The sequence below is a fragment of the Silurus aristotelis genome, assembly GCF_946808225.1.
Source record: "Silurus aristotelis genome assembly, chromosome: 20".
NCBI lineage: Eukaryota > Metazoa > Chordata > Actinopteri > Siluriformes > Siluridae > Silurus > Silurus aristotelis.
Window position 1 is genome coordinate 13703578 of NC_139593.1, and position 144179 is coordinate 13847756.

General features: G+C 37.3%; 3 protein-coding genes across 4 annotated transcripts in view; all 3 read right to left on the reverse strand.

The window, feature by feature from the left end:
- Positions 1–71952: 71952 nt before the first annotated feature.
- On the reverse strand, positions 71953–103633 carry cckbra (cholecystokinin B receptor a). Its single transcript, XM_083522408.1, has 5 exons — positions 103064–103633; positions 95421–95669; positions 87831–88092; positions 84776–84903; positions 71953–77785 (listed from the first exon to the last, which is right to left on the reverse strand). Exons 1-5 carry the CDS (start codon positions 103197–103199, stop codon positions 77253–77255), a joined length of 1308 nt encoding a protein of 435 aa, XP_083378534.1. The 5' UTR covers positions 103200–103633; the 3' UTR covers positions 71953–77252.
- A 1499-nt stretch (positions 103634–105132) lies between these two features.
- LOC310715784 (T-cell-specific surface glycoprotein CD28) lies at positions 105133–109519 on the reverse strand. Of its 2 annotated transcripts, none has more exons than XM_083522482.1 (5): positions 109469–109519; positions 109108–109326; positions 107519–107848; positions 107249–107373; positions 105133–106382 (listed from the first exon to the last, which is right to left on the reverse strand). In XM_083522482.1, exons 1-5 carry the CDS (start codon positions 109485–109487, stop codon positions 106275–106277), a joined length of 801 nt encoding a protein of 266 aa, XP_083378608.1. In that variant the 5' UTR covers positions 109488–109519; the 3' UTR covers positions 105133–106274. The 2 variants fall into 2 exon arrangements, with proteins under 2 accessions (XP_083378608.1, XP_083378609.1); XM_083522483.1 differs by having other exon boundaries at positions 109464–109495.
- A 24377-nt stretch (positions 109520–133896) lies between these two features.
- Positions 133897–144179, reverse strand: part of LOC310715759 (heparan sulfate glucosamine 3-O-sulfotransferase 3B1) — a 19094-nt gene continuing 8811 nt past the window's right edge. Inside the window, exon 2 of the mRNA XM_083522440.1 lies at positions 133897–135021. Coding sequence (XP_083378566.1) covers positions 134403–135021 — 619 coding nt within the window. The 3' untranslated portion in view covers positions 133897–134402. The remainder of the gene's footprint in view (positions 135022–144179) is intronic.

The following is a 144179-nucleotide window of genomic DNA, read 5'->3' on the forward strand; positions in this document are numbered from 1 at the left end:
CACATGGAAAACAAGCAGTTGCAGAACCACAGATTCTTTCTGTGTATTTGAGAGAGAGTAAGCAATGATCATTTATAAGGTTTTTCTATGCTAAACAGTTGTATTGTGTATATAAATCATCAAATGTCTGCACATGCAAGTATGTGAGTATGATTCTAAATGTAAGGCTTGGACATGGTACTAGTTTGACAACATTCACCCAATGCTTTAATGTCTGTATGTGCTGTATCGCTTTAATGTAATTGTATCCCCTTGAGGCTCTTTTTACTGTGCTTGCTTTCTTGAGCCGAGAAGTTGAAAAAAGCGCTTGTTCCAAATAAGGTTTGTTCACTAATTAAGTTCTCTTCTTGTTACAAATGTGGGGCTCATTTGTTGAGTGTTACGAATACCTGCAGATACTGCATTCCTGTGTGGATAAAATAGTCGAGTCAGCCTAATACAGACCCCCAAGGGGAACGTCAGCTCATCGAGTTTTCTTAGAGTGCCCGGTCAATATTTCATCAAAGTGAAAAGTGAAAAATGGGCTTTTGTTTTTAAGAATGAGCAAAGAAAGAAAGTATCGATCAGGCATCTTAGAGGCCAGCAAATCCAAGCCAGGGAGTCCAAGCAAGGAAGCAATATCTAAAATAAGTTCAGATTTTAGATCTTTTCTCTTATTTGATCTTATTTGATTTTTGAAACACTACAAGATTACATTTATGAGTTTAGTTGGTCACTATTGTTCCTTAACATAAGTGCCATTCCATTTCCTTCATAAAATTCTTACAGACCGGTTTCATTGAGAAGATTTGATCAGATGTTAAAGTTCCCTGCTGAGGATATGTGACACAAGATACAATCTGAAAGCAGAAATTATGGTCAATACTGCAGGTGAAATCAGCAGATATGGAATGGGACAGGCTGAGATATACAGTGAGGAAAATAAGTATTTGAACACCCTGCTATTTTGCAAGTTCTCCCACTTAGAAATCATTGAGGGGTCTGAAATTGTCATCGTAGGTGCATGTCCACTGTGAGAAACATACATACACAACATCCAGAAATCACAATGTATGATTTTTAAACTATTTATTTGTATGATACAGCTGCAAATAAGTATTTGAACACCTGAGAAAGTCAATGTTAATATTTGGTACAGTAGCCTTTGTTTGCAATTACAGAGGTCAAAAGTTTCCTGTAGTTTTTCACCAGGTTTGCACACACTGCAGGAGGGATTTTGGCCCACTCCTCCACACAGATCTTCTCTAGATCAGTCAGGTTTCTGGCCTGTCGCTGAGAAACACAGAGTTTGAGCTCCCTCCAAAGATTCTCTATTGGGTTTAGGTCTGGAGACTGGCTAGGCCACGCCAGAACCTTGATATGCTTCTTACAGAGCCACTCCTTGGTTATCCTGGCTGTGCGCTTCGGGTCATTGTCATGTTGCAAGACCCAGCCTCGACCCATCTTCAAAGCTCTAACTAAGGGGAGGAGGTTGTTCACCAAAATCTCGCAATACATGGCCCCGGTCATCCTCTCCTTAATACAGTGCAGTCGCCCTGTCCCATGTGCAGAAAAACACCCCCAAAGCATGATGATACCACCCCCATGCTTCACATTAGGGATGGTGTTCTTGGGATGGTACTCATCATTCTTCTTCCTCCAAACACGTTTAGTGGAATTATGAGCCAAAAGTTCTATTTTGGTCTCATCTGACCACATGACTTTCTCCCATGACTCCTCTGGATCATCCAAATGGTCATTGGCAAACTTAAGACGTGCCTGGACATGTGCTGGTTTAAGCAGGGGAACCTTCCTTGCCATGCATGATTTCAAACCATGTCGTCTTAGTGTATTACCAACAGTAACCTTGGAAACGGTGGTCCCAGCTCTTTTCAGGTCATTGACCAGCTCCTCCAGTGTAGTTCTGGGCTGATTTCTCACCTTTCTTAGGGTCATTGAGACCCCACGAGGTGAGATCTTGCATGGAGCCCCAGTCTGAGGGAGATTGACAGTCATGTTTAGCTTCTTCCATTTTCTAATGATTGCTCCAACAGTGGACCTTTTTTTCACCAAGCTGCTTGGCAATTTTCCCGTAGCCCTTTCCAGCCTTGTGGAGGTGTACAATTTTGTCTCTAGTGTCTTTGGACAGCTCTTTGATCTTGGCCATGTTAGTAGTTGGATTCTTACTGATTGTATGGGGTGGACAGGTGTCTTTATGCAGCTAACGACCTCAAACAGGTGCATCTAATTTAGGATAATAAATGTAGTGGAGGTGGACATTTTAAAGGCAGACTAACAGGTCTTTGAGGGTCAGAATTCTAGCTGATAGACAGGTGTTCAAATACTTATTTGCAGCTGTATCATACAAATAAATAGTTAAAAAATCATATGTTGTGATTTCTGGATTTTTCTTTTAGATTATGTCTCTCACAGTGGACATGCACCTACGATGACAATTTCAGACCCCTCCATGATTTCTAAGTGGGAGAACATGCAAAATAGCAGGGTGTTCAAATACTTATTTTCCTCACTGTATATTGCCTTCCTGTTTAAGGCAAAAGGAGGCGATATCCATAAGAAATCCCTCATCAACAGCTCCCCATTCTGCAAACAAACTGTGCATGGTTGCATGTGTAAGAGATCTGGTTGACACTAGGGGTTTTTCCAATTTCGTCATCAGCTCCCATCTGCTATATCTCCCTATCACGCAGCATTTACACATTAGTGATGGTAAGATTTACTGATTTGCATCAGTGCATCAGCATAAAAGTGAGCATTGTATGCAAGTTGGCATTTGTTTTTTACGATGCATAGTGTTTTTTTTTTTTACATATTTGCATATTATTTACATATAATTATTTAGGATGTGCTATTCTTTTATTATTTGAAAGTGACTAATAATTTGTGACCAATATTTTATATGTAGATTGATTTCTCCTCACTAAACTGTTTAAACTCAAGCATGTTCTCTTTTAGCACCACTGCTGCTACATGAATGTGACGTATCACAACGCTGCAGAGGCCAAAACATGTCCTGCGAGTCACATCAAATATAGATAAACATGGCAGAGGTAGAGCTGCATCTTCCTGGAGACAGAACAGGAAAAGTGTTTTTCTTAAATTTTTTTATTTGTCTTATATTGAATTGCATGGCACCATATTTTCCCCACTGCATTGCATGGGATCGCATTGTTTTGAATTGAATGTGAATCATATCACATCGCATTGGTAGCAGCTGCATATGTATCTTTAATGTATCATATTGTTGGCTTTGCATCGCATCTGAATCAGTTATGGAGCTACACATGATTCCTCAGAGACACATTAAGCCACTTAACACGTTTTCTAATAGGTACTCATGTAAACAACATGAAGAGAATGCTGTGACATGAGTCACAATAAATGACAAGTGCATTTATTGCCCAGAACTATTAATGTGGTTGGCTAATGTTTCTTTGATCAGAAACAGTTTACCAACTTAACCCATTGGGAGTTTGACAACAAGAGGGCTATTGATGAGCATACATTTAAAGTGAGTGATTAGGCCATCATGTTGTCACAGTGTTACTGGTCACAATTTTTAACCAATGACTGGTCAAACAGTAACTGTTGCTGCTATAAGCAAATAAAAAAAAATTTTTTCACTATAAACTAAGCATTTAAGTGAAAAGCCAAAAAACATTTAATTCCCTTAAGGACACAAATGAAATAGAAACTAAAATGAGACAGCATGTTGTGACTGAAGGCCAATGAGCCAGATTTAAATCATGGCGAAATACTAATTATCTTTTCCAGTCACTAATGATTAAAAAACTGTTGCTATTTGACAAATATCAGAATTTTCCAGTGGCTTGCACACTCCTTAGGCAGTATCTAATAAAGTTAGCATCTCTAGACATATTATTGCACCTTGTTGGAAAACAGGAACCTAGTATAATAAGTGCTGGTAGGTCCATTGGGGCAGGAATGATATGTTCAGGAGGAGGAGCAGTAAACTGGATAGGTAATCTCACAGAGAGGTTGTTTTTTTTTTATGTAAAATACTGTGGGTGGGGATGATAAAGGGGTGTTTGTGGTTTGGTCGAGTATGGGCAGGTTTGGGGGTATGGTTGGTGGTTTTGGGGGATGTTGGTGGTTGTTTGTAGTTCGTGGGTGTTGGTGGTCATGCAGGGTTAGGCTGTGCTGGCAGGGCTGATAAGGTTTGTTCCTAATACTTACTAAACCATTCCATCATCTGTCTGAACAGGAGGAAAAGCTAGTATCCTGGATTCAGTCATCATATAGCCTACACAAAATTTGTATGCAACAAAACACCACACACAGATTATGCAAAAATAATTTGATGTCTGACCAAATACCCAGACTCTCTTGCCAAATGCCAATGTGTGTTAAAACCATTAATGTAAATGGCAGCAAGAAAACGCTTGCACTTATGATTGTTTATGCATTTTGCCGCATCAACATACTGTACAGCAGACAAAACCATGCTTCAGAATAGGGGCAGCAAGGCTTGTATATTCTGCAGCATGAGATTGAAGTGAGTCAGAATTAAAAAGTGAATATTATCTGCATGAGGTAAAGCTGCATGCTCACAAACTAGGCTCTCATTTGTTCATCAGTCATGTTCCACCAAACTACAGGATTTTGAGTCATCCCGTAGTGTACAGTACATTACAATTTTGAATAAGGGTGGATTTTAGACTTCCCATATCGCAGGATCTGAAAAGATAATCATTAGATCAGATTCAAATCTAGAGACCTTTAGCAATAGCCAGGAGCTTCAAAATCAGCCCATTGTGTTCTAGCGTGCATTTATTGCAAGGAAATACATTTCCAACAAGTTTTCCCATAAGATTCTTTTACAGCATAAAGAGACAGATCTGCTTAAAGCAATCAAATTGCATAGAGAATCATCCAGAGCACTCTCTCTCTCTCTCTCTCTCTCTCTCTCTCTCTCTCTCTCTCTCTCTCTCTCTCTCTCTCTCTCTCTCTCTCTTTTGGTCTAGGTACAGTATGTTTGTTCATGTAGTGTACAGTATATGACTATATATGTCTTTTGCTGTGCAATATACTATGTTTGTTGAGGACTAATTGTCTTCAAGCTGATATCACGGTGATAGCTGAGCCCTCACACTTTATGAAAGAAAAACATTATAAAATTACATGTATAAAATTATGGCTCAGATTTTTGCCATCCACAATAGTTTAATTGCTTAAAGTGGATTATTTATCACTTTTGGGAAACCAAGCAAAATTGCACAACTAATCGTCATGAAAAGATTACATGTAATCGGGGCTGATTTCTTTCTGTGCAAACATTAGGCTTCATTTATCAACCCGGGTATGAACTGATTTATGTGTAAATGGATTGTTGGAGCAAATTTACATTCTTTTTTCATGTAAATTTGTTAATTTTGGTAAAGATTTTAGCAGGCTTCAACAGCTCAGCTAGTTGTATAAGTAACAAACTAGGTAAAAGACAGACATACACAGGAAAGAGAGGAAAAAGAGAAAGACTAGTTCAATCTAGTTCATTTACTGCCCTGAACTATAACTGTGGTTAGCTAATGTTTCTTCGATCAGAGACAGATTAACAACGAGACCCACTGGGCATTTGACCAGGGGCGTTGACAACAAGAGGGCTATTGATGAGTATAGATTTGTAGTGAAAGATAAAGCCATCATGTTGTCACAATGTTATTGGATCTGAATTTGTAACCAATGACTATTTGGCAAATTTGGCAAATACAAGCTGATTTTCCAATAACTTGCAAACTTGTTAGGAAGTTGCTAATTGAGTTAACATCCATAAAGTTATTATTGCAGTCTATTTGCCAAAACAAAAACTTTGTATAATGAGTGTTAGTAGGTCCATTGAGCCATCTTATTTTTTCCAGCAGTTGTATGGTGAATTGGCCGGTAGTATTCTACTATTTAAATACAATAAAGAAGTAACTTTTCAATATATCAGATATCCTCAAATCACAATATTTCTTAGTGGTAACTTCTTAAGTAGCAGTGACTCTGGTAAGTTAATTAACTATCCTAATGAATGAAACACCAGAATACAAATGTGAATGAGTAAATTAACAACCCATATTAATTTTTTTATTTAAAAAATTTCTGTTATTTTAGTTTTGCTGTAGTTTAAAACAAAGGTATGAAACCATTAAACAATAGTTGAGCATGAAATCTTTAGAAAATAGAAACCAAAACACAGTATTTCACAGTGTATAGGAACTCTTTCAGTTCTGTATGCAGTTTATATGAAGAAACAACTTAGTCACATACACTAGTGTTTTTCATTGGGGCCCAGTTGGTGCACATTCGCAGTGTGAGTTAATGACAAATTATCTTAAGCACAAACTTGGAAAATAGATTCCTTACATCCATCCGAGGAAAACAAGATGAACCCCGAACAGCGTCAACTCACGGTTACCATAGTGATAAATTCCTCTGCGTGAAGAGTCAGGCCGATTCAGGCACAGTGTAAACACGCGATCTTTATAGCAGCAACAACACAACACGTCCAGTCGCAAACAAAGTCCCAGGTCCAACTAGATCCCATCTGCAGTCACTGTCCACACGCGTTGTTTATGTGATACCCGCTAGGCCTTCATTATACGCAATGGCAGAGATAATATCTTATAAACAGGCGGTGAAACTAAATAACGTTAAACTTTGAGAAAATCAAACCAGATAAAACGAATACAGTTTCGTTACACTTTGGGCCTTAATATTTCAACGAATATATATAGTCTCTAAAGATGATACCTCTGTTTTTTGCTCCTCCACTCTCTCCTGCATTGTAACTCTTGTCATTACATGACTTTTATCCTTCAACTCAACAGTCATTGGCCAACAATAATACACCCACATTTGACACATTCATTCACTGGCTATAAAACAAACCCATATCTCAACAATAAAACAATCCTGCATGTAATATTACATTTTGAAATAGAAATAAAATAAATACATTGAAATTATACAACATTGAAAACAAAGCACATGTTTAAAAGTCCCTACACATTGTTTAAGAATTGAACTAAAAATGACCAGAATAAAGCTTTTTGGATGAGTCACATAAAAATTTCTTTGGCTTTAACAGAAGAATTGACATTAGCTGGAGACCAGGAGAGAATATGTTAGCAGACTGCCTTACACCCAGACACAAACTGAAAACTTAATTGATTAAAGTTGTTTTGGAGCAGGCAAAGTTGAAAACTTATTCTGGGTGCAAGGAATACTGAACCAACATTGCAATAATTTCTATACTTCAGCACCATGCAATTCTATCTGTACTGTGGCTATCTGGAACCAATTATATAACAAGACAATGACCCGAAGCATACTTTCAATCTCTGTAAACGTTATTTAGAGAGTAAACTGTTGGCTGGAGTATTATGTTTCATGGAATGGCTGGCCCAGTCTACGGACCTAAAGCCTATTGAACTGCTTTGGGATGCACTGGATCACAAAGACCCTTTGGCATAGCAAAATACTTTAGCTGCATGTTTGAGGAACAGAACTGTCTGGATTCCAAGTGTGAGCAAAGCTGCTATTTATGCTAGGGTTATAATCTTAAATAATAAAGTTTTTTTTTTTTTATATATATAAAGTATAATATCTTTGCATTTATTAGGCAAAATAAATCACCATACGCTTAGATTATCAAAAATTATTTTATATAATTTGGCAGCAAAATTTTGGCCTTTTCATTTGCTCTGTTTAAACTTTATTAATATAGGCATGAATCAAAATAACCTTTTCTTTTACCTCAGAGAAATGTTTTTTTATTATTTTTTCATTTTGTTAGTCATTTTACTGTTGTGAGCTTTGCTTTTTATAGGCCTTTGTGGGTGTCACCTAATGTAAATCAGGGTTCTGACAATTTATGTGTGAGTAACATTTATAAGCATGAGCATTTTTTGTATAATTTGTATAATGTTACTCAAAGATCGATAATTAAGGCAATTATATTTTCAATGACCAAATTACATCTTCTTCCTCTTCTTTTGGCTTCTCCCATTAGGGGTCACCACAGCGGATCATCCAAACCCCCCTGTCCTGTACATCTGCTTCTCTCACCCCAACCACTTGCATGTCTTCCCTAACCACATCCATGAATCTCCTCTTTGGCCTTCCTCTTTTCCTCTTTCCTGGTGGCTCCATCCTCAGCATTCTCCTACTGATATACCCCATGTCCCCCCTCTGCACATGTCCAAACGATCTCAATCGAGCTTCCCTCACCTTGTCTCCAAAACGTCCTACATGTGCTGTTCCTCTAATAAACTCGTTTCTAATCCTGTCCTCGTCACTCCCAACGAAAACCTTAATATCTTCAGCTCTGCTACCTCCAGCTCCACCTCCTTTCTTTTACTCAATGCCACTGTCTCTAAACCATACAACATCGCAGGTCTCAGCAAAGTCCTATAAACTTTCCCTTACACTCCTGCAGATACCCTTCTATCACAACTCACTTCTGCCACTCTTCTCCACCCACTTCACCCTGCCTGCACTCTTTTCTTCACTTTTCTAAAACACTCTCCATCTCTTTGCACTGTTGATCCCAGGTACCTAAACTCCTCCAACTTCAACACCTCTTCTCCCTGCAACCGCACCACTCCACTGCCCTCTCTCTCATTCACACACATATACTCTGTCCTACTCCTACTGACTTTTATTCCCCTTCTCTCCAGCACATATCTCTACCTCTCCAGGCTCATCTCAACCTGTTCCCTACTCTCACCACAAATAAAAAAATCGTCCACAAACATCATGGTCCATGGAGACTCCTGTCTGACCTTGTCGGTCAACCTGTCCATCACCACTGCAAACAGGAAAGGGCTCAGAGCCAATCCTTGATGCAATCCAACCTCCACCTCAAACCAGTCTGTCATTCCTACTGCACACTTCACTGCTGTCACACTCTCCTCATACAAGTCCTGCATCACCCTCACATACTTCTCTGACACACCTGACTTCCTCATACAATACCACAACTCCTCTCTCGGCACTCTTTCGTATGCTTTCTCTAAATCCACAAACACACAATGCAACTCCTTCTGACCTTCTCTATACTTCTCCATCAACATTCTCAAAGCAAATAAGGTGTCTGTGGTGCTCTTCCTTGGCATGAAACCATACTGCTGTTCACAGATGGTCACCTCTTCTCTCAGCCTGGCTTCCACTACTCTTTCCCATAACTTCATGGTGTGACTGATCAACTTTATTTCCCTGTAGTTACTGCAGGTCTGCACGTCTCAATTATTCTTAAAGATCGGTACCAGCACACTCCTTCTCCATTCCTCAGGCATCCTCTCACCTTCCAAAATCCTGTTAAACAATCTTGTTGAAAACTCCACTGTCATCTATCCTAAACATTTTTTAATGCTTCTACCGGTATGTCATTGGGTCATTGTTTCACAATCTCCACACCATCCAACCTTCTCTCTTTCTCATTTTCCTCATTCATCAGCACTCTACTCACTAGTCAACACATTTCCATCTCCATCCTTTATTGCTCTAACTTGCAGCACATCCTTCCCAGCTTGGTCCCTCTGCCTGGCCAATCAGTACAAATAATTTTCTTCTTCTTTAGTGTCCAACCTCTTATACAGCTCCTCATATGCCTTTTTCTTGGCTTTTGCCACATCCCTCTTCACCTGGTGCTGCATCTCTTTTTACTCCTGTCCACTTTTTATCATCAATCTGTCGATCCCAATCCTGTTTTGCCAACCTCTTTCTACTTATGCTTTCCTGCACTTCCTGATTCCACCACCATGTCTCTTTGTCTTCCTTTCTATTTCCAGATGTCACACCAAGTACCTTTCTTGTTGTCTCCTTCTTCTTGCTTATCACTTCTGCAGTAGTTGCCCAATCATCCAGCACCTCTTCACCACCACAAGCCTGTGTCTGACCTCTTCCCTGAACCTCACACTACAGTTTTCCTCCTTCAGTTTCCACCATCTTATTCTTCTTTCAGTCTTCACTCTCCTCCTCTTTTTCTACACCTCCAAAACTATCCTACAGACCATCATCCGATACTGTCTAGCTTTCCACCTTTCTCCTCTACATTATATTAGCTACCTCTCTCCCTTTACCAGTCATAGCACCAACATTTAATGTACCAACCCGAACCTCCACTCTCCTACACTTCTCCTATTTCTGCTGTCTCTGTAGACGTCTTCCTCCTCTCCTTCTCCTCTTTCGGCCAACAGTAGCCCAATTTCCACCGGTACCCTGTTGATTAACGATACCTGTGGCGGTTGTTGGTAACCCAGGCCTCGACCGATCCGGTATGAAATTCTGATTCCTGATCTGCATATTTGATTTGGCACGTTTTACGCTGGATGCCCTTCCTAACACAACCCTTCCCATTTATCGGGGCTTGAGACCAGCACTAAAAATGCACTGGCTTGTGCAACCCTAATGGCTGGGTATAATGACCAAATTACATAAAGGCACAAAAGAACTGAGTTTTTTGTTCCCTGAACTGAGATTATTTATCCACAAAGATTCCCAAATTAAAAATATTTATATTTAAAAAAGTAAGTGTAAAAAACATTAATTTAAAGTAATAACTGAACTGAAAAGTTCTCCTGCTCTCACTTTGTTAGATATATACTTCTTCTCTTACACACTCTCTTGCACAATCACATGATAGAATCCTCCCGTAATACAAATATGCACATTGTGTTTACATATTTATAATATATATACAAATATAGGGTAACATTTTAAAGGACCCTGTCCAGAAACATCACATATATAATATGATCAGTGATAGCAGTAATATTATTTAAAAGCATGAAAAGACATTGTAATTTTTAATGGCTAAATAATGATTGCTTATTGATTTGCTCATGGCAAAGAAATTTTATAAAAAATAAATAATAAATTAAAGCAAGGGCTTGTACATTTTAAAAGTTTTTAAAAGCACTATGTTTTAATAGTTTGGACCTCATGAACGTACGTGCAAAAAGTTATTTCTTTCTTTTTTCTTTCTTTTTCAGAAGGTTATGGTATATATATATATAAAAAAAAATTACAATGTGTTAATGATTTATTACTGTTTTAATGGAACAGAATTTCTAGCCAATCATTGTAGTCCCCCTCACCACTGCCCAAATAGCCTGAGAGGATTTTTGGTTTGCTTCCAAATATTAATGCTTGGGTTGAAACAGGTACTCCTGGTCAGATGTGTACACAGACAAAGAGCCCTTAGGGAAGGGCAGCACCTGTGTAAACCACCGTGACTGCATTAGGAAATTCATGAAGCATAAATAAAACTTCTGACATTGGTAGGAAAAAATGCTAGTAAATTTAACATTTCTATATGAAGCAGAAAGCCAGACAGTTATATCTTGGCGATTAGGATACTTGGAATTGTTTTTTTTTTTTTACCCAGATTTAAGTTCTGCTCTGGAAAGAAAAAGTTTACACAAAAAAATAATAATAATAAAATACCAAACAGCAACAAAATAAATCTGTTTTTAGAGTCTGTTTTTTATTTTTTTGTTTGTTTCTTTAGTCCATATGGATATCTAAATTAGTGGATAATCCCTAATTGTGCATCATGTAAATATTCAAATAGAACAGCTTTTCTAAATGACTTCCTATGCAATGAATTTAGCACAATGATTTTACTATTTAGTGAATTACCCCATAATCTTTCCATGTATTTTATTTTATTTTATTTTATTTTATTTTATTTTATTATTTATATTTATATTTTATAGCAATACAACTAAAAAGTCTACGGCCCCATGATATCAGTTTTTATTAATGCAATCCATAATTAATGGATAAATTGGCTATTAGAAAATCTTCTTAAGCTGGCTCACAAGAAAGCCCACAAACAGTTTGCTGAATTCAAAGTTTAAAAGAGCATGAATTACTGGAATCACATCCTGTGGTCTGATGAGATGAACTTGTTTGGCTCAGATGGTGACCAGCATGTGTGGCGATATCCTCGTGAGGAGTACTAAGAAAATTTTGACTTCTCTGCAGTAAAGCATGCTGGTGGTAGCATCATGGTCTGGGGCTGCATGAATGCTGCTGGTACTGGGGATCTGGGGTTCACTGAGGAAAACATAGATTCTAACATGTACTGTGACATTCTGTAGCAGAACTTGATGCCCTCCATTCAGAAACTGGGCTGAACGTCAGTTTTCCAACAAAACAATTAGAAACACACCATCAAGATGACAACTGCCTTGCTAAGGAAAGTCAAGTTGCTGGAGTGGCCAAGTATGTCTCCAGACCTGAACCCTACTACGTACTAGTGGGTCATCCTCAAGCAGAAGTTGGAAAAAATAGCCAATGTGTCTAACATCCAGCAGCTCCATGATGTCATTATGGAGGAATGGAATTGGATCCCATCAACAACCTGTGCAGCTCTGGTGAATTCCATGCCCTGGAGGATTAAGGCAGTGCTACATAACTCTCTGAGGTAAAGTTTGGTGTTCCTCAAGGATCTGTCTTAGGCCCTCTGCTTTTCTCTTTATATATGCTGCCTCTTGGAGAAATTATTCATAAACATGGTATTAGATTCCATTGCTATGCTGATGATACACAGCTGTATATTTCAGCAAAGCCAGATGAGAGAGATCAGCTTAACAATGTTGAAAAATGTGTAAAGGACATTAGACAGTGGATGCTCGATAACTTTCTTCTGCTAAACTCAGATAAGACGGAAGTACTTTTACTAGGACCACATGCAGCTAGAAGCAAACTTTCCGATTACCTTGCATCTCTGGATGGTATTTCTGTTTCAGCGTGTACGGCTGTCAAAGACCTTGGTGTGATTATTGACCCGAGTCTTTCCTTTGAGGCTCACATGAATAATATTACCAGGATCGCCTTCTTTCACCTTAGAAATATTGCTAAAATTAGAAATATGATGTCGTTACAGGATGCAGAAAAACTAGTTCATGCTTTTGTTACTTCTAGATTAGACTACTGTAACGCTTTACTGTCTGGGTGTGCGAGTAGGTGCATAAATAAGCTTCAGTTAGTTCAGAATGCAGCAGCAAGAGTCCTTACTAGATCTAGGAAATATGACCACATCACCCCTGTATTAATCAGTCTACACTGGCTCCCAATCAAATCTCGCATTGATTATAAAATACTACTACTGACATATAAAGCACTTAACGGTCTCGCACCGCCGTATCTGAGTGAACTTCTGTACCAGTATGATCCTCCACGCCTACTTAGATCAAAAGGTGCTGGCTATCTGTTGGTTCCTCCAATAATGAAAATTACAGCAGGGGGCAGATCTTTTTCTTATAAAGCCCCGCAGTTATGGAACAGCCTTCCTATCAGTGTTCTGGACTCAGACACAGTCTCAGTGTTTAAGTCGAGGTTGAAAACATATTTATTCAGTCAAGCCTTTAATCAGTAGATTTTTTCTCAGGTAAAGGCTCAGATCTGGAGGGAACATTGATATAGAGTGTTTGGTGAACTGGGATATTTGTACGCTGTCGTCCCCTCACATTCACGCCTTCACTCAGGTTTGTTGATGGTGGTGTGGTGGGTCGTCTCTTATACCAGAGATCCCTCATGTCTGTGTTGCCTTCTGGTTCTCCCTTTTAGTTATGCTGCCATAGCGAGTCTTGCCGGAGTCCAAACTGCACAGTGACTTTAACTCTCATGCAACAATAGGTAGACTTAATAATCCATATCCTTCTCTTCCTGTCACCCTCTTCTCTCTCTCTCTCTCTCTCTCTCTCTCTCTCTCTCTCTCTCTCTCTCTCTCTCTCTCTCTCTCTCGGTCGAGTTAAACATGCTCCTGAGGCTCCAGTGACCACTGTTCCTGCCCCTCTCTCCTCCGTGGATCTTCCCACTTTATCCAGGCCTGCCTCTGGATAGTGTTCTCTTTGACTGGAGGCCACTCTGTGCAGCTGGGGTAGGTTTGTCATCAACGCCTTGGGTGGTTCCCAGAAATTCCGGAGTAAGAACGGGAGCTTTGTGGATGGATTGGACTGTAGTTGATGTCAACAGTCTCCTACACTGACTCAGGAATACATTTCGCTTTTGATTATCATCACTGTACCCCGCAACATTGTATACCTGCCAGTTATTTAGAAAATAATGGCTGTATGTTGAGTTATTTTTAGAGGACAGTAAATCTGTACTGCTACACAAGCTGCACATTGACTACTCTAAAATTTATAAAATTTTAATTTCTATAGTATTGTCCACTGAGAACTAATAATAAAATGTTTGCTAAAATGTGAGGGGTGTACTCACTTTTGTGAGATACTGTATAGTCTTGCTAAATCTCCCCGTAATGCTGAATATCTTTTAGGTCTCAGCCGTGTGCCAAGAATTATTCATTAAAATCAGCTTCTTGTCTATTGTCACTACACTTTTATTTCAACTTGTTACTTTAACCTGGATTTTTCATTTTATTTTAGACACTATTTGCATCCACTTGCATTCTATCTTTGAGCAATGAGGCAATCTTTTTATTTCTCCAATTTTTTATATAAAGAATCAAAGAACTTTCCAAAATATTACAGACCAACTATTTTTCACAGTTTTAAGTTTCACCTCTACCAATTTGTCCGATCCAGATCATCAACTTACTGTCAAACCCTTCAGATGCTGCATCACATATAAAAGCAGCTAGAAGAATGTCAAACTTGTGGAGATATTTCCAAAAATGCAGGCTCACTGAGAAAAGGCAAATCTTTTTTTGTCGTAGCATCCTAATTAGGGTAAGCAATTACTGAGGAGACATAAACAAATTTCATCCATATACGTTATACATACTGATTAGCATATCATTCAGGGAAAGTACACATTGTTAAACCTAAGCTTTTCTAGGGGTGTAGTTACTACAAAACCGTTCTTACAATAAACCATTGCAGTGCCTGTTATTACCTAATTACTGTAATTGGTGGCTGAGGTATATTGTTGTTAAACAGGGCCAGTGTTAGCAGGATCCATTGGAACCTTGACTAGGATATAGTGGCTACCGAACATAAAGTAGGTTTTGTCAAACATTTTAACAAATACAACTAGCATGCCTTACTGAAATAAGCACAGCAAAACTGCACCACACAGTTTTTATGACTAAAACTGTGCTCTTTTTTCCCTATAACTCTGGATGCTCTGGCAAATTATGTCATTTTTACAATCTCAGTTTAATACATAGCTATTGGGAAATTGTTTCATGCACTTTAAATTCATTTGCATTGCCAGCTCTGGCATTTTAAATCTGGCTCTTATATTTAATGGTAGCAATAATACTTTCCTGTCAGATGTTTGAGCTCTGACAGGCAAGAGATTTTCAGTTCCCTATTGTGTGTGTTTTTTTTATTTTTATGAATGCCTCAAATGCACTGACAGTTTTTTTTTTTTTTTTTGGGCCAGTTTCCTTTCATAAATTAATCCCTTAAGAACAGAAAGGTTTAGTAACTTTGACTTAATTTTTTTTTAGAAACTATATAGATATTCAAGGGTAGAAAAAGTACTTAAAAATTGCACTGAAATTAAATAATGCTAAAAATAAAGGCCAGTGGCGGGCGGTCAGGGTCAGCAAAGCCTTCTCTGCTGGCCTAAACACTATCAGAAGCACTGACCTACATTTACAACCTAAATTCTAATATTTGTTCGAAGAATTTTTATTTATTTATTCAGAACCTGAATAGTGTTTTCTCTTCATTTTGTAGCATTTCTCTTGGCTACATTGCTTCCAGTACGTGTTTGTGGATGTTAGATTTTTTGTCTAATCAGATTTCAGCCTCTATGTGCTGCCATGTCAATGTAATCTGCCCAGAGCCTTCAAAGTCAATACTGCTGGCCCTATTATCGTAGTCTCTTTACGAAATAGCTCTGTTTTTTTAACCAATCAGATTTTATTCCGTCCTCTGATTGGTTGGGCAAAGGCAAACTGTTATAGCTAAGTTCGACTGGCAAAACACGTCTATAGCACGCTGCACACATTAATACATCTGAGTTAAACTTTTTTTATGCCTACGGAGGAAGAGAAATTGATTTGGTCCGGACATACTTGAAAATGTATTTTCAAGAAAAGCTAGACATTGTGAGAAGTGGTCAACCAACCCCCGAAGCTAGCTAGCTTGTCTTAGCCCCATGAAAGGCTTGTTTTTCACTTTTAGACCAGTGAATATGAGTGGTACCACTGGATTACAGCCTCTGAGGTGTGGTGCAAATTATGAATATAAATACCCTTGTTGAGTAGGTTGTATTTTATTTAAATTTTTTAATGTTTTTGTCATGAAATAAATAAATAAATATTGATTCTGAACTTCTTCAGATGATGTAGGAGGCACAGTTGTGGCTGTAGTGTAGAGGTTTGGAGCTTATTGCTTTAGTCAAATGGTATTCACCCTCCATATGGGAAATTCCTCTCTCTGTAATGCAGCACGTTGTTATATTGCGTTTTTGTATAGTATTGATGGTTTCTATAATTGCAATTTGATAGTGGTGGTATTAAGAGGTGGATTAAGTCGGGTAAGTCCCCACTGAAGGCCCAGGTACCAAATGCACAGCCCGTCACTGATAAAGGCATATAAAATATTTTATCCAACCTAGAAATTTGTATTTCAGTAAAGGTGAAAAATTTTAAATGCACTTAAATTTTAGGACTAGGATTTCTGGTCAGGCATGAGAGTGTGAATCATGTGAAACAGCAACAAAACAAAGAAGAATACAAAAAGAAAAAGGCTAACAACACAAATTAACAAAACAGGTAAGAAGAACTGAAACTTACAAAGGGAATTAGACAGAGGTGGCAGCAATGATGCAATTTACAGATTAAAAGAAGATGCCACGGGAGAACATCTGGGGTTTCCAGAGTCCAATACAGTCTAAATAAAAACATGTAAAAAGATAAAGTCTCTTAAATCTTGAAAATCTTTCATTAAAAAAAGTGGTACTACTAGTGTTCAGTTTCAATAAAGTATAACTAAGTAAGTAAAGTATAAATACCGCAAAAATAATTCTTAAGTACCGAAATGAATTATAAATTCCCAGGTGTTTTCCAACCACGCACAAATAGAACATTTAATCACTTTTATTTAAATACTGAATGTGGCAATTTATACTGAACAAAATTATAAAAGCAAGACTATTGTTTTTGCCCCTATTTTTCATGAGCTGAACTCAAAGATCTAAAACTTTTTCTATGTACACAAAATTCCTATTTCTCTCAAATATTGTTCACAAATCTGTCTAAATCTGTTAGTGAGCACTTCTCCTTTGCCGAGATAACCCATCCACCTCACATGTGTGGTATATCAAGATGCTGATTAGACAGCATGATTATTGCACAGGTGTGCCTTAGGCTTTTCACAATAAGAGGGCACTCTAAAATGTGCAGTTTTTTCACACAACACACTGCCACAGATGTCGCAGATTTTGAGGGATCATACAATTGGCATGCTGACTGCAGGAATTTCCACCAGAGCTGTTGCACGTGAATTGAATGTTCATTTCTCTACCATAAGCCAAAGGCAATTCGGAGAATTTGGCAGTACATCCGACTGGCCTCACAACCGCAGACCACGTTTAACCACACCAGCCCAGGACCTCCACATCCAGCATCTTCACCACCAAGATTGTCTGAGACCAGCCACCTGGACAGATGCTGCAACAATCGGTTTGCAAAACCAAAGAATTTCTGCTCGAACTGTCAGAAACCGTCTCAGGAAAGCTCATCTGCATGCTCTTTTGTCCCCATTGGGGTCTCGACCTAAATGCAGTTCGTCATCGTAACCGACTTTAGTGTGCAAATGCTTACATTCGATGACATCTTGCACTTTGGAGTGGTGTTCTCTGCCTTATTTGAGGCAAATGGTGGTCACATCAGATATTGACTGGTTTTCGGACCGCCCCCTTGACCCCTCAATACAGTAAAAATGCACATTTTAGAGTGGCCTTTTATTGTGGCCAGCCTAAGGCACACCTGTGCAATAATCATACTGTGCATAATAAATCATATGCATGTATAAATCATACAACCCCAAATCCAAAAAAAGTTTGGAGACTGTAAAATGTAAATAAGAACAGAATGCAATAGATTACAAATCTCATTAATCAATATTCTATTAACAATAAAACAAAAAAACATATCAAATGTTTAAACTAAGAAAAAAAGTAATTTTGACTTTGATGGCTATAGCAGCTATCAGAATTAAGTTCTGTGACAGGGTCATGTTTACCATTGTGTGGCATCACGTTTTCTGTCTGTATACATTTGGGACCTGTAAGACCAGAAGACCAGTTGCTAAAGTTTTGGGAAAGAAATGTTGTCCCATACAGTATAATGTGTCTGATACATTCTAGCTGTTAACAGTTCTGGGTATTTTTTGTTGTGCTTTTTGTTTCAGGATGCACCAAATATTTTCGAATGGTGAAAGGTCTAAATTGTAGGCAGGCCAGTTCTACAACAAAGTAATGCTATTGTAATAGATCCAGTAAGCATTGTCTTGCTCAAATATGCCTTCCCTGAAAACATTTTTTTTTCTGGATAGAAGCAATTGTTGCTCTAAAACCTGTATATACTGTTTAGCATTGGTGTAGCCTCTCCAAATGTGCAAGCTGTGTATTTTACAGGCACTAATGTACTTCCATGCCATCAGAGATGCCTAATTAATTGCAAAATATTTCTCCAACCGTTTAATTTTAATAAAACTTTCGTATCCCCGTCCCAACAATTTTGACACATATTGTAGTCATCAAATTCATATATTTTTTATTTTTATATATTCTTATATTTTTAAAACGGTACATTTCCTCACTTTAAACATTTGATATGCTTTCTATGTTCCACTGTGAATAACATATGAGTTTATAGGATTTGCAAATCATTGCATTCTGTTTTTATTTACATTTGACCCAGTGTCCCACCTTTTTTGGAATTCGGGTTGTATATTGTATATCTCGCATTATAGCATTTAGGATCTACAAATACACACTGTATTAATGTGAAATATGTCCAAGCCTTCATTTGCTTCATCTAAGCAACATTTCATCCTGCTCAGTCCTGCCTGAGGCTTCATCTCAGCATCCTTTTCTGTTTCTATGGTGCTACTAAAATATGTTGAAAAATGGCCTCTGTTACTTAGTGTGAGAGGTCTAGACTACAATGTTACATATCACTGGCTGCCAAAAAAAGATATAGTGGTGATGATAATGGTGTGGAAGTGGCATGGAGGGAAATATAATGGCCTGTCACTGATGGGCAACGAAGTCTGAAATGGCCTACTTAGAGTGGCAGTTTTAACCTGTGAACATCTTCAACATAGACATTAAACTTCATTATAATTTTTTAAAGAAGTAAAATCTTATTGCCAGACTGCCAATATCCAGAATCAGCAAGCTTTTATAAATAATAGTATTATGTAAAAAAAAAAAAAAAAAAAAAAAAAAAAAAAGATCTGAGTGTATTACTAACCCCTAAAACCCAGCATGTGTGACAATATAGAGCTATTTTATGAGTTGCTCAGTAGCTCCTAGTTCTATAACCACAAATGACTGTAAAAGACTGTAGAAAGTAGAAGTTAGTTCTACACTAGTGTTCTGTATAGTTTAAAGATTTATAATCACACTCTTGATGTCACCCAAATGAGGATAGGTTCCCCTTTTGAGTCTGGTTCCTCTCAAGGTTTCTTCCTCAAGTCATCTAAGGGAGCTTTTTCTTGCCACAGTCACCACGGCTGCTCATCATGGATAAATACACAAGATTCACCTTAACTCTTGAAATTCTATAAAGCTGCTTTGAGACAATGTCTGTTGTGAAAAGCGCTATAGAAGTCAAATTGACTTGACTGGATTAGACTTCTTCTCGTGGGCTCACCACCTGCAGGAGGGACCCTGAGTGACGGTGCTGTGAGGATTGGGCAGCAGTCGAAGGCGGGGGCCTGCTTAGACATGATGAATAAATGAATGAATGGATTAGACTTGACTTAACTATGGGCATTTGCCTGGCTTTATGTCTTGGAGGAAGCATGTGTTGGCCTGCACCCTCCACACTTATAGCTGTCATTAGCTGTCACAGCTAGTTTGTGGGTGGGAATTGGCAAGACAAAATTGGTGAAGAATTTGTGAATTGTGAAAAGAAAAAAAAAAGAAATTTCAATAGTGCACATGTATTATACTACTTATATTAGCATATATCTTATTTAGATCTGGTTCTATTTATTCTAACAGGCCAGTGAAATAGTGAAATATAGAGTAAAATAGAAAAAACATTTGAAAACCATCAACAGATGCAAAAGTATTGCAAAAGTAACAGATACAAAATCATTTAGATTTATCTTTTTATGTTATGTTATTTTATTCTCGTTCTTAAATCTGTAGCTGGTCCCCATTTTCATTATTGCATGGTTTTATTAGCACAATTTCAGACTTTCAGACAGCATGGGCCATAATCATTTTTCAATGTGTCAAAAGTGCCTGACAACATCCGAATTGACATTTAGACACTGATTGAAATATTAAAAAATGTATCAAACTTTGCTTATCTGAGGTTTTTTTTTCCTCCTTCAACTTTTCACACCACGACACTAATCAATGAGGTCATGGTAAAAGGTTCAGGATAGTCAATGCTAAAAAGATTTAAAGTTGATGATGCTGAGATAGCACGAACACTACTTGACATGTTGGATATTTATTTTATTTTAGCGCATTATGCCACATTGGATAAGCTGAGTTTTGCTTGGCCACTGTAGAGAAGCCTTTCCCCCAATAAATATACTGTAAATAAGCAATCACTTTTTAGCACTTTGGGGTTTTACTGCAGTGTGATTTGGGTAAAGATTTGATATTGGCTTGCATTTTTTATAACACACATATGTTTCCAAGAGTAAAGATTTATGATAGTCCTAATTTTTGGTATAACTTCTATTGCTACTGAATATCCAGCAATTTTTTTTTCTAATGATATAGTTAATAGATTGTTTCAAACATACCCAACATTTTTATTATTAGATCAATCCTCTAGTGTATATACAATGCCTGCCAGCAAAGTCTTTCTTTACAGCACTGTGAAATAACTTCTCTGTGGGTTTTTTTGTGTTGCTGGGCTATTGACTGTTGAGCCTTGAAGCAGTACCTTTAACTATCAACTATTCAGCTAATAGATAAGGGCAACCGTTTGCAATCTTAACTAGGCACCATTGAGAGTCTGCAAATGCATTTCAATAGGAAAGGAAATGAACGGTTATGTGACATGGATATTAAAGAATATTTTTGGCACATTCAGAAAGGGAAATGCTAAAAAGTTGTATTTTTGCTCTAATCATTTCTAAGACTAATCGTTCCAAAACGAGTTCAGAAAATCCGCTGAGCTTAGAAAATCCGCAAATTTTGGATGCACCCCCACAGCCCTTATGGTACCTTGGTAAATTTATATAGACATTGTCACTTTAATACAATAATGTGTTTTAAAAGATTTTATGAAATTTGTTAGTGTACAATGTAGTGAAATGTTATTCCTAACGTTCGCGAACATTCGGTCTAGCGAATTCACGAGTCCCGTGAATTATAAAATAATCCGAAACTTGCTGTTAGTTAGGTTTTAAATGAGAACCCGCTAATTTTCTAAACCGTGAATTATCGGGGGGTTGCTTCTACACCATTTGTAAATGCAACATTAAATACATATTAATGACACTATTAAAGACTGACCACTTAATAATAATATTATTTGTTTTAAAAAGAAAGCTTTTTTTAACTAGGATAAATTTTAACTATATGGAGTCTTAACTAGGGGACATAATTGGATATTTCTAAAATTTCTAAAACCTTTTGTAATGTAAGCTGTAAGACTAGCACCTGAAGGTTCAGTAATAATATTCTGTACATTTTACATCACAGCACATTCATTGCACATCCTAATGACATTTCATTTGTAATTAGATCAACACTTACAAATTGAAAGCCTAAAAAATTAACGAGACAAGAAAGAGCATTCGTATTATAATTTCATGACCTAAATTTGTTTGTCAAACAGTTAATCATTAAAAATACATCATAAGCATTACTATGCTGTATCTTGCAAATACATGTTTGCTGGATCAAGTGCTATTTTTTTCTGAAACTGCTGAACAATTGAGGTATAATTCTGTGATTCAGATAATGATTGCAGAATATTGATGAAGCATTTTAGTATATTGCTTCATAAATAATATATAATAGTTTGTATTTTGTTTCCTATAAATTATCAATAGTGTTTTTATTTTTTTTTCTATTTTTGGTTTATTTATGGTTTTTTTTTTATATATATATATTACATCCTGTTGACAGTAAAAAAAAAAATAAAATAAATAAATCCTGCAATTTATTTAAGTGATTGTGTTTAAAGGTGGTGGTCTAAGATCCCCAGTCACTGTGTGAACTGCATAAATCTGAATGTCCTAGCCAGAAAGTCAACTTAAGCATCTTTGTAAATCAAAACTGAATGCATGTAGCTTTCACTTTTTTGTTTATATTTTTAGACCCATAAATTTTGCTTTATGAGTTTGGAAATTTGACTGTGCCACTTTTGCGATGTAGCAACATGCCACATTAGAAAATTTCACTTTAAATTCAATGTATTTGTCTTCATTCTTACTGTAGATATACTGTATATGTCAGATTAGATTCGGTCTCATTTTAGATAAAAGCATCTGGCAAACAAATGTAAACTGTTAAAACAGCACTCTAAAATATTTGATGCTTTTTATTGTTTAGAGCATTGCACTCCATTCTTTCCCAGAAACATCAGGCAGGTTGAAGTAATATCAAAATATTAAACATTTCAGGGCTTCCGGCTTTACATAATTGACGCAGTTTGAAGACAGCCATTATTTAAATAATTAAGTGCCTGACTGCTCATTAACTAGAAACCCCTGGCAACTAAAATCATGTAGTGTCTAAATACAATAAATTGCTAATGTTTTCTGTGACTCCTCTAAGATTCGGAAGATGTACAGATTAATCTAAGCCAGTGTGGAAGTGTGTGGGTTGGTAGGCAGAATAATTCAGTGGGAGGATATCAAGGAGAATCTCTCCTTCACAAGGATTCCTAACACTTTTGTAAGACTAACAGTGAGGGTTAGTCAACACTGATATCAGCAGAGCTCCCATAGCAGTCACTTTAGCACTTATTCATCTCCGTTGCCATAGCAAGATGTGCTGCACATACTGTAGATGAAAAAAGAGAGAAATAGAAAAAGAGAATCACTTATTAATATTAATTGTGTTGAAAGAAATCATTTTGAGATTATTCTATGTATAACAGCCATCTATATAGATATACTTTAGTTTTTTTTGTTGCCATGTTTAGAGGCTGTTTTATAATAATAACAATAATAATAATAATAATAATAATAATAATTTTCATTATTATTATTATTATTATTATTATTGAAATTTGATTGTAAGACATTTGATAATATCCCTCACCATGTATTAAAAATGTTTATATATAGATATTGCAAGCTAAATAATTAGGCAACAACATCATGAACCAAATAATAATACTGCTTTAATGCAACTCATTATTCCAGTTTATGCATCATGGAAATCCAGACTATTTTTAGGTTAGCTTGTTAAAATGAAATGTACTATTAACTAATCTTCACATAGTGTATATATGGTATGCAATAGAGATTAACCAGCCTCCTACTGTATCTGCTGAATATCATTTTGTTTGTTTTTTTGTTTTTTTGTTATGAATAAGTAATACATGCTTGTGATATTTGAATTAGTTTTTGGGTGAAGTGGCTATTGTTAAAGTAACGTGACCAACACCCACAAAATAAAACAGTACCTTGAAGCACTGCACATTTTGGAACCAATGTAATATTTCAGATGTAAAAATCCCATTATGCTGGAGGATTGTGAATCCACTGGCATTCCACCTACATCTGCAACTGGCTTGAACTTGGCCAAACAGTTTTTAACCAGCAACTTTGCACTGGCAGTTAGTAAGTAATTTAGTAATTAAACAAGTAAGTAAACAAATACAGCCATGATGCTTGTATTTCTACTGTAAAATAAATTTGTCTTTATTTAATTCTAATAGTGTACAAGCTTTCGCATTCACATGTTTGTGAATATGCTGTCAGCAAAGCACTCATAAATACTTTTGGGGCCTTTTGCAAAACTAGATGTATATTTTCTTGTTAGATATCAGTATAATAATAATATTATTAATACTACTACTACTATTACTAATACTGCTACTGCTACTGCTACTACTACTAATAATAATAATAACAATGATAATAATAATACATAGAATTTTGAATGATCATATTCAGTAATCTGGCCTGACACATGCAGATGCCAACAATTTCTGTCAATACACATGCAGTAAAAAATAAGCATTTAAGAAAACATCATATAAACAAATAGATTATTAACTTCTCAAGAAGTGAAAGTCCACAATATCTGTGGTGAGAGTGCATGGTTTTACTACATACACAGCTCTTCAATTGTCCTGTGTATTTTCTGATGATTGGGTAAAGCCATCGGTCAATAGCCTTGTGACAGCAAGTGGTCACTAGAGAGAAAATAAAGAGACCTTTTAGGTACTAAATGTGGCTCCCATGTCAAGTGTATGAGAAACTGGATACTAAGTGATAAACCAGGGATTAAGCATTTAAAAGAACAACTGACATTTTGAGACAGCTGGTGGTGAGCCATACTCTATTCCTAAGGATGTTCAGTTCAGTATCAATCTTCATGTCTGTTCGCATTGGAGCAGTTTTTTAAAGGGACATGGGCCGCTTACTAGTCATGTTTGGTTCAGCAGAACCACTCAATGACAACAGAAGCTTCTGCCTGATGGTAAAATAGGCTTTTAGGCACATTAAGCTTATTAAAGTAAGGATGCACAATCATTTTGTTAATTGTGATAGTAGCTGTTTAGATTCCACACAAATTTCTGGTTTGTTCTTACCACCTGCCTGTTATTAAGCCAGATGTCACCAGTTTCTCTGTAAATTTTCTCCATTCTGAGACGCACACTGATGGTGCTGGTAGGGGGAACAAAAGATGCAGTCATCCAAGTACAGTAATATCCTTACACCATCATGAGAAGACAAATCTGCTGGTAAAACATCTCAGAAATACAGTTGGTGCCCGAGAAAGACAATTGGGAATTGGAAGACTATACTTTGAGGAAACTGGGTTCATGATCAATTATGTACACGTGAATAAGCAGTACTGTTGCATGAACTAGATTTCACAGGATTACCATACAAAACAGAGTTTTTTCATGAACCAGTTTAAACTGTCCAAATGTAGAATTTTATAAAAAGAAAATCTGACATTCTCCTTCTGATGAATAGTGTAATTTGTAGGACCTGTTCATTTCCTCTATTTCCAAATAAGAGACCATACAGCATGCAAAAGAATTCACTTTCTTTGAGTAAAAGCACAAACACTGTTATCTGTTGCCCTGACCAAGAAAAACGATTTGTAGTAGCAGATGGCATGGCGAGTAAAAAACACTCGACTAGACCCCCCACAGTCAGCAGGATATGTTGAATACACAAAAATAGACTGGTGGAGAGAGCGAGTGGTAAGTGTCACTAACCAAACAGAGAAGAAACAAAAATAAAGAGTGCAGTGACTGATAGCTAATTAGGCTATCAAGTCTAACAACAGAAGTCTAATTCAAATGTAATGCATAATACAGTGTTTCATCATGTACTATTATAAATGTTGCTAAGGATCGATATAATTTTTACTCATTGCGTATTTTATATGGTGTACACAGTACTTAAAAGCTGCCAAGTACTTTACACACCTCCTTATGATATATCTGTAGTTCAACATTTTTATGAGGTAAGAAATATGGCTGATAAGAAATACGATAGCAGTGTTCATCGTAAAATGCTTTTATATTCTGGTGGGGACCTATAAGAAATCTGCTTTTGTCTGGAATGTGTTTGTCAGAGCCTAAAAATTGTCTGTCTGCTGACCTTGGGTTTGCAGTCTGGGTGTTTGAATAAAAGGGCTGTATTGTATTAGGCTGGATAAGGACAGATAAATTTTTTTGTAGCTTTGTTTAAGTTAAGGTTATTGTTGGGTTTATGTATGTCTAGGCAAAGTATAGAAGAAGCTGTTTTATGGAATATATCTTGCATTAGTATGTATTACCTTGAATGATGGCTGAGTTTCCTGCATTGTTGTTAGGTGTTTCAAGATTTCATTTCGAATATGCTAATTTACTCATCTTAATCTCTTAAGAATGCCTTTGAAATCAATTGCAGACAAACAGCTTACCTGCTCTTTTCAGACTAATCCCAGGATTTCATTCAGTCTAGTACATTCTCATCAAGAAAAAAGCTTCTCAAGGTTATGTGTAGGCAGCAACACGTTATTCAACACTTCAGATTCACCATTAGGATAAAAATAAGTTGCAATTAGGATGCTTTGCTAGTAGGCGAGTGTGCAGAACCTTTTATTAGCCTTAATTGCATAATAAATACGTTTTTTAACCTTTACTCGGTTGTCTCTTTTTAAAGCTGCAACAAGCTTTTGAATGTTAAATATGTCTTTTAAAATGTGAAATACAGTGGAAGCAGTGGTGAAAGTGTATTTTTTTAATATAAAAATGTTCTTGCTTGGATTTAAATTTGCTTGGGTGTCAAGTGTTTGAATATTTTTTTCGAACGGGGACAATTTGATCTGGAACAGTGATATTATTATTAGAAGTGCATGAATTTAAAATGAAATGAACAGCAAATAAAGACAAAATTATATCAAACCCATTTTAGTTGTTTGCTTGTTTTTGAGGAATATTTGCAATAGTATTTGAAAGATTTGGATGGATTTGTTATTGTTTTTTTCAAAGCATTTTAAAGTCATAGTATTTTAGCCATTCTGAATTGAAAGTTTTAATTACTAAAGGTGTGTTATATGACATGTAGAACCACCTATTAAATGCACTCTATTGAAAGCACGAATTTTACTTTTAAAGCTGCTTTAAGCTGGTGGAAATGGTTGACCACAACGCTGTCTAAAAGCGTGAGACTAAAATTGAATATCCAAGTTCAATAATGAAAATAATACATTCAGCCTAATTGAAGTGAGGTGAAGGGAGGTTAGCCCAGTGGTTAAGATGTCGGACTTCTTATCGCTCATGAGTTGAAATCAAAGCACCACCAAGCTGATATTGCTAGGCCCCTGAGCAAAGTCCTTAACCCTCAAAGACTCAGATGTACAAAACAAGATAATTGTAAGTTGCTCTGCAGAAGACTGTTTGCCAAATGCAGCGAATAACGGTTTGTAAGCAAATGTTGTTGATTGTTGTATAATGTATTGGGATATGTTGTTTTATTTGGTCTTATGTATAGCGTCTTCTTACATGTCTTATAACCTGGTTGTATCATCTTTGTGACAAAGCAAACCAAAATTGTCCTAAAATGCTCTCATATAATTATTGGACATTTTTTTATTGAAAATGATTATGTATTCAAAATATAGTAGTAAAAAGTAATGTGCAAATATGCTATAAAGTAAGAATGCTTTCGAAAATAGTTAGTGTTAATAATGAATTTTTTTATCAATATTTTTTTTTAATCCAAATCAAATATTTAATATAAAAGCAAATCAATATTTGGTGTATTTACTCTTGCCTGCAAATCAGCTTTGGTTTTTAAGGGTACACTTGCACACAGTTTTAAAGGAAATTGTCAGGTCGGTCCTTACAAACATCTTGGAGACCTAACGACCGATGCGGATGTAGGCTGCCTCAAATCCTTCTGTCTCTTCATGTAATTAGCACCTTGAAATAATTGATTATTCATATACCTTACTCTTATCCTACAAAAGCCCAGACTTGTGTAAGAAGTGTAAGAATTCAAAGTGTAGACACACCAAATATTGAATATATAGCGTTTTCTTCAATTTGCTCACGTTGCATTTGTAAATTTAAATAAATAAATAAACAATAAAAATATATTTTTTTAAAGCTTTCTTACTTAACAGCATTTCTTCACAGTTGCCTAAAACTACTAAAGTATATAAATAGACTATATACATATATATCTTACAAAAGTGAGTATGCACCTCACATTTCATCAACCATTTTGGTGTATCTTCTCAAGGGACAATACTACAGAAATGAAACTTTGTTATATTTTAGAGTAGTCAATGTTCAGCTTCTATAGCAGTTCAGATTTACTATCCTCTGAAAAATAACTTAACATACAGCCATTCATTTTAAAGTTTAGGGTCAAGTTTATTTCTATAGTGCTTTTCACATTAGACATTTTCTCAAAGCAGCTTTTCAGAGCTTCAGAATGAAAGGTTGAATAATTGGTGAAAGGTTGAATGATTGTCAAAATAACTGGCAACAAAAGTGAGTATACCCTAAGTGATAACAGCTGTACATCATGTAACTATACAAAGCCACATGTTCTATTCATTATGTTCATGTTTTTGTCTGTTTGACAGGACCATACAAATGTGTGTATCTTGTATTAGAGCAGTTAAAATGTGGCGCTTTGCTTACAATAAATGACCACTGGATGTTCAACATGGCACCTCATGGCAAAGACTCTCTGAAGATTTGGGAATTAGAATTGTTGCTCTCCCAAAGTTGTCCTAAACTATAAGAAGCTTGTTAACACCCTGAAACTGAATTACAGTACAGTGGCCAGGGTAATAAAGAGGTTTTCCTAAAGAGGTTTCACCCGGAACAGACCTTGTCAAGACCCGCTTCAAAAAACAGACACAAGTGCTGCCAACAATGCTTTAGAGGTTACAGAAGTGAAAAAAGTCAGCTTGTCAGTGCTCAGACCATATGCTGCACACTGCAACAAGTCGGTTTGCATGGCCTGTGTCCCAGAAGGAAGCCTCTTCTGAAGCTGACTCACAAGAAAGCTCACAAACAGTTTGCTGAAGACAACCTGTCCTAGAAATTAATTACTGGAACCATGTCCTGTGGACTGATGAGACTAAGATAAACTTGTTTTGCTCAGATGTTTCCAGCATGTGTGGTGACACTCTGGTGAGGAGTACCAAAAAAATTGTATACAGTCAAGCATGGTGTCATCATGGTCATCATGTTCTGTGGCTGCATTGAGGGAAACATGGACTCCAACATTCTGAAGTACAACATGATGCCCTCCCTTCAGAAACAAATTATTATGTTTTCCAACATAATAATGACCATAAACACACCACCAAGATGACAACTGCCATGTTGAGGAAGCTGAAGGTTAAGGTTGTGGAGTGGCCAAGTATGTCTTGTCAAGTATTGATCACCTGTGGGGCATCCTCAAGTGGAAAGTGGAAAAGCGCCATGTGTCTAACATCCTGCAGCTCTGTGATGTCGTTATAGAGGAGTGGAAGATAATTGCAATTTTTATTTTTTTATATAAAGCTTACTAGATGGATTTGTTTGTTTAAGCTTTTGTTGCTTATCCTTAATCACATAGTGAATGAAAAGGTTTTCACAAATTGTGTCTGTGGTGAGTAATTATTCACCCTGAAATTGATATGATTGCGTATTTTTTCCAGAGATAATGCCGTACAAATACACAAACACAACAGCATTATTTCCAGCTGTCTGGACATCAGTCAAATAATTACACCTGCATGGTAGCATAGGGAATATGACGTCATTAAAACCTACACACTAGCACAACCTCTAGAAGAGAAAACACTGGCAGATGGTGGGTTTCTGTGCGCTGCTTTGTTTTAAGCTTAAGATGGGCTTCTCCTATATCATGAGCTCTCACACACACAGACTCATTTAACTGGTCCTGGCAACCGCTGCCTTGACATATGGAGTAGATGGAGAAAGCCTTGCTTTTGTGTGAGGCGTTAAAAACATTACAAATCCTTCCTCTTTTTCTGAAGGTCAGGCTGGCTGAGTGGGAGATGATAGATTAATTAATTCTATTAAAAAACAATCCTCCTTCTAATGAGCTAATTGTCCAAAGTCCAACACACTGGTGGCAGTGTAATTCATTTAAGAGCTTCTGGGACTTGGCATTAAATAATCATTTATGTCACAATTTGTATGTGCATTTATTTCACAACAAAACTGTATTACTGAGAAGATTTAACTTCATATCAGAGACAAACCAAAGCAGCATCTGGACTTGAACAAGAATCATGTGCAATAATAGGTGCACACTCACATGTGTGCATTGTGATTGGGATCTAACAAAATGCAACAAAAAGTTTAAATGTTTTTTATTTCATGTGATGCAGTTGTGAGCTTGAAGAATGTAGGTGTAAAGCTTATAGTTCAAATATTAATCACATTTATTATAATGAAAAAATCATGGTGTGTATGTTTTTTTTACACAAATCAATAAAAAACAATCAATCCATTAAAAAAATATATATTCTATGTCTATTGCTTTTCACACATTTTCTTGTCGCAAGTTTACTCAGTCACATCAAGATCAAAATATTTTGTATGTTGGAAAAAAAAAGAATTCACAAATTACATACAAATAGCATCAAATTTACACCACAAGACAAAAACCAATCCTGAACTTGAGAAATTGACTGTACTGAAAATTTCTTATACTCAGTCTCAACCAGAAACCATATTTTTCAATCAAATCCGATGCCTTTCCTAATCACCCTTGATACATATGCTTTGCAGTCTTGAATCCATATTCAAATTCAACTCCAACATGGTACCTGGCACCTCTTATTGAATCTGTGAGTGGTCTTCCAAGCACATTCTATAAACAGCTTAAATTTTTATCCAAAATTTTCTTCATTGTATTGTTGCATTATACTGTTATAATACAAAAAAAAATAAAAAAAAGTCATCATTTAATATTTCAAAGTTACAAAGATATTTCATTATTGCTTTGACCTATGATAGTTATTAAAAGTACAAAAATGGATCTATAATTTTTGAAGTAGCTCTCTCTGCACTTAAGGGGTCACAAAAAAGGTTGGTGTTCCTCTGTTGGCTTCTAATCTAGTCACATGTGAGGATTATTAGAGATAAAGGGAGCGACAAGTACTTGCCTGATATTCCTCTAAATCATTTAATGTTACTGTAGGTCTTTTGGCAGCCTCCATGATAACTTTTAATCTTGAACTCTCATCAATATTAGAAGGACGTCCTGTATTCCACAGTGCATCTAATTATTTAGAAAAGCTTTGGTACCCTTCTCCTTAGTCGCACATAAAAAAAATTTCTTTAGCAAGCTTTCAAAGCTCTTTGTGAACAATGACTAAAGATATCAGATCGAACCAAGAAGATGTCAAGACAGCCCTACAGACAGCTGATCATTACTTGGGGTTAATCAGAATCACTTCATAGATGGCAGCTGAATGTTAATTACTTTTGAACGAGCGTTTGAATGTGATTAGAACGATTTGCACACATTCGCAACAAAATTATTGTTTTTTCTTTTGCTTTTTTTTCTTAAAAAAAATGTCTATTTCTGTCTTTTTTTGGTTGTTGCTTCACATTAAAGGGTGCAATGTAAGACTTTTGCTTGAACAAAAAAATCCTGACCAAAAGGTCAGCCCTCCCCGAGAACACAGCATGGATGCCCGAGAGTGCAGGGTGTGTGCCCTGTAAGTGCCCGAGGCAGCAAGAACATCAAAAGAGAACTCTTTACGACACAACAAGTTTCCTCCAGGACTCACGGCAGGGGACCAAGACCCCGCAACACCCCTCTCGAGAACCAGAACTTTATCTGGAATACAGTAGGCTCCCCAGAGAGCTACCCTTGGTCTTCAAACACCACATCTCCATACAAATGGTAGACCTGCAGACAAATGTCTGACCCCTCTACACCTCCTTTCCCTGTTACATCCTCAACACAGGACATTCTACAGCACACCAGATGATTATGTGTAAGAAAGGTCATATCACATGTAAATAACCACGGAAAATGTTTGTTTCATTTCTTTACAAAGGCTTATCGCGACTGGTACACAGGTCCCATTCCCACAGCAATAAAACAAATAATAAAAAGGTTTAATAGAGTTAAGAAAACATAACTCTATGCAAGGGGCGTGTGCCCCACTACAAATGTATACAGGCGAGGTGCCTCCCACAGGTCTGTAAGAACCAATCAATGCAAACTTCCATTGCTAAATAATGTTTACATAATGTTTACTCTATCTGGGTATTTAAGGAGAACTGACCAACAATTCAGGGAATCTGTAAACAGATTTCCCTGCACAATTACTGTGTCGTCTTTACCAGGTATTAAAGGTTTTATATTTTCTGTTTAAACATAAATACTATTGGTTTGTATTTGTGTTATATTTTAATTGAACTATGAATTGGCTTTGAATTGTGATTTTCTTACCTGGTTAATAAATTGTTATGTTTGATTTTATTCTGTGTTGCTCGGTAAATGTTGACACTGCAAGTAATAACGTTGCATCCGTAGTTACCGTAAGGCTGAAATCAGGCTAGGTTCGGCCTAAATCCCAGTTAGATAGTGAATAATACATCAGCTGAGGGTTTGAGAGATACGACTAGCACTTGGCGTTAGTTTAAGTGTACTTAGAAGCGTGGAGGCTAACAATATGTATTTCTGTTTAGAGTAACATTTCTGATCACTCTAAATAGGGTCAGCCTCAACCTCTGATTATTTCAATATTATTCTATTCATTACCTGTGGTTAGAAATAATTATTGTTATAATTAAGTGTCATCTCTGTCCAACCTCTGGCAGCGACCAATACTGATTCGCTTATGACCGTTGACCAGTATATTAATTATAGGGCCCATACTAGGATCATGTGCGACTATGAGAACCGAATGAACAAGTGTAATGCCAGAGCTTAATCAGAATAACTAAACAAACATCCATCAAAATTATACTATTAGTAAAATAACAACCTATGCAAATATTTATTATGTTTTATCTAATTGGAGTCAGATAAGAGGTCAATAAACAAAATGAAGAAATACATTAATCCAAATCTTATTATCTAATGTGAAAGGAAAGACTAGAACGCGCGAGAATCCTTCGCCACGCCTCTGGAAACCGCCGTTGGACCAGTGGGTGGTTCCCCACCTTACAGCAACTAATCAAAATAATTTTTACGTAAAAAAGACCAATGGTAGGTGTATAGACCAGACCTTTATATCTCATCTATCAACTATCCGAATTATCGAAATAAAGGAATTCCAAGCTAGATATCATGGTATTTAAGCAAAACATTGAGCTGCTTTTCATGTAATGCATAGGGATTAGGGTTGTGTGGATTCCTTTGTCACGGCCAGTGTCTATAGCAGAGGTTCAATCAATGACATTCAAACCATGTGTCCATGGTCATGGTAAATCTATAGCCTATCGCAGGAACACTGGGGTCAAGTGGGAATACACTAGAGATAAGATGCCAGTACATTACAGTGTACCACCCACACAAGTCACTTGGTTTCAGTTGATTGCAAAGCCTTAAGGATAGTGAAGATTTTGAAGTACACGCACGCACGCACGCACGCACGCACGCGCCCACACACACACACACACACACACACACACACACACACACACACACACACACACACACACACACACTTTACACACTTTACACACAATAGAAATCAAGAAAAGCCAATCAACTACAAGCTATGTGTGTGTGTGTGTGTGTGTGTGTGTGTGTGTGTGTGTGTGTGTGTCTGTGTGTGTGTGTGTGTGTGGAGAGAGAGAGAGAGAGAGAGAGAGAGAGAGAGAGAGAGAGAGAGAGAGAGAGAGAGAGAGAGAGAGAGTACATTCCACATTCTTTATTTGCCTTAAGGTTTAGCAATCAACAAAAAACAAGTTTCCCTCAAGATCCCTCTTCATCACCAGCTCATTGACACTTGCACAATACAATCCTTAGACTAAACAGTCAATAAATGCGATATGATTTATGAAAGTAAATATGTAAATGCTACTGGCAAAAAATGCTGTATAATAATTAAAATAATATTAGTTTTAATAATAACAGGAGGAGCAGCAGCATTTTAGGGGCTACACACCCAAATCTAAGGATGCCTGGTCTTGAAAACATTGGACAAGGGTTTAAATGTTATTTCTATTAACCTAATTTTAAATTAGGTCCAAATTAGCCCAGTGGTAAAGCTAGAGAGTTTACAGCACTTTGCCTAAACTGACAACTAAAAACATCTGTTAAATGTTTAGCAGCTGACTATGGTTATTCAAGATGTCTGTCATATGCAGTTTGTTCTCATCTTAAATCACAAAATGGCTCAGAGCCGATCCTTGATGCAATTCCACCTTAAACCAGTCTGTCGTTCCTACTGCACACTTTACTGCAGGGACACTGTCCTCATACTACGGTGGCCGAGAAGTGCAAAACACATTAACAAATCAGAAAACAAATTAACAAATTAGAAAACACTAACAAATCCGAAAACAAAATAAAAATGCAAAAACAAAATACCAAATGCAAAAACAAAATAACAAATTCAGAACAAATGAACAAAAATCAAAAAACAAAATAACAAATCCGAAAACACAATGACAATTCAGACAAACCGGAAAAGGTAGGTATAGTTTGTGAATGGAACACTTACCATTGGACTGGAAAATGGAATTAATTCAAAGCTACTTTGAGGAGCAGGTTCTCCTTGCTTGCCAATGTTTACTTCTGTTATTTTACACATGTACAAGAAACAAAGTTATAAGATTTAATACTAACTGTATTTCTTGAATCAATATATCAGTTTTTATATACTGCATAGTGTCTGCTTTTATAACTGGACCTTATTAAAAAAGACTTAAAGCAGCATTTAATTAAACAATTTTTTTGGAAAACTGCTGTGTGATTTTAAATAAAGATTTGCAAGCCTCTACTCTCCCTCATACAAATAGATGAATATCTCCAAAAAACACAATATAGATACCAGTAAAAGACAATCATAAAAAGGTAAATGTACAAAAAGCCTTAGTTGGTGTTGGATATTGATTGATGTACTATCCTGTCACTAGTCCCATTTCATTAAACATGGCTCTACTCTTCTGCAAATTTAAGGTCACTTTTTGTTAAACATCCTGTTGATCTCTTTTTTATAGAGTCAAGACAATAATTACAGTGATGCTGATTAGTCATGTCATGATTAGTCATTTCCTGGGAGAAGAGAGAGAGAGAGAGAGAGAGAGAGAGAGAGAGAGAGAGAGAGAGAGAGAGAGAGAGAGAGAGATTCATAAATGCACTGTTTAGTTGTGGGTTCTCCTATAGACACAACCCACAACAAGCTGTAATTTATGATGTTAAATCATTGGGGCTGCACTGCAACTGCTTATCTCGGGAGTCTAGTGGAGACTGATTGGATGGAATTTTTAATTTTGCTTTAGACTTGGTTATTAGACTTGGGAATTTGTTTTTACCAAAGCTGTGGAACGCACTTCCAGCACACATACGATGGGTCACTGTGCTGAGTGTTTTTAAATCGCAGTTGAAACTCATTTATTCTTACAAGCTTTTAACACGTAGCCCCTGATTCCACTGCTATTAAATGTACATTGTGTTCTTATATTTTATTGTCTATTGTTGTTTTTTGGAAAGTGCCTTGTGCTCCTTTTGGTTGCTGTAAGGCACTCTATAAATAAAATTTGATTTGATTTGATTAGATTTTTGGAGATTTCAACAGAATGCTAATCTCCAATATAGATCAAAATCAACACAATTGTAAGGATAAAAAGGCAGTCTTATACTAAGGTCATTTCTAAATTTACACCTGGAAAAAATTCACGAAGAAACAAGGCAGCCAACATGTTCATTAGGAATGAATAATTTGAATATTTTGTAAAATATAAATATATATTGGGTCACTGTAGAACTGTATTGATATACATTTCTACAGTGACCCAATACTACAGTATGTTTAACTACAAAAATTAGGCATATGGCAGTCAAATGAAATGACATAATAGAAAACACAAGACATATAACCAGGGACTATCTTTGCAAATCAATTATATTTGTTATCCTGTGCTAAACAAATTTCTAACTGAAAAGAATATATATTGCAGTGCCTAAAATTAAGCAGATACAGGTTAGGCTGCTGGCTGCTTGCCTGCATGGCTGTTTGAGTATTTCAGAAACTGCCAATCTCCTGGGATTTTCACACATACAGCAGTCTCTAGAGTTTACACAGAATTGTGTGAAAAGTAGAAACCTGTTGTTTACAAAAAGCTCAGGAGAACGACCAAACTGGTCTGAGCTGACAGGAAGCCTTTAGTTTCATCCAGGCTGATTTTCTTTGTCTAATATTCAACTGTGGATTCTTTGCCCATGACTGTATTCCTGTACTTGTTTTACAGAAATGTAAACCTTACTCTATGTGGTAAGCTGCCATTGTAGCCCATCTAGCTCAAAGTACAATGTTTTGTGCATACTGAGATGCTTCTCTGCTCACCACAGTTGTGGTACAGAGTGATTATTTGAGTTTGCTATAGACTTCTTGGCAGGCATTTCTTGGAATGTGTAAAATTTTATCACGAACAAAAGGAGACTTTATTGGGCCAGATTTTAAAGTAAGCATGAACAAACAATTGCTTTCTACTGTTTATATATAAAATGGGAAAAATAAATTATTAGATATGCATAGCAAAAACAAGCAGGATGTGTGACAGATGATCAGCATACTGTACAGCAATCAATTAAAAAAAAAAAAAATTCAGACTTGAATATTGAATCATTGTAGTTTAATATTTGTTTTATTGATCAATATATACTATTGATTACTTAATTGAACATTTATATCTGTTTATAATCATGTTAATCTATCTATCTATCTATCTATCTATCTATCTATCTATCTATCTATCTATCTATCTATCTATCTATCTATCTATCTATCTATCTATCTATCTATCTATCTATCTACAAACAAACCTGATTTCAAAAAAGTTGGGACACTGTACAAATTGTGAATAAAAACAGAATGCAATGATGTGGAAGTTTCAAATTTCAAATTATTCAGAATACAACATAGATGACATATCAAAAGTTATAAAAAAAAAGTTAAAAAATAAGTTGATTTTAAATTTCATGGCATCAACACATCTCAAAAAAGTTGGGACAATTTAAAATTTTAGACAGTCTATTTTAAATGAGCCTTGGCCCAGAGAAAACACCTGCGCTTCTGGAACACGTTTAGATATGGCTTCTTTTTTGACCTATAGAGTTTTAGCGGGCAACGGCGAATGGCAGGGTGGATTGTGTTCACCGACAATGTTTTCTGGAAGTATTCCTGAGCCCATGTTTTGATTTCCATTACAGTAGCATTCCTGTATGTGATGCAGTGCCGTCTAAGGGCCCGAAGATCACGGGCATCCAGTATGGTTTTTCGGCCTTAAACCATACCACAGAGATTGTTCCAGATTCTCTGAATCTTTGGATGATATTATGCACTGTAGATGATGATGAAATCCCAAATTCACAATTTGTACAGTGTCCCAATATTTTTGGAATCGGGTTTGTGTGTGTGTGTGTGTGTGTGTGTGTGTATATATTATTTTGAAGCTAACATTCCATAGACTAGCATAAGTTGTCATTTGTGAATCCACCATCACTTATTCAAACTTTTAGTGACGCTTATATATATTTTTTCATTTACATTAATTTTAATTAATGGCATTTAGCAGATGCCCTTATCCAGAGCATCCAGAGCAAAATTTCTTTCTTTCTTTCTTTCTTTCTTTCTTTCTTTCTTTCTTTCTTTCTTTCTTTCTTTCTTTCTTTCTTTCTTTCTTTCTTTCTTTCTTTCTTTCTTTCTTTCTTTCTTTCTTTCTTTCTTTCTTTCTTTCTTTCTTTCTTTCTTTACACTTTCTTCTTCCAATATTGGTCACCACAGCGATCAGGATCATTTATATTCATGATCCGAATGTTTGATTTGGCACATGTTTTTATGCTGGATGCCCTTCATAACGCAACCCTTCCCATTTATCCAGGCTTGGGACTGGCACTAAGAGTGCACTGGCTTGTGCAACCCTAATGGCTGGGGTTTCCTGATATAAGCACTGGTTAATTGGATTACAAACTTAAGATACTGTCAGCCTACAACTTATTATTTTTTTAAATAAAGACAAAGTAAACAGGGAAAAGTGCTAGTTAAAGTGTTTCAGGAAAAGGTGAGTCTTTACCCAACACTTGAAGATTTCCAGTGACTCTGACATCTACAGGAAGTTCAATTCACTACCTTGGTGCCAGAACAGAGAAAGGCCTTCAAGTATACTTACCTCTATCCTGAGAGAAGGTGGGACCAGTCGAGCAGTGCTAGAAGAACTCAGGCAGCGTGGTGCAGTGCAAAGAGGGATATCTGTGAGGTCTGTAATGTAAGAGGGTGCTGGTCCATTTTAGTTTTTTTAGGCAAGCATCTATGTTTTGCATTTGATGCATGTAGATACCAGAAGCCAGTGGAGGGAGCGCAGCAGTGGAATGATGTGGGAGACCTTAGGCAGGTTGAACACATTTTGCACAGCTGCATTTTGAATCATCTGCAGTGGAAGAATAGCATTCAGTGGTAGACCTGCCAGGAGAGCATATCAGAAGTCCACTCTCGAAATGACAAGAGACTGAACAAGCACCTGAGCAGCCTGTGTGGACAGAAATGATCAAATACTTCTGATGTTGTAGAAAAGAAACCGACAAGAACGAGCCACATTAGCAACATGTAAAAAGAAAAAGGGCATTTGCTTGTCCATAGTTGCCTCGATCTTGTGAACAGTGGCTGAAGGGGATATCAGAGAGTTGTGATGAGTTATTCTAAGCTCCTTACCTGGAAATGTGTCTCCTGGGATGACCCACAGTTCAGTTTTGCTGGGGTTGAGTTTCAGTTGATAAGCACTTACACATGAAGATATGACTGCCAGGCATGTTGAGATCTGAGCAGAAGCTGTGGTAACTGAGGGAAGGAAGGAGAAGACGAGTTGAGTGTCATCAGCATAGCAGTGGTAAGAAAACCCATGTGAAAATAGGACTTCACCAGGAAAGTGATTATATAGGGAGAAAAGGAGTAGACCAAGTACTGAGTCTTGTGGGACACCAGTTAAGAGTTTGCGTTTGGCAAAGGTCAACTCCCTAACTTGGTATGTATGACCTTCCAGGTAGGAAGCAAACCATTCCCATGCTGCTCCACAGATACCAAGGCTCCTTCCATTTTACAGCATATCATAATCACAGAGCACTTTATGTAGCACTCTAAAATCACCTTTCCACCAAGGTAAAAAAAAAAGTTATTTGATGAGACACTCTATTCTTAGCATTTTAGCATACTTCCATCTGCCCTTTTCCAAGCACCAATTGAACATCACACCAGAAAATGGATTGCTCTGATAATTACTAGATTAGGATTTCAACACCGTGAGCCAGCATCCAACTAGGAAGTTCTCTCAGAAGCCTTATTAACACCAAGCTCTTCCAGCTAACACAGGATATGATCTAAGCACTTATACAAAGGAAAGCAGTAGAGGAAGTGTGAGTCATCAGAGCAGATGATTACATAGAGATTCGTGTAGCGTTGACTCTCGATGACTGTGCATCCATGTTTTTAGGTGGCGTATAGTTGATTGAGGTGTTATTTCTCCAGCTATTCCCTTTCAAAAATCTTAGCTGAGTTTTAGCATTATATTATCTGTGTTTGATTTGCTGTAAGAATTTTGCATTGACTCTCTAAACAATAAACAATTAACATCCTGTTCCATTATAGGAACAGTTTGTATATGTTTAAGAATGTGTAAGTAGGTAGTATTTGCTGACTTTTATAAAGGGAAAAGCTGTCAGGTACATACAAAATTAACTGACAAATAATAAGCAACAAAAAAAGTGTACATTTCTACATTTTATATATATATATATATATATATATATATATATATATATATATATATATATATATATATATATATATATATATATATATATGAATTCAATTACACAGAGACAAAAATAAAGGGGAAAAAGATTACTATGATTAAAATGCTTATTGTGTCACAATGCACAATGCCCAGGTGGTCCTGGTACATCATTCATATTCTTGAGTAAATCTCCAATATGAATATTATTATAATAAAAGTAAAAAATACTTCATTGACCATTCTTAAATGAACTTGAGTATCAAAAGTACTGATGTACGTGCACTATATTTTAACAATTTATGTAATTCAGTGTTGTCTACATCATGCTTCTTTAAAGAAGACATTTGATCTAATAAACAGTAAATTATTTTAAACTAGCAAATAATGGCATGCTTTTTTGAAATGTAGTGGAGTAAAACTACAAGAAACTACTTCTTATCTGTTTACCATTACACACTTGTCTTAGCATTTATTTGATAGTTATATTGATCCAAGTAACACACGTAAAATAGTCACATTACTGGTATTACTTACAAATACGTTTCCTAAATGAAAGTTTAATACTTCATAAATTAGCATTAAGAAATCATAAGCCTACATTACATTACAATTACTTCAATAAACCTATATAGTGTCTAGTGAGTACTAGTACTAATGATTTTTCCCCATGAACTGCTAGCAAACAAAACATCACAACTGACCCGTGGTGGTTAATTTTTAATTGAATGCACCTCAATTAAAAATTAAACTTATGTTTACTTTGAACTTTCCATGACTTCTATTAGACTTGACTAACAGGTTCAAAGCCACGATTACAAGAACTGAGATTTTAAAGTGTTATGAAAGGGATAACATTACCAACAGTAAAAAGTGAACTTGAAATAAAAACAGAAATGAAGGAAACGCACACACAAAGCTACCACTAAAAAGAGGAGACCAAAATAATGAGAGGCTAACCTTTTAGAGTTTTTAGACTAAGATTTAATAAATGTATGCTTGTCACAATTATTCAGCATTCTAAATAATAATTATTGAATTAATTATCTATATTTTTTTTGTATCACATTACAAATAACAGTGGAACATTTGAAAAATTTAGCACACTGTCACGGATAGACCAGGCGTAAGAACTGGGAGTACAACAGAAGTCTTTATTTATTCTACACATGCAAACACAGACTTATCGTGAGTGCCTCGTTCGAAGTGTAGCTAGTAGCATGGAAGCATTGGGAACACAAGTGATAGGAAGTCAAGGTAATCTATGGGAGCAACTAGTAGATCCGACCGTGAGTGAGGGATGGAATGGGGACCTTCTAAAGGGGATAGGTAAATGGGGAACAGGTGTAGGTGATAAGAGCAGAGAGAGGCTGAGTAAGAGTGTGAACCTTGGAGGGAGGTGTGGCTGGTGGTTCTCTGACACACACAATGTCTAGTTGGTTTTATCATTTCAAAGTTTAAGATAGGGGAGTGTTAACGCTTGCACTCATTTGTGTAATGTGATTTATAGTTTTACATTGCATTTGCTTACATAATCTTTCATTAAGTATATTGTAAAAAGGTGAGAACAATTTATATTTGTTTTTCTGTATATTCAGTAGTTTTTCAGATGCAACTTTGCAAAATTAAGCTGTGCTGCCATGTTCTTCTTAGAAAGAAAATACTTTCTCCTGGCAACCTTTCTAAATAAACCATACTTGTTCAGTCTTTTTCAATTTGTACTTTCATGGATGTTCATACTTAACATGTTAACTGAGGTATAATCTGAAATGTTACTCTTGCAATTTAACTAAACATTGGATGGTCTGACATTGGGGTGAATTTATTGAGGTGTCCACTCCTGGAAAGATTGCCAACTGTCTTGACTGTTTTCCACTTGTGACTATTCTTCCTCACTGTGGAATGACGAGCTTCAAATTGTTTCGAAATGGCTTTATAACCATTTCCAGATTAATGCCAGCAACAACTCTAAGATCCTCCTTGGCATTGTGTTAATGATATGCCTAAATGCTCCAGACCAACTTACTTATACAGACCAACATTAATATAATAAGTTATTATGTTCTACAAATATAAAAATAACCTTGTAGATTGAAATAGGACAATGCTACATATATTTCACCAGGACTAACTGGTATTAACTGTTATTGCAATTTGATTGATAATTTGATAAAATTTGTTAAATTGTGAGTATGTTGCATATAAACATGAGAAACCTGCATGAGTCTCTTATAAAAAAAAAAGCACTTTAATACAGCAAGATTACCATTTACATTTACCACAAAGTTAATTATTTTCCAACAGCAGCATGTGTTTTACGTCTATTAAAGTAAAGCATTTATTAATGTATAATGAAATATATACTGATACAATATAATGGTGTTTAATGTACTGAAAGCGTAAGATTGCTGAAAAGCAATTTTACGTTGGACTGTCACAAAGTGTTTACACTAGTCTTCAAGTTCCAAATAAATATTTCTCACAGAATATCTCCTCAATTTTCCACACTCAGAAAATATCACTAACGATTTATACACATTTTAAATCCATGTATGTGAGTATATTTATATGTAAAAATCAATTATATAGTAAAGAGTGCAAATTTGCATGCTTGGAACTCAATCTGTCTGATCCAAAATGTAAAAAAATGCTGTATTATCATGCGTAACTAATCCTCACAGTTTTTTAATATCTGATTGCTAGTATAACTTTATGCAGAAAGAAAAGCATGTTTACTTTTGCCTTACCTCAGCCAAAGTTTATCGCTCTATTTTAATATTTTAAAGCCCTTAAAACTGCATAAATCAAATTGATCATTCATCAAAGAACCAAAGTCTGTCATCTATGACATTTATTTTCAGTCTTTGGAATGGCAATTCGGTGCAAAAAAAAAAGTAAGAATCTTCTATTATTTTTTAAGATTGGAAGTCCAAGAATAGTTGCTAGCTATTTTTATACTATTCTGATTAAAAGAAACCTGAATGTTAGGTTTTATTAGAAAATGTAGAATGCATTATGAAATACACCATAATTGAGAAACAAACATATGTTGCCTGAAGAAACACAGTATTATAACTGGTACACCTTCATAGGAGTTATACACTATATACAAGATAATATATTTTTTCAATATAATAAAATTTTCTCTCTCAAAAAATAAGTGAGCAAAGAAATATTGGGACTGTGGTGGGAGGGAGAAAGAATGAATGCTGTATAAATAGAAAGAAGGTGAGGGGGAAAAGCTAGCTGAACGAATGTCATGAAGATGAATAGCCGTTTGGAGGTATGTGCCTCTCCAGGGCTGCTTACCCTTTTAACATGCAGTGAGCAGCATCGCAGCTTGAACAGGTGATTGCAGGAACGTGATTCTATTCAGTTGCCTCCACTTCCTCCCACATCCGTCCTTGTCAGAGGGCCCATGGGTGAAATATCCACCAGTATGAAAAACAGTCACATTTTCTAAATGTAAACACTCATTCGCTTTACTTCCAACAATGGCAACATGGCATTCAATGAGATTAGTATTGCCTTGTACTTCAAGATATCATAACATGTAAGGCAGGTTGAATTCTGCCTTGATATAGATTGAAAATATCTACATTGTACAATATTGTTAGGTGAAAAAAAAAACATGATTTTCAAATGTCAATGGCTTTCAAAAACAATACAGGTTTAGTTGAAGTAAAGTTTTAGTTTTAGTAAATTTACAGACAATTGATCCCATGTCTTATAACACAGAACTTATAAATGATAAAAATGGACAAATTATAAATATTAAAATAATAATAAATACCCTAATTATGCTTTATTATTCTCAAAAGTTATAGACAAAATATATTTTTGCAAATTATATCATTATCACAAGAACTTGGGTAAAAAGTAGAATCTTTGGAAAAATGACGTATTTCAAAGTATTTGATATGTCCAACATTTCTTTAATGGTGTTCACTTGAGCTAGAATTGACATGGCAAGCCTTCAAGATCCATTTTAGAACAGATTCATCAGCGTGTCATGTGGACATGCTTCAATAGAAGAGATTAAACATGAGGAAAAACTGATCTGCTGTACTAAGTAGTTGACAAGGTCAATGTTTAAAAAATGTTCTTACAATAAAGAAGGGACTTATGATACAGATTCTTGGAAATTAAATATACAAGATATTAAACATAAACCTCCATTGTTTTAAAATGTGAAGTTCTTTCCATTTATTCATTTTTCATTTATTTGAATTATTCATTATTATTAAAATATTATATTATATATTAAAAGTAATAATTAAATTTAATAGTCTTCATTGTATGGGTTAAAGACTGCAGATATATATTTATATACATATTACATTTATATTAGCATCTATTAACTTTATTGAGAAATCTTAAACAATAATAAATGCATTAACTTTGCATTTACTGATTAAATTGCATTGACTGATTTAATTTGTTGTGCAGATATTTGGTGGAGATTAGATTAAAAACATGATGTAACATTTTCTCAAATCTCATGCATCGTTAACATTTGAAAAAGTCTCTTTTTCAAGGTGTAATTTATTTATGATTGTTTAGCTAAAAACACATTTATTTACCAAAATATTGTTAAATGATATTTTAACTGTAAACAATCACAACCAGGGTTTTACGAAACAATTATTTGACATTTGTTTTAGGCAAAATAATCACACATGCATTTAGAGCAGTGGTCCCCGACCTTTTTTGCGTCATGGACGGGATTAGTGTCGGACAATATTTTCACTGACCGGCCTTTAAGCTGTGGCAGATAAATAGAGTGATTGGCTGAGAGATGGTTTGAAAGCCATCAGTGCTTTACCAGCTATTAGGGAATAGATTCTGATACCTGATTTGTTTATGGTTGTTACTTCGTTCTATGTTAAACAATTACTAAGTGGTATAGCACAGCCAATTTATAGCAAAGGAAAAGAATTATAAATAAATAAAACCTCAAAAGGAAAAACTTGATTAATTCCCCAAGCAGGGAGAAGATGTTTTCCTCCAAGGTGAAATCTCTTGTTTACTTTTTAAAACAAGTACTTTCCTGTAATACAAAAGTGAGCAAATCTTTCCCGTCTAGCGGCAAGGTCATTTTAATAGGGTGAGCTCCCCCGATTTGTTCTGACACAGTGATCTTCTTCAGTGCATTCTGATAAGAGGTGCAATAACAGTGTGTGGCAGGGTGGGATGTGCACTTCACTACTGTATGTGATTAAGCAATATATTCTATAATGGTAAACTTAGTAAGAGTGAAATTTTATGATCTGATGCTTTTGGAAAAGTTGACAGATTAACAGATGGGATAACTAATCAGTAATTATGTGTGGCCACTCTTTGGCTTTCAATTCTTACTTTTGCACAGTTTGTTTGTTTTACACATGGACCAAGTCAGGTATTTTGTAGAATCAGAGTCAGGTGTGTGAATAACCAATTATACCAAGCAGGTGCTTATGAACATAATTTTAATATGTAGGTTGAAACACAGTCATTAACTGCTCTGTTACAGTTAATGACTGTGTTTCAACCTACATAATAAATGCTGTGTAGGAGGCTTAAACTGGGTGAGGAGCAGACAAACTCATGCAACAAGACTCAAGGTATCTATACTGCATCAGTAAGGTCTCTGCCAGACAAAGATGTCAAAGCATACGAGAGTTTTAGATGAGCTGTTTAAACAATTTTGAAAAAAGCACAAAGAATCAGTTATGTTTCTTTAGTTCTAGTTTTCTGTGGATGTAGTGATAGACCGAGGAAACTTAATGTAATGGATGAAAGACACATCATGCTTTTCTTTGACATCAGCAGATGTCTAACAGTGCCATCAGCAAAGAACTGGTGGAAACCAGAGGGACGAACGTACACCCATTTATTGTCTGGAGCATTCCGGCCAGAAGTGGTCTTCATGGAAGAATTGTGAGCAAAAATCCACACCTAACGCATGGAACCACAACTAAGCGACTCGACTATGCATGAAAACACAGGAACTGGGGTGCAGAAAAAATGGCAGTAGGTTTGGTGCAAATTTGGGATTGAATTTATGCAAATAAAGTTGGAGATTTGGTCAGGATTAATGTGTCCTCAATGCTGAAAAATAAAGGCAGCTACTTAACTATCATGCATCAGGAAGGTGTCTAATTAGCCCTAAACTTAATCTGCAGCAGGACAACAAACCCAAACTTACAATGACATTAAGAAGTATCTTCAGTATTCAGAAGAACAAGAAGTCCTGGAAGTAATAATTTTGGCCCCAACAGAGTCCCAATCTCAACATGATCGAGTCTGAGATTAAATGATAATAGGAAGGATTTCATTCATCCATAAAAAAATCTGTGGTTTCAAATCAAATCAAATCAAATCAAATTAAATTTTATTCATCACATACACATACATACAGGGTACGACATGTAGTGAAATGTTTTGTACGATGGTCAGGCTTGAGGGAATAGGATGGAGGAAAGAAAAGGAGGCAGATAAATAACTATAAGTTATAAGAAAGGCTATTAAAATAAAATAAAATAAAAATAAAATATAATAAAATAAAATAAAATAAATAAATAAAATAAAATAAAAGAATATAAGGTATAAAGATATATAGATATATAGATATATAGATATATAAAAGGATAATGTATGAGCAAATATACATATAAACAGTAAACAGTGTGTAGTAAAAGATGTAAACAAAATAGAAATGTAAACAATATGTAAACAATAGGCAATTGTGGTGGGTTGTCCATAAAGTGTCCGTGTGCGGTATGGTGTGGTGTAAAGGTCCGTAAAGTGTCCATGTGCAATATGGTGCAATATGGTCCATGTGGTATAAATAAAATAAAAAGCGCACTGTGCTGTGCAAGTCCAGAGTTTAAAGTATCGTGGTGCGAACGGTAAGATATGTTTTAAAGTGACGTGGTGCGAAGGTGAATATATGTACAGAGAAGTGTGATGATGATGGTGGAGAGAGTGGGCCAGTTCTAGATCCTGGGTGTTTTCTGGTTTAAACACCGGATGGCCTGCGGGAAGAAGCTCCTCCTCATTCTCTCTGTGTTCGCTTTCAGGGAGCGGAAGCGTTTTCCTGAACGCAACAGAGAAAAGAGTCCATTGTTGGGATGGCTGAGGTCCTTCATAATCTTCCTGGCTCTGGTCCTGCACCGCGTGCTATAGATGTCCTGCAGGTTAGGGAGCTCAGTGTGGATGGTACGTTCAGCTGAACGCACCACCCCCTGGAGGGCTCGTCTGTCCTGCATGGTGCTGTTCCCGAACCAGGAAGTGATGCTACCCGTCAGGACGCTCTCAATGGTGCAAGTGTAGAAAGTCTTAAGCACCTGAGAGGGTAGTTTAAAGTCCCTTAAGCGTCTCAGATGGTACAGACGCTGCCGGGCCTTCTTCACCAGGGTGTTGGTGTGACAGGACCAAGACAGATCCTGTGTGATGTTAACACCAAGGTACCGGAAACTGTCCACTCTCTCCACTGGGGTTCCGCTGATGTTTATAGGTTGGTATGACCGCTCCCGCTTTGTGCTGAAGTCCACGATCAACTCCTTAGTCTTGCTGACGTTCAGGAGAAGGTTGTTCTCCTGGCACCATCTCTCCAGGTTTTTAACCTCCTGTAGGTAGGCCGTCTCGTCGTTGTTGGAGATCAGACCCACCACAACAGTGTCGTCAGCAAACTTGATGATGGTGGTGGAGTTGGATGTGGCCACACAGTCATGTGTGTACATTGAGTAAAGCAGGGGGCTCAGAACACAACCCTGGGGGGCGCCAGTGCTGAGGGTGAGGGTGGATGAGGTGTGTTTTCCCACCCGTACGGCTTGTGGTCTGTCTGTCAGGAAGTTAGAGATCCATTGACACAGCGGCTGGCTGAGTCCCAGGACCTCCAACTTAGAGGTAAGTGTGGAGGGAATTATGGTGTTAAACGCTGAACTGTAGTCCACGAACAACATCTTTGCATAATTCCCATTTCTTTGGTTCAGGTGGCTCATCGTGGTGTGGAGAAGATGAGCAATGGCGTTCTCAGTAGAGCGGTTCTGACGGTACGCAAACTGTAGTGGGTCCAGTGTGTCTGGTAGTGATGCAGTGATGAAGTCTCTGACCAGTCTCTCGAAGCACTTCATCACTACTGAGGTCAAGGCTACAGGGCGGTAGTCGTTAAGGCAGGCGGGCTGGGGTTTCTTCGGGACAGGAACAGATTTGGTCTCTAAGATGTTTGAAGCAACCTATTTCCAGAGTTCTTTTAAAAACGGAATTCACTTTAACTGTTATAACTACCTACTAGGATAAGTTGTGTGACTGCTTAAAAAAAAAAAACAATTTGTGTGCAAATGTATCTGTGTTTGATTATGAAATCTGTTATTCCTTTAAACCAACCAGTTTTTATCCCTAGCACCTCAAATAATGAAGCAGGGGCAGAATCTTTTAGCATTGCTGCATGAATCCTGAACAGCTCTATTGGCTTCACTATATTAACAGACTTGTTTATCAATAAAAGCTAAATTGCTTCATCTCTCCTACACAAAAGACAAACCCATTTACTAGCCTAGTGGATGAACTTTTTGCTTTGAAGGTTTTTGTGAATTGTAAATAAAAGAACAAATTACAGTCCAGTGTAAATAATCTTCTATGTGTATGCATAGAGTGATGATATTTTAATTATTATATTTATCAACATTATATATATTATATATATATATATATATATATATATATATATATATATATATATATATATATATATATATATATATATATATATATATATATATATATATATAACATCTATGCAATTACCACCCCCAGGGACATGAAATTATTTCTCCACATTTGTAAAGTTAAAGCTAATAGCTTGAAGCTAGACTGGTTGCCTCTACACTTCTCATGGGCCATTTCGGATGTCTTTTCATAATGCTTAAGAACCAGTCCAGACCTGCTATTGATTTTTTATCCTAAGACTGCAGGTGTGAATAGTTACACTTCAACTGCCAGTTGATATGTGAAGTTTCTGGTATTAAAAAAAGAGAAAAGCATTTGTGGTGTTTACTGTGTATAGTTTGACAATAGGAATGGCAAATTGTGGCCTTTGTCATTGGCAGTTGGTTCTAACACTATTTTCAAAAGCTATTCAAATTCCTGCCAGATATTTTGTGACTAAGTTGCTAAAAAGGGAAAATTTTAATGTACCCATTTAAACTGACTTGTTCATTCATTTAATACTGTTTAATATAATACAATTTTATCATTTTAACTTCAACACTCTAACTGCTTATTAAATTGTTCCTTGGGGGTCTACTAGCTGAGAATCCAACACTCTCTTAGCCACAGCCTGGGTTTGGTTCCTGGGCAGGGAACCAAAACTGCTACTTTGGCGTTTGCCAGTCTTAAACCTAGACAAAATGAGAGGTTTGTGTTAGGTAGAAAACCATTTTCCAAATCAAATATGCAGACCACTGATCAGCCAAAGGAAAACAACTCTATTTGCTAATCAGAAGGTAAATTTGCACCCAAAAATTACTTCCAGACTCAGAATTTTTGTTTGTAAAAAAAAAAAAAAAAAAAAAATAGGTTGATCACAAAATAGCAGGTTCCCCAGTATCTAATTCAATTCTACAACCATGCCCAGTCATTTATAGTATTTGACAGACACCCTTATCCAGACATCTTACATCCTGATAGTGGTTCGTTAAATCACAGACTAAGAATACAATCAGACTGCTAGTTACATGGCTGCTCAGACATCAAGGGGAAGTTCATTTTACCATCTTGATGTCAGAACAGAGCAGAAACTTGATGCATGACTTCTCTGCACACTGATGGATTAAGGACGGTGTGACAATTCTAGTAGTGCTTGAGGATCAGAGGGAGTGTGGTATGGGGAGAGATACATGTTTTTATTTTAGTTTGGAAGGTAATGCTTTATTTTAGGTGTTAAGCATCAGTGTTTTATATCTAAAGAAATAGCTACATAAAACAATTTTGTGACTGTAGCAATGGGATGGGGAGGGAAAAATTAGAAAGTAATAGAATACTTTTCAGGCTGAATCATTTTAGAACATTATGACAATTGTCTTTGTATCTAAGTTACTTCTTGTTACTGTCACTTACAGTACCGGTTCCACTGTGAAACATTAGAAGGAATTCACATAGATCACATTTACGATCAAAGAAAATATTAAACTTTAATATACTGCAACTTAATATATTTATTTAATGGAATTACCATGGATATTCATGGAATTCATTTATAATTTATAAAAATTCAGCTGATTATATTTTTTATGTCATTGAAAGCCATAAAATCAATTTCTCTGCATGCCATATTGTGTATGATTGTGTATTTGACCAATAAAGTCTAAATTTGAAAAAAAAACAAAAAAAAAACATAAACAACAGAATTATAAAGACCAAATTAAATAATCAGCTTGAAAGCCAGAAATATAATAACCACAAATTTTCATTGTTCATTTATGCCAACAGACATTGCCACAGTACAGTAATATAACCCTTCTTCTATAGAATCACTATTAATGATACTCAGTAATTAGCAAGTTGTCATTTACTGCAAGTTTAAACGGAACATCTTACAATTAAATGTCACTAAAATCACTTTACTTAGGATACATGTAAAAATAAAACTAGAAATCAGGAATAATATTTTATACAACACTTGATTTATCCAATAAATGAACGCATGCTTTCCAGATATTATGAACGTTTTATGCTAATCTCAGAGAAACACTTTCTTTCTGTCAGGGATTCTCCCTGCCACGCCCCCCTCTGTAGCTGTCAGGGATTCACCCTGCCACGCCCCCGTCTGTAGCTGTCAGAGATCCACCCTGCCACGCCCCCCTCGATAGCAGTCACGCTGCTTCCCAAGATTACCGACAGCTGTGGCTCATGAAAGATCAGACTACATAAACTCACGTTCTTGAGTCACAGGCTGTCGGTCGTTATATTGTCAAGCTGGACAATCGCGTGGCTGCTCGACCGCCGGCTGTATATGCGATTTCCACTTCCGACTTGGATTACTCATTGCCGAAGGCTTTATGGATTATGCTTGGGACATTCGAACTCATAGCGGACAACGCGTATCGAGTGGATGTCTTTGTTTGTTGTTTTCAACGGCTTATGAGTGTTTTTGTGTTGTACGGTTGTTGAAATAAAAGGACAATGATCGGACTATATCGGCTTCCGCGTCTGCAGCCTGACATAACGACCGACCTATACCGAACGCGGATTCGCCATTCCGCGATTCCGACCGCAACGGATCGGCAGCTGAACCCGGCTTCGGATTTCCTCCGGAAGCTCAGTGCCGCTTCTCGCGGTTCAGATCCACAGAAGCCGGATCATGAGAGCGCGGCTGCGCCACGCCCCTCAGAGAGCGCGAGGGGATTACCGGCTCGTTACTCGGGGAAAAAAGACGAATTGGGCGGATTTCTGCAAGGCATCGGCGAGTATGTGTCTGTTAACATTTCCCGGTTTCCTTCCGAACGAGCCAAGATTGCCCACTGTATTTCCCTCCTGTCTGGAGAAGTTCTTGCCAAAGCCAGCTCACTATGGAGCGCCAAAGGGGGCAAATTCGGCTCACTCGCCGAATTCAGCGGGCTGCTTCTGGGGAAGTTGGGGATAGAGGTGGTGGATCTCCACTACAGTCCCCTTGAGGAGGAAGGTGCTCCATTCCAAGGTTCTCAAGAGCACGCGGCTCCGTGCCGGATCTCCCATGAGCCTGCAGCTCAGCCCCAATGTTTTGATGAGAGGGCTGCTTCATCTCAGGGTCTCTACCAGCGTGCTGCTGTGTTCCGGGGTTCTCGTGGACGCACCACACCATCTCCGAGCGTCGGCGAGCACACCATGCCGTCACAGAGCTTCTACAGGCGTGCCGCTCTGTTCCGAGGTTCCCGTGGGCGTGCCACGCCGCCACAGAGTCTTCACGAGAGCGCCGCGCCGCCACAGAGTCTTCACGAGAGCGCCGCGCCGCCACAGAGTCTTCACGAGAGCGCCGCGCCGCCACAGAGTCTTCACGAGAGCGCCGCGCCGCCACAGAGTCTCCAGGAGCATGCTTTCCCGCCACAGAGTCGTCACGAGAGCGCCGCGCCGACACCTCCGGTCACAGAAGGCGAAGTGACTCCTCCGAGTCCCTCTCCATACGACGCCACATCCCAGAGCCCCTTCCAAGGCGACATCTCGCCCACGGAAAGCTCGGTTCTGCTCCAGGTCCCTCCAGAGAGCTCCGCCCAGCTTCAGGTCCCTCCAGAGAGCTCCGCCCAGCTCCAGGTCCCTCCAGAGAGCTCCGCCCAGCTCCAGGTCCCTCCAGAAAGCTCCGCCCAGCTCCAGGTCCCTCAAGAGAGCTCCGCCCAGCTCCAGGTCCCTCCAGAGAGCTCCGCCCAGCTCCAGGTCCCTCAAGAGCGCTCCGCCCAGCTCCTGGCTCCTCAAGAGAGCTCGTCTCCGCCTCCGAGCGACCCCACAAGCTCGTCTCCGCCTCCGAGCGACCCCACGAGCTCGTCTCCGCTTCAGTGTCCCAAAGAGAGCTCCACTGATGTCGTGGACCTCCAGGCGAGCCCTTCTCCGCTCGTGGATCTCCAGGCAGGCTTCACCTCATTTCCAGGCTGCTCAGTAGGCTCCGATCTGCTCCTAAGGGTCCCAAGGAGTGCCCTTTACGCCCAGGGGTTTCCCTGTGCACTCACCCCGGCTCCAGGACTGCGAAAGGGAAGTTGAACCGCTGACCCCGGGTTCCACCGACAGCGACGGCTCGTCTCCAGCGCCCGCAGAAGGCGACGGCTCGTCTCCAGCGCCCGCAGAAGGCGACGGCTCGTCTCCAGCGCCCGCAGAAGGCGACGGCTCGCCCCCGGGCTCCGCAGAAGGCGACGGCTCGCCCCCGGGCTCCGCAGAAGGCGACGGCTCGCCCCCGGGCTCCGCAGAAGGCGACGGCTCGCCCCCGGGCTCCGCAGAAGGCGACGGTTTGCCCCCGGGTCCTCTTCAGGGCGAAGGATCGCATCCAGGCTCCACGCAGGGCGAAGGATCGCATCCAGGCTCCACGCAGGGCGAAGGATCGCATCCAAGCTCCACGCAGGGCGAAGGATCGCATCCAAGCTCCACAGAGGGCGACGTCTCGCCCCCAGGTCCTCTTCAGGATGACGGATCGCCCACAGGATCCCCGCATGGCGACGTCGGTCCTCCAGGTCCCTCTGACGGCGACGTCGGTCCTCCAGGTCCCTCTGACGGCGACGGCGGTCCTCCAGGTCCCTCTGAGGGTGGTACGACGTTCCTGGTCTCCGCCCGGGACGTCCTCCACTCCCCGGTCATTGTCATGGTTGGCGTCCAGTTCCGGTTCCCCGCCATGGAGATCGCTCCGGCTTCAATCCCCGCCAGGGGCTTTACTCAGCCTCCCGTCAGCACCGAGGGCGTGGCTCCGTTCCGGATCCTCCTGCAAGGTGTTGTCCCATGCCGGCTCTCCGCAGAGGATGCTCACCAGGCCTCCGTTGCTCCCAGGCGTCTAAGGAGGCCTTCCTCGGAGTGCCCTGGCCCGCCTGGCATAGGTGGGTTTTGGGGCGTCAGGTGTCGCCCCTGGAGGGGGGGGTACTGTCAGGGATTCACCCTGCCACGCCCCCCTCTGTAGCTGTCAGGGATTCACCCTGCCACGCCCCCGTCTGTAGCTGTCAGAGATCCACCCTGCCACGCCCCCCTCGATAGCAGTCACGCTGCTTCCCAAGATTACCGACAGCTGTGGCTCATGAAAGATCAGACTACATAAACTCACGTTCTTGAGTCACAGGCTGTCGGTCGTTATATTGTCAAGCTGGACAATCGCGTGGCTGCTCGACCGCCGGCTGTATATGCGAATTCCACTTCCGACTTGGATTACTCATTGCCGAAGGCTTTATGGATTATGCTTGGGACATTCGAACTCATAGCGGACAACGCGTATCGAGCGGATGTCTTTGTTTGTTGTTTTCAACGGCTTATGAGTGTTTTTGTGTTGTACGGTTGTTGAAATAAAAGGACAATGATCGGACTATATCGGCTTCCGCGTCTGCAGCCTGACACTTTCAGATTGAGAAACTGTAACTAGATTTGAACACATCTTTCTTTCTTTTATTATAATCTTTTTAAAAGTAAGTATCTGAGGATTCGCCTTTACCTGTCTTGACACACATTGGTATGGACAATCACCCACTTATTCTGACACACAGTAATTAATTAATGGTTTTCAGTGACAGACTTTTGAGAGACAGGTGTAAGAATGTTCCCATGTACTACAGGGAGAAGCAAGAAGTAATGAAACAAAGGAAAAAAGAAGGAAAGAGGCAGACCCCAATAATTGCTTTCTCAAGGGAGTAACATATACCTTAGAGCTAAGGCATTTTTAGTCTGATAGACTGTTAAAATTAAAATTGGTGAGACTGGAGTGACGTCTAGTAATAAATTGAGTTTTGAAACAATGAATACATTTCCTGAAGCAAATATAATGAAGCCCAAAGCTAAAATTAGGCCATATGCTTAATAGCTTTGAGTTTTTCCTTCAGACGTACAGATGTGCAGACGATGCACATGCATCTGTAATTGCAAAGGAAAGCAAAAGGATTTGTGAAGTCTCCGATCAAATAAAGAAGATAAAAAGAGACAGATAATAATTACAGGTGGCACAGGGGAGCAAAACAAATTTTGATCTTTTTTCATTTGGAGAGGTAACAAGAAGGAGAAGACAGACAGAATTACTTTTATTTCGAAAGTTAATATTGTCTGATGATAAGGATATGCGCATCGTTATATATTTTCTAAAAGGATTGTAGCTTGGGTTGTATAATTTCTTTCTATTTTGGACACTTGAGTCATTCAGGAAGAACAAGAACAGAAAAAAAATCAGCATCCAAGCACTTGAATGTTCAAATCACACTACTCCTACTCAGGTCAGAAGCGCCTTTCGACAAACAAAAAATATGAAAAAAAAAAAAAAAAAGAAACAAAAGAAACAAAGAATTTGAATAATGAATTTTTTATTCATCCTCTTTGTATATTCATTCCTGAGACATTCCTGAATAACCACTATCCCATCTCTTAGACATAGACATTATGATTTTTTCAGAAACAGATTCAATTTCAAAACTTGTAAGTTTTTTACAAGCATAACTTAAATCATGAAGCTAAAGTTAATTCATAGATTTACAAATCATTGTAGTCATGTAGGCAATATATATTACATCATATATTACATAACTACAAATTATACCATTTTACTCCACTGTTGTACTGCAGTATTAGTACATTAGGAGTACATTATTCACACCCTCTGTTATGACACTTCTCCTTTCTATTCCTATTTTCTAGTTAGAGTATTCCTATTGCTCTGGATCATCTTTGAGATGTTGCCCACTTAAAGGCACACATCAATCTGTATGACATCTAAAAGTGCATCTTCTTCTTCTTTTTTCAGCTTTTGTCTCCATACCCCTCTGTCCTCTACATTTGCCTCTTTCAAACCAACTACCTGCATGTCTTCTCTCACCACATCCATAAACCTGCTCCTTTGTCTTCCTCTTTTCCTCCTTCCTGGTGGCTCCATTCTCTACATTCTCCTACCAATATACCCCATGTCCCTCCTCTGCACATGTCCCAATGCATTGCGCCACCCTCATCTTGTCTCCAAATGTCCTCTCAACACAAATAACAATATCATCCACAAACAACATGGTCAACGGAGACTCCTGTCTGACCTCGTCCATCAACCTGTCCATCACCACTGCAAACAGGAAAGGGTTTAGAGCCGATCCTTGATGCAATCCAACCTCCACTTTAAATCAGTCTGTCGTTCCTACTGCACACTTCACTGCTGTCACACTGTCTTCATACATGTCCTGCACCACCCTCACATACTTCTCTACCTGACACACTTCCTAATACAATACCACAACTCCTCTCTCTGCACCCTGTCGGACGCTTTCTCTAAATCCACAAACACACAATGCAACTCCTTCTTACCTTCTCAATTCTTCTCCATCAACATTCTCAAAGCAAATAATGCGTCTGTGGTGCTCTTCCTCGGCATGAAAACATACTGCTGCTCACAGATGGTCACCTTTTCTCTCAGCCTGGCTTCCACTACTCTTTCCTATAACTTCATGGTGTGACTGATCCACTTTATTCCCCTGTAGTTACTGCAGGTCTGCACATCTCCCTTATTTTTAAAGATCGGTACCAGCACACTCCTTCTCCATTCCTCAGGCATCCTCTCACCTTCCAAAATCCTGTTAAACAATCTTGTTAAAAACTCCACTGCCATCTTTCCTAAACATGTCCACGCTTCTACCGGTATGTCATCGGGTCCTACAGACTTTCCACTCTTCATCCTCTTAATCGCTGCTCTCACTTCCTCCTTACTAATCCTATCCACTTCCTGCTTCACAATCTCCACATCATCCATCATTCTCTCTCTCTCATGTTCCATATTCATCAGCTGCTCAAAATATTCCCTCCATCTTCTCAACAAATTTCTCCCACTAGTCAACACATTTCCATCAGGAGATGGGTTGTATTTGTTAAAAAAGTTTGAAATATCCAATAAATTTCGTTCCACTTCATGATTGTGTCCCACTTGTTGTTGATTCTTCACAAAAAATTACAGTTTTATATCTTTATGTTTGAAGCCTGAAATGTGGCAAAAGGTCGCAAAGTTCAAGGGGGCCGAATACTTTCGCAAGGCACTATATCTACCTTTCTCTTCTCCATCATATCAGCTACCTCTTTCCCTTTACCAGTCAGAGTACCAACATTTACTGTACCAACCCAAACCTTCACTTTTCTACACTTCTACTATTTTCAGCTGTCTCTGTAGCGGTCTTCCTCCTCTTTTTCACCTCCTTCGGCCAACAGTAGCCCAATTTCCACCGGTACACTGTTGGCTAACGATACCTGTGGCGGCCGTTGGTAACCCTGGCCTCGACCGATCCGGTATGAAATTCTAATTCCTGATACGCATATTTGATTTGGCACATGTTTTACGCTGAATGCCCTTCTTGACACAACCCTCCTCTTTTATCCGGGCTTGGGACTAACACTAAGAGTGCACTGGCTTGTGCAACCCTAATGGCTGGATTATAAGCATTTTGTATGTATTCTGTAAAGATTTTCCAATAGTAATGTATAATAATTAGATAAAGGTATTTTTATGCATTTAAAGCTGCAAATCTTTTTAAACCTGCTTCACTTGTTATTTAAATTATAATGAAGTCTTCCATTCACTTCTCCTCTGTCTTCCCAACTTATCTTACCCAAACACCTGAGCCTCTAAATGGAACAACCTGTAAATACATTGTTTTGCATGAACATGCAGCATTGAAAAGAAAAATCACAAACTATAAGGAGTTAGTATCACAAGGCCTATAAATGACATTTTTGTCATAAGTTATTACTACTGCATGGCTACTTGTAACATTTCAAAGAATGATCATTGTACAAGCTTTTAGCCGGAGCAATAAACATAGATGAATTAATCTTTATCAGTGACAAATGTGACTCATGCTAGATTAATGAGTTAATTTTCAAAGCTTCTAAAGTACTACACCGTAGTGAACTAAAGAGTGTTCGTGGAAAAAATATAATGGAGTCTGATCATTTAGACTTGGAAATTTAACAACCTGAGAGAAAACCATTAAGTGCAATTCAGAGCTTAGAGAGCAGTTCTGCATGAATGGTCGCAAGAATGAGATTTTAGAAGATACTTTTGTTCCATCCTTTATCCTGTAACACAGTGGCAGCCTGAGTGCAATACCGAAGGCACTCTACCTCAATAAGAACACACTACATAGAAATTCAGTGATGTGCCGGTAGAATCTAATCTTTGCATCAGTGGCATGGAGCATTATTCAAAAAACTATTTATACCTGAATGTGGAACTATAACTTCTGACTCATTAACAAGCAAAATTGCACGGTGCTTAAGTGCATTTACATTTATGGAATTTTAGCAGGCTCTGTTATCCATCCAACTTGCAATTTACTTAATTGTCAAATGCATTCACATTCATGGCATTTTGGCAAGCTCTCTACTACATCCAACTTACAGTTGTCTTAATTGACAAGTTCAGAGTTAAGAGCTATGCGCAGGAGACCAGTAGTCGGAGTATGGCAGTTTTACTCATGACATTTTAATCTGAACACCTATGTGCTTAGCCATTATATTAGTGTGTACTAATTTGTCAATAATTAAGTGCATTTAAAATATATGGATGGAAGTTTGTGGAGACCTGATCATAAGATTTGTATGTGCTGTTTTAAACATATTCCACATTTTAGTCCTCATTTGCTGTTATAAGGGTATAAGTAATGTCAGGTACTGATAAAGGGTATAAAAAAATCCTGGGTTTCAGTTAGCATTTTAATTAATCCCAAAGGTTTTCAGTAGGGTTGAGATTCAGAGCTCTATAGCAGATCACTCCATGTCAATCCGTCAACCATATATAAATAGAGCTTACTTTGTGGACAAGGGCATTGTCATGCTAGAACTGTTGGGGTCTCCAAGTTCAAATTAAAAGTAAATATAATTCTACCACACCCATAAACAATACTCTGCCTCCTTTGTGGTAACAGTTTGAGAAAGAGACTCATGTTGCTGTGATGGTCAAGTGACCCCAAACCTTTTGCCATATTTTTGCACTGCCGGCCTGACTAAACTTTTTGTGTGTATATTATCTACATTATAAGACCCTAACAGAAACTAAAAGACTAACAAAATCTCAACCAAGCAACACTATTGTGCATCTTAAATCCTATAAACTGCTTCCTGTCTAACATTCTGTTCTCACTGTAGGCTATGTGCGAAAGAAACATTTCCCAAGTTTATATTTAAATGTTGTTGGGTGTTGATGCAGGATATCTATGAATACCATTGCATAACTCTCACATACAATAGCTGGAGTTTCACATGATTCTAATAAATGTTTTGCAAATATTGGTTCAATACATCATATACGCTGATGCTTTTGATCACTATAACTACTAAAGCGCTTTTGGAGCACAGGCTTTTGGAGCTGCAGACCTCAACCGGTCAAGAGAATAAAAAAGTTTTGCTCTGTGTTCTTTGTTACTACAGGCATTGAAAAGAAAAACCTGAATCTGAGCTGTAAATGTTCCGTTAATATCTAACCAGGAAATAGCAATAATGAGACATAATTAAAGCCTTGAATGACAGCAAAAGTGCATGTGCTGCTGAAAAAAGCAGATTCCGCATTCAGAGCAGCCAAACAAATCCACAGCCACTTATGTTAACGTGGATGAGACAGAGGGAGTCAGTGATGTAAACATGACTGAGAACAGACACATTCCTGATCATCATCATCTTTTCTCTGCTTGTGTTCTATATGTGGATCTTCAGCCTGGACACATTCATTAGGTAACAACATTTTTAATTAGTTTTGTATTAATATATATATATATATATATATATATATATATATATATATATATATATATATATATATATATATATATATATATATATATATATATATATATATATTTGGCTGTCAAAATTAAAATTATTTTAAACGGCACTTTACTTAGATATAAAATAAATAAATTAACTCCAGATGAAAATAATCAGTAAACTTTTGTTTTATTTCTGAGTCTCAAATCAAACACCAAATCCCGCCATGTTTTACACAATTTACCCTCTGGGTGGCGCTTTGTGGGTTTTTCCCTCATAATGGCGACACAAACTTAAATTACTGTCTTTATTGATCGTACAGATAAACACAATACATCATTTAAATCTGTAAAATGTCTATAATTGTATATATATAAAAGCTTTCTGACTTGACTTTGAGCATTTTCTCCGGTATCACCTCATTAACTGTCCGTGTGGAAACATAGCAAAGGCTCTTAATGATGTCCACACGTCTCTGCACTGATATAGCTTTTATATTTAATCACTGTACATATGCTTACATATATATCACATGCTGTAAATATGATACATGTTTAACACCTCCAAGCTGCCAGTTTTGGGCACCTGAGCAAGCATTTAACTCACTACTGCTCATTTAGTAAATGAGATCATTAAGAGTCGCTCGGGATAAACACTTCCAACAGGAAGTGGCTATATCTCGCTATCATTGTCTCTCTATTTTCTCTATCTATTGTCTCTTTTAGTAAAAGTCTCTGTCTCACTGTATATGTCTCTCTCTTGCTGTCTCTCTATTTGTTTCTCACTCTTTCTAAAGCTGTGTCTGTGTCTCTTTGTCTTTGTCTCTGTCTTTCCTGCTTATTTACATGTCTAACAAAGTTTTGAATTTTGAAGTAATGCCATTAGTGATCTATGATGAAAGACTTCCCTGGTTCGATTCTTACCTCTAGTTTCATATTGAACATTATAAGAAGTTTTTAAAAACAGATCAATAAAAGATCATTAAAATTGGTTGCTGGTAAATCATGGTATATCAGTGGTGCAGGTGTTGGAGATGTAGTTCTTGTACCTGAGTCACTTCTCATAGACTTCGAGTTACTGAGAGAATGTACAGGAAGGAGAAGTTTAGACCCTCTACCATCATGATCTAAGAGAAAACAATGGGCTCCTAACTATAGAAAAGCCAAGAGTCCAATAAGCAAAGGCTTGATTGCCTCTCCTGTGTTGGTGTAATGGTTTGATTCCCATCCCTTAGCATTCCTTTAAATTGTTTAAAAAGTTTTTAAAAAGAACCAAAAAAGGTCCTAAAAATCAGGTTCATGCAGGAAATCCTGTAAGCTTTACCTCTGGGTTGAGAGGTTGCCGGTTCAAATCCCGGCCAGGGTTTAAAGTAAAGAGTGTGGAAGGTTCTGGTGTCCGTAGTAAGGAAGTTGTCAGAAATGGCTGTGTGGAAGGTTGGATGTGGTTTCGGAGGGTGTATCCTGAAGCAGGGGTGCAATTTCCGGGCATCTGCCCTCCCGGCGTCTGAGTAGCTGAAAACAGGGTTTATGAAGCAAAAAAGTATCGACTTCATTTTGCATATATAGGGAAAAATTCTGCCAAAAACCTATCACCCTTACTTTTTCTGAGGGTGTGAAGCAGCTAGTATTTACAGCCTTTGTTTACAGTCAACTACCTTATTGCTCACCAGACACTACTTTCCACACAGCTTACCCAGTGGGGGCTGATTCAAGCCAGATTCAAACCAGCAACCTCTGAGCTCAGAGACAAGGCTTTTATCACAAAGCCATCAAGTCCCACAATGCACCTTCTTTTTTTGGGGGGTTTATCGTTTGTTTTAGAAATTCAAGAAATTCAGACCAGACAGAAACACAGAAAGCAGGATTCGAACCCTGAACCCCACCAACAGCGAAATACCAGTCTTAACCCACTGAACCATCGGGAAGGACCGGCTTCGACGATTGTTTAGAGCAGGTCTATCTTTTCTTTCAAACCATCAACACAAGAATATAATGCTAAAGACAGACATAGGAAGCAAACCCATAAGGTGACTAGCAGGTACAAAGCAGGATTCGAACCCGGCTTCACACCATTAGCAAGGCACCAGCATTAACCCACTGAACCATCAGGAAGGACAAGCTGGGAAGCTTGTTTAGAGCATTTCTGTCTTTCTTTTTAACCCATCAAAACAAGAATATGAAGATGTAGGAATCAGGAATTTAACCTACCTCATGACTAGCAGACAGAAAGCCAGGTTTGAACCCTGACCACCAACATTAGCAAAGTACCAGCCTAAAATCACTAAGCCATCAGAAAAAAACATGATGAGAAGCTTGATTAGAGCAGGTCTATCATTCTTTTCAAACCATCAACACAAGAATTAAACGGGAAAGAAAGATGTAGGCAGCGAATACAGATATAAGTAGCACAAGTTGAACCCACATTGTAAATAACAGGAAGAAAGCAGGATTCAAACCATGATCCCCACCAACAGCAAGATACCAACCTTAACCCATTGAACCGTTGGTGAGGACAGGCTAGGAAGCTTATTTAGAGCAAGTCTATCTTTCTTTTTAACCCATTAAAAACAAAAAATATATCGCTAAAGAAAGATTTAGGAAGGGAATCCTGATCGTGACTGCCAGGCAAAAAACCTGATTCAACCCACTGAACCATCAGGGAAGACAGGCCAGGATGGTTGTTTAGAGCAGGTCTATCTACCTTTGAACCATCAACACAAGAATATAAAGCTAAAGAAAGATTTAGGAAGCAGGAACATAACCTACATTGCAACTAGCAGGCAGAAAGCAGGATTCAAACCCTGCTCCGCACCATCTGCGAGCCACCAGCCTTAACCCACTGAACCATGGAAGAGATTAGACTGGAAGCATGTTTAGATGAGGCACAAGCCTTAAACCACTGAGCGGCCGCTGCTGAAAAGCATGTGTGCTTTTTGGAGGGTTCATACTTTGTTTCATGTCAGCGCAGTAAGAAAGAAGGCATGTAGGACTGGCTTTGAAACCTTATCACCAGCGTGGACTATATTAAGAACCATGTTCAGGCACAAGCCTTAACCCACTGAGCTACCACAGAAGTGCCCTTTTTTTGGTGGAGTTATCTTTTATTAAAGACCAGGAAATCAAGAAATTAATTCAACACAGAAAGGACAGAATTAAAATGTTTTCAGAGTGGACAAGGTCCAGAGGTTTTATTTACCAACACAGCAACCAGCTCAACCAGGAATCAAACTATCTATCTATCTATCTATTTATCTATCTTTCTGTCTGTCTGTCTGTCTGTAGTGAGGTAAATAAGTATTTGAACACCCTGCTATTTTGCAAGTTCTCCCACTTAGAAATCATGGAGGGGTCTGAAATTGTCATCGTAGGTGCATGTCCACTGTGAGAGACATGATCTTAAAAAAAAAATATCCAGAAATCACAATATATGATTTTTTAACTATTTATTTGTATGATACAGCTGCAAATAAGTATTTAAACACCTGTCTATCAGCTAGAATTCTGACTCTCAAAGACCTGTTAGTCTGCTTTTAAAATGTCCACCTTCACTACATTTATTATCCTAAATTAGATGCACTTGTTTGTGGTCGTTAGCTGCATAAAGACACCTGTCCACCCCAAACAATCAGTAAGAATCCGACTACTAACATGGCCAAGACCAAAGAGCTGTCCAAAGACACTAGAGACAAAATTGTACACCTCCACAAGGCTGGAAAGGGCTACGGGGAAATTGCCAAGCAGCTTGGTGAAAAAAGGTCCACTGTTGGAGCGATCATTAGAAAATGGAAAAAGCTAAACATGACTGTAAATCTCCCTCGGACTGGGGCTCCATGCAAGATTTCACCACATGGGGTCTCAATGATCCTAAGGAAGGTGAGAAATCAGCCCAGAACTACACGGGAGGAGCTGGTCAATGACCTGAAAAGAGCTGGGACCACCGTTTTCAAGGTTACTGTTGGTAATACACATAGACCTCATGGTTTGAAATCATGCATGGCACGGAAGGTTCCCCTGATTAAAACAGCACATGTCCAGGCACGTCTTAAGTTTGCCATTGACCATTTGGATGATCCAGAGGAGTCATTAGAGAAAGTCATGTGGTCAGATGAGACCAAATAAGGAACTTTTGGGTCATAATTCCACTAAACGTGTTTGGAGGAAGAAGAATGATGAGTACTATCCCAAGAACACCATCCCTACTGTGAAGCATGGGGGTGGTAGCGTAATGCTTTTGGGGTGTTTTTCTGCACATGTGACAGGGCGACTGCACTGTATTAAGGAGAGGATGACCGGGGCCATGTATTGCGAGATTTTGGGGAACAACCTCCTTCCCTCAGTTAGAGCACTGAATATGGGTCGAGGCTGGGTCTTCAAACATGACAATGACCCGAAGCACACAGCCAGGATAACCAAGGAGTGGCTCTGTAAGCAGCATATCAAGGTTCTGGCGTGGCCTAGCCAGTCTCCAGGCCTAAACCCAATAGAGAATCTTTGGAGGGAGCTCAAACTCCGTGTTTCTTAGCGACAGGCGAGAAACCTGACTGATCTAGAGAAGATCTGTGTGGAGGAGTGGGCCAAAATCCCTCCTGCAGTGTGTGCAAACCTGGTGAAAAACTTCAGGAAACGTTTGACCTCTGTAATTCTAAACAAAGGCTACTGTACCAAATATTAACATTGACTTTCTCAGGTGTTCAAATACTTATTTGCAGCTGTATCATACAAATAAATAGTAAAAAAATCATATATTGTGATTTCTGGATTTTTTTTTTTTTTAGATCATGTCTCTCACAGTGGACATGCACCTACGATGATAATTTCAGACCCCATCCATGATTTCTAAGTGGGAGAACTTGCAAAATAGCAGGGTGTTCAAATACTTATTTTCCTCTATCTATCTATCTATCTATCTATCTATCTATCTATCTATCTATCTATCTATCTATCTATCTATCTATCTATCTATCTATCTATCTATCTATCTATCTATCTATCTATCTATCTATCATGATGTGAGGTCCAGTTAACAGCTAAAACAGGTCAAAGAAATAAGTACTTTTTACTTAAGTACATGTCAGAGCCAAAACTTCTTTACTTTCACTTAAGTAGAAAAGTTTATTCAGTACTTGAACTTTTTCCTGAGTATTTTAAAACATGAGTATCTGTACTTCTACTTAAGTAAAGGATGTGTGTACTTTTGCCACCTCTGCCACAAAGGGACCATCGAGGACCAATTTCGGGAAGGCGTTCATGTGTATTTATGACTAGCCATTTAGATTCATGGTCTTTAACAGGGGTTTGGGACACTGAACATATACAATGAGGCATAAATCATAAACAATAAAGAGCAGTGGATCTTAGCTGGGATATGCTAATAGTAAAATTTAAGAAGCACATGTTATTTGATGGACACTTTAAATGTATGTTTAGAAAAAAAAATGTTGCAACATTTTCAAGAATTGATACTAATCAAATTGGAAAGTTACAGATTGTTAGGGAGGACTCACGCCAGTAAAACCTCCCTTGCTACTCTGTCCATAACCAGCATTTTATCATTTCTTCCAAACTGTTCCCTTTTTTTCATTCTAAATGTTTTTCTCTATATTTAATTAACAACATGAAGCCAGTGAATAGGATAACAGATCTACACGGATGAGGGTTTTTTCCTAAGATGCAGACAACACTCAGTTTGCACTCACAAATTCACTTTTTTCTTTTACCTGAACATCTTATTATATTTTTAAATAAAGTTGATAATGAAATCTATGTATGTTGTTGTTTTAAAGATCTAGAGGACTAGACCGACGGTTATTTCTGAGACTGCAGCAGTTCAGGGGTAAAGAGCAACCACGAGACTGTGTGAAAAATTTTATTAGCACTGTCACAAGTGAATTTCACATATCCATGTGTGGCTGTCTCACACTTATAAATTAATTATTGTTAGGCGAGGCACGGAGGTGGAAGCTGGAGTAACGGCAAACAGAAACTTTATTCAGCAACAGGCAGAGCCAACACAAACGCACTCACAGCACTCGCGATAGTCCGAGGGGAGCTTCGGAATAGAAGCGCAGCTGGGGTGTGTGCGAGGAGTCCGAAAAGGAACGTACGTAGCGGGAGAACTGGACGTACGAGCACACCGGCATGAACCAACACGAACACGCATGAACATACAATAACGGACAGGGAGTGTGGGTGAATGTGGGGTCTTTATAGGAGCTGGGAATGAGCGAGTGAAACAAGCCCCAGCTGTTCCCCATGAAGCCCGATTGCGAGCAGATCCGTGCGGGCGGGGCACACACGGAAAAAGGAGCAAGGTGCTTGGGGGAAACCCGAGGTTTGACAGCCGCCGAAGGGGCGTGGCAGGGGATCCCCCGAACCCACAGCACACCCGGTGGGCCAGGGCACTCGGAGGAGGGCCCCACCAATCTCCCAGGGTCGAAGGGGACCCAGCCGGAACCGCTGCGGAGCCAGGAACAGCCAGGAAGGGCCAGAGGTGAAGAGACCACCCCTGCGGAGAGCCGTAATGGGACAACGACCACAGCGGGGTCCCGGAACGGAGCACAGCCCAACTTGGAGACAAGGAGCAGGGCGAAGTCCTCAGCGCCGACCGGAGGCAGAGAGACGGCCTTTATGGAGACCAGGAGTGGAATGATGCCCCCAGTAAGGCCCTGAGGTGGGGCGATGCGCCCATCGGAGACCGGAAGTGGAGAGACGCCCACCACGGAGGCCTGGAACTGAGAGACGGCCCTGGCGACGACCCGAGGCTGGGCGGAGTCCTCGGCAGAGGCCTGGAGCTCGAAGATGGCCACCGCGGAGACCCCGAACTGGTTGACGCCCACGGCGGGGACCTGGAGCAGAGCGATGTCCTCAGCGTAGACCTGGTGCGGCGCGACGACCTCGGCAGAGACAGGAGGCAGAGAGACGACCCCCCTGGAGACCTGGAGCAGAGCGACGTCCTCAGCGAAGACAGGAGGCGGAGAAACGTCTTCCACGGAGCACTGGAGCAGGCTGACGCCCTCGGTGGAGACTGGCAGCTGAGCGACTTCCTTTGCGGTGGTTTGGAGCTGAGAGGCGTTCACCCTGGAGACCTGGTAAGGCGTGACGTCCCACGTGCGATGTCACCCTCCAGGGAGCTCAGGAGCAACCTGTCATCGACCAGGGAGCTTGGAGGCAGGATGTCGCCGTGAAAGGTGCTCAGAAGCGAGACGTCGCCGTGGGAGGAGCTCGGGAGCAAGAAGTCGCCGTTGGAAGGAGCTCGGGAGCGAGACTTTGCCGTGGGAGGAGCTCTGTGACGTGACTTCGTCTCCTGAGCGCTCGTGGGGCAAGCCGTCACCTTTTCGGAGACTGTGGGGCGAGCCGTTGCCTTCAGATGAAGCCGGGGGCAGCGTCCCTTTTGCAGTCTAGGAGCCGAGTTGAGAGCCCTGGGGATCCCTTGGGTAAAGCGGAGCTCTGAGAGGTGGCGTCGTCTTCCGGGAGATTATGGGGCGAGCAGTTGCCTTCGGTGGAACCCGGGGGCAACGGGACGACCTCCCTTTCGCAGTCTCGGAGGTGAGTTGAGCCTTCCTCGGGAATCAGGAACAAAGCCGAGCCCTCATCAGGGACCGGGAGCCAAGCCGAGCCTTCCTCAGGGACCGGGAGCGAAGCCGAGCCTTCCTCAGGGACCGGGAGCGAAGCCGAGCCTTCCTCAGGGACCGGGAGCAAAGAGGAGCTTTCCTGGAAGCCTAGGATCGGAGAGGAGCTCGCCTGGAGACAGAGCTCAGGGACAGAGAGGAGCTCACGGGGTCGCTCAGGGACAGAGAGGAGCTCTCACGGAGGTCCTGGGACGGAGCCGAGCTCTCACGGAGGTCCTGGGACGGAGCCGACCTCTCACGGGGGTCCTGGGACGGATCCGAGCTCTCACGGAGGTCCTGGGACGGAGCTGAGCTCTCCTGGAGGACCTGGAACGGCGCTGGGCTCTCCTGGAGGACCTGGAATGGAGCCAGGCTTTTCTGGAGGTCTTGGAGCAGGGCGGAGATCTCCAGAAGGTCCTGAGGCGAAGCGGAGCCATCCTGAAGGGCCTGGAGCAGGGCGGAGATCTCCGGGAGGTCCTGGGGCGGAGCGGAGCGGAGCTCTCAAGGAAAATCTGGTGCGGAAGGGTGCTCGCGGAAACGGTGGAGAGGTGATAGAGATCCGCCGTGAGTATCCCGAGTTCCCTGGTTAGAAGCTGAATGAACCTGGCGCATGAGCTGAACTCGCCTCCAGTCGCGATCCACAACTCACTGGCAAGAGAGAGAGGTTCTCCAGACAGCAGAGAAATGTGGAGCGCCTTTCCATTGGGTAGCTGGACGAATTCAACTCCATGTACCGATTCACGCTCCGTTAAAAATTCCCCCATTTAGCTCTGTCGCCGGAGAAGTGCGCCGGGAAATCCACAACGTCAACATGAGGGCGTGGTGCTGCCGAGCATGAGCCGCACGAAACCGCAGCGGATTTCCGGGTTTTCCCGGGGGTGGAGCTTAGTGGTCGCTTCATCGCGGCGGTACGAATCCTGACTCCGAAATTCGGATCGCGCCGGGACCACTGTGGTAATCCGATCATGTTCTTTCTTTCTTTCCTTTCTTTTTGCGCACCCCTTTTTCAGTCCTTGTTGTCCTATTCAGGGGTCCGTTATTCTGTTAGGCAAGGCACGGAGATGGAAGCCGGAGTAACGGCAAACAGAAACTTTATTCAACAACAGGCAGAGCCAACACAAAAGCACTCACAGCACTCGCGATAATCCATGAATATAATCCGAGGGGAGCTTCGGAAGAGAAGCGCAGCTGGGGAGTGTGCGAGGAGTCCGAAACGGAACGTACGTAGCGGGAGAACTGGACGTACGGACACACCGGCATGAACCAATACGAACACGCATGAACATACAATAACGGACAGGGAGTGTGGGTGAATGTGGGGTCTTTATAGGAGCTGGGAATGAGCGAGTGAAACAAGCCCCAGCTGTTCCCCATGAAGCCCGATTGCGAGCAGATCCGTGCGGGCGGGGCACACACGGAAGAAGGAGCGAGGTGCTTGGGGGAAACCCGAGGTTTGACAGCCGCCGAAGGGGGCGTGGCAGGGGATTCCTGACAATTATGCTCTTCTATTATGCTATTTACTGGAAATTAATAGGTCAGTTATTGATGGCAGTGATAATGTAGTCAGTCATGCAGTTACCCAGTTAGCCAGGATGCAGTAAACTAAACCTTACAGAGCAAATTAATGTTCATCTCAAACATCAGAAAGGGGTAAATGTAAATTCAGTTATTCTGACTGAATAATATTATTGTGTGTGCCAAACAGGCTGATTTAAGTTTAGCAGAAACTGCTGATCTCATGTGATTTGCACTCACAACTGTCTCTGGAGTTTAGAGAAAATGTTGAGAACAAAAAAAATCCATTGAGCAGCATTTCTGTGGGCATTGTTGTCAAAGGAAACTGGTCATACTGGTTCAAATCTGGCAAGAAGGCTATGGTAAATTTATATAATGTGGTGAGCTGAAAAACATCTCACATTGCACAGACCATGTAGACATGTAACAAGAGCAGAAGACTATAGCAGATACAGAGGAATCTGACGATTAAAATGGAGTTTTACTGGAACCCTGCAGCTGATGATTAGGGGGACAAAAGCATAATTCAAGGTCACACTGAAATTGCAGCATATCTAGCTCCAACAACCATGATGCAAAGTCATTTTTAAAAAAGTCATTTAGACGCTTATTTTGTATCATTTTTGATGTGAGGATTAAATGAAGGTCTTGACCTGTATCTATGGCTTGTATAAATAACATACAATCTCCCAGTCACTTTATTAAGAGCACTCGTTCACATTCAAATTAAAATTGTATTCGTCACATACACAATTATACAGAGTATGACATTTTAGTGTAGTGACTAACACAGTAGTGAAATGCTTTTTACGACTGTCCAATATCTCAACATGAAAATCTAAATATAATATAACAATTAACAATAATAATAATATTATTAGAAAAATGATTCATAATATTCATATTCATAATAATTCATCTGATGACACTGCCAGATTCATGATCTAAGGAACTGTTTTGACATTATGTGGGATAGTTTTTTTAAACTTGGGCCACTTGCCTGCACTGGTTCCAGGCCACTGTCACGTCATCAAACCAGTGGCTCAGCTGCTATATTATGAAAGATGTAGCATATCGACTATAGTCATCAGGCGGTTGGTCAGTCTGGCTGACCTCCATAGAGGAAATTGTCAGGTTTATGAGGTGTGAAGCCAGCAGAGAAAGAGATAGATTGACAGAGATGGATTTCTGCCAGAATATTTAAGATTTGAGGCATTGTGTAAATTTCTGGCACAAGTTTCACAAGACCAACAGATTTTCCTAAAACCTTCTTCACAATGATTTTTATGCATCGGTGCCTACATAAATTGTGAGATATACAGTAAAGGGCATTAATAAGTAATAGGGCATTTACACACCACCCATGACCAACATCTTAGCCCTTCTTATTAAATCAATGAGACATACATTAAGTCTTTATTATACATTATGTTTTAATGTGCAGCTGCATTAAAATAAAATAGAGTAGGTGTTATTCAAAATACTTTCCAATAACTAGTTGGTAGTAGTTTTTTAGATATGTAAGTTTATAAAACTTCCAAACATTTACTTTATTTCCCCTTTACTCAATAAATAATTACTGAAAGCTACTTGATATTTATTAACATACAGGTAAGTCCTCTACTTACGATGGATATACATTACGACGACCCGATCGTAAGTCAAAAATATTGTCTGTAGAATGGTTTTGGAGGTGAAGAAAAAGAGGAGGAGAGTAAGGACTGAAAGAAGAATAAGATGGTGGAAACTAAAGGAGGAAGACTGTAGTGTGAGATTCAGGGAAGTGGTCAGACAGGGGCTCAGTGGTGGTGAAGAGGTGCTGGATGATTGGGCAACTACTGCAGAAGTGATAAGGGAGACAGCTAGAAAGGTACTTTGTGTGAATTCTGGAAATAGAAAGGAAGATGAAGAGATGTGGTTGTGGAATGAGGAAGTGCAGGAAAGCATAAGGAGAAAGAGATTGGCAAAACAGAATTGGGATCAACAGAGTAATGAAAAAAGTCGGCAGGAGTACAAGGGCGATCTTTAAGAATAAGAGAGATGTGCAGACCTGCAGTAATTACAGGGGAATTAAGTTAATCAATCACACCATGAAGTTATGTGAAAGAGTAGTGAAAGCCAGGCTGAGAGAAGAGGTGACCATCTGTGAGCAACAGTATGCCGAGGAAGAGCAGCACAGACACATTATTTGCTTTGAGAATGTTCTGGAGATGATGGCCCTGAGGTTTGTCGGCTCCTTAGGCTTTGGCTTAAAGCATCACCCGGAGCCCCTGGCTGGGGGAGTCCGAGTGGCTTTGCGATGAACAAGGGAAACCCGGCTGGGACTGTGCACACCGAGCAGCTCCTTGAGTGCAACGAGGGAGGTAGTGCTGAAATGCCTACTTTTAAGCCTCCTGAAACCTGACACCTATAGCATCACCGAACAAAACAGAAGGGACCATCGGGGTGTTCAGCAAAAAGGCCATGTCCCTGTCAGGAATGTCCAACATGGTGAGCCACAGATGCCTTTCTGTGGCTACTAAGGCTGACATAGACTGACCTATGGCCTTAGCCCTTTCCTTACGAGCTAGGTCGGCTACACAACGTAGCTCCTTAATATCATCAGCTCCAGAGCCAAACCCCTCATCCAACTCCTGTAGCAGGTCTTCCTGGTAAGCCTGCAACACAGCCATGATGTTGAGGCAATCAGCAGCCTGACCTGCTGCTGTGTAATCCTTGCCCACCAAAGCTGAAATCGCAAGGGCTTAGTGGGCAGAACCGGAAATCATGGGATGATGCTGCACCAAGGGAGAGAGAAAGCCAGCTAGCGTCTTTTCAACCTGGGGCATAGCCACATAACCAATCTCATTTATCCCCACTACATTTACATATTGCCAGACATATGGGGTGAAAAGGCAGGCTGAGTATGGGCTTTTCCAGGATCTAGACACCTCAGTATGCAGAGCCCCCTCGGAGGAGGAAGAGAGGTGGGCCGCAGTGCCACTTCTACTGGGGGAAGAAACCACCGCTTCTGAACCCAGAGAGCAAGCACTGGACCCGATGGGTGAGGTGGGTGAGGTGAGAAATGAAAAACCCGTCTCCAAGCCTTCGGCCAGATCCTCCTGCGAGCCCCGTGACATCTGCCGCTGCCATGCCTCAGCAACACCGGGGCTAGAGCCGCGAGGGAGAGCGCCCTCCTTGAAGAGGAGCGCTGGGTCCACATCGACATACAGCTGCAATGCGAACAGTCAACTTCCTCGAGAACCCACTGAGCATGCTCCTCTCCCAAGCAAGCTACAAAGGTGAAAGTCTTTCTAGCTTTTCTTACTCATTTCTTTTTTCCTTATTTCTTTCTTAATTTTTTTTTTCTTACACACAGACACAAAAATGAGCGCTTCCTGAACAAACAGAAACTAGCATCAGCTTCACCGCTGTGCATTTTATAGCTCCTGAAAGGGAACTACCTTCATGTTATAGTCATTTTTACCTATATACTGAAAAGCTGCTTTGCTCTTCGGTTTCTTATATCAAATCTTAGCTTGGTAAGAAATGGGTTCTACTTTGGGATGACGCTGTGAGCTGCAGGAATGTTGTTGCCAAAGTGTCGTTTAAAACTTTCCATGTGGAAAGTCACGGAGCTGTTGTGCATGATGAAAAAAGACAGATCTCCTTGCAGAATCCGACATGCTTTATTTGACATTTGTTATTTGAGCATGGCTCCAACATTGTTTCAACATTTTACACTACAAAAAAAGCTGCTAATTTTTCCTTCTCAAATGCAGTAGAGAGGCTTTTGACACTAACTGTCACACAATTGTTGCTCAGAGTGGCAGTTACAATACATACAAAGCACAAAAGTACATTGTCTATTTCTTTAATAAACAATAAATGATCCAAAAAAAAGAGTGGAAGTTATAAAACACAATAATGTCACATGATCATATCCCTATTCATTATGTAAATCATGTTTGTTTAGCAAGATATGATCAAATATATTTCCATTATTTGTTTTGTAAAACATAAAGTGTCACCAGTATTTAGAACCCTACCCAGCATGCAATACTGCAGGGAATATGTTAACCCAAGCAGGTGATGACTTATTGGTTCGACTCATAGTACAGAGAGTGAGGAGTCAATTGACAAATCACACGATCAACAATTACCCATGCGATTCTTTGTCTATTGCTGCATAAGCTACAAATCAAGTCAGCGATGTTTAATGAGAATGGATTACTTGCAAACAACCTAGCAGCGCATTTTTTATCCGCGTAACAACCTTACATTATGGCGCGTTTCCTCTTGAGGACTATTGAATTACTAAATAGGATTGGCTGTCATCACCTGGAGAAAAATATTCTCGTTTTCCTCGGTCACATCAAACCAGACTGATATTAATCACTAAGACTCAAAGTATGGATTAAAGCAGATGTAAAGGCCCAGGGAGCAATTTCACGTTTTATACCACATAAAAATGGTAAAACACAGATCACATACAGCATAAACAAATGAATACTAGCTAACATTAAATGATCTTTTAAATCACAATTAATGAGCTGAACAACCAGGGAACACACACACACACACACACACACACACACACACACTCACACATACACATTAACACACACATTCACTCTGTTAAGGCTACAGTGGCCGAGAGACTCTGGTGTTTCAGCCAAATAAACTTTTAAAACTCCCAGTGTCATTGTATGAACATTTGGATGCCACTACACAATGACAAAATTGTTGCACTGTCCCTCTATAGCTGATTAATCTTTGCTAAATCTAAACTTAATTTTTTTTCCTCCAGAGTCAAACACTCTAAATAAACAAAAAGCTCATAATAAATTATTTATAGCCTATTCACCTTTCACACAGTATTAAAACTATTTTTCCATTGGTGACATTTAGCTATGAATCTGACTGAAATCAAATCAAATCTTGCTATAAAACCAAAAAACATTTAAAGGAACAGTTTACTTGACGCTTCAGGCATGCAAATTACACAGTGCTAAACTGGTAGCTACAGTATTCCCATTCCCAGCATTGTAACTTTTAAACTAAACTAAACTCAACAAACAGCTTTTGGCATAAAAAGGATTGAGTGTCTCTTTAAGGAAATCAGGAACTATTCTGTGAAATAGATATTAAATGTGTCACAATAGCAATATTCTTAACATTTCAATTCATTATGTTGAATACAATACTTTTTAATGGATTGGAATGTTTGAATTATTTTTGAGACACATGCATGTTCCTTTTGTGTATACACAACAAACTAGATGCAAAAACAGACAAGAATTGAACAGTGAATTGAACAGAGTCCAAATTGGACATTTATGGCACTAACATGAAAGCTTATGTAAGATAGAGGGCAGGAGAGACGATATTAGCAGACTGTCTCATGTACAGTCAATCCAATTGAACTGCTCTTGAATGAACTGGAGCGCAATGTCAGAACGTAATCTCAAACTAGAAAAGAAACCTTTAGCAAGTTTTACAACAGACATAGCAAAGTATTTCAGCTGAATGGTCAATGTAAATCTTTATACTATTGAGTTTGTAAAATACTAAATAAAAGGAACATTTATGTGTCTAAAGTGTTTTAACAGGCACTGTACTGTATTTTCAGTGTTTTTTCCATGTACTGTACTAACGCTTAATTTACAGCAATTGATACATATTACACTATTAATTTAAAATTTTATTTTTCTATGCCAGAATGTGGTTTAAATCTATCTCAGTAGATAATCCAGGTGCTTCTTATAGTCGTATAAGAAACATCAGACCTCTGCATCATTCGAAGAAGTTTTATCTCTTGCCATGTCTTATTAATTTACAGATTTACAGCCCATTATACGTATCCAAAAGAGGAAAATGAAATGACTCAGTGCCAGCCCACACTCACCATCTTCATCTGACACATGACCTGTTCTATGACGCATTTAACCCGCTGCCAGACGACAGCCACAACTCAAGCCTAATTAGATCATATCAGGCATGATATACAGTAAAACTTAGTGGAAAATGAACAATGTGGCTGCCTAATTGTGCGTCAGTATGGTTTTAAATGTTTCAATATTGGGCTGGACATTTTCTACTATCTGGAGTTAATACACACATGAAGGCACATGTTCATAGTAATTAGGTGCATGAATTGACTCACTGTATATGTACAAATAGCAAGCAGAAATTTCAATGTTGCTAATAATTTTCCTACAAATGAAGGTGAACGAGTGCAAAATGTCCTCATGCATTCATTATTCAGCAAGTTTTTGTTTGTGTTTTTGTTTGTTTTTTAACATGTTTTCTGTTGGCTTTGCATTTAACTGATTGTCACAATTTTTTCATTTTGTTCTCTGTCAAAACATTTTGAGTTTTTCTGTTCTAGTTCTATTCCCAATATAGGTATTTATGGGTTTATGGATTTGTTACCTGGTTGTGCTCACCTGTTTAGTGCCCTTGATTAGTTTATCTGTGTATACCCTATTGTGTCATTCTTTGCAGTAAATTATTTTCATGTGTTCATAGTTGTTTATTATAGCTTTTGGTTTTCATTATACAGTTACAGATTATACAGTTTTCCAGTTTTTTTTTTTTCCCTTCTAGTTAATTGACACATTGGAGAAAGGTCTGTGAGCAATTATTAACTTATACAGTTATCCAAAACAGTTTAAGTATAACATGAATTTATTTTTAATCTGCCTTATTAGTGCAATCACTGATCAGTCTAAGCTAAAAAGTGCAGGATAGTTGATTATTAGATTTGCCGGTTTGTTGCTCCTCCTTGTGTCATTTCCAGTAGGATTTCTTATGATTTATTCATTCAATAAAAAACGCAGGGCTCGGCTCTGTGATTTCAGGTTGAAACCCTATTTGCTACTTGAAGCTATGTTTGATCTCTGTCAAGGCTTGCGTGAAATGGAATGGTAGTCTTGGAAACAGAAGTTTAGATTTGTCACAGCAGAGTGACAGGGTAGCTTGCCTGTTTAATGTGCCGTTCCATGATCAAAACATTGCTCAGAGCTTCCAAAGGACCAGAACAAACTTTGTCACGTAACACAAAGCTGGCAACTTTGGAAAAATACCAGCACCTGCTTTACCAACAGACGGCCTGTCATACTGAGAAACATTGCTTGTGTTTTAGCCCTAAGGCTCCTGGGCATGATATTATTTGGAACATATAAGAATGGTTCATAAAACAGTGGGGAGTGGGGTAGCGGTGCTACAGATAAAAATGTAGAATAAAAATAAAAGGGGTATGGACATACAGTATAGTATGGGTGTAATGTATGGACTAATGAGGAATAGAGAGACATGGAGAGAACACTTTCATCTGTGATTAACATTATATTGCAGTGTTAATAACCAAAATCAGTTTAAACTAAAATAAGCATTTCAATTGTCTGGCGCCTAAAGCTCATTATTTTACTTCTAATTCCAATTGAATCCATTCTGAAATCTGATTGGTCAAAAAGTGTTGCTTTACTGACACTACTGACAAGTAGATCCAGCTCTGAGGGAAAGAATGACAGGTTTAATATTGATTTATTAATAATTCTATCATTCCAGTTTTTTGGTTGTTGTTGATGTTATAACGTTTAATAATTATATTACTATGAGGTGATGCGATTCTACTAATTTTTGAAGGATCTACAATTAAAGTCAGATTTAAAGCCTATAGCTTTATGTTTAATAATTAATAACAATTATCATCATCATTTCTTAGTGGCATAAGAGGAATTCATATTTTAAGGCATGTTCAAGGCTAAATCATATATAAAGGATTTCATAGGATTGGGGCAGTAATGACATCATGCTTTTCTAGTCCTTATAATTTGTTATGTTATGTTGTATGTCACTTTTTTAGGTAAATCATGTTAAAGCATAGGTTTATAAAAAAGAGCTTTCAGTTAAGTATGTCTTTATGTATCTGAACCAAATCTAACCACTGCATTTACCTTCTTCACAATCAAGGCCGAGCAGAATTTATAGATATTCTTGATAATTACTTGTACAGAACTCACTACAAAGCAGGGCTGAGATTACAGTTCAGTATATTCAGAGGAGCTTTGCAAGAACGCCTCATCAGCTTGCAATGAGCAAGAAAGGAATTAAGACAACTAGCATGTTTTTAGGGGGCTTTGGAGTGTGTTCTTACACATCTTTATGCATGCGGGTACACTGCCAAAAAAAACACCCTTCTGCTGTTTAGAATACTACTTAAGCTTCAGCGATGTCAACCACAAAGCAAAATTTGCTGCAACAGAATGAGCTACTAAGATAAATTCTTTACTGCCTATAAAAACAGCAATGTAGAACAGTGGATTGGTCATAAGTACCGCCTTGCTGACAGCAAGTTGAGATATATGAATCAACGATAAGGATTTGGTAATAAAAACACAGAATCTCCCTAAGGAATGTATGCTTGTAATGAAGTGCGTCGCAGAATTTGGTTCCTTGGTTTGTTGATAAAACGAGTGCAAAACTTGGAATAGAAACACACATTGAAACCATTAATGATGAGGACAAAACCAACAGCATGTCCCTAATCTTCTATTCATGAATGACTGTACCATTTTGTAGCCATTAGTAAGTTGACCTAAGGCAAGACAAATAAACGAACTGATAGATTGTTTCATGCAGTATACGTATTTCAGTGATCGAATATTTACATCATTTTCTATACAGCACAGGCACAGTCTGTGATATATTCTTTTTTTCTTTTCTTTTCTTTTTTTTTTTTAAATTGTCCATAGTATTTTAGAAGAACGTGCTCAAATATTTTCTCTGGGAATCAGTATCAATGCTGTTTACGCATCACTGGTGATACCTTGAACGTTCTCGTTTGCCCGAACATTAATACATTAGCACGACAAAAAGAGGAACAATTCGCAATTACCAAAAAACTCTTGAAGACCCTTAAGACAAAAACAGAAAACTAGATCCGGACAACCTATGGATTCCAAGCTAACATGGCCCTACTGTGCTAACAGTGGTGTAGCTAAATTTAGACATGGATGCAGCGGTGACCCCGGTAACCTCTTCATCACCTTCCCTCCTCCAGCAATTGAGAAACGGCAGGGTGCAGCAGGCGAAGGTGGCCAGCAGTGCCTTGCGAAAGCGCACGTTCATAAAGCAGTAGATGATGGGGTTGACGCAGGCCGACGTATAAGACAGGAGCTGGATGAAGGAAATAGGAGCGCCAGAGAGAGCCCGTTTGGCTGAGAGCTGGTCAAAGGCCTTCCATGTGTTTGCGGTGTACAGTGGCATCCAGCAGATAAAGAACATAGCTACAATAATGATTAACATACGGATCACATGCTTCTTGGCCAGGAGTTTGGCTTCAGAGGTGTTGCTGCGTGGCATGTTATGCTTAGAGGAAGGGGAGCTACTGATGGCGGAAAGTTCCATGGCTGGGGGTTTCTTGGAAACCTGAATGTAGCAGCCATCACTGTCGTCATGACCGTGGGATACGGTGTCATTCATGCCATTCTTCATCACTATTAAAGATATGAACAAAGGAAGGGGAAAATATGAAACATTAATTATAGGACAGATTTGTTTTGTATTGTCTTACATAATAATTTCACATTTTAAAAGAAAATTACAAACATTGGTTGAAAAAAGTAGTATTCTGGTTTCCAACTTAGTGTCACAATTGTTTACCTGCATAAGCTCTACATAAACCTACATTTACAGATGCTTATTCTAGTGAGCTTTAAGTACACACTTTCAGCACAGTGAAAGTCCCAGCTTGTTAGGAAGCTGGAGTCAGAACACAGGGTCAGCCATGATATGGTGTTCCTGGAGCAGAGAGGGTTAAGGAGCATGGGTCAAGGGCCCAACAGTGGCAGCTTGGTGGTGCTGGGGTTTAAACAGACCCTCCGATCAGTAACCCAGAGCCCTGACCATTAAGTCTTAGCATCACAATTTTACTGCACTTGTGTTAGATCATGGGTGGGCAATTAATTTTTACAAGGGGCCACATGAGAAACTTGAATTGTGTCAGAGGGCCACACCAACGTTAACTTGAACTTAATTCTGCTTAACTTTCTTCCATTGTAAAATGCACTAAATTATATATTTTAAATATCTGGTACTAATAATTGGAAGAATAAAACTATATGAATATTTATATTAGGCAATGTGAAATTGTGGTGTATAGGTCAAATAAGGAAACAAAAACAATTATTGAATCAGTGCAATTTATTTTTTACTTGTCAATCTCCACAAACAATGAAAAACAACAACTTTTCTTAGCGTGAGTCGACATCTTGAGGGTAACCTGGTTGGCATCACTTGTCGCTGTTCACCTTCACTTACAGCTCACGCACGCACATACGCACATATTATATTATATTGTAATAATTATTATTTTCGGGATCTACAGGGAATGTTTCAAAGATCAACCCATCGATCGCCGACCAGTGATCTAAGGCAATGAATTCCATTATTTTTTGTTTTTTGCCTTGGCACCATCACTGGAAAACTTTCCTGCCTTTTTAAAAACGTCCGCTGCAGACGGAGTGCACGTGCTCGGATTGACTTTTCTTTTCTGCGCCGCATTCTTCTCATATTTAGAATGGCAATCGGGATGTTTGGATTCAGGTGATAAATTAAACCTGATGTGGAGAAACTCAGATACACCCCCTTTGCAGAAATTTCAGCATTGCATGTTTTGCAAATCGCTATCCGTGGGTCTTTCTCCGAGATATTGAAATCAGTCCACACCACAGACATGTTGGCCCTTATCCAGATAACCGTGTGCTGGCTGCGCTTTTTAATTGCGTCATTACAATTGTGTTTCGGCCGTGTTGTTTCGGTGATTTAAGTATTTCAGCCGAAAATTTGGTGGCCGAAATTTCGGTGCATTCCTATAATATTTGATTGGCTTCATGTGGGCCGGACAGGGACGTACAAAGGGCCTGATGTGGCCCGCGGGCCGTCGTTTGCCCAGGTCTGTGTTAGATGATCATAGGGCTACATTACACCTGCACAAGCTCTTGGTGACTAGAAAATTGTTGCACAAAATGTTTATTAATATTTTTTCAGTTTTATGTAATGCACAACTTATGTAGAAGTTACAGTATGTAGCCCCATGTATGTTTTGTACATAAACAGTCAACCTTAAGATAATAGCTGCTAAAACTGCGATTTAGTATACACTGATAATGTACAGTACATTATAGATACTATATCAGTGGTGGTACTCATACTGTATATCTAAACCATGGTGGAACATAAGCTAAATACAGTAATTTTTTCTTTTTTAATATTTATAGAAGAGAAATAAGAGTACATTGGCATTGCCTCCAAGAAATAAAGTACCTTTGTATGAACTGACTGTTGGAATGGTAAATATGCACAAGCTAAACAAATTTAAATTGCAGCACAATGACTTTGTTTACACTTTATAATTTCATTTGTTTTTAATCTAGTTTGGAGTGTATTTCCAACGAACCCTCATGTTCAAAGTACAGTATAGACTCTGCTAGCTGCTGCAAACACATGCAATTTCATTTGCAATCTAACGTGTCACTGTGTAATTAGATTGAAATTGCATTATTTGCCAATTAGCTCAAACTGTAATGCTCATAATCTTCAGAATCAAAATCATATCAGCCATAGCCTTCCAAATGTACAATGAAACACCCCATGTGAAAGGTTAACAACAAAATAAAAGCAGGTACCTTTGAATGCTTTTTCCTGTGCATTATAACATTTTAAAGAGAGAGTTTTCTATTGGTACATACACACAGAGTGTGAGAGTAAGAGTGAGAGAACTTTATACACAATCTCAAGAGAACTGTGAGGTTACCGGTCTCACAACAAGTTATCATGTAATGCAATTTCTGTATTTACTTAAAGGGTAAGATTTTATTCATTTCATTTTTTTACTTTATTACTGTATTTACTTTAGTAAGATATTGCACATTAAAATGTAGTGAGGTTAAAAGTTCCAGAATGTAAAATATTTTGATAAAATACATATGCTTAAAAATTTAATTGAAGACAGTAACAACCACTGTTTCCACCACTGTTTATACATTAACAAGATAATTTATTTAAAGGTGAAAACTATGGTTCAAAATCATGTTCAGAATTGTGGCTTAAACTCGGATATATACATTGTACATCAGTATAACATAGCTCAAACACGTCTCATATTTTTTTTAACAGATTTGAATGCAAATATGGTTCTGGATTCAAATCTGTTTTAAATAAACCGGGTGTACCTGCATTTTTACATGGATAAGCCATGAAACACATGAAACAGTGAGGTGTGAACATGTTTGTTTCTTCCTGTTGAACTGATGCTGAACCGTAAAGTACATTGTTGCCACCAAGTACAAAATACCACCAAGCGGCAATAAAAACAAGTTCAAAACAGAGCACCATGATTGGTGGCTTACTGCGTGCTTGACTTAAGTTGTTATCCACTTGTTAAAAAAAATAGGAAGGACTGATTTTGCAAAAGATCGTTGAGTAAAATTTTATATTTGACTCTAAAATGTAGTAAAGTAAAAGTCTCCCCAAATGGAAATACTTCAGTAAAGTACATATATGTGAAAAAGCTACTTAAGTACACTAATGAATTACATTTACTTTATTACTGTCCACCACTGTTTATTCTTACTTTATTTGCTGATCTCCGAATTCTTTTAATAATAAACATTAATACATATCGGAGCTCTGGCTATACATTTATTCCATTTTAACCAATTTTGTTTAACAATAGAGTGTCACAAAGCACCTTTGTAGAAAACCCTGTTGTTGATCTACTGTAGTCTTGAGAGGAACCAGACTCTAACGCAAACTCTAAATCATTAATCTTGCACAATTGTATACTGTAAATTCAAACTGTGTCAAGTGAGTATCAGAAGGATTTTCAATATGAGTGTACTGTGAGTAAAAGAAAAGGACAGGATCCAGGTGAGATTATCCTCTGAAGTAAGGCTGAGTATTGGGCATGCAAGGGACTGGTGGTAAATGTAAAGTGGAGATTCAGAGAATGGCTGGGTAATGAATGTACATTTACAACGCTGTGGAAAAACTATGTGTACATTTACGCAGTGAATGTTTTTCTTTTAATCTTGTGAGCAAGAGCTGATGCCTGAGTAACTTTGACTATATGCAGACATATAACAGAGACGGAGAAAGAGAGAGAGAGAGAGAGAGAGAGAGAGAGAGAGAGAGAGAGAGAGAGAGAGAGAGAGAGAGAGAGAGAGAGAGCGAGAGTGGGGAGGGGTTCTCTTACTACAGAAGACCTTTTCTCTCACTGGGAGAGAAACACTAAGGTTTTCCAAACAGTTTTTTTTTTTTTTTTTTGGCAAGGGCAAATATGGCTGTCCATATGGGACCATTCATAACATCACAAAGTAAGTTTACATTACAAATACTACTATTCCCTTCCAGCAATAATGTGTATTGTACTACATTATTGAACCTATACTCTACACTGCAGCACAGTGCTACACTACTTCATAGCTAAAGAAACATGCAACAAACATTTTTCCCCTTTGTAGAAACTGGAACCAGACATCTTTAAAAAGATGAGAGCTTAGGCGACTGTAACATATTTATTGAAAAGAAGCACTAAAATAAATTCTGTCTGTGAGAAAGGTTTTTAATAAAAGGAAAACCAACTTACAAAACAGAATTATATTAATGAGATTCTGTTTTGCTGCCAGTATTACTGCATATGTAAAATGAAATGTGTTGGTTTATACAAGCTGGTGTTGGATCTATGATGATCTCAAATGTTCAGCTATTTTATGAGTTGCTCAGTAGCTCCTGGTTCCATAACCTCAAATGAATGTATATGACTGTAGAATGGACATTACTCATTATCTTACATTCCGGTGCTCATGTTAGATCTCACTCTCCAGTGTTCTGTATTGTTTTAAAGACTATAATCACACTCTTGATGTCACCCAAATGAGGATGGGTTCCCCTTTTGAGTCTGGTTCCTCTCAAGGTTTCTTTCTCCTAACATCTAAGGGAGTTTTTCCTTGCCACAGTCACAATGGCTGCTTATCAGGGATAAATACACATCGTTTATCTCTTAAATTCTGTAAGGCTGCTTTGAGACAATGTCCGTTGTGAAAATCACTATAGAAATAAACTTGACTTGACTTGACATTCTACAAAGCTGCATTATTAAAATCTGGATGGAATTTATAAAATGCTATAAATGATGTTTGATAGAATTAATGACACTTCAGCAATCATTTGCAAATTTATATTAAACAGAATTAAGTTTTAATTGTCTTCAAATTAAAAATTATTGGTCAAAAAAATTAGCAAGCATCAAACAAATGTCCCATTACTTCCTGTATGAGCATTTACATGTTAACTTTTGCTATATTGAACTGTTTGATAAACAAATAGGGAAATTCACTCATATAGTCCTCCTGTACACAAAGATACAATCATGAGAATGATTAAAAAGTTTGATGTGAAATTCAACAAACGTCTGGGTTCTACTTGCTAACTGTTTAAAGCAGAAACTGTTTAACCCTTCTTTCTGTGGAAAGCTGTCAGCAAGTTTGCCCACAAGCCTTAAACATACAAAGAAACGGAAAATGGAAAAGGAAAATGGTAGCAAATTGTATGTTATCTATTTTTTAATTCTTGCTAATTTCTTATGCAGTATATTTTTTGGTACATTTCTCTAAAAGCTCACCATATCATCTTTTTTGCATTGGAGTGTACATCTAATAAAATATACGACAAATGCATATATTGTTTATTACATTTACTAACATAAATAAAGTCAAACTAACAGCCTCAATCAGCCATTCCCAAACATTAACATTCTTCCCTGTTCTATTATTTCTCTCTTTCATTGTCAGGGTCACCCAACAATTTTTAATATGAATCTTATACAATTCTTCCAGCACTTCAATATAAAAGCTTTAAAGAATGCTTATTAATGTGTAATATAGGACCCGTGTATCACCTATTGAAACAAAGGTGAATACAAGTGCAAAATATACTTTAACTGTTCAAACAAAATGCCAACACTATAAAATACATATAAAAATATAAATAAAGAAACCCAACCTGAACATGAGCAATGGAACAACAACTGTAAGACTGTGAAAAGTAAGAATTGTATATACAAATGCAAAGGTCAAATAATGTGATTCAGATTGCGTAATTAGTGGCATAGGAAAGCTAGTTCAAGGCCATAATCCTGACACAATGTAGATAATCTTCAAATACTGTAAAGTTTTTATTTGAGCTTGTATTGATTCTACAGTATTTATAGGTATGAAAGTCGTTCAGTGGTCTTTGTGAAAAGTGAAAATATTTTCTGTTTAAAATGAAAACAACCTGTAAAAATGAACAAAAGAACTGATTTGAAAGGTCCTTGTGACTAAAAAAGAAAAATTTATGAAATATAATTACAGGCAATTTAACATTGTCAAATGAAGTACCTGGTATTGATATGCCTGCTTTTATGTCTATCACCCCACACCTTTTTTTCCCACAGTACGTTGACTGTTTTTTTCTTGCTGAACAATAGCAACCAATGTCACAAATAAACCACCTTTGGATAATATATTCATAAATAATTGCAAAAAGTTGTTTTACCTTAATAATTGCTTTAATGTAAAAAGGTTACTAAAAGACTTGTATCTATACCTCTTAAAATATTTTGGCTAATTCTCTGTGTAATCTTATATTTTATATTTTCTTTCATTTTCCCCTTCCTTCTGTACAGAAATGTTGTTATATATACATTTTACTTTCAATCAAGTCAATTTTTTTGCTATTCCACACATATGTCATGGGAAGTAGATTAAAAGCATTTGGCTGCATGCACTTGTGTATAGTTAGAAGGCCAAATAAAATGTTATTTTGAATGTCTGTTGCATTATAAAGATGACTGGTTAAAGTATTTGGCTGCTGTTTAAAACAAGGACATGATAATAGCGAAGGACATCACAACATTTTGTGGGGATAATGTAGCTAGCAAAAACAGGATTTTTTTAAATAAGATTTAAAGCTAGATTAGTTTGAATCACTTCAATGCAATCAATGCAATACTCTAGGGTTTAATAAACACTGTATTATCTTTAAGCAAAAGCATTTTTGACAAAAGATCTGTTGTTTTTAAGAAAAAGAACGAAATGAGAGAATGAACTCTTAGTACTGAGCCACACTGAAGTTTTGACACAGTAAATCTTAGTTTATTATGTGGCTTTAATTTATGCATCATATAGACATCTGGCAGATGCACTTATCCATATGCAGAGCTGTTACCACCAGGTAAATGGTGGTCATTTAGATGTACTGATTTATCAATTTATTAAATATACAGTATATTGGTCAGCATAGTTAATTAGTATATTAATAATACTTTGCTGCATATATGAAAACCTGAGATAGGTGAAATTTAGCATTACACAACAAGTAAAGCATTAAAATACATTCCTGTAAAGCATTTTTAGTCCATTTCATTGAATTATCTTGCTTCTCACCTCTACAGTCATTCTTCTGCTCTAGCTCGAACTGAATCCCACGGTAGAGCTCTCTGGAGATGAGGCCATAGGCAATGATCATTACCACACCCGGGATGAAGAACAGAAAAAAAAGCAACAAGACGTACCTGAGAGGGAGATTAAAAGAAAAAATCAATAAAGAAAAATTAAAGAGAACTGAATCAATACAGACCTTTAAAAAGTAACTGCAGATGAGACCCACTAAAGCAATTATCATGTACAGTACTTGTGTCAGGTCAGTTAATGATATATGGCCTTGCTGATTACTGAAAGGCCCAAAGAGTTATTGAATTAGTGTAAGCCTTCACCTCCAAACACTGAGTCAAGCACCGAAAAAAAAAAACTTAACACAACAATAACTGCTAATGTATTTCTGGCAATACTGGTAGCCAGTTACCAATAAGCATCTGCCTTAACATCTGCTAGATCTAAACTGAATCATGGCTTGTATCTAAAAATTACACAAAGCGTGTCGGTGTTATTATTTCATTGTGGTATTCAAATGACATTCGTGGGAGGGCTGCATGAATGTGTCTCCTCTGGTCCTTTTGCGCTCGTCTTTTTCATCTCTCTGACGTCTTTATGCATTCATTTGAACTCAAACACACTTGTCTTCCTCATCCATATGTGGCTTTCAAATTCGTCGCCAGGGCACTGGCAATCAAAGCAAAACTGTCTTAAAAGGGCTTCAGAAAGTGAATTGATGAAGGCACAGGAAAATGATGAAGCTTCTTTTTATTTTATTCTCAATTTTTTTGTTTAAAGTGAACCTTAAGCCGTATCTCGTGTGGTGACTTTAACACACTCTCAACTGGTAAGGTGAACTCATGGCCCATGTCTGTGGTAATAACTGTCTCAAAGTGTCGATTTGAGATGGGTCAAGAACATCATCAAGAAAAACTGATGTACTGCATGAACAAGGACACTATTTGGAAGAAATATTCTTGTGCTTAAATCGTAAAATATCTCCACTCAGAATAACTAATAATTCAATCAGGAAATGATTCGCATTGTTAAATGATCAGTGTTCCTAGTTTACTGATCACAATGGTTTTAGAGACAGCAATGCCTAACAATCTACTTAACGCACTTAAATATTTATTTAACATCCCACTTGACTTCACACCAAAAGTCTGAAAGAAGACTCTGAAACAATTATTCGGATATTCTCTGCTACTTATGTTCAGAATGTGAAACCAGGTTGTCTCCATGAATTGGGCCACAATTTAGCCCTTGATTTTAATTTTATTATTATTTTACAACATTGGCTCTTAGAAAACCTGCATCAACATCATGTTAAAATCAAGAATAAAATTTGATTTAAACATTGCAGCAATATTATTATTATAGCATATGCTAAAGAGAATATGCAAATTAGCAAATACATGCTGTTAATGAGCATCCATTACCATCCAAGAACTATTAGGGCCTTCCTATTAATTTCATAAAAATTTCTTATGTAAATTAATAATTTGCATCCACTTATATTTTTTGTTATAGGGTTGTATTTGCAAAGTAATATATGTAATAATGACAGTGTATAAAAATTAAGTAGAAGAAAAAGAAAACTTAAGTACAAACTTACTTTTTTTTTTCTTGATGTGATCTACAAGGAATTTGGATGTTATAATCTTTTTTTTGTTATTGTTATTTTATATGTTTCTGGTGAAATATTACAAATATTTCATACGATTCATATGTTTAGGTGAGTGATTGTGGGACACTGAAATTTACCTTTTTTGATGTACTTGACTGTACAATTAAGGGGAAAGGCTTAAGGTTTCAAGCCTGGGAGGTTTAACTGAATCACACGGTAGTGCAAAAAGAATATGATTTTTGACACTTTTTAGGGTTTTTAAGATTTAAAGATTTGAAGTTTTAGTGATTCCATTACATTGGCTTAGACGAAAAAACTGTTATATTGTACAGTATTTATCTCAAACATATGTTGTTGTGAAGGACAGTTTGCCTATGTTTAAAAAGTTTCTATTCTACACTTATTAGAACACAAATGGCATCCCAAACTGGACAATGTTTGGTTTCAATTCCCAATTTGTGAATTTAGAATAATTATTATTAGCATTATCTGCTCTGTGTCAGTGTGCACTTGGAAGAAATGTAAATGTAATGTATATTCTTATATTCTGATTATTATTTGTGACAATACAATCGTGCAAACCAGTATTAAAAAACATTAAATTAATTGAGAAGAAAAGCTAAGTTACAAAAAAAAAATCTACTCTATTAAGGATTTAAGAACGAGTCTGGAAACAAGATGGAAGCTGTAGTACAGGAAACGTATAGTTAAAGGTATATTGAGGTTAGTTCACAGTGTGTATCCAACTCAGTGGAACAGGAGAGATACTGACTGGAAATGAACTCCTTAAAGTACATTTACACGTTCTCGAGTAAGGCTTGATTTGTCATTACAGACTGCACTCATCCTTCTCACTACTTGTTTGCAACACCACCGTCTTGCAAGTACTTACGTATGTTTCATCCAATCATGGACAACCAGGCGTTTTACTGCCACTACAGGACACTTAGATATTGGCAATACTGATTTACTACTTATATTTAGTGTACTTGTATTCTTAAATTGTACTTGTACTATTAAAGCTGTTCCGCTTCACTTAATAACATGTCGCTTTCACTGATGTTGTCCACTAATGCTTTCATCTGCCCTATTACATTACAGCTTCAGCTCCATCATTCATGTCTAAATATTCGTTCATCTCTAATATGAACTGGTGCTGTCGCTGTCTGAATCTGCACACTGCCACAATCATTTTAGTGCCGAGTGACCCCAGTGTAACTTTGCAAATTACAAATAAATGACTCTTGACTATATATATATAAATAAATCAGCAAAAAACATCTCAAAGTTAAAGGCAGCAGACTAGCCCTATTTTTAGCACTTGATTTATTTGAAATCCACTATAACTCTTCTTGCTCATAAAATTTCCAGTCATGTGCAAGATCTGGCTGGCTGACTGCAAATTCATTAGGATAATCATGCTGGGTCCTCACTCACCAAATCTGTTCTATTTGGCTTACACGCCAATCTGGGCGACACATGTGAGCAGTGATGTTGTTGGATTTGGGGAAGGGCACCAGAGTGCTGAAGATCGGATACGGTACCATGATGCCCAACGACAGCACCCAGGTAACAGCGATGACTTTGTAAGCATGGGAACGGGTCTGCCATGCGCGTGACTTCAGCGGGTTGCAGATGGCGCTGTACCTCTCGATCGCTATGGCAACCAGGCTGAAGGTGGAAATGCTGACGGAGATACCTGTGGAGAATTGTGGGCGGAAGTACAAGACATGTGATAAGTAGCTTACAGAAACGCCGCCGTAACTAAGCGACAACATCTTTTATCAAGAAATCTGTAATAATGCTTGCCTTAAGTGTGATCAGGCAATCTTTTATCTCTGTGATACATATTTTTTACATGATCTTATGCTTCTGCCTTTTATGACAAGGCTGGATTTACTCTTTATGACCATGATATTCCTGTTTATTTCCAGTTTTAATATCATACAGTGGTTATTATTAGAACTATTATACTTACCACTTTGAAAAGTTAAGCAGGCTGTTCAGCTTTAATTGGCTTATAGAGAAAAAAATGGCATGCTTCAGCACATGCCACTAGAACGCATTCCCATCATAACATTTTTTGCATATATAAATATGTATACGCAGGCTTGATCAGCCAGTTGTTCCGCAGGGTTTGCTTGTAAGAATGCAGCAAGAAGCATAAATTCAATATCAATCTGTTCTACCAAGTCTTGTGTTCTATTTTGCGTCAATATTTTAATGTGGATATTTGTTATCAAATAACCTTTATATCATTCACTTTACTGTTTTCATAATAGAAAAATTCAAATGAGTCACATACAAAAATGTTAGTTATGACTTTTATGGGAACCCCTGTTTATTCATGCAGTTATCCAATCAAATCAGTAGTTAAAAAAAAACAAAATCTTGGTTAATTTTCTCACCAAACATCAGAGCATAAAAAATAAATGACCTCACTGTTTTAGACTGAAGTATGGTTGTTGGTACCAGGCGGTTTGAGTATTTCATGTTTTTGTCTCCTAAAAGTTGTTGTTTTTCACACACAACAGTCTCTAAAATTTACACAGAAAGGTATGAGGGAAAGAAAACTACAGTTGGGAATGTCTTGTTGATGAGAGAGGTCAGGGGAGAATGGTTCAAGTTGACAGAAAGTCTATGATAGCTCAAGAATAACAACTCTTTTAACCCTAGGCTGAAGAAAAGCATCTCTACGGGCAAAACATGTCGAAACTTGAGGCAGATTGGCTACAACAGCAGGCACAGGCTCATTTAAAACTGAAGACTTGATGACTGGAAAAGGACCAGGAAATCTTTTTTCCAATCTTCTGCTGTCCGCTTTAGTGGGCCTGTTCCCACTCTCAAATTTCGGCTCTTGGCTGACAGAGGTAGAACCTCATATGGTTATCTGCTGTTGTGGCCCATCCATATGGTGATGCTTTTCTGTTAATCACGGATATAAGGAGTGTTTAGTTGAGTTACTGCAGCTTTACTTTCAGCATTCCAGCATTTTCTGTGATGCTCAAACCAGGCCATCTGGCAATAAACACTAAAATAGATGAGATAAAAATGTTTCTAATTGAAATGATTGATTTGAATATTAACTGAAACTCTTGGCATGATTGCAACATGACTGACTGAACTGCATGAATACACAGGTGTACAGATTTTTCTTTTTAATTGGCTGGTAAGTTAATTTTTTATATTACTAATATAAGCATTTTGCAAATACCACAAATGGATAGGTCCGGCAAAGTTTAAAGAAAACATTATTATTACATATTCCGTGATTTGTATTTTTAATAGATGCTCCTTCGCTTTTCTATAGAACTATCCTTCCTGACCGCAGAAGTCCCAGAGTTTTGGAGAATACAACAGTAAGTACTAAGTGTTCTCCAAAACCATTAGGTGCTCCTTGTAAATTGTCATTTCAAAACATTTCTTTTTTTAATTGATTGATTTTTGTTCTGGCAACTTTTAAGTTTGTGTCAAAGGGAAAAAGATCTCAAAATTTCCCTAAAGCTTAAGTGCTTCCTCCCTTGAGTCCAGGTAACAAATAAATATGAAGAAAAGCAATGAAGCTTGAAGAGACTTCACTTGAAGAAGTTCACCATGTAAATCATTTAATAGCTGGGGGGTCGGGGGTGGGGGGTGGTGTCTAAAATTGTCTAAAACATCCTTTTGTATTGCCTATTCAGCAGTTGTATAATCTTCACTAAAAAGGATGATGGGTTTTATATATTAAAAAAGGCCAGATTTGGGGGTGAGAGTATAAGGAAAAGACTTGTGGTAAGTTAAGCATGGACAATAGCTGCTTTATGACTGTCTCGCTTCTTCTTGAAGGAACTTATACAATGTGCAAAACACAGTTTAATGTGACTGCAATTAAACAGCAGAACAATGGCAGGCTACACTTAAAGACAGTAGTAGTCCACATCTCCTACAGACACTGCACCTTTATTTGGCATGACTTTGATGGCCTTTCATGTCCTTAAGGGCAGACATTAACGAACATAGCCTGAGAGATTAGACACAAAAATCAATGGTTGGAGGGAGTTGTAATGGTTTGTTGACTGCTTGTGGCTGATGAAAACCAGCCTGCCCGAAGGCTACCTTAAACAAATGTGGTAGATGAGAGCAACATAAACCAGGAACAAGGAAGAAACCGTGAGCATAGCTGTAGGATGTGACAGAACATTCTTTCCCGCAGACTGACAGCAGCACTCTTCCTCTGACTCAAGGCTGGACACATGGCACTGTAGGAGTGACCCAAAGGGTGCCACCACTGTGCCAAGCTCTGATTAAAAATAACTCTTTTTTTGTACCAATAAAGTGATAATTTCCGCAATTGCAATCTTATACTCTGCACTAAAAGCCTATTCGAAGCTCGGCAAAGATGTAGCTTGTTAAAATCTGCAACCTACATCTGTTCTTGATCTGTTCCACACTCTCTCAGGCTATGGGAGAAATTGAAACAATTTATATTTGTACAAGTATTACTAGTGTTCAATGGTCTGTGCTTTCACATTAAGGCGCACGAATTGTATTTAGGCAATGCTGTGTTTTTGTGATGCATCGAAATCGAGCAATAATGGCCTACATGTTTTATAAGGGCAATTGTTTTTGTTGTAGTTAATAAAGCATTGAAGACAGCTTCCACTAACTTCTCATTTATCAGTGTTATTTCTGCTTGCTCTCCTACATAATGGCGCATCTAGTTCAACTTAGTTCATAAAATCTATTAAATCATTCTCCTCCTTCCAAGGATCCATGGATGCCATGTTGCCCAGGCAACTATAATAATCATAAAACTGATAACACTGCATTCAAATTGATCTTCACATTCTAAACAAATTGATAATTAAGCCTGGCGGTCTGACATTCCACTAGGCAGGAATTACTGATTCAAATTCAACCCTCATTAAAAAGTTATCTTTAATGTCCAGAGGCAGATTACTGTACGGCATGCCTACTGCGAGTATTTAAATCAGGATTAGTGTTTCCATGATCATATTCATCATCAAGGAAATATTATTATGATCGCAGCTTGGTGGAACATTTTTGTTAGGCCAGGATGTAATTTGCTGCCTACAAAACAAAGCTATATTTTCACCATACTTCAAACAAAGAATTGTATGACAACCCTTCATTCGTTATTAGTTTCTCAACCCACAGAACATAGTCAAGCTGAGAAAATAGTATAGTCCACAACACCTAAAATAGTAACTGTTGCTGTCTCATACAAAACGGTGTACGAGGGATCAAAATTCAACAGCATGCAATGCAAAACAGTAAAAAAATATAACAAATGACTTTTTTGCATATCTTATTTAAACAAAAATTAGGAAAAAAATTTAATGGTATCAGGTACATTCAAGTGTTAAAAATGTAAACAGCATCATGATTGCATTAATGATATAATGCACTGTATACAGCTTTACTGAATCTTTGCCAGAAAATTAATCAAGAAATATTTGGACAATTTGATGGCAGAACATGAGCAAAATGTCTCTCCAAATAGAATCTAGTCAAATTATGACTTCATCATAAATAAAAACTTGTTTTAATTTAATATTAAAGCACCGGCCTTCTAAATCCCAATTTAATCACTGCTTATTCATCATTGCTGTTAATCAGAGGTGGCAAAAGTGCACACATCCTTCACTTAAGTAAAGGTACAGATACTCATATTTTGAAATACTCTGGTAAACGTTGAAGTACTGACCATACGTTTTTTTACTCAAGTTAATGTAAAAAGGTTTGGGCTCTGACATGTACTTAAGTAAAAAGTAACAATAACTACAGTAATTTTAAGGGGAGTGGTAGTGTAGTGGTTAAGATGCTGGGTTACTGCTCGGAAGGTTGGGGGTTCAAGCCCCGGTATCGCCAAGCTACCACTCTTGGGCCCTTGAGCAAGGCCCCTTAACCCTCTGTCCTCTAGGGGCGCCATATCATGGTTGACCCTACGCTCTGAACAAGCTGAGATATGCAAAGAACGAATTTTACTGTGCTGTAATGTATATGTGACAAATAAAGGCTATTCTATTCTATCCAGTACTACCTGTTTTAGTGTCAAATGGACCTCACAGCATATTAATAATAGTGCTGTCAATCGAATAAAATATTTAATCGCAACTAAGCGAATTATTGTCATGAGTTAACTCACGATAAATGCCAACTTAATCGCACATTTTAATTCTTCTAACTGTACCTTGAATTAATATTTTGATTTTTAATACTCTAATCAACATGCACTTCGACAAATATGGATGCTTTATGCAAATGTATGTTTATTATTAGTGAAACTATCCTCAACATAGAGCATGAAGAAAAAATATTATTGTTGTTTTAAAGCAGGGGTCTCCAATATTTTCCAGAAAGGGCCTGTGTGGGTGCAGGTTTTTATTCCAACCAAGCGAGTCCACATCAAATTCTACCTGTTCAAATATAATGATAGTCATTGTAAATGACTATCAGGTGTGACCATTGATTGGTTGGAATGAAAACCTGCACCCACACTGGCCCTTTCTGGAAAAGATTGGAGACCCCTGTTTTAAAGTATTTATTGGTTTTTTAATTACATAAATCATCAGGACACCAAACAGAACATTTGCTGTTTCCACACGGCTGGTTAATGAGGTGATACTGGTAAACTGTACCTCTTCTAACTTGCATACAGATTACATAATCAGAGAATATTTGTTTTCATTGTTATTTGGGTTTATTTAAAAGTATTATGTTTGTGAGTCAAGAATTCACTGAGATTCAAGTTGTTTTATTTGTGTGTTTGTGAAGAGAGGTGGCAGAGAGCGCACCCTTTCTCTTTTATCTATTTAAAAAAAGCACAGCATTTTTTCTTGTTATAAAGAGTGTATACAAATAAAAGTAGACCCTTTACAGATTTGAATGATGTATAGCTCTTATCTGTACGATAAAAAGAGTCAGAGTAATTTAGGTTCGTTTCTGCGTTATGAGAAAAAACTGCTCACAACGTGCCGCCGTGTTTGTCGACCCCCAGAGGGTTAATTGTGTGAATCAGGGCAGATTTTGGTGCTGAATTAAGACTTGCCGCATCAGTAAAACAAATGTTTACAGATTAAAAATAATTTTAAATAGTTTTTTATTTGTTAATATCTGAAAGAAAGGACGTCGTAAATAAACACGTTGCGCTGAAGGTTTTCGCCACTTTTATATTTACTTATATCTTTAATAAAAATGGTCAGACAGAAATGAGTGCTGCATTAATCACGCATTATTAAATTAGTACCGTTAAAATGATTTTGCCTTAACATGTTATTAACGCGTTAATTCTGACAGCCCTAATTAATATATTAATACAAAACGAATTGCAAATTTTGTTACCTAATGAATGCATCTAGGCTAAACAACCACCATATAGAACACAAGCAGAGAAAAGATGATGATGATCAGGAATGTGTCTGTTCTCAGTCATGTTTACATCACTGACTTCCTCTGTCTCATCCACGTTAACCCCAAACTTCATGTTGCCTTCTGCCCTGCTTATTGTAACTTTGTACACTAGTCTACATCTGTGGTGTGAAAGCCAGAAAATGATACACCAGTGTATATTAAAAAGCCGCACAAAGACAGGAAATAGGTTGATAGGCTGAAAACGGCACACAATGAGAAGAAAGAACTATTGACATTTCACCAAATTGATTAAAACTTAAGTAAAAAGCCTGTTTTGAAAATGTAAGAAGTAGAAATTTCAGAAGTTTAGAAATTTTCCCACTGTGGGATGAATAAAGGTATATCTTAGAAAGTACAGATATTCGTGTAAAAACGTAATGAGTGAAAGTAAAAAAAAGTTGTAAAGTACTGATACCAGAAAAATCTACTCAAGTACAGTAATGAAGTATTTGTACTTTGTTTCTTCCCACCTCTGCTTTTAATATATAAGATATTAGCAATATCAGAGGAAAGTCTATTTTGTATAAACAGTGGTCATACTGTCATACTTTTTTGTAATGTTGATAATATTTGAACTTACTTTCATATTCTACTACATAATCATTTATCCAAGCTTCTAGGAGAATTCACGTTTATAACAACATAATGTTGGGGTGCTATTAAATGTATACTTACAGAAAGCAATTCAAATTCACACCACAAGCTCCAAACTATCGAGTTTTCAAAGTCTGGATTCTTACCCACACCTGATCCCAAGACCATACTCCAAAATCTCATTTTTTATTTATAAATCCCTCAATATTTGTACATTATTTGACTTTTGCTTTCCTCTGATCACTCTATGCTCCTCTTCCTCTTCTTTCTTGCTTAGTAAGCTTTCATTTGTCATTTGTTGCTTCAGAAATCAATTTTTTTTTTTTGTTGTAGTTCGAATCTGAAATTCTCTTCTCATAAAAAGAAAAAGATTCCAAATTTATACTTACTGCATTTATTTGGCAGACCAGAGTGACTTAAAATGGCAGTATGGATATACAGTAATCAAAGATAGTAAAAATCGTCTCTGCAGAAGCTACGCAGTTCAGATGTTTGAACTGACAACAATCTTGAGAAACTTTATTGAACTGGCAACCCTCATATGTATCTTTGCCTTTCATTACTTGGGATTTCTCTACATTCCCTAGAAAGTAATTCTCATTACGTTACTTTGTCTACTTTAAGTCAAAACAAGATTACACATTAGGTAAAAATACACAACTTTGTATAAACATTTTAAAGGTTAAAGTAGAGATAAGTTTGTGCCTTTTTTTAACTTTAAACTTCAGCTTTGGACTAGTAGTAGTGTTAAAAAAAAAAAAAAATTAAGAATCGTGTGTTATATTAACTAATCTACTTTAATCTAATTCTGTAATGTGTAGTTTGTGGTTCAACTGTAATGTTTGTAAAAATGTTTTCCAATTAAATGTTATTTGGAGTTCAAATTTATTTAAAATTAATATAGCACAACCCTATTTATGCTACAAGAAATTCAAACATATAATATTAAAATCCTCTCAAATCCTCTATAAATCGGTGAAAAGCGGTAGGTAGTGGAAGGTGAAATGGAAAGAGCCTCACCCATGAAATAGGTAACGGTCTTGCACATGGCGGCTCCAAAAATAAAGTCCTCCAGCAAATTAGGGATGAGGGTAAATGGCATGCAGAAGACGGCCATCATGAGATCACTGACGGCTAACGAGAGTAGGAAGGAGTTTGTGACGGTGCGCATACGCTTGTTCACCACCAGCACCACGATGATCAGCAGGTTGCCAAACACACTCAGGAGGAAGATCAGAGAGTAGAGGAGGATCCGCAGAGAGTACATTTCTGAGGGAAGGAAGCAAAGAAGAAAGAGTCACATCATGACTGACATAATCTGATCTTTTAAACACTAGATCAAAATTAAGCTTAGTCAGGGATGTTAGGACGTCAGTGGGATTTTCATTTGAGTTCTAATCAAAAAGCCAATTGCCTTTGTCAAAATAACCTAAGCTGGTGTCAGAGTACATTAGTCACTTGTAATAAAAGAACTACTGGGCCACTGCATCCAAACACCCAACCCCACCTTCACTGTGCTACACTTCATGGTGCCTTGGTGATTTGGAGAATATGGATCATCTTTATCACAGATGTGGCACCCAGGAGCAATCATGTAGATAGTGATGGGAAAAAAATATCCGCTCTGATTACATCTGGGCAATGACTGAAGTAATCAGCTTTTGCAATTGTTCTCAGGAGTTTCATTTTCACAAATTATACTGAGCTGTATTTGATTTGAGTTATGCACACATACAGAGATTTATTACTGAAACTGAACACATCATTATTCAGGGACCAGATGCAACTTCAAATTAAATGCTACCAGGACAGTTGAAGGTCATTTTAAATATGGGCGAAAGTTTTCACTGCTTAATGAACAAAAATAAAATGCTAAATAATTAGATGCGTTAAAGCAAGTGCTATTTTTTTAAATGTCACATAATATTGGTTGAGCTAAGTGGCTTAATCTGAGATTAAACTGAAACTTTCTTTTGCTTTTATGATACATAGTATTACATTTGACAGCAAAGCGGAGAAAAATCTTTAGTCTACATTTTATATCTTCCACTAGTGCTAGTGGTTTATATACCATTTAAAATTCACATTTTGGATGCTGCTCACATTGAACATAGTCACTGTAATCTGTGTAATAACATTTATAACATTTCCTGTGTAAATGTACATGTGATGAAATATATAGTGCTTATATTGTGTGAGTGTGATTGAGTTGAGTGCAATCTGGTGAACGTGAACGTGAGAGAATCTGTGATGGCTATGTGTTGTAGTTCTTGGCTGAAATGATTGTAGACCATGCTGTATTCTGAGAATTCACCGCTGATTCTTTATCTTGTACAACCTATTTTCATTTTAGGGATATCAAAGCCTGTTTAAAATCCTGATTTTGCCTTTAGCAATGAATTATAAAATTTATTTTACAGAAAGCCTTTAGGGTTTCCTAAACTTATCAGATGCCACATTGTTTATTCAGGTCCATGAACTATAAATTACTTTATGCATCGTACCTCCAGTTTTGTAACTGAGCAACTCCGACACCCAGTTTGCTCTTTCTTTAGCGTGTGACTGCAGCGGAGATAAACCCAATGTTCATGTACAGTATTTTAGTGATTTTTTAAGACTGCAAGAACCAGGTGGGAGACTCGAGTCATATGAATTGACTCGAGTCAGACTCGAGTCACAATTTTCTGGACTTGAGACTTACTTGACTAGATCTCTGAAAAGACTCGACTTGACTTTAGACTTGCTCCTTGTGACTTTAGACTTGACTCGGACTTGTGCCTATTTACTTGAAATGACTTGTGGAAAATATATTTTTTTTCAATTATTGTGATTTTTTTTATATATTTAAGAATGAATTATATATTTCCCAATAAGTCGGCGAACCCAAGCTACTCTTCCGCATGCATAAACCGCTAAACGCTATCCGGTAGCCGCTTGCCGCCTGCCAAAACAGCAGATCCCTCCGCGGACAAGACAACATGGTTACCGCAAAAAACAGAAAACCAATTCGTGCTCTAGTCCGCTTATCCAGCTTAACCACTACCTTGACATTTGTGATGGACAGAATGCTCTTCAGTTTTGGTCTATAAATAGGAATGCATTGCCCTCTTTATTTAAGGTGACTACCAGGCTTATGGCAATTCCAGCATCTAATGCACCAGTTGAACGTGTATTCAGCCATGGGGGAGTGATAATGCGACCCCATCGCTCACAAATGACCGATTGTCCAGTTTGATTTTTTGCAAATGCAATTCACTGTAATTTGCCTTCACATTGGCATTATTTTAAACTAACCAAACATCACAGTTTAACATTGAAGTGGTCAAGGGTTACAGTTGTTATGGCCAAATACATAAATATGGTTTGATGTACGGTAAATATCTCCATAAATACTGGGGCATGACCTGATAGTTAAATTTTTTTTTTTACATTATTAAAGATATTAGAAAATTATTGAAAAGCCCTAGAGTAACATGATCATAATAGTTTGTGAATAACTCTTAACAGAACAAACAATGTTGGGTTCATCACCTTTTAAAAAACACTGCCTCACTTGTACAGTAAGATTTTTATTTTTTTCTGATATTGATATTCTACTTTGAGTATGCAACCCATTGTTTGGTGTCTGATGAGATGACAGACTACACTTTACACGCATAGGTATTATTATTATTACTATATGTTGAGATGGGGGCATGTGACTGTTCACTCCATGTTTACACAGATACATCAGGGTATTCATAGATAGAAATGATCCAGTTTAACAGCTGTAGTTCTGACTCCTCCTGAGAAGGGAACATCAGCACATTCTCCTGTCTAAAAAAATGTCAATAATATGAAATTCCCAGATATATGTTCTTAGTTTTTTTTTAAGCGTGTTCACGTTGGCCTAATTGGATTAAATTGAAATGTTGAATGTTTTTGTTTAGTTTACACTTTCATAGGGGACATCACAGCAAAATAACTATATGTAGGGCTAGCACAAGATGGGAAAAGTTGTATTAATTCTTGTTTACTTGTTCATTTAATTAATGTATTTATTTTTATTTAATTTAGAGCATTCAAAGTGCTTCTTAACAATATTTTATTACACACAAGTTAATTTATTTATTTTTGTAACCCATCATCAGCCCTCTGTGTCTAAATAAGTAATAAAAGTCCCTGAGTTAAAAAATGTGTCAAACAAATCTGTGTGCGATTATGGTATGACTTGATGACTAAGTTGCAACTTGACTTGACTTGACAAAGAGAATGACTTGACTTGACTTGACTTGACTTGACTTGACTTGACTTGACTTGACTTGACTTGACTTGACCCTTACAACAGAATGACTTGACTTGACTTTGACTTGCAATGTTAAGACTTGGACTTGACTTGAGACTTGCATTTAGTGACTTACTCCCACCTCTGGCAAGAACTGCACACTAAATGCCTTTTCTGTCAGTCTCTTACTAATAACCTGTCTTAAACAGCTTCTGTGTCTTCTCCGTTGCAAGAACTGACAACACTGATTGAGTCAAAGGGTGTTTACCTAGGATCCAGATCGGCTTGGGCAGTTTTAAGTTTTGTTTAATTAATGCCAGTCAGTAGGGCTAAGCTTTGCCATTAAGGATGGAACATGCCCTATTAATCAAGCTAACCATGCCAATTCCTAGTGTGGTGAGAAGTGCTGCATTTCCAAATTTTGACATTTTTTATATCTTGATGTAAAATACGATTTAAAATGCAAATTTTCATTGCTTTCATTATTTACTGTCTGTAAGAAAACCATGAAAGAAGGCAAAAAAAATGTATTATTATTCAAATTAAGAATGTATATAATTCATGAAAACAAGTGCTCTCAGAAAGTATTGGTCTGGCAAGGCCAAGCTCCACACAATAGCTAAAGATCTCGAAATGAATGAGAAAATCTGAATTTAAGCTTGTTTTTTTTCCCTTATATTTATCTATATATCTATATCTGTCTATTATATCTGGATGTGTTAAACAATTTAAACACATATTTGGTGTGAAATATAATAATTCTAAGCTTAAACAGCCTTAATCTAAACTATAGTGAATAACAGTTAACATTTGGTAACAGTAATTGCATCAAAACAGTGGTCCACTAAAATCACCAGACTGTTGCATTCTTTTTTATTATATTTGTAGTTGTTAAGCAGCTGCTTTCAGTTAATTTTGTTGAAAAGGATTCTCTATTCAGTGAAATGCATGCTCAGTTGGGATAAGATCTGTTGGTTGGTTTAACCAGTATAATTCTTACAAGTCTTACTGCTGATGAGTGGTTTGCATCTTGTGCTATGTCCTCTATATTTCTACTCTTAAAATATTTTCCAAACAGTAGATTGTGATGCTTTCACCCCTGCCTGTTTGTTGTTTGTAGGTTTTTTACTGTTGTTTCGGGGGTTTCTTCACAGCCAGTTTGTGTTGTCAGCTACTGTTTTCCTTGGCTGGCCTATTCAATGTCAGATTCAATGTGGCTTAAATTAGACATAGACAACTCTCTGGTTTTTATGTGCTTGTCTTCATATGTGAAACTCAGGGCTTAAATCAAGACTAGAACTTCCAAGCTATTACTTGTTTTGAACGGCACATCTGGTCAACACCTGTCAGTCACATATATTTCATTATGTATGATCATTGTTCTTTAGTTATTTAGAATCTCAGTTTAAACACCAGAGAACAAAAAGCTCAAATTCAGATCTATATTTTCATATTCATCTTCTGATCTCAAACACAAACGCCTTCACTGCATAACAAAAACAGAACATGTGTTGATCTAGAACAGTCTGTTCTATTTGTCTGTTCTGTAAATACGACTCATCTGTATAATGCAGATTGCACACACTCTATAGTATCTGCTGTATTCATTCTTTTATTTGTCTTTTCCTCTATACCTATCTCCCTACTTTGTTTCAATTTAGTCTGTGTTATTGGAAAAGCTTTTTACCACCATCTTATTTGTCCAGTAAAATAGATTCTGATTCAGATTCTAATACTTTACCTGATATAGGGAGTTAGATAAGTACTATGGTGCGAATCATATTTGTCAGTACCTCTCATATAACATGGCCATAAAATTACAAGAATTTACAAAAGACAAAAAAGGGATTAGAAAGAAACAAATAAGGAATAAAGGATGAGATAAAGACAGAACAGTCATTATGAAATGTATTAGCGATTGCTATGAATTAAGATTCGTTTTGGGGTTTAAAAATTTTTCATAGACATTCATAGATGTATAAAAACAAACCAAAATCCCCATTTTGTTAATCAGTTATATTATACTTTGGTTGAATTAGATTTACGTTAATTGAGCTTTCTTTGCATACAAACAAAGGCTATTAACATTGCAATGCATCATTTTGCATGGGCAACAGATGTCTCACTCTTCACCTTGTTTTTCTGTATGTTTTTGACCTATTCATTTGACTATGTGTCCCTAACGTCATTGTGAATTTATACACCAATTTTGCTGCACATCTGTGACTGTGCTCGTGAGACCGGGCAAATTTTCCATTATCAACAGGGTGTTGGCAGAAGCAGGGTATGTAATACATCATTCCCGTTTTATGCAGTTCAGAAGCCCAGCACTTTAGCACGTGTGGCTGACATTATATACCTAATAATTGCAAAGCACAGACATGCATCAGTGTTTTATATGCTCTCTCTCACTCTCTCACTCTCTCTCTCTCTCTCTCTCTCTCTCTCTCTCTCTCTCTTTCTCTCACACATTCTCCCATCTCTGTTGCAATGAGAATGGAGTGTGTTTTATAGTTTTAATCAGGGCTCCAATTCAATGCCTGGATGGCTCTAACCTAATATTTCTCTTACACTAAGATCCCTTTATTTTGGAAGTACATTACAGCAGCTCAAAAGTTTTTTCTTTTTTATAAAGAATTGTGGTTGTTTTACTGGTTTTATTTGAAAATGAAAGGAACATGTAGACTCAACAAATATCAATGAACGAGCACTATTTGAATGAAAGGACTGGAAATGATAGTGTAATGCAAAGGCAGCCAAGCACTAGAACGGCAAAACGATTCACACAGCACGGAGAGCATGCGTATATTTTTGGCTGTAGTAGCTCTGTGTGCACTCATTCAACAACTGATGATAATGATGATGACAAAATTGTTGTAATTATGAAACATAGGGAGGCAAAAAAGGCTTCAATGGTTCTTTGGATAGTTAGTTTCTTAGCTTCCTAAAGAGTCTCTAATTGTAATCCTCTCATAGGAAAACACAGCTGGTTCCTCTAGACAGACCAGTTAAAGAAACCTTAGGGAGTATAACATTTGATCTTTTTTGTTCAAGATTTTTTTTTTAAAAAAGGAAAAAACATAATACTGGAATTGTAAGAGTGAATTGGTAATATTGCCTGCATGGCCTTATGCTTACTATTTAGTATTAATTAGCTTTATCTTCTCTTGCAATGCGAAGGCATTGTCACACTTACAGTATAAAGATTCCAAATGACCAATAGAACATTCATTAACACATTGCTGAGATTCATATTGACTTCACTGTGATCTGACAATAATTTTATTGCAATTTGGCATGCCATGCTTTTTCAAACTCCTAGACTCAAGGGCTATAAATAAGCTTCCATAAAGAATTCAACTTGGAATATTCTATAATTATATAACATTGTATATACAGTTTAAGTAAAACAGAGAGGGTTCCGGATGAAACCATTATTATAAGAATACAAGACTGATATAAAGGCATGACATTTTTTACAAAATAAAATAATACACTGTAATAAAGGTTTTAACATTTTCGCCATGGGTTTTTATGTCGTTGTTAATAAGGACATTATATTTCAGAAAATTCCGGTGTCCTCCTTGAATTGCATGTGCAACAGACTGCTTCATGTTATCATTTACATTTTTTCTTAAATTTGTATTGCAAATACATTCTTTTCAAGCAGCCTACACATCTGAATTAATGAAGATAGGAAATGCTGTGCAGAAACTAAATTATGGCAGTTCCATATGTATACATAAGAAATTCATAGAGAAACAGAGATGCTGGTGTGCTGTTTTTCCTTAAAGACCATGGATTTCACTGCATTGCAAACACTAAAAAAATTCAAAAAATCAGTAATTACATGATTGCAACAATATAGATTTTGGGTTTATTTAGATTGAATTGAATAAAGGTTTTGTGTAAAGACAGTTTTCAGCAAGAATATATAATAGAAACCAATAAACCGTGTTCTCAGGATGGATTGACCAATATACTGTAGAATATACTTTCTGGTTTCTGGCTGTTAAAATCACAAATCACAATAGTATTCTTCTTATTATCCTTTAAAATGCACATTGATTCAAGAATATAGTCTCTCAAATTCGGCCAAAAATTTCCAGGCATAAAAAGCCCAAGATCATGGCATGAAATAACCAACAACGTTTTGCTTGAATGCACACATTTAGAGGGGGGGGAAATGGTTTCTCAATGGTTCACTGGTTAATTGATGGATCGAGCTTTGTACATGAGCATCCTGCTTCAGTGTAGACACATTGTAGAGTTTCCCAAATATCAGATCTATCAGATGATCATTAGGCATGTACTCATGCAATGTACTGAATAAAGAATCAACATATATCTATATATAAAATAAAACAGCATATGAAAATGGGATCAGTTTGAAGCTCACCTTTAGATTTTGTGGCTTGAAGTTTGGTTAATACTGACGCATTGCTAGAGGTGCCGTTGGTTTCCACGCTGGACAGGTTGATTGAAGAACCTGCTGGAGCTCTCGCCCACTCCCACACTGTGCCACTTTCATTCATTTTGACCGAATCCAGATTCGAATCCAGGCTGGTTTATATGAAAAGATATTAAATGACTAATAATTCAAAAAAAATCCAAACTAGAAGGTTATAATCTTACACTTGGCTTGGACTGAGCAAAAAAAAATTCTGTCTGTAAATTATTCAGATACGCTTGACTTTTCCAAAAAAAAAAAAAAAAAAAGAAGAAGAAAGAAAGAGGGAAAAAAGAAAAGAAAACGAAAAGCGCGGAGACTGTATTATTAATTATTAATAATAATAAGAATAATAATAATAATGCAGAGATGTGCAGTAATGCAGAGCCGATGCAGGAATGATGGACTCCGTGGTAACATTCTTGAACTTCTCCGCACCGAGTCTGTGCGCAAAACACTGTGGCTGAGAGGCTTAAAGCGCTACGGAGGATGCACAGAGGATGTTCTCTCAGTGTGTGTGCTGTTGGGGAGGGCCAGAAGTGCGCGAGCGCGCGCGCGCGCGAGTGTGTGTGTGTGTGTGTGTGTGTGTGTATCTTGGTGGGACTCAAGATAACGTCTGACAGGTTTCATCTTGTGGTTGGTGACCAAGAGATAGATGAGAAGAAACTCAGGATTACCTTCAAATGCAGAATGAATTATAAGAATAATATGATAATAATGATGTCACTAGAAGGTCCACGCATTTGCATTACTGACAGTAATGCAAACACGTGCGTGCGTAGGTTGGTGGGTTCTTGGGTGGGTGAGAGGATGTCGCGCGTGTGTGTGTGTGTGTGTGTGTGTGTGTGTGTAGGGGGAACCTCGACACTACAAAGGAATGCACCATCTGAGATTATGGAATAATCTATTCTCAGGAGATCCCACTCTCACAGAAGAAGGTTTAAAAAATAAATAAATAAAATAAGAGGTCTGTGTCTCCATCCAGTGGGCAAAACGGGAAAAGAGAATGAAGAGGAAAAAAAGAAAGGACGGCCTACGAACGTGTGTCAACCTGCAAAAGGGTGCACACTCTTGATTTTTTTTTGATGAAAAAAAAACAGACCCTGAAAGTGGATTTGGGGTAAATGGGTGTAGTATTCAGTCCAATATGTATTCTGTGACAAAACATCATAAAGTGAGCATGGAATTACTTTCATGAAAATGTACAGATGTATACAGACTTTATATATTTATTCATTTATTTATTTAAACAAGTACAGGAAGCAGAACCATTTCACGCTCTTCCTGCTTTATTGTGGCTAGCGCCATGGTGGATCTGAAAGCTTTTGTTTGATTGAGATTAGACTATTGTAACACTTTACTGGCAGGATTTTCTAGTAAGTGCATAAATTTGCTTCAGTTAGTCCAGAATGCAGCAGCAAGAGTCGATCCCAGAACCAGAATCACCCCTGTTTTAATCAGTACACACTGGCACCCAATTAAACCTCACATTTATTACAATTTATTACATATATTCTGACGTATAAAGCATGGTCTCGTGTCGCAGTATTTGAGCGAACTCTTGATAAATTATGATCCACCACACCTACTTAGATCAGAAGGTGCAGGCTATTTGTTGGTACTCAAAATAATGAAGACTACAGTAGGGGGCAGATCTTTCTCTTATAAAGCCCAACAGTTATGGAACAGCCTTCCAATTAGTGTTCGGGACTCAGACAGTCTCATTGTTCAAGTCTAGACTGAAAACACATTTATTTTGACTAGCCTTTTGTCAGTAGGTCTTCTTTAGGTCTTAGATCTCTCTTACACCCTGATCACACTGTATAATGCCCTTAAACATTTAAACAATGGGAAAGCTTAAGAATCTTTCTTTCTATTTCTCTATTTCTCTATTTCTCTATTTCTCTCTCGCTCTCTCTCTCTCTCTCTCTCTCTCTCTCTCTCTCTCTCTCTCTCTCTCTATCTATCTATCTATCTATCTATCTATCTATCTATCTATCTATCTATTTATCTATCTATCTATCTGTCGAGTAAACATGTCCCTGAGGTTCCAGTGACCAGTGTTCCTGTCCTTTCTTCTCTTCACATCTGCCTGGTTCATCCCGACGTCCTACCCCTGGATGGAGTCCTTTTCAATTGAGACCACTCTGGGCAGCTGGGGGGTTTCACACCTACAGCATAAAATCCATGAGGTCGCTGAGCAACTATGCTTTTCTGATTGGAGAGGAATCTAGAAAACTCAGAGTAAACCTACAGGAGGAACTGATCACTTTTGGTAGATTTTTGGATTGTGTGCTTTCTGAGGGAACATATTTATGTTCTTCATTCCATTTAAGTTCCAGAGACCTGTACAATCTGTGCCAAGGTACACTGAAGCTAATGCTGTTTTTCTCACTGTTTTTTTTTTTATTACCCATTTGTACTGCCTTGTACAATATTAGAAAGCTTCACTACTAATATTCAAAGTAAAATATATTTGTTTCAAAATTGCTACAAAGGGGTTAGAGTCATTAAAAAAATAAATAGTATTTTAAAATAAAATAAAACTAAATCTCATGCATGTAAAAATTCATCCTTATTATTAGAGGTGGATTGTAAGGACATACAGTACACAAACAACTTTATTTAATATGATCTTAATCTGTAAATGACTTTAAAACCTAATTTTTGGAAAGGGTGCCACTAATTCTAGTATAGAAAGCCACATGTGACTATAGTATTTTTAATATGTAAGTGCTAATAACGCATCTTTAATAAGTATTAGTATACAGTATAATGATTTTTTGATTGACAGGCTAGAAGTTGCATTTTACAAGGAAGTACATTTTTAACAAAAACACAACAACTGAAGCAATACAACAAGACACACAAGAAAACAACATACAATTTTTAGCCTTTAGCTTTGCTACAGTTTCTGCACAAGTATGTGTGTGGTTTTTTGAATTCAAAGTTTTTTTTAGTGCAGCATTTCCCTATGCTGCATAGTTTAATGTTCGTGTTGCTCTGAAGAAACTCCCCTAACAACTGGATTAGAGCAGTGGCCATACAATAAAGTGTACCATTCTGGGTGGGTGGAGTTGTTTTGAGAGGAGTCTTGCATTTAGCCTGGTGATCCTTTGGATGGATTTTTGCTGACTGCCTTGCCATTGGTCGTGGCGTGTTACCAACTGAGGTGCGTCGGGTGATGAATTCCTTGTTTCCTCCTTCGCTTTCGTGGGTTCGTCTTCATATAGTCATGTATGCTCATGTCCTCTCTTTTTAGACGAAACTGCAAGACAACCGTATTGTTACTATTGACTTTAATCGTTTAAACTTGTATAGTGAGCAATTTTTTCATCTCAAACTGATCAAAATGAAATCATTTTGTAGTGACAGCTTTAGTTCTCTATCATACTTGTTCTTTATTTTAAATAATCTAAGAGAGTTTAATGAGATGTCCCACAATCTTGTTTCATTGTTTTATCTATCTGGTTTCAGAAAATGCCTCAACATCAATTTTGCAGCAGGAATCAACCCCTTACTCGATTCATTCAATGCAGATGCTATATATATAGTGTAAAGGGGAAAATTTACTGAGGGCCAGACCTCTGAACAATTTCATTTTTAAATGGGTGCTGTCAAAAACGCTGCACTCTGTTAATATTTGTAATAAATATTTACAGACTAGGTTTGTTTCAGCAAATTGTTATTTTATTTTCACCTAGGGAAATGTGGTGTATTTTCCATAACATTTAATATAATTCATGTTATTATTATTATAATTATTATTATTATTATTATTATTATTATTATTATTATTATTATTATTAATACTAGTAGTAATAGTAGTAGCAGTAGTATTAGTAGTAATTATGCCATACTATATAAATTATTAGCCTACTATTACTACTAAGAATTATCCAATCATTAATATTCCATTTCTCTTCTCCTTATTATTATTATTATTAATTTCTTTAAATAAAATTAAACATTTTAAATAAAACTGCTAATTACTCCATCATTAATTATTATTGTTATTATTATTATTAGCTGTGTTATTTGCAGTGTTGACAAATAGTGGGTATTTAATAGAAGAATAAAAGGGAGCCATTATTTCTTTTAAATGTACAGTAATGTAAATCATTTGACACTCACCCTTAGCGATATTGCAGTGCAGGTGACTATCAAGCCATATGCAGTCAGTAGCCCAAACCCCACCCACAGGGGCAGATCACTGGCAAAAGGCTCCAGTGGATGGGTGCTTTGCACACATATATTTCCTACAAACAGGAAGTACATTTTACTCCCAGGTAGCCCCATTTGCAATGTTCATAGTATTTATATCATTTTATATAATAGATAGTGATTTCAAAGTAATCTAATTATAATAATGTTATAAAGAGAAAATGAAATTTTTCTACACACTTCCAACTATCACGATGGTCTGAGGCTCCTCCTCGCTGCTAACGAATGGAGGGGGGTAGTGAATTGAAGCCGTGCACGTGTACAAAGCCGTAGCATTCATAGTGACATTGAAGAGGACAAAATAGGTGGTGTTGTCAGTAGATACAGAGTGGTTTATTGTCTGCCCAAGGTTTTCTGAGCTGCTGATATGTGAACTATTCCCATACGTGACAGTGGCAAATTTTTCTTGTCCCTTAAACAACTCGAATGTCATTTCCACTGCTGAAAACCTGGGACAGGGCAAAGAAACATTTCGGTGGACTTCTACATGTTGAATACCTGAGATCTTGTCTGGATTAAAAGAGAGAGAAAAAAAAGTCATAAGAGGTGTTGTCATCTACCAGTTGAAGGGCATGCATTTCATCTGTAAATACAGGCATGTCAAATTTAGGGCAATGAGTAGACTCTCTATAGTAAGCATATGTAGTTATGAGGGTTTATGGTACAATATTTTTGTGAAACCACAGCTGTAAGGGTAAAATTGTTATAAAAAAAATAGGTCTGTAACATCACAAACCACTGGTTTCCTGTGTCACTGAAGGTTTTTCTTTTTGTATCTTATGTAGAACAAAACAGTTTTACATATTGCTGACTTGATTTTTCCAGAAACTAGATTTGACTTGATGTCTGATATTTGTTTATTATATATATATATATATATATATATATATATATATATATATATATATATATATATATATATATATATATATATACACACACATACACACACACACACACACACACACACACACACACACACACACACACACACACACACACTGCTAAAGAAACAAAACTTTTATTTTATATGCCAATATATGCCAATACCTCCCACATGCCAGTGTTGTTCCAAAACATTCTCTCTCTCTCTCTCTCTCTCTCTCTCTCTCTCTCTCTCATACATCTTCTTCACTATTGTGTTTACAGTCTGTAGACTGTTGGAGAAATAGTGTCACACAAGAAGAATGTGAGGAAAGCCTGAATCATCAGCTCACGGAAACTCTCTGTGATGTTCATACTGAAATCACGATCTTAAGGTTAACCTTAACAGAAAAGTCTTTATACATTTACAATTAGAAGAAAAGTACATTTTTTTATAATCAGAAATCTTCCTACAGTAAAGTGTCTTTGCAGTGTCCTTTTATTGCATATTAATCATTTAACATCGACCAACCTCAAGAAAAAGAGCACGCTATGCATCTTTTATAACAATATTACACATGTTTTTATTTTAAATGGCTAGAAAGGAAAAGGGCATTGTTTGTTGGTTTGAACATGAACTCAATTGCATAATCATGACAGTGTGGTGCCCCGACTGCCATTTTGTTTCTCTAAAACAGGTGAGGTAAAAAGTGAAGGTAAAATTTCATCTTTGATCTGTACATATCATTTCAGAACATAAAACATTGCTGGTTTATATCTGGGTGCCCATTTTGCATAATATAATGTATATTTCTACATATGAAAAAGAATAAAGTCATTATATAAGTCATTAAATCAAGTCTTTATACACCTGCGATTTAGTATTAAATTGTTTCTAAACTCACCTCTACATTGACACTGTTTCTCAGAGAAGGCACAGCTGAAGAGGAAAAGGGGTAAGAGGGTCACACATAGCCAGGAAGACTTCATCTCCTGTTTCACGTTGAAAATGCAATGCACCTGTTCCGCTCGAGCAAATGTGCCACTGCCTAAACCACCACTTTTGCTCTGCACAATCCTGAAGGCTGATGCAAAAATTCTGAATTCTTCTGTTATACAGTAACCTAAACAAACACACTTTACTTTAATAGACTTACTCTGAGCTTACTCTGAGCTTACTCTGAGTAAAGTTATCTCATATCCTAGTGCACTGAGAAAGGTTACAGTTCTTTCTGTAAAGTGAAACAATGCATGTACAAACCGTACTGTGATAGTGAAGGCACATCCCCAATGTAGTGTGCAGGAAGTTTCCGTTCTCTCTGCACACTCTTAATGAATTTGCATGATATATGTGACGCATCACCTCTCTTTGTTGCAAAAGGGTATTTCTCTCAAAAGTGAAGCAGAGACCCTTACGGTGTTCTCATGTACATTCAGTAGGTGGCTGAGTCACATAATCTTGCTAAGGTAAATCCTAAGGGGTAATTGTAAAAATCATGGTTGTTGTGTAATGATGAGTTACTTTGTGACTGTAAATGTGCAGGTTGATAACAACTATATAGAGCAACACACATCAATTATCCACATCACTGTTTTTATTACAATTGAGCTAATTGTTAACAAGCAGGCAGAGAGAATAAAAATAATCCATAGTGTGTGTCATACAACAGCTCTATTGTTGAGATGTTGGACTACTGATCAAAAAATCATGGGTTCACATCCCAACACCACCAAGCTTTAACCTTTAAGTCACTCTGAATATGTGTGTCTGCCAAATGCCATAAATAGAAATTAAAACAACAAGGCAAAAGTCAGGTGTGATGCAACTTACAAGAAAACAAAGATTTTTTTCAGGTCTCTTTCTCTTTAGGAAATTGCACTTCTTGTTTTGTTTTGTTTTTTTGTGTGTGATTTTTTTGATGATTGCTGTACTTTTTATGGAAAAAAAAAACTGCTGTAGCAAAGAGCTACAAAATGCTAAATGCTTCAGCTATCCTGTAGACTTCTACATGTTAGACAGCATTTATGATAATTTGCGGTTTGAATGAGTAACGCATTTCCAATAAAATGCAAATGGGTGTAAAGTAAATATAAGAAATGGTATCCTGCTGAAGGATTTACACTTGAGTGAGAAGTAGGACATTTAAGGCAGCAGGTTTATTTTTTATATTAATTAATATTTTAATTCATTTTCTCCGGCTTATCCGTAACTCGGGGGCAGCAGTCTAAGCAGGCCCCCGCCTTCGACTGCTGCCCAATCCTCACAGCACCATCCCTTACGGTCCCTCCTGCAGGTGGTGAGCCCACGGGAAGGCGGCCACACGTCACGGACCTTGATATTTCCCTCATAAGGGACCCCCGGAGCATAGAGGGTTAAGGGCCTTGCTCAAGGGCCCAAGAGTGGCAGCTTGGTGATACCGGGGCTTGAACCCCAGACCTTCCGATCGGCAACCCAGCGCCTTAACCGCTGGAGCCACCACTCCCCCACTCATATTTTAATAATAATACAAAATACAGCATTTGTTTTATACAGCATCACCCACAAGAAAGTCTTAAAAGATCAATTTGTGTTAAGTTCGAGTCATTCTTTTTTTTATAGAAAGGAAATATTTATATAAAGTTTTATAGGTTACTGTTACACATTTTGTCCATTATCATTCCTTATTATTATCACAATGACATTTTGACATTACTGGATTGTTTGAATGTAATGTTAAATGTTTGAGAGTAAACTTTCAACAACATTACATTCCTTACACTTGCACTTACTTGTTTTGCTTTTTATAAATTACAAAAATTACAAATGTATTCAGGTTCAATGGTAATGTGCACCTAAACCACAGTCACCTCAACAACCAAACCTGTGACAAACTGAACAATACTACAGGGTATAACAAAATAAATGAATCGAATTAACATTTTTATTTTCGAAACTCACAAAATGTACGTGTGCATGTGTGTATTCATTCCAAAAAATGGCAATATAGTCACAAGGGCATGCGCCTTGCAAGCGTATTTGCTGCATATCTTGCACGTTGCTATTTTTTTTACATCCCTTGTGGTAAAGAGCTGGAAGATGATTCTATTTTTCTGCTTACACAATGCACAAACGTTTGCAACATAAATACCTATTTCTCTAAATAGCTTTACAAATTAGCGTACAACAATTTTGCATGTTTGTAGAATTTGTTCAGTTTCATGCCAATGCAATGTTTTAAAACTCGCTAAAAGACGCATTAGTTTTTTATTTAATCCGCTATAGTTTTGTTTTTTCAGACCTCACTCTAGTATCTTAACTGGCCCAATTTGGTGTAAAAATCACTCTGTTTGAAAAACCTATATTTTATAGAATATTAAAATATATAATATATAATATTTTTAAGAATCATATAAATGGAATACAAGGCCATTAAACAATTTTAAAAATTAGAAAGATTTTTTGTATTTGTTTGTTTGTGTGTATGTATTTTTTGTGTGTATATATTTTTTTTATTATTATTAAGAATGACCCCGTCCACTATGTTCCTGTAAACAATAAAAATCCTTCATATGTAGAAATGCCAAAATGTTTAATGTCTGGTTCTGACAGTTTTTTAACGTTAACCACTACATGACTCCAAAAAAACATTCTGCCAAATATCTTGCTTATTTTCGTTTGCATACGCCTGCAATAATTTCTAACAAATAAGAGTTTTTGTTTTATCAAACACACATACAAATTCGAAATCGTACTATTTTTTAAAAGATTTTTATTGAAATTTTGCAGAAAAAGCACTCCTGAGACCTCTTGTGCCAACATTTGCTCTTCTACTTCCACTGCTTTGAAGTCTGTAGGTAAAAACTAGAAACTGTATGCAAAGGTAAAAATCATGATTAAGAGAAGTAAAATTCAACATACATCTGGATTCGTTAACTGCTCATTAACTGTTTGAAACTCATCAACACTGAATAAATATCCATCTATCCATCCATCTATAAATCTATCCAGATTTCACATAGTTCGCGAAAATCAAATGGAAAAAGCATAACTTTATCTACATGTTTAATTCTTGCTAATTTCGGTGTTTCGTTTTGCAAATTTTCAAAATATTTGCTTCACACTGTGTCAACATTGACAGGCACTTACTAAAGACTCTTTATATACATAGTACATAGTACACAAAAGTACATTGTGCAACCTAGAATTTGCACATGCGATGAACTAAATGGTTTCCTGTTTGTTCTTGTATTTACATCTTTCTAGAGAGAATTATCCAAATTATTATCTAAATACTGTGTTTGTTTACATCAATATTTTCATTGCCTCTCAATTATCTCTAATGCGCTCAGCTCTATTAAAAAAAGTAAAAGTATTTTAATTTATGAAAGTAAACTCTATGGCCCCCTTTTTGCTTGTGCATGTTGTACTATGGAATGACTGAATAAAATCCAAACCTGCATCGCCATGAAGTACAAGAAATATAATTTGTTTTTGTATAATAGTATAATAATAATAATTGTGTACTTAGTATAATAATAATGTTGTAATACACGTTTATTATACTTTACATTAATTATACTGATTTATTTAAAGCATTACAGCCAAATTACACCAAATACCCTGTAGAGTTGAATAGATTTGGTTAGGCTTGTTTCTTTAGAATTCTTTCGTTAGAATACTATTTCACTGATGGCTGTAAAGACTTACTAATACACTGATAAGATCTATAGAAGGAGAGCGTAAGAAACATATGAAATGTAGGTCATGTGCAAGGCTGAAGCAGTGAAATCGATGAGAATATTCAAATCGAACAAAAACCATGTGTGCTAAGCATTGTGCAGAATTGGCAAAATCCACTATTTGATGAAACCGCTCATATTTCAAGGAAATGACAGTTGACGTTTCAGAGAACGAACGTAAATTATCGATCGTCAGTGGAGGTTCTGTCGCTTCCAGCACACGTGTGTGGGAGGTCTTTCAGCTGAGACTTCACATCACATTTCCTGTTTTCACTGTTAACGTCTTGATCGAGCTGCAGATTGCACAGTGCAAGTTCTCCGCGGTGTTCACCTACGCACAACTTGCAGCGCTGATCTTTATGGTAGAAGTGTGTATGCTTAAAGAGACAGACTTAGCCTTTATTATGAATGAGACTAGAAATAGAACAAGTGCTTTGCGGTTTGTTAAAATCCGATTTGGTTTCTACTAAATAAAGATCTGGTTTCAGACCCCCGTGTGTAACGACAACCTCTCAGTTATTTTCCTGTTTTAACCGCATGTGGGTCTTTACTTCCTTTTAGTAGAATTGGTTTGTCAAAATGGGGTTTAAACAGATGCCATCAAAATAGTATTTTACATTGTTAAATTACACCTAATCCTTACTCTTTTCTCATCATCTTTATCTCTCCTGCATTTATTTTCTCTTATTTATGCTGCACAGTTTGTTTTTATCTGCTTTCCCTTATGCTTTATAGACACAAGGAAACATTTAAACATTTCTGTAATTTATGGTGGACATTCATTACAATTATTTTTTTATACATAATATTGATTAATTATTTACTTGGAATACACTTAGATGTATTGAATTTGGTACTTGTTTAAGGATTTATTATATTTAAAAGTGTGTATATACAGTGGGGCAAAAAAGTATTTAGTCAGCCACCAATTGTGCAAGTTCTCCCACTTAAAAAGATGAGAGGCCTGTAATTTTCATAATAGGTACACTTCAACTATGAGAGACAAAATTAGAAACAAAAATCCAGAAAATCATAAAGAATTTATTCGCAAATTATGGTGGAAAATAAGTATTTGGTCAATAACAAAAGTTCATCTCAATACTTTGTTATATACTCTTTGTTGGCAATGACAGAGATCAAACGTTTTCTGTAAGGTTTTTACACACTGTTGCTGGTTGTTTGGCCCATTCCTCCATGCAGATCTCCTCTAGAGCAGTGATGTTTTGGGGCTGTCGCTGGGCAACACGGATTTTCAACTCCCTCTGAAGATTTCCTATGGGTTTGAGATCTGGAGACTGGCTGGGCCACTCCAGGACCTTTAAATGCTTCTTACGAAGCCACTCTTTTGTTGCCCGGGCGGTGTGTTTGGGATCATTGTAATGCTGAAAGACCCAGCCACATTTCATCTTCAATGCCCTTGCTGATGGAAGGAAGTTTTCACTCAAAATCTCACAGTACATGGCCCTATTTATTCTTTCCTTTACACGGATCAGTTGTCCTGGTCCCTTTGCAGAAAAACAGCCCCAAAGCATGATGTTTCCACCCCCATGCTTCACAGTAGGTATGGTGTTCTTCGGATGCAACTCAGCATTCTTTCTCCTCCAAACACGACAAGTTGAGTCTTTACCACAAAGTTCTATTTTGGTTTTATCTGACCATATGACATTCTCCCAATCCTCTTCTGGATCATCCAAATGCTCTCTAGCGAACCTCAGATGGGCCCGGACATGTACTGGCTTAAGCAGGGGGACACGTCTGGCACTGCAGGATGAGTCCCCGTAGTGTGTTACTGATGGTAGCCTTTGTTACTTTGCGCCCAGCTCTCTGCAGGTCATTCACTAGGACCCCACGGGGTGAGATCTTGCATGGAGCCCCAGATCCAGGGAGATTATCAGTGGTCTTGTATGTCTTCCATTTTCTAATAATTGCTCCCACAGTTGATTTCTTCACCTGGTGCAGGTCTACAATTTTGTTTCTGGTGTCTTTTGACAGCTCTTTGGTCTTGGCCATAGTGGAGTTTGGAGTCTGACTTATTAAGGTTGTGGACAGGTGTCTTTTATACTGATAACGAGTTCAAACAGGTGGCATTAATAAAGGTAACAAGTGAAGGACAGAGGAGCCTCTTAAAGAAGTTACAGGTCTGTGAAAGCCAGAAATCTTGCTTTTTTGTAGGTGGCCAAATACTTATTTTCCACCATAATTTGCAAATAAATTCTTTAAAAATCAGACTGTGATTTTCAGGATTTTTTTTTATCATTTTGTCTCTCATAGTTGAAGTGTACATATGATGAAAATCACAGGACTCTGTCATCTTTTTAAGTGGGAGAACTTGCACAATTGGTGGCTGACTAAATATTTTTTTGCCTCACTGTACATGTATATACATATGTGTATATATATATATATATAAGTATAAGTAGCAACTATGACAGTATGCTACTTTGGTTACAAACACTTATAAGATAGGGCATTCATTTAGAGTGGTGATTACACTGACCGTAACTGCCTGTGCATTCAAGGGCTAGAATGCACAGTATCCAGCCAATCAGAATCAAGTATTGAGCATGACCATTGTATAAAGATAAATTTTTTAATGATTTATATTGAATTGTTTATATGTTTATAGCCTATATGTTATCACAATCATTAAAAAACTAAACTTTATTAGGTATGTCACAAGGCTTCATTTTAGTGTCACAGCTTTTGTCACCATGGAAGCCATCTCTTGAAACAATTTCTTGCACTATATATATATATATATATATATATATATATATATATATATATATATATATATATATATATATATATATATATATATATATATAACCAATCAAGCATAACTTTATGGCCACCGATCAGGCATAACATTATTACATCATTATTGATTATAATTTTTATAATTTTTAACTTCTAGCTAGCATAATGTTGAACCCAGCCATTAGGGGGGCACAAGCCAGTGTACTCTTAGTGCCGGTCCCAAGCCCGGGTAAATGGGGAGGGTTGCGTTAGGAAGGGCATCCAGCGTAAAACATGTGCCAAATCAAATATGCGGATCACAAATGAGAATTTCATACCGGATCGGTCGAGGCCCGGGTTAACAACGACCGCCACAGGTATCGTTAGCCGACAGGGTACCGGTGGAAATTGGGCTACTGTTGCTCGAAGGAGGAGAAGGAGAGGAGGAAGGAATACACTTCGCTTTTGATCATCATCACTGCACCCCGCAACATTGTATACCCGCCACAAATGGACATTCGGTGTAACCCAGATGAGGATGGGTTCCCTCTTGAGTCTGGTTCCTCTCAAGGTTTCTTCCTTATGCCATCTCGGGGAGTTTTTCCTTGCCACAGTCGCCAGTCGCCACCGGCTTGCTCATCAGGGACAAACTTACTCATAAAGAACATATTCATTTTTAATCACCGCATTATCTGTGTAAAGCTGCTTTGAGACAATGTTCATTGTTAAAAGCGCTATACAAATAAAAATGAATTGAATTGAATTGAATTGAAGGCGTCTACAGAGACGGCAGGAAAAGGAGCAGTGTAGGAGAGTAGAGGTTCGGGTTGGTACTTTAAATGTTGGTACTATGATGGGTAAAGGGAGAGAGATAGCTGATATGATGGAGAGGAGAAAGGTAGATGTGTTGTGTGTTCAGGAGACCAAGTGGAAAGGGAGTAAGGCCAGGAACATTGGAGGTGGGTTTAAACTGTTTTATCATTGTGTGGATGGGAAGAGAAATGGTGTAGGGGTGATTCTGAAGGAAGCGTACAGTAAGAGTGTAGTGGAGGTGAAGAGAGTTTCTGATAGGGTGATGATCGTGAAGGTGGAAGTTGAAGGGATGATGATAAATGTCATCAGTGCCTATGCTCCACAAGTTGGCTGTGAGATGGAGGAGAAAGAAAGATTCTGGAGTGAATTAGATGAAGTGGTAGATGGTGTACCTAGGAAAGAACGATTGGTGATTGGGGCAGACTTTATTGGGCATGTAGGTGAAGGGAACAGAGGTAATGAGGAGGTGATGGGTAGGTATGGTTTTAAGGAGAGGAATGTGGAAGGGCAGATGGTGGTAGATTTTGCTAAAAGGATGGAAATGGCAGTGGTGAACACGTATTTTAAGAAGAAGGAGGATCATAGGGTGACGTATAAGAGTGGAGGAAGGTGCACACAGGTGGATTATCTTCTGTGTAGGAGATGCAACCTGAAGGAGATTGGAGACTGTAAGGTGTTGGCGGGGGACAGTGTAGCTAGACAGCATCGGATGGTGGTCTGTAGGATGGTTTTGGAGGCGAAGAAGAAGAGGAGGAAAGTAAGGTTTGAAAGAAGAATAAGATGGTGGAAACTGAAGGAGAAAGAGTGTAGTGTGAGGTTCAGGGAAGAGGTCAGACAGGGGCTTGGTGGTGGTGAAGAGGTGCCGGATGATTAGGCAACTACTGCAGGAGTGATAAGGGAGCCAGCTAGAAAAGTACTTGGTGTGACATCTGGAAATAGAAAGCAAGACAAGGAGACGTGGTGGTGGAATGAGGAAGTGCAGGAGAGCATTAGGGGAAAGAGATTGGCAAAACAGAAGTGGGATCGACAGAGTGATGAGAAGAGTAGGCAGGAGTACAAGGAGATGCGGCAGCAGGTTAAAAGGGATGTGGCGAAAGCCAAGGAAAAGGCATATGAGGAACTGTATAAGAGGTTGGACACTAAGGAAGGAGAAAAGGATTTATACCGATTGGCCAAGCAGAGGGACCGAGCTGGGAAGGATGTACTGCAAGTTAGAGCAATAAAGGATGGAGAGGGAAATGTGTTGACTAGTGAGGAGAGTGTGTTGAGAAGATGGAGGGAGTATTTTGAGCAGCTGATGAATGAGGAAAATCAGAGAGAGAGAAGGTTGGAGGATGTGGAGTTGGTGAAGCAGGATGTAGATAGGATTAGTAAGGAGGAAGTGAGAGCAGCGATTAAGAGGATGAAGAATGGAAAGTCGGTTGGACCAGATGACATACCGGTAGAAGCGTGGAGATGTTTAGGAGAGATGGCAGTGGAGTTTTTAATCAGATTGTTTAACAGGATTCTGAAAGGGGAGAGGATGCCTGAGGAATGGAGAAGGAGTGTGCTGGTACCGATCTTTAAGCATAAGGGGGTGTGCAGACCTGCAGTAACTACAGGGGAATTAAGTTGATCAGTCACACCATGAAGTTATGGGAAAGAGTAGTGGAAGCCAGGCTGAGAGAAGAGGTGACCATCTGTGAGCAACAGTATGGTTTCATGCCGAGGAAGAGCACCACAGATGCCTTATTTGCTTTGAGGATGTTGATGGAGAAGTATAGAGAAGGACAGAAGGAGCTGCATTGTGTATTTGTGGATTTAGAGAAAGCGTACGACAGGGTGCCGAGAGAGGAGTTGTGGTATTGTATGAGGAAGTCAGGTGTGTCAGAGAAGTATGTGAGGGTGGTGCAGGACATGTATGAGGACAGTGTGACGGCAGTAAAGTGTGCAGTAGGTACGACAGACTGGTTCAGGGTGAAGGTTGGACTGCATCAAGGATCGGCCCTGAGCCCTTTCCTGTTTGCAGTGGTGATGGACAGGTTGACGGACGAGGTCAGACAGGAGTCTCCCTGGACTATGATGTTTGCAGATGATATTGTGATTTGTGGTGAGAGTAGAGAGCAGGTTGAGAAGAGCCTGGAGAGGTGGAGATATGCGCTGGAGAGAAGGGGAATGAAAGTCAGTAGGAGTAAGACAGAGTACATGTGTGTGAATGAGAGGGAGGGCAGTGGAGTGATGCGGTTGCAGGGAGAAGAGGTGGAGAAGGTGGAGGAGTTCAGGTACCTGGGGTCAACAGTGCAAAGTAATGGAGAGTGTGTTAGGGAAGTAAAGAAAAGAGTGCAGGCAGGGTGGAGTGGGTGGAGAAGAGTGACAGGAGTGATTTGTGATAGAAGAGTATCTGCAAGAATGAAAGGGAAAGTTTATAGGACTGTGGTGAGACCTGCGATGTTGTATGGATTAGAGACAGTGGCATTGAGTAAAAAACAGGAGGTGGAGCTGGAGGTAGCAGAGCTGAAGATGTTGAGGTTTTCGTTGGGAGTGACGAGGATGGACAAGATTAGAAATGAGTTTATTAGAGGGACAGCACATGTAGGATGTTTTGGTGACAAGGTGAGGGAGGCGAGATTGAGATGGTTTGGACATGTGCAGAGAAGGGACATGAATTATATTGGTAGAAAAATGCTGAAGATGGAGCCACCAGGTAGGAGGAAAAGAGGAAGGCCAAGGAGGAGGTTCATGGATGTGGTGAGGGAAGACATGCAGGTAGTTGGTGTAAAAGAGGCAGATATAGAGGACAGGGTGGTATGGAGACGGATGATCCGCTGTGGCGACCCCTAATGGGAGCAGCCGAAAGAAGAAGAAGAAGAAGCTAGCATAATGTTGGTCACCACGAGTTTCATTGTCATTACCGACAGGAAGTTCGGGTTAAATCCCATTTATCAGCCACATCATTCATGCTGCTTATCTTATTGGTCTCTAAGCAAATCTCTGACTGTTTAAAAGCCTTTAAAAATCAATCTGGAAATTCTCTTAAATTTTTCATTTAAAGAACTATTTATTTTATCGCTTCTTCGTGTCTTTTGCGAAAAATCTAAACAAAACCTTAGCAGTCCAGGTTGTTGTTTGCAAAAAACTTAGCACTCCAGGTCCAAGCTGTATTTCTCTAGAACTGCTTTATTGATTGAAACCAGCAGTGTCTACGGAACCATTGTTCCCAGGACAGGCTGTGTAAGATAGCATATTATCCACTTGGTGGTGAACTAAACCAAGTTTGCATTACACCTTGTGTCTTTTCCTGGGATGAGGCCCTGTTTTGCTGACTTCTTAATAAGATTTTATGAATATTAATTTCACTGTATGACATTTATTATTTTTTTGCAAAGAACTAGTTAGAAGCTAAAAAAGAACATGATAAATCATCTAAAACACATGCCTAATGTCAGTTCAAATAATAAACTAGCTCTTTAGTGTTTTTTTTATAACTGGTAGTGAAATACTTGTAATGCTTGTAGCCGTCTTTATTATGGTGTATTATGTGCTCGCACACATTATGACATTATAACATTATGACTTTATGAGTTTTACAAGGGCTAAATTCTGATGGCTAGATGACTGAGTCAGAGCATCTTTGAAACTGCAGCACAAATTGTTGAAGAAGGTAATGCAGTTGCTGCTTGATGGGTCAGGACTGTTCTGGCAGCAAAAGGGAGACCAACACAATATTAGGCAGGTGGTCATAATGTTATGCATGGTCGGTGCATATTACAGTAAAAACCAATGAGTCCATTATGTACTGTTTGTACTTTTGTGTGCTCAAAAAAAAAAAAAAAAAGGAGAGAGAAATGAGAAACATATGAGAAACATTCAATTTATTGTTTGAGTGCTTGATCTTACTAAATGATTTAGTTAAAGTCTGCAGTTTGTACTTCTGGCACAAAGGCCTAAGACTTTTTTTTTTTTGACCATATGATTCTCAATCCAATGTAGTTGATGTACTCTAGATGTTGTTGATAAAGTTCTTTCTGTTTTTGCTTCGGTTGCTGCAATGGTGAACAGATCCATCACAAACATGATTTTTTTTATAATGGAAATGTGGAATGTTTTATTTCTCTGTAGCACCATTGAAAATCAGTCAATGCATGTGGGAGAAAAATGTACCTTCCTTTTTGAAAAAAATTCTAGCATCTTTTATATTAATTCTGTAGAACTGTTTTGTTGAGCTGAGCAAAAATCGTTTTTCCTTTATGTTTTTATGTTTTAAGTCTCCTTGAAGAAGCTAGAAATGTACCAGGAATAAGTACCTTATGACAGTGCTGTGGCTTACGGAAAGTGTGGGTCCTGGGTCTCTCGTGGTTTAACTGTGAAAATATACAATACAGTGAATGTAATAAATCTACACACCCTGTTAAAATAGCAGGTGTGTTTCTTAAAAAAATATATAACTATAATGATTATCATTCTCACAATGATGCACAATGAATCACATATAAACTCATTTTAACAGTAATATATAGCTGTCATAAAGAAAGTTTCTTAAATTAGCCTTCAATACTAACCAGCTTTTTGTGAGGGAGTTTATTCCTGTCTACTTGGTTTTATGTGACTTATGGTTCACAAAGCTCTTAAAAAGCATGCTGTTGGTGAAATGTAAAACATTGGTGAAGTGTATGTATCAGAAAAAGTGTACACAAGAACTACAAATACATTAGAGGTACATGAAGACTGTACAGGCCATCATCAAAAACAGGCCAGTGTACAGAGAATACTTGTGCTTGTAGTGTACTTGTCACTTCCTGCGCATCATGACAATCTCTAATAATGTTCATGTTTGTGTTGTAGGTAAGGTGGCAAGACAAAAACGCATCCTCCAAAAAAAAAATCTAAAATTATGAACAGTAAACAGACAGTAGGTAGGTCAGGCAAACAACAAAATTGGGCCAAACCAAAATGAGAATATGAAAACCAAAATGAGATCAAAACCAGGAAATCAAACATGAAATAAAGGCTTGTTACAAACAGGTGGCAAACACTGAAAGGTACTTCGCGGAGAACAAACTGAAACATGTGGGTATTTAAACATGAGCTATTCTAAAGACTTAATTCCAAACAGACACAGACAATAAATACACATGAGATAAATAAGCACTAACAATACAGGGTTGGAGACATGGCACAAACACAAACAAAAGCACACATGGCTACGTAAAGACGGAATTCAAGTGTGCTGAACAGACTGTGAGCCGGTGCTCGGTGTGAGGAGGATAATCTCTGGCATGACTAAACTTGTCTGATGAGAGCAAGATCACATTTTTTGTGCATAATTAAAAATATATATATTTGGTCCAAAAACAAAATAGCTTCTCACTAAAAGAATACCATAGAAATGGTGAAGCATGGTGATGGCAGCAGCAAGGCAAACTTCTTTTTATCAGGGGCTTTAATCAAGTTTAGTCAAGAGAATAATCTATTGCTCCAAATCTATTAATCTAGCAATTTATTTTGTAACTAAACCTGCAGGCTTCTGTTAGATGGCTGATGATGATTTCCACCATGACTTAAAGCACAAATCAACAAAACAACAGCTACAGACCAGGAATATCAATGTTTATGGGATAACTCGGCTAGGGTCCAGAACCAAATCGGAAACCTGCTGATTTGAAGAAGTTGGTGCACAATGCAGGAAGCTTATTGCATATTGCATGCTATTGCGACGCCACATTGCCTTCTCTACTCCCTCTTTCCATCCCATAGTCATCATCTCTATTTAATTAATATTATTCTTTATTTCATAACATTCTAGGTTCCCTGGTGATCTAGTGGTTAGGATGCGGCGCTCTCACCGCTGGGACCCGGGTTTGATTACCAGTCAGGGAACCAACCCCAGCCTTAGAGTTGCACAAGCCTTAGTGCCGGTCCCAAGCCTGGATAAATGGGGAGGGTTGCGTTAGGAAGGGCATCCAGCGTAAAAACATGTGCCAAATCAAACATGCGGCTGGTCCGCTGTGGCGACCCCTAACGGGAGAAGCCGAAAGTAAGTTTTTTTATTTTATAACATTCTAATGGGATTTCCTCCTTTAGTGTAACTGTACATATACATATACATTTAACACACATAGTTTTGGAGTCAATCACCATTTTACTACACAGCGTATTTTGTATAATTGTGTCTGTCACAAAAAAATTAATCTAAATAAAATAATTTGCCACAAAAGGTAAATGTATATATATAATAGGTATATATTTCTGAAAAGAAATATAGCAATACAAATGGAAATAACAGGACATGTTGCCTGAAGCACAGAGGCCTTACATTAGGGGTGAAGAAGAGGATAAGCTCATCAGAACGTCTTTTGTACTCTATTATACTCAATGTAAATTAATGCATATATTATATATAATACTGTGAATACATAAAAATTAAGTCTACATAAGATACATAAAAATTATCCTCTAGCTTCGATGTGATAAAACAAGCAACAGAATTTAAGTAAAAGGAAACAAAATAATTTGAGAAAAGAAAAAGGAACAATGTGCAATGTTTCTTTCTGCATTGATATATTTTATTTCAGATCCCTCTAAAGCTGTTTTAGATGAAATCAGGTCTTAAACATGTGTGTGGGTGTTTCTGATTCTTCTTCCATTTCAGGACCCTGCTTCTTAATCAATGAAACCATTTAAACACTTATTATACTTATTTAAATATTTATTTTTATATTTTGCTCAGTAGTATTAATTCCATAGTGTGGCTCTAAAACCCTTTTTTTTATTTTTTTTATTTATTTATTTTTTTTATAAAAGTCGCTATAAATGATGTATTCAATGAATGACACTATTCAACATGATTCATCATAAACATCACCAATGATAGACTCTCACTAGACTTGCTGTGGGAGAGTGTGTGAGGAAGGGGATTTCCCCCTATTTCTAATAACGACTACAGTAGCTAATTATAGCCAGTTACATTTTGCATATCTTTATCTTGCATTTCAAAGGAAAATTAACAAAAACATTACTTTGCGTGTGTAACCATAGAAACAAATGAAGATTTTATTGGACGTTACTGCTTGATAATGGAATATTAGTATTGTTTTAGAACCTAAAAAAAATGCTTAACATTTTGTGATGTGTGTAGGCTCATTGATCCGCAAAATACAAGTGTTCTCGGTTCTCACACCCACATAAGTGCGAGATACTCACTCATAGCCATGAAATTGTCTCGTAATTCCATTGTCTGCTTACTTGGTTCCCGTTATCACCCATGCCAAGGCTCTTAAACACAGGAGAGATTATGATATAAGGTCAAAGGTTATATGTGCCTATTAAAAGCCATATTCGCCAATGGTTTTGAGTCCCATAGGGGAAAATGAACGGTGTTATAGCTATTACAGATATGATGCCACCACCTTTAGAATATTCCTTATCATTCTTTTTTTTGTTTGTTTTCCTCCTTTCAGTTCCTTTTTTTGTTATGAATAGTGGTCTGTTCTACAAGCTGGTCTTGATTTTGGTACCAGTCCATAGACAATAACTTGAATCAATTCAAAAGGTGCATTGTTCTTTTCTTTGAACGGCAATTAATCAGTGAGGTTTGTCAGCTTGGCAGTTATTTCTAGCCATTTTGGGATTTTGTTTCCACTCTGTGTGTGTGTTGCATTCATTCCAGCTCGCCACACAGGACAGCGACAGAGATCCAAACTTCTCAGCACATGGTCTGCACACTCTCTCCAACATCTAATTAAAAATCCTTCGCTTCTTTCCAACATTACATAAAAGCGGGCACTAAGACAAATCAAGCACAGGCTGGACAAATTCTCCAGTTTACAATATTTCATAGGTCAAATCGTAATATAATAAAATCAAATATTGGCATGTGATCAGTTTTTTGCTTAATTATAGAGTGAGACTGTTTCCAACAAAGCAGTGCATTTTTTAACCTTGCCAACATATTGTTTAATTACAGACCACTGCAGAAAAGAACCTTATATTATATGTAAAAGAAAAAAATGGCCTTTCAAAGATGTTTGACATCTGGGCACATGTTCTAGCATATGGCCCTCATACAAAACCACACCGAAAATGTATGAAGTTCTACAACAGGTTCTTAAAGTGTTTTATAATGATTGTCAGGTTTCCAACATTTAATTTCTCAACAATTGTGCTTTGTGCAAAATTGGCACTAAAATACATTATCCATCACATGACTGTCACATACTGAAAAATACTATGGCATTATTACACAGCCCTTGCATACTTCAACCTTGTTCTTAGTCTGCATGTTCTTTGTGTGGTGTCCATGGTTTTTGTTTAGATACTCTGCACTTTCATTAATAAATTTTGCACTTACAGTACAGGATGATTTGATACAGTTTCTGTTATCACTCATATTATAGCAGCTATAAAAATGTATCCCCTTGCCAGCCTCATGTATTTTTCTTTCTTTCCCGTAAAATAACAGACAATAACAAATCTAGCCATGTTATAAAAAAATTTGTCCTGAAGAATCTGCTGTAATTTGATGGACCATTACACAGTGCTAAAACTAGAGAATCCTTCCATAAATGTTACCTAAAATCTTTTTACATGTGGCAAAGAATCTCATCTTAGCAAGTTAAAATATAATGACTAGTCACATTGAATAAGAATTGAACAATTGTCTTTTTTTCTTCTAGAAATAAACGGAAATAAATTTACTACTTAAGTAGCTTTTTTGTGTATCTGTGCTTTACTTAAGTATTTCCATTTGGGAAGGCTTTTACTTTCACTTTACAACATTTCAAAGTCAAATATCTTCTTTTTACTAAACTACATTTGGTAATCAGTATTTTCATTTTATTTATGAGTGGATAAATACTGGTCAAGTGCAGCAAGCCACCAATCAGGGTAGAGCATGCGTTCTGTTTTGAACTTGAGTACCACTTGGTGGTATCTACAGTCCAGTTCAGTGTCAGTTTAACAGCTAGCAGAACATTTTGTGAGGAATAAATGATGGGAGAAACTCCTGACTCTAACTTGCCACAACCCCCATGGCCATATTTGCAAAATGTTTTTAAAGTTTTTGAAAAGAAGGTTTTGGGCTCATGATAATTGTTATAGCTATAAATCTGTGCTTGACTCATTAATATCATTCTATTAATAGATTGGTGTACTGAGAGTAACATCAGAGTCTTTTCACAAAAACTAAGTTGATTAAGCAAAGAGTATTGTGAAATAAATTATAATAGGAACATTATAGCCATAATAAACCATAGTACTTTGGATACTTAAGTACATTAGGAAATCAAATACCTTTGAACTTTTACTTAAGTGAAAGTTTAAAGGGAGCACTTTTACTTTTACTGGAGTAATATTTTACAGAGTGTGTCTCTACTGAATTTAACTGCATGGGTTGTGTTCTCCGTCCACCACTGTATATAATATGTGGTTAAATTAAACTTTCTGCCAATAGAAGAGATAAAATGAGTAAAAGATTATTTAAAATATATTGAATCTTATATTTGGGTTATTAATTCCTTATAGTATAAAATTTATTCAACACTTGTTATTGAATTGAAAATAATTCCATTTGCTAAGATCTTATTTTTATGCAGTAGAAAATATCTCACCATTTTTAAGATTTAATTTAACAAGTTAGTAAATATTAATCTGTTTATGTATAGATTCCTTTATACATCGAACTAAAGAAATAAAAATGTACAGTGTGCTGGAATGAGTGCTTTGATATAAACTGGTGATTTGCAGCTGATTGATCCTTCAGACAAACGAGATTTGGGAAATTTTACAATGTTGAGGTCTCGGAAATCCATATATTTTCTATAACATAGGGTCTTGGGGAACCTGGAGCTTATACTTTAAAACTCAGGGCAAAGAGAGAAAGACATGCAGTGAGACACAGAGAGGGCAGGCCATTTAAATATCCTGTAAATGGGATCAAACCATCTGCAGAAACACTACAGGCAATTTGGAAATCAAGCTACATTGTATGTCTTTGGACTAGTGGAGGAAACTGGAACACTCAGAGGAAACTCCGGGTGCACATGCACACAGGTCAGAGGCAGGTTTCAAGTCCCCAACCTCAGAAGTGGGAGGATAATGTGTTAACCACTGAGCCACAACACCCTGTGTAGAAGCAATTATACGTTGCTTTGTTGCAAATGTAAAAAATCACCACAACATCCATATAACTGTCACATTATTACAGGGTTTCTGCACAGATTTGGGGGGATTTTTTTTCACATCTAGTATGACAATTCAGGACATTTTAGAGTAAAGGATGTGATCCAAGAATCTTACCTTAATTTCTTTACCTTCTAGATTCTCAATGCATGTTACATTTCATGGTACAGATAATGATTTTTTTTTCTGAAAATAGAATATCTAAAAAAATATATGTTGTAAAGTTCTTTAGAAGGAAAGTAAAAGCCTACGGTGGCCGAGGAGTGCAAAACACATTAACAAATCCAAAAACAAAATAAAAAATGCAAAACTAAATAACAAATCCTGAAACACATTAACAAATCTGAAAACACAATGAGACAAGTCAGACAAACCGGAAAAGGTAGGTATAGTTTTGAATGGAAACTTACCGATCTTTAGACAAGACACCTGTCATTCAAGATATACAGGAAATACAACAGTCTTTTTTTTTCTTTTTATTTGTTTGTTTGTTTGTTTATATTTTAATTAAGCAATTAGCCATATACAAACAACGCGGCAGTAACAAGTTCATTTTACATTACAATACACAGAGCAGGTGCATGAAAATACAAATATATACACATACATTTAGGGGAAAAATAGATAAATAAATAAAATTTATTATAATAATAATAATAATAATAATAATAATAATAATAATAATAATAATAATAATAATAATAATAATAAAATGAAAGTAAAAAATGTAAAAAATAAACAGGGCTATAAAATGTTCCCATCAGAAGAATATTATTAACAAGAAAGTCGTCTTTGTTATTGTTCATCACAAGTCCAAAGATAATGTCATTCACAGTGAAATTTTTAAATTGGGAACCTTTGGTTAAAGCCAGTTATAGATATCAGACCATAAAGCGTCTGAAGTAACAGTCTGCGGCAGGAGAAAGTTGGAACGTATGAGTAAAAGTGTAGAAACTAATCTTTATGTCATGATATACTGCAGCATCTCCAACATCACTGCATATGAATGTCCTTCCTCAAAGTAGCTTTGAATTAATTCCAGTTTCTCCTTGCTTGCCAATGTTTACTTCCGTTATTTTCTTATATTTAAAGGTGAACTAATCGAAATAAAAAATAGTTTAAAGTAAACTGAGAACTTTACACATGTACAAGAAACAAAGTTATAAGATTTCATACTTCCTGTATATCTTGAATGACAGGTGTCTCGTCCAATGATCGGTAAGTGTTCCATTCACAAACTATGCCTACCTTTTCCGGTTTGTCTGAATTGACTCATTGTGTTTTTGGATTTGTTTGTGATTTGTTATTTTGTTTTTGAATTTGAATTTGGTAATTTGTTTTCGGATTTGTTATTTTGGTTTTGCATGTGTTATTTTGTTTTCGGATTTGTAAGTGTTTTCTAATTTGTTATTTTGTTTTCGGATTTGTAATGTGTTTGCGGATTTGTTATTTTATTTTCGGATTTGTTCATGTGTTTTGCTTTCATTTGAATCTTGATTTGTAGATTACAAATTATTCAGAAAAGTGTGAGCAGGACTGAATTAGGTGATAGAAGTGTCCAATGTGCTGACTGACAAGCAGCTCTTGCTAACTAACCCTGACACCTCCTAGTGTTAGGGTCAAAGGTGAACAGCTGTCACACATGCTCAGGTGACTGATGTCTCAGTGTGAAAGTGCTGTTCTTAAGATCAAAAGTGGACCACAGAACCTAAAACAAGAAGATTATTTTTAAGGTTTTCAGAACAGAACAGCAAGAATATTTGGATGTCATGTGACCATAATCAGTAGCCATCATTCGTAATCAAAATTCTCCAGTAATATGTGTTCATTGGTGACAGTGATGTTCCCTGTAAATAAATCATCAGATTTAGCTTACATCGTCTCTCAATCCGACCTGCACACACCATCCGTCCTGAAAATAGCGTAAAGGGAAGGATGTAAGCCAAGATGGCTATCAGGGTGAAGGGGAGTGGAATGCACTTTCACCCTTGACCTTAGAGGTTACTGTGATCCTATATGACCCCCACAGAGAGAGAAAGGGAGATAAGGAGACAGGGAGCAAGACTGTCTCTAGAGTAGAAGAATGAGAGACTGAAAATAGGACATGGAGTTGTTGCAGTCTGTTGAAAAGAGATAGAGATAATTAATATTTGTTTGTTCCACTGACAACATGTGCAGGTTTTTCTATTTCAAAAAATTAAAATGGAAAGAGTATATGAAACGTTTTAATATTTTGTCTTAACCTTTAAATCTTTAGTTGTTCTCTGCCATGTGTTTGCATCTTAGCTAAAAACACAGAGTAAGACAATCCCAAAAAGAAAACCAAATATAAAAAAAAATGCTACAGAGTCAAACACATTCGGGGTAATAATGCAAATTCAACATTGAGAAAAAATGTAAAAAAATGATTATACAGTAAATATAATACATTTAATCCTTTTCCAGACACATTTACTATTCTATTTACAGATAAATTAGCTTCCTCAAAGAAAATGAATAAACACTTGAAAGAAGGTAAATTAACTGCTTTTTGATTAAGATAAAAAGGTAAAAATGTGTAAACGTATGCAAAAATATGCGTTTTTTTCATCTTATAGTACTATACATGCTGTTACTCTGACTGCTGTTTGCTGTCAGCTTCTACGTATCACCATCGGACTTCTTTTATGCCTAAATGTAAGGCATAATATCAGTTTTGTGTTAGATGCAATGAAATTTCCCACCAATTTGGGCACGGAACTTATAAGCGTGAAATACTATTAAAGGATATCCACGGCCAATTGCAGCAGCTTGTGAACATTACGTATTTTTTGTCCCTTAAATCAGTAAATTTTTTTACAATGACTTTCTACACTGCTTGTATTTAGTATTGAGTTTCAGTGATCCATATTAGATTATTTATAAATGACACATTTACACAAGTCTCTATGTGTTGTTAGAATTTTATAGATTTTTGTCAATGAATTTACAAAGTCACATTCTGCTGATTGTTATAAACAGCCATTGATTTATAGATTAATTCAGATGCAATGTGTTCTAAAACTTCCAAAATAATTGTTAACACTAATAAGCAACATCATGCATAAGTGAACACTAGTATTTAGTGACCTTTTGTAGCAGGTTTCTATTGATGGTTGACCTTTGCTTTATGGTTCACCAGTCTATTTTGTGCAAAAAGTAGAAGTGCTTTAATCCAAAAGAGGGATTTTGATGCTCCTTTAATCCTCTTCTAGAGCCAAAAAAACAGACAAAAGGGGGAAAGAAATCAATGACATTGGTTGAAATTGTCTTCAGGCTTAGCATTTCTCACTGTAGGTTGTTCTTATAAAGAAATTCCAACATCAACATTTATTTCAACGTACTGGAAATTATCTAGGAATAAATTCCAGAAATGTTTTAGAAGAAAAGTATAAAATATAAAAAATTAAAGAAAGCATTCAAGATTAAAGGCATCTGTAATTTACTCTTACTCTTTACTCTTCTAATTTACTAAACATATGTATACATGAATTAGACAGAAGGGATGGATATGGATATGACAGATATTGACATATTTAAAGTGTGTGATTGTCACTAAAGTGTCATTTTTAAATCTGTACTTGTAATCATACAAGGAGTCTCGATCACAGGCTTTTTTGCATATGAATACTGATGGGTATGAATGTATCCAGTCAGTATGGGACAAGCATCTTAAAGTCCTGCATAGAGTAGGGGAAAACAAAGAGAACTTTAGAGAAACTCCCTCAAAGACATTCCTCTAATCCCTTTCATCAGAGACACAAGAAGAGAGGGTAAAGCGTTGTGAGAAATTCTTTATGAGAGGGATTTTTTATTTTATTTCCCAGCATCTAATAAAAAATAAATAAATAAAAATAAAGCATTTTTTTCAGGTTTCCTTTATTGAATACTAGCAATGTACTTCTGGAAGGAAGCAAAGGGCCATAAAATGGAAAATATCGAGCACTGAATATTAAATACAAATTTTTGAAACAAATTTTGTTAAGTTGTGTAACAAAGGTAAAGTAATTTTGTCAAACATAAAATTTAATAACAAATCCATTTGTCTTACATCTTGGTACACTCCTGGTGAAACAAAAAAGGAGGGGGCCAAGTCCTAAATGGAAAAATATTACGTTTTATTTGTCTTAACAACAATACATTCATCAATAAACAAAAGTAAAAGAAATGTACTCGAGACATCATTTCACCAGCATTTGCCTGTTAACTTTTGCTGCAGTGAAACATTGGGAGAAAAATCTAGAAATGTGAAAATTTGTATAGTCTTTTTGTATGCAAAGTTAAAATTAGAATAATAAGGATAATAATTCAAATGCTTGATGTGATATTCAATATATATATCTGGGTTCACAAGATTTCTTAACTACTCATCAATTGTTTAAAGCTCATCAACAATCAGAGGAACATATTTGACTTTTCTTTGTGTAATAAGTGGTTCGCAATTTTACACATAAGGTTTAAACATTTAAAGAAATCAAATGGTAAAAGTATCCTATAATAAGATCTATTTATTTGTTATTTTTTCCTTATTTCCTGCATTATGATTTGTTCTTAAAATCAATAAAAGCTTAATATTTTTTGCCACTTTGTGCTTGGCCCTTTAGTTTTTTTTGTTTGTTTGTTTTTTGGCCCACAAATGTACAGTTGAAGCCATCGTCCAAATCTACTATCTTAAAAAGAAAACGTGATTATATGAGTAAGATGAGGAGATGTATCGCCCAGTTGAGCCTAAAACCATCTCCCTATGCTATTACTGTCTTCATTTGAACATAGGTCTATAATAAGTAAAGACGGTTAAATAATATTTTATCGACGTAAAAGTGACCTCTACTTGACCCAGACTAAATCATGATGCCTCAGAGCCAGGATGAATCTAGTGACTAGGCGCTGTGACTATAAACTAAAGCAGGCAGGTATTGATCATGGCATTTCCCCCTTCGTTCAACGAGGTCTTGGTGAATGTGTAAAACGAATGCATGGACAGGAAAGACAACCTCTCCAGTGGTCAGCGTTTTAATGCGACAGCATGGGGAGATGTCTGAGCTTACAGGCCAAAAGGTCTCCTGTGACACCCCCCACCAACTGATCGCTGACACCTCGGAGAGCCTTGTCTGAACACATTAACTTTAAATTTAGGTCTAGCTGCACTGATGTGTACCTCAGCATGCTTTCACCTCCTCTCAGTGTCTGAAAACAGCTCTTGGAAAGATCCAAGAATAGACTGTAAACAATATGTTATACAGTGCATTATAGGGCTTTAAAAAAAAAAAACACACAAAAGGAATAAGTTGTTTGTGTAATAACTTAAATGACAGGTATGTTTATTGGAACAAACTCAACAAAATTTGCATCTTGCATCGTTTATAACATAAATTAAATTCCAAGACATTCAATAGTCAGTGTAAATATTGAAATAAAGCCGGAAGAGAATCTGCTTTACTTGCACACAGGCACAATTGCATGTTGAAAATAGCATCTAAATAACAAATGTGCATAAAACAAACTGAAATGATATTTTGACAGTCAGTTGTGTAACACATGAAGAAATAATAATTGTGTCTTAATATCTGAAAAACAATTAAACAAAGCATTTTTATTCCCACATAATACGAAGGACTTGCCTATAGCTATAAAATGTGATTTATGGATGAATTAAGTTTAAAAAGTCATCGGAAATTACAATCATACCTGATGTTTTATTGTTTTAAACAGAGAAATAAAATGCGAACATTGTATTTATTGCTCATAAAAAATGATTCATCTGATATATTTTTGTATTAAGATTCAATACATCTGCATACTGCACAACTGCTTTTACATCTGCATACTAATAGGCAGAAGACTGCAGAATCACAAGATTTAGAGATTTACAAATGGCAACAAATGTAATTTTAAATGCAATAAAGTCCAGGATGTGGTTGAGTACTTAAGAGATATTAAAATGTGGATATTAAATTAAAAAACATTAACAAATATTACAACCTAGCAGCAAAATGGCTTTGTCCATTTCTTATCTGGCAGTAAAATAGGAAAGCAAATGGCAGTAGAATAAAATTGCCCATGCATTAGTGAAATGAACACAGCTCTCAGGTCATTACAGATGTTCAGAGTAAAGTCAGACAAACATAAAAAATATATATATATTCACTTTAGTGTCAAAAACAGGGTTGTAATTTATTTGTTTTACATTATTTAAGGAGACTTAAAATGATCTCTTTAGAATGCAAAATATAATTAATTATTAAAAAAAAAAAAACTAGTTGAATAGTAACAAAAACAAGTTTCTTTTTTTTTTTTAGGGGGGTTTACTTTGATTGAAGTGGTACTATTACAGTAGATGGAGCAGAAGGGTTTTGTTTGCTTTTGTTGCATCTACTAAAAGACACAAGCCTCACCCCTAATTTTATTCTATTAAGCGCCATAACAACTATAAGTCGGAATCAGAATAACACACTTATGTAGATGATCATAGTTTTTTATTTTGAATTGTCTGTTTCTGACCTACTGTACAAGTAATCTCCTCATGAACTAACCCACATTTTCGTTTGTTTTGGAATGATTTTAACTAATTATGTGTCTACCCAAAAGTTCCCCAATAATATAGAAATAGGGCAGTCATTATATCTATCAAAATATTTGGAGATAAAAATGTCATTAGTAATTGCATGAGTATTTGAATAGGGTTGACTTGTGTGCATTTAAAGTGTCACATGATTTCAATATGAATACACCTGTTCCTGGAAAACCCTGGAGTTTATAGGAGAATGTGCTATACCTGAGGAAGCAGCATCAGGAATACCTGCAAAACAAGTCAACAAAAGTCTGGAAACATATCAGTTTGATAAAAAAAAAAAAAAAATTCCAAAGTTTGAACATCCCATGTAATACCAACGTAGAAATAGAAACATACCACCAAAAGAAGGTCATCCAATAAATATCAGCGACCAAATAAGAACAAGCATTATTTAAAGATGCAAAAAAAGAGGCCAAGAGTAATGCTACTCCCCATCTCTCAAAATTAGGATATATTCTGTGTAGATTTCATTTAAATCCCAGGTCGCAACACTTCACAATGTAGAAAAGCATTATCTGCCTGTATTATTTTCCAGTTACTGATGATCCCAAACATCAATTGTCATGCAGTAATCTGGACACAGTGAAATGTTATTCTTAAAATGTAATCCAGTCTGACAGACTATGCTCAGACTGACAGAGTGTCCAGGAAGTTGCACCTTCAAAGTAGATTCTTAAAAGTAGATTTTAAATAAAAATGTTTGGAGGAAATAGTTCAGGTGTTTGCTGTAGAGATGAAAAGACAAGTGGGATTGAATCTTTAACATTTATTTATAAAAAAAAAAAAAAAAAAAGATAGATAGATAGACTGCTGCATGGTGTTTTCTCTGTCTACCGTAGTCAACTGTATACTAAATACAACTTTTTTGACCGCTTCTACTGCAATAACAACAAAAATAAACATTAAAAAGAATTAATAGCTCTTGGCAAGGAGTTGACATCATAATCAGTGAATTAAACAAGAAGGAATCGTTTGCTACACGCAGCATTTTTATATTTACATGTTAAGCATTCCCAAGGGAACACTGTTGGCTTTTTGTCCATTCCCATCTTTCAGGGGTCAGAGTTTATTGTCAGCTCTTGTACAACCCCCTGAAGCATGTGACAGTTAAGCGCTTTGCTTAAAGGCCCACTGAGACCAGTGGCAATTCTAGGAGCTTTAACCACCGAAGTTTTGGATAACTCATTCCCAGCCAAAATCCTGGCCTGTCATCTGATAAAACTTCAAATTGAAGGGTCTGTAAAAATCCCTCAGTTTGCATAATACATCAGACGAAATGTGAGGATGAGCTCTGCCTTTTGATTTGCCAAGACACCTTGGTCGGCTGCTCCCCTCAGGCTTCTTTAAACATGGGAAGCCTTTAGTCTGGTTGAAATAGAAGTGCTTGTTGGTGACAAGCCTCTTTAAGCCGAGAAAGTCCTGCACTCGCTCCATCTCTCTCGCTGGGTCTGTAACAAGCCTCTCCCCGCTTACAAACAGCAAGCTCGAGAGCGGAAAGTACCGGAGCCAATTCTCCAGGTGCTTGGAGTAGATTCCAATGCGCACAGCGCTCCAAGATGTATCAATGAGGCTTGTGCTATAGTTTTTGAAGACCAAGTTCTGGAAAGAGGGAAGCCCTGGGTTTTTGGAGAGAGTCTGCGTGTAGTCAGAGACGGCCCGAGTGACCGGGTCCCGCACCACCACGATCAGTTTAGTGTTGCGGTTCATGGTGAAGATACGACCAGGGGCTTCTCGTGTCACGAAGTAGCTGGGGGTCTTCTCCATTGTAATCTGTCCCTCCAGTGTGCGGGGCATTAGATTTCTACAACATTGAAATTCAGAACAGAATCTGTTATTTATCAGTCTCAAACCAAAGGTGTGACAAAAGATTTTTAATAAAAATAATTTACTGATGTATGAAAATATTAAATTTTTTGTTCAACACCCTGATTTTGATCCAAAAGATGAATGAAGGGTCTTAATTTGAAAAATAAGGTAAAAATTTTTCGTAATCTTTTGACTAAAAAACAATAAATAACACAAACTTCCTTGCTTTGTTTATGATACGTTTTTATGATAAAATTAATAAACATTAATGAATCTTAAATTACCCAGTTGCATATTGGCAATTCCTTAAAGATTAGCTTTTATTGCCTGATATAACATACTACATGCAGTTTTTTTATTTATTTATAATTTTTTTTTTTCTAAAGAAGAATGACATAACTTAAAAATCAATGGACTGTTCCAGTTGGTGTCATTAAAGCATATTTTAATTACCTAAATTTTATTTTCTGTGAATCCTATTTTAATACATATTTTGTTTGAAAGAAATACAGTTCTAGAATAGGCAATTCGACCCTGTATTTATATTCATAACATTCATTTCTATTTGAATTTAATAATAAAATGTAAAAGTAAAATGTTTATTCTTTAACGTAAATTAAATTAATGCTCCATTTTACTGTTAAAAAGAAATAAAATGAAAAGTTTTATTCACTTTTATTATGACTTTCTGGTTTCATTGTTTTAGCGTTTATTGCTAATATAAACTGATATGCAAAAATATACAGGTAGACCCCAACTTACGACGTAGATAGGGTCGTAAGTCTATCAGGTCATAAGTCGAAAAGAATGACTAGTCTACGATATATATCTATGAATCTATATATCTATATATATTAATTTCTTTTTCATCGGAGGGGACATATCCGAAATATGGTAAGTCGAGTGGTCGTATGTCGGGGTCTGACTGTATGTGATTTTCAAAAAAAGCCACCTTATAAAAGCAATATTCAGTTCTTTGTATAAACTCCATTTGTCCACTTTTGCAGTTCCTCCTTATAAAAATATAATTTTACCTAATAATACATATCTAATCTTTTTTCATTAAGACCACACACAGTTCTGCTTTGAATAACCAAAATACTCAGTATTAAAAAAACATGGATATTTCCTTCATTAACATGCCAGTGTTGTGATATGAAGGTCGGTGAGAATGAGCAGCTACAAATGAAATGTCTGGGTGGTTTGAGAAGCAAACCTCGAAACCTCAAAAATCTGTTTGCAATAATATCCTGTGGGATTTCCTACAAAAGACTTCTGAAGGATCTTTCCAAGTTCCCATGTGTGTTAAATCGAGGCCAGTTGTGCTTTGTGTCTTATGATGATCCTGGCTGTTGTCAGAGGACTGGAAACTGTTCTCAGTGCTGAACAGAAACTTCTCCTCAGAGCCATTAAGCTCTCTTAAGTTCTACTAAAACCATGTAGTAGCACATACACATGTAGTATGACCTACAGTATATGACTACTGTACTGGCTACCATGAAAATTTGTATATTACTTTTTGCAGATAAACCCTATCTGCAACATTGAAACAATATATGTGAAGAAATGTTTTGTTCCTTTGTCACATGTCGAAGCATTGCTTGTCAAGATATTCGGGTTGTGCTAAGTAATCTCCTCTTTCCCTTTTCTTTTTCTTTTTCCAGCTCTCTGATTAACCAGCGCATCATTGGCATATGGTTTATACAGAATAAGTCACTTTGAACATTCATTCAGCTTCACTGCATGCACAGTTAGTTTAGGTATCATAAACCATAGATCAGCATTAATGATATTACAGACCACAGATCATGTGACAAGTTAAAGCATCAATTTAGCTGGACGATTCTAGCCATTGGGCTGTTGGTTTATTCTGTTTATGTGCAAAGAATCTGTTGATTGTTTTAAAATATCTGTATGTGGAAGTGGACGTGGACTAAATAGGATGTTTATTTTGAATGTGAATTGAAGGTGAATCCCACAACTATGGCTGCAAAAAACCTGGAGAAAGACCAAAGTTGTAAGATAATTATGGAAATACAACAAATAGCACAAGCAATAAATCTCTGTAAATATGACTGCTTAGCTTCTGCATTTTGTCAAACGTAACTCAAATTCATAACTGCTTTACACTCAATGAGATTCCTTGATACATTTTTTTGGCTAGCTTACTATGTAATATAATTGAGTAAGCTAGCTAACTACCACAAATAAGGGATCCGCTTTTTACAATAGAATGCCGTAATTTCTAGTCTATAAAGTACACCCATATATAAGCCACACCCAATGATTTTGACAAAGATTTTTATTTTTAACATAAATAAGCCGCACCTGTCTACATTGAAACTAATGAACTTTACACAGGCTTTAACGAAAGACAGTGTCTGTTACACGGTGTAACGGGTGAAATATGTTGCGCTTCCTTTAGGAGCATAGCGGTATTTTGAGAATAGCCTGCTGCCGCATTTTTCACTATTACTGCATGTGTGCAAGACTGAGGATTATGTCCTTATTATTTTCTGGTGCTCATTTCTAAGTTTCTTTGACTAACCCGTAATGCTGTTGCCAAGAAAAATAAAAAAGCACGAGTTTTGGAAACCTGTCTGTGCTTATATGATTTCTGTTGCAACTGGAGTTAGCGAGCTCTCCCTTCACCCAGACTCAACGCGTTACAACGGCTTGTATCTAAACAGTAGCCTACCAAGAAAGTCATTGTTCACTGTCTTCCTCCTTCCTCTTCCTTTCACAACAATTTATCTCGGAAGTTTATCTTTTGGCATCGTCGTGTGCTTAAAAAAAACTTTTTTTCTCCCAATGCCGTGCAGCTTAGAACACAGGTGAGGTGCATTTTCTCGTTTCTGTTCGGAAATTTCATTGGTCTAATGTTATGGGGTTCAGTTTTTTAGCTTGAAGTTTGTGAAACGGGGAAAAACCCAGGAAAAATTCATAAATAAGCCGCTTCGTTGTTTAAGCCGCAGGGTTCAAAACGTGGGGAAAAAAGTAGCGGCTTATAGTCCGAAAAATACGATAAATTCATGACAATTTGCCCTTTGTGAACAATATCCACCAATAGCAATTTTTGATTTGATTTTCTGAAGATCGAAAACACAAAACCGTAATAATGTTTTAATGTTATAACATGAGCATGGAGGTAAGCAGAAAGTTTAGTTAGTCTGCGAATTAATGACTTTCTGTTTTTGTTCTCTTCTCGAGGGCTAGCACTGTTTGGCTGGGTGTGCATACACATGTCTAAGTGTGTGTTTAATTCAGTGTAATCAAGCTAATGGAAGCCATAGTGGTGCTTGCCTTGTCTGCTGACATCGTGTTTACATTGGGGAGAGCGAATGTAATCAGCGAATAGTTCAGACGCTCTGCCAGCTCTGGAAAAGAGCCCACGCACTCACCCGTCCCACCTATTCATCTTCAAAGTTAAAAAAAGATAAAAATCATCTGACGGTCTGGTCCACCTTTGTTAAATAACCTTTTATACGACACTAATTTCATTAGTCCTCTTACGTTGTAAGCATAGCTGTTGTTTATCGAGAAGCATCTCCAGCTGCTGGAGTGATAAGGTGGCTAGCAACTCTGCTGTTTGTTTTGATCACACCTAGTATAGCATTAGCGGTTAGTATGTGGGTCAATAATGCAATCCTTAGGGCAATGCTGCACAGATGTGTGTAGCAGCACGAAACCTGACTATCAGATAGCACTCTGTTTGCTAGCCAGTAGCCAAGTATGTGGCCTTGTAAAATCAATGGTGTGTTAATGAGTAACAGACGATGAGTGGACAGTAGAGGACAAAATTAGCCTCTTATAATGCAATGCAGATCAACGGTTCTAGACTCTAGACATTCTGGACAAACAACTGATGCCTTCAAAAGTTTTCAAGTTTGAATCCTGACATTGCCCAAATAGGCAGTCATAATACTAGTTTAATGGGAGCTCATGGTTACCAATCACTAGGTTGGGGTTAAAGCCTCAGCACTCCCATGAAGCCTCTTCAACAAGACCCTTAACCCTCTCCTCCAGGGTGCCATATCATGGGTAACCCTGCATTCTGACCCCAACTTTCTAACAAGCTGGGCTACGCGAAGAAAATTATTTCACCATGTAGTTAAGTATATGCCACAACTCCAGCTTCTTCTATAATGCCAAAATCAGGCGTTTTCAAAGTAAGAAGGATTCCAGATATTTCCAAATTCTATGCCTTTTCATACTGTCCCATAATGTCATTTCCTGGAATAGCATTTCCCACAAAAATGGTACACATCCACACATGTAGGAAGCATTTTATTTAATGTCTGTCCACCCATTCTAGCCATAATGCCAAAAGGAATACCCAAAAGAGTCATAATCATTCGCTGACTAATCCTTTATAGGAACTTCCTTAACAGGAACTTCTCTTTAGATCCAGAATCAATGCCACTTCTGGCAAAACTTGCCTACTTATTATGACACAGGAACTGATCCAGACAACACACCCCTGAGTGTCTGATGCTCCCCAAGAGGTCCTGTACCACATCTGTAAGTAATGGACTTCAGATAAAAAAAAAAATGGCTGGGAACAGAGAGGAAGAGGAAGGTGACAGAGGACAAGCTTTAGATCTAGTGACAGAAATTTTTTTACTTTAGGAAACAACTGCCTTGGCAGAGATTTGCCAAGGCAGTTGATTTCTAAAGTCGCAAACTTTCATTAAATTATCTATTTGAAATAACTTTTTTAAAATCTTTATTTGTAACTACAGTTTTATAAGAAACACACAGTGGGAATGGTGATTGGGCTGTATCACTTCTTAAAATGCATTGTATTAATTAGCCTTGGATTTTTGTGGATTGTTGCCTTACAAGTCCCTGTGCTACATGCTAAAGCCTGTACTACTGTCAGTAATACTTTTATAGTAAATCAGTTTACACTTTTTGATTTAAGCAACTGCACTCTGGTAACAATTCTGAGTAATTCATATCAAGACACTTTAGGTTATTTAAACTTTACATGAAACAAAAACACAAAGCTATAGTATAGTATAGTATAGTATAGTATAGTATAGTATAGTATAGTATAGTATAGTATAGAAGAATTAGAGCACTAAGGAAACATACCATGGCTTCCATGTCATTTGGGATATTGCTTACTAAGAAGGGTTCCTGTCATCAGAACCCTCTTAATTATCCACACTCTCCTTCATTATCTGTTGAGGAAAACCACCCAAAAGCCTTTAAAGCAGCTTGTGTAAACATGGTATCGGCCTAAGTGCACTGTAAATGTACTCTAGAGGACATAGGCTTGTCATTACAGAGGCAAATGGAAGCTTCTAGAGACTGCGAGATGCAATTAACAGTCAGCTGAAAATGCAACAAGCGACAGCTATAAAACTAAACAAACGTGGTGTGAGATAGAAGCTTTGTTTGTTGGCTTGTTGGCATTTAGTTATGAGCACACATGGTTTAAAAAATATATATATTTTTTTTTTCAAAAGATTGATCCAAATTGGTTTGGATCAATCTTGGAAAGCAGATGAAAGTGATTATAAGACTTTGATATAAACATGATATAACCGGTTAAATACAAGTCTTAGGGTCTAGGTCATCATTTCAGGAAGACACTAATGGTATTGCATGTGTGTGTACTTTGCACTCCAGCAAATGCAAGCAGGGAGTTTAAAAAGGCATACTTAATGTAATATATAATGGGTTTAGAGAACTTAAAATATACTACGACTAACACCACTGCATAACACAAGGACAAATTATAAACAATTTACTAAATGACAGCCGGATAGTGTGTATTCTTTGTGTGTGTTTGTGTGTCTCACTAATTACCTCCTGTCTTTGCTATCTTATGAGAAAATCAGCAGCTACCAGCTGCAGTGCTTCTCTAAAGCTTCTCTGATCTCCTCTGTGTGTGTGTGGCAGGGGGACAAAGGTTATCACTCAATTAGCATTTTTTTTTTTTTAACTATAGGCCCAGATAACTTCACAAGACAGAGAAAACTTACCACTTCCTCCTCCCCGAGTCGGCTTCATGACATCATGCCATCTGAGACCAATCACTGCTACCATGTTACGTAATCGTGCTAACAGTCCTGCTTTGTTAATAGCAAGCAAGGTTGTTGTTTTTTTTTTTTTATCGTACAAACAAGATAAACAGGAAGTTAACATCCATATAAATCTTTCCTACAAGCTAATTAGACAGTTAGGACGGATGCTCTGTCGCTCCTTTCTGGTTTTTTATTTCCTCTGCTTTGCTCAAAGCTCCAAATTAGCTTATTTTCAACAAACACTGGACATCTGATATATTACTGATTGAACAGATGTGCAGAATATATAATGTGTAAGGTATGAACATGTTACAGCATTACTGACAGAATTCATTAGCAATTTCACCGATTTCTAAGCCTCTGGGCTGGAATAAATGAGTGAACGTACACCACACAGAATTCATAGAATTCCTAGCTGACCCTGTGATGCCTTAATAAAAAAGCAGAACGGGACGGAGGGAAACCGCTTCTCTGGACCTGGTTTAACAGCCCACCCTAAGAGACTTCTCGTCCTTGAAAAACACCAGGCAGAAACATGTCTGGGTCCAGCTGTTTCGAAAAAAATGTGTTGTGCTGTGTGTATATGTGTGTCTGTGTGTGTGGCGTGTATGTGTGTATACACCGTAAATATAAGACAAAGCCACATGAGAGAGAAATAGTGTGTGTGTGTGTGTGTGTGTGTGTGTGTATGTGTGAGAGAGAGAGAGAGAGAGAGAGAGAGAGAGAGAGAGAGAGAGAGAGAGAGAGAGAGAGAGAGACATCAGAGAATTAGCATGATTTCATGCTAATTTATAACAAATCCCACTTTGTTAAAAAAAAAAAAAGAGAGAGAGACCTGATGAACTCTACTTAAGCTTAAATAACAACTCCACCCTGAATGAAAATATTTAGAAATAAAAGTAAAAAAATTTTTAATTGTTTCTTTTTAACTTTTAATGCTTTTTTTACCTCATGAATGTACCAGTAGGACTGAGCACTTGCATAATTTCTACTTGTGATTCAGAGTGAACGATTTAGTCCTTTAGTCTGTTGTCCAGCTCTCTCACTTTATCATCTGTCCTTTTTGCACACATCAGCTCCCAAACCTTTCACAACGTTCCTGCCAATCCTGCTGTCAACACCCGAGTGCCCATCATTTCACAGATCACTAACTAGATAAACAGAGTATCTGCTGGAACTCAGCACGATTGCAATGTACGGTGAGATTACATCCAACTTCTGTGTTGAAATTTTGTATAAAGTGTAATGTTGCTGGGTAAAAATTAAAAGCTTTTTTCATTTATTTATTTATTTTTATTATTATTTTTTTTTTCAGCGGGTAAAAATCTCTTGCATCTATTATATCTTGCATTTGAAATCATTCAAGCTTCTCACATGAAAACAGCACCAATAAACAAATAAGCACCAGTTTCACTAAAAGCATTGTACATTTCACATCATAATTTTTTTTAAAACATCATTATTTTAAAAGAATTTTGATATAAAAAACTGATATTCCCAAATATAAAATAAATTACTAAACGATTATAAAATAATGATCAACTACTTAAATTCCAGCATTTTCTCAACACCACCTTACATCTTTATAAATCATAAAGTATAAGTAATTTTTTATGAGGGAAATTTGCCCTTGACAGTTAATCTTCCAAATAAAGTTGTGACCACATCATAAACTTAATTACAAGTGGAAAGCAAGCTAAGCACTTTTTTCTAAGACCTACAGTGCAGCACAGTTCACACAGGTGTGTTCCAGAGAGAAAAGGGCCGTCTTAATGTCCTTTTCCTCTTTGTTTATGCGTTCTAACTATGGAACAACGAAAGAAACGATGAGATGTGTGTGTGGGCTTGGCACATCACACTAAACTTGTCAATGGCTATTATCTATGCTCTAGTTACAGTTAGCAATTACAGATGGCCGCTTACAATTTTAGTCTTCGCTGGGCAGCATTTGATATGTATATTTGAAATATGAGCTTCAAATATATAATACAAATATATTATGGTCATAGTAGGAAAATGTCTTTTGGATTGCAGGAATACAGAAAAAATTATGATTCTACTGAGGTTTTTGGTCATGCCAGAGCTTGTTTGAGTCTTGAAATTGTCTGCAGCACAAAATAATATGCTTGTAAACAGCACAGTTGCTTCAAGAAAGAGTCAGAGAGGAATTACAAAGATATAATCACATTAGCCATTTTGCTGCATGTAAAAAATTTTTTTAAACCTTTATTACTGGTGTTTAAGTTGAAAAATTAATTGTTGAATGTAAAAAGAAAGTGTCCATGTTGATGTTTTTCATCAGCCACTTTACCCCAAAGTTTATTTTAGAGTTTAAATCTATCCTTTAGTAGAATAAAAAAAATACTTTAACAACTATTTTTAAATCTGCCCCACAATAGCTGCCACAATTGTTGCCATTAGGTGAGCTTTTATAATACTTACTTATAATCTTATACTTCAGTTTACTTATAATCTTATACTCCAGTACTCATGTTAGTACTGGAGTACTTGACTTTAATACTATTTTTCTATCACAGTTACAGAGGACTCTGTGTTGAATGCATGTGAGTCGCACAGATCTCTTTAGCATTAGACCACCTGCGTCCAGATAACAGCGACCCCATTTTGACCTAATTCATGCTTGGACACATGAGCCGGTGTATCATGTTTTTCCATTCCAATAGGTTTGTTAGGGATGTGTGTTATATTTTAATTGAACTGTTTGAAATACAGGACACTTACAATGCGTAAAATGTCTCAAGCATCAAGATGAGGCAAGCACTTTACATGAATTGTAGTGTTTTATTTGTAAAATAAACGTTTGTGATGACAGCATACAGCAGGTTTACAACAGGTTATACAAGCTCCGCCTTATATTACTTTATTATCTAAATATTTAAAAAAATCCACTAGTTTAACAGTGACTGATTGTGCAAGTGTTAAATGAAATGTGCTCGGCTGGTGTATGAGTGTAATGGAGTCTGAAGGTTAGTATTGACAAGTCATCTGTCTCTAAAAATCTGATCGGGAGAGGGCACGCATGAAAATAATGTTTTTTTTTTCATCCATAAACCTGATAAGTCGATGATGAATTTTATGTTAGTAAACGCCGTTGTTT

What these genes read in the sequence shown, in the direction of transcription:
- cckbra (XM_083522408.1), bottom strand. Translation starts at nt 103,199, where the DNA reads ATGAATGAAAGTGGCACAGTGTGGGAGTGGGCGAGAGCTCCAGCAGGT. An exon ending in TCAAGCCACAAAATCTAAAG is followed by an intron (nt 95,670 to 103,063) that starts GTGAGCTTCAAA and finishes TCCTTCCCTCAG; the next exon opens with AAATGTACTCTCTGCGGATC. An exon ending in GCAGAAGAATGACTGTAGAG is followed by an intron (nt 77,786 to 84,775) that starts GTGAGAAGCAAG and finishes TATCTTTAATAG; the next exon opens with TGATGAAGAATGGCATGAAT.
- LOC310715784 (XM_083522482.1), bottom strand. An exon ending in GAAACAGTGTCAATGTAGAG is followed by an intron (nt 107,849 to 109,107) that starts GTGAGTTTAGAA and finishes CTTTTAATCCAG; the next exon opens with ACAAGATCTCAGGTATTCAA. An exon ending in GACCATCGTGATAGTTGGAA is followed by an intron (nt 107,374 to 107,518) that starts GTGTGTAGAAAA and finishes TCCTGTTTGTAG; the next exon opens with GAAATATATGTGTGCAAAGC.